Here is a 144,179-nt window from a genome sequence, read left to right as displayed (position 1 = left end):
TGAGCAATAACTTTACCTCTTTGATATATTCATGTGGTTGCCCATTCATTACCTACACTGGAATCTGAGATTTTTTCTATCTTTCTTTCTTTTGTTATGCCCAAGTTGTGAAATCTCCCAATGACCACCAGGGGAGCCGCTATCTGATGCAAAAGCAAGAGAGTTATTACCAAGCTCGAGCTGGGGCTCCCATCGTTACCGACACAGCGGCTAAGGAGAGGAGCCCCGAACTTTGGGTTACATTGCTTATATAGGGTATTCTCGTGCGAAAAATTCGAAAAACGGGACTTTCCGGGTTGGGAGACGTCTAACTGGTTACCTTCTGTGGAAGGGTTAGGTGTTGGGTTCTGATTGATTTTCTTATTTCCATGGTAAATCATTACTTCCAAGGTAAATCACAAATGTAACTCATTACTTCCAAAGTAAATCACAAATTCTTGAACTTAAAGTCAGGAGGTTTAACCTAAGGGCTGATTGGCTCGCGCACAGTGGGGCAAGTTTAGGCAATATACAAAGTCTAAGTCTGTTTGCCCGGAACCTTTACAAAATGGAGTTCTTTTACAAGATGGAATAGCTTAGGCTCTTTACTTTCTTACGGTGACTATCTCACTTCAGAAGCAAACTCTGTGTATCAAGCACGAGGGCACTGATTCAATTTTTCCCCAGGTTTATGTCTCTAAATGTACCCAGTTTTACAGCCAAAGAAATGCTGCCTGCTCCAGCCAACAATATCAAAACCAGAAGCCTCTACCCTGAAAGTTTCTTCTGAGCAGATGACGCATCTCCTCCCCCTAAGGATATCTGCCTCCTGTGAACCCGCACGAAGAACAATTCAGGGAGGTGAGTGGATCATTTCCTTTGGCAAAGGAGGAAAAAGGACAAAAGGCCAAACATCTTTGTATGCGTTCTGATGAAAAGGTGACTTAATACTGTATTTGCCTAATAAAATCTTTCTCCAAGGGAATGTATTGAGATAGAGTGTCTTATTTGCCCGGCAGACCTGGGACATTGAAAGCATAAGCCACGGTACATACAAACCCTTTTTCAAAGGAACACGGGAAAGGAAGACTTTAACAAGAATGAAGACAAGCCCAAACAGAGAAATTACTAGGAATAGTACGCTTTTGTTTAAAACCATGAGTTGGAACCTATAAGCTGCATAGCAACTGCTCTGATTATTTCCTTAGAGATACCTCCTTCCCAGAGCTGCATTTCCAATAAGAGAAAATGAGGAGGGGACCCAGGAAGCCCTACCAGAGAGGCTGATCATCAGAGAAAGTCCTACCTTCCTCTGGTAAAGTTAGGTCAAGCCACCCAGCAGGCTTTTGCCAGTGGAAGCACTGATATGCATAAACCACTGCCATCCTTTTACTTTCTTCTAACACACTAGAGTACAGGTGTTCAGGTCAGCCATGCATGAGTCTCTAAATGAACTAGCTCACTAAAGCAGCTGCTCCCAGAGAACGTTTTGGTTGCTATCTCCTTGGGGTCAAAATCAGTTCAGACCTTTATGTCTCTGGTTCTGCCATCACTTGGGGCGCACTCTGGCGGGCGTATCACATTAAAGACAGTCAGCCTCAGAAAGTGGGAAGTGCTCTGGCCCAGAAGACCTAGATCATCAGAGTTCAGAGTTCACTTCCCTCACCATGCAGGGTCCTGCTCATTTCACATGAATGAGAAAGAGGGCAATAAAATATTCATTGACAATCAAGAAATTAGTCTATGCACATAGAAAACAAACTTACGGTTACCCAAGGGAAAAGCTGTGTGCTCGGTCACATCTGACTCTCTGCGGCCCCGTGGACTGGAGCCCGTCAGGCTTCTCTGACCATGGAATTTCCCAGGCAAGAACACTGGAGCGAGTTGCCATCTCCTACTCCAGGGGATCTTCCCGACCCAAGGATTGAACCTTTGTCTCCTGTGCCTCTTGCTTTGGCAGGCAGATTCTTTTACCACTGGTGCCACCTGGAAAGCCCAAGGCAAAAGGGGAGGGGGATAAATATAGGAACTGGGGTTAACAGATGTACACCATTATAATAAAATAGATAAAAAATAAGGATGTACTGTATACACAGGAAACTATATTCAAAATCCTGTAATAACCAATAATGTAAAAGAATTTGAAAAAGAATATGAATATGTGTGTGTATGTATATAACTGAATCACTTCTCTATTCAATGAAAACATTGTGAATCAACTAAACTTTAATTAAAAAAAAAAGAATTAGTCTTTGCAAACCTTTTATGACCCAGAATCAAAATAGTGAAGGGGCAAACTTAGCTTTGGGCTCCCTTCTCTTTTTCAATCATTCAGTTGTGTCCAACTCTTTGTGACCCCACAAACTGCAGCATGTCAAGCTTCCCTGTTCTTCACTGTTTGCAGGAGTTTGCTCAGATTCAGGTCCACTGAGTGAGTGATGCCATCCAACTATCTCCCCCTCTGTCACCCCCTTCTCCTCCTGGCCTCAATCTTTTCCAGCATCAGGGTCTTTTCCAATGAGTCTGCTGGGGAAATTAGATACCATATAGAAAAACTGAAATTCGACCTCTATCTCACACAATTCACAAAAATCAATTCCATGTAGGTTCAAGACTTGAATGTGAAGGACAAAACTATAACACTTTCAGAGACCTATGTAAGAGAGTATATTTATGATGTAGGGATAGGAAAGGATTTCTTAAACAAGAAACAAAGCTATAAACTAGAAAAGACTACAGTAAAATTAAGAGCTTAAATTAATTAAAGGATATCATTAAAACTACAAATTGAGAAAAGATATTATATATAGTACATATATATAAAGAATAAAGAATTTCTACATACTATGGAAAACATAAATCATCCAAAAAATGGGCAAAAGATTCAAACAGACATGTTGTAGAAGAGAAAAGCCAAGTAGCCAATAAACATGAGAAAATAATCAGTGAGAAATAAAAATTTAAACTGTGATAAGAGATTTCTCACTTATTAGACTAGCAAAAATTTTAAATTCTTTCAACATCAAGTTTCTACAAAGATGTGAGCAACCAGAACACTGGGAGCTGGGCAAATTGGTACAGTTACTTTGAAAATCAATCTGACATTCTCAGTAATGCTAAAGATGTACAAGCCATATGACTCAGCAATTTTACTCCTAGGTCTGTTATGCTAGAGAAACTCTTGCATACAAGCCCTGGGGATACAGATGAAAGAAAGACAGTAGCATTTCTGCAATAGCAAGAAAAAAACAGTGGAAAGCGCACAAGTCTTCATCAACAGTATTAGTATTAAAACATTATGGCAGCCTTTCTTGGCTGTAGTGTTGATATCTTCCAGCTGCTGCTTGTTCTGCGGCTGAGGGTATCATCGCGAAAGGATGGTGTGCGAAAAATGTGGAAAGAAACTTGGTACTGTTATCACTCCAGATACATGGAAAGATGGTGCAAGGAATACCACAGAAAGTGGTGGAAGAAAGCTGAACGAAAATAAGGCTTTGACCTCAAAAAAAGCAAGGTTTGATCCGTATGGAAAGAATAAGTTCTCCACTTGCAGAATTTGTAAAAGTTCTGTACACCAACCGGGTTCTCATTATTGCCAGGGCTGTGCCTACAAAAAGGGCATCTGCGCTATGTGTGGAAAAAAGGTTTTGGATACCAAAAACTACAAGCAAACGTCTGTTTAGATGTATTGACGTTTCGGGTTTTCCGTATGATTTTACTTTTTGCTTTGAATTTTCAAGGCATAACTTAGATGTTCAAGTTACAAGATAACATGTCTTAAGACAAATAAACCAGGGAAGTAGACTGGTATTCTTTCTTTTGGTGTCAAGAAGTTCAGCAGCAATGTAACTAGTTTTCTGCCTTAAGCTTTTCTTTACAAACATCTTATTTAACTGGAGTAAGTAACAAATCTAACAAAAATATTTTCCTAGTTCTGTATGCACTTTTTAATTTATCATTACTCATATAATTTTTATTCCTTTTCCCTCTACATTATAGATATTGCAAAAGTAAGAAGGAAGTTATTGATACATGGCTTTGAATTTGGCATTCAGACTTGTGATCCTTCCCTCATTCCCTTTTGGTTGTGTAGTTTTAGGATCAGCAGTTCCTTAATTAATCACAGCATCATAGGGCATTCAAATATCTGAGCCCATTATTGTTAAATAGTTCCTTAAATAAATTAGCCCAGACCCGAATTAAATAAAAAAAGAAAAAACATTATGGCATTGTCTTATAGTGAAGTACTTTGTAGCAGAGAAGGGAGTGAAGTACAGTTATATGCCAAAACAAAGTTGAACTTTAAGAACATAATGTTAACCAAGAAAAGCAAGTAAATTTCAGCTATACAAGATGGATGAGTTCTAGAGATCTGCTGTGCAACATTTGCTTGTGGTTAATCATATTGTATCGCATATTTAAAATCTATTAAGAGACTAGGTTTCATGTCGGTGTTCTTACCATAATTTTAAAAAATAGAGAAATTAACATTAATGAGAAAAGTGAAAAAAAAGAATGCCTATGGCATTTTGTAATGATATGAATAAAAAAGTGAAAGTGTTAGTTGCTCAGACATGTCTGACTCTTTTCGACCCCTTGGACCCTAGCCCGCCAGGGTCCTCTGTCCATGGAATTCTCCAGGCAAGAATACTGGAGTGGGTTGCCATTTCCTTCTCCAGGGGATCTTCCTGACCCAGGGATCAAACCTGGATGTCCTGAATTGCAGGCAGATTCTTTACCATCTGAGCCATCAATGATAAGTATATATAATATATATACATCAAATAAATATAAATCTGAACAAAATGTTGTTTATAGATGCTAACATATTTGGTGAAACTATGAAGACAAGCAAAGGAATGATAAGGTGGAAATGGCAGGATTCCCCTCTGAGTGGTAAGAAGACAGGAAGCGATGCAGGGAGGTGCACAGAAAGATTTCAAAGGTAAAGGTTATGTCATTTTTTTAATTGAGCTGAGTAATGGATATATATGTATACATGATACCTATCATTTTGCATCTACTTTTTGCTCAATTACAGAAATTTTAAAAATAATTTTCAATTAGCAAATATATAGTGAGTCACTAAGATGTCTCAGACGTGTTCTAGATGTTTAAGATACATCAGTGAATAAACAAAGTCTACTAGCCTTGGACAGGGCAATGGCGATGGCACAAACAATAAACAATAAGCACTATATATAAGTAAACCATACGGCATATTCAAAGATAGTGTTGCTATGAAAAAAAGAGAGAGAGAGAGAGACTGTTGAGCAAGATAAATGAGAACGTTGGGTTCTGATGGGCAGTTTTGCCAAGAAACCATCTTGGAGAAGAGTGATCCAGATAAGAGAAAGAACCAAATGAGGCTTTAAGCAGGAAAATGTCTAGCAGTCTGTGGAACAACTAGGAGGCTTCTGTGGCTGAATTAAAGTGACAAAGAGGGAAAATAGCAGAGCACGGTGATCAGGGGGATACTGGATGGCAGTCAGGATGGGGGTGAGGAGTAAATAATGGCTACAGATTATGTGGGGGGTTTGAGCCAAAGGGGCTTCCCAGGTGGCTCAACGGTAAAGAATCCACCTGCCAGTACAGGAGACTGGGGTTTGATCCCTGGGTCGAGAAGAAACCCTGGAGAAGGAAACGGCAACCCACTCCAGTATTCTTGCCTGGGAAATCCCGTGGACAGAGAAGCCTGAGGAGCTGCAGTCCATGGGGCTACAAAAGAGTTGGACACGACTTAGCAACTAAGCACACACCTACTTGTAGGGGAAAAGGGGCGAAGGGAGGACATGGGGTTGCAAAGAGTCAGACATGACTTAGCGACTAAACCTCCACCACCGCAGAAGTTGGCAGCTCTCAGTGACTTTTTTACAAATGGGGTCTATATAAGTCATGATCCCAGCAGGAAGCCAGTGGAACTCTCAGAATGGGTAATTTTGAGGGTTAGTAAAGGAGTAGAAGTAGCTGGGGGTGGCTCTCTCCAAGGAGAAGTCTAAAAAGGACATGGAGGGAGCAAGTACAGGAAGCTGAGGGAGCTAGATGGAGAAGCTCTCCAACAGAGCGAAGCTTTGGTAAAGGGATGAGGCCACCTGGCAGAGAGGGCCCTAGGAAAGCTGCACCTCAACATATACACATTCATTCCACCGTCTTTTAATATGCAATACTTTTTTTCTAAGTTCATAAATTTACTTTAACAGAAAAAAAAAGCAAAAGCCACCAAACTTCATAGATTCTTACAATTTAAAAACTAAAAGTAATCATCCACGTTATGTAGTTCTGTTGCTTCACTGAAGATCCCCTGGAGTATGCAGTGGCAACCCATTTCAGTATTCTTGTCTGGAGGATCCAATGGATAGAGGAGCCTGGTAGGCTACAGTCCATGGGGTTGCAAAGAGTCAGACACGACTGAGCGACTAACTCGTGCCAGTGAAAGTCGCTCACTCGTGTCCGAGTCTTTACGACCCCATGGACTATACAGTCCATGGAATTCTCCTGGCCAGAATACTGGAGTGGGGAGCCTATCCTTTCTCCAGCAGATCTTCCTGACCCAGGAGTCGAATGGGGGTCTCCTACATTGCAGGCGGATTCTTTACCAACTGAGCTATCGGGGAAGACTAACACATACACATAGATTTAACCGAGGAAAATCAAAGAATAGAATAGAAAGCTTCAAATTGCTAGCCTGGAAATCTTTATATCCTACTTTGTTGCTTCTTTTATCTGCTACGTAGAGAAACTAGAATTTTCTGTCCTTGGCCGAAAGTTTCTTTTCCAGAGACATGTGAATGTGTGTGTGCATGCGCAGTCGCTTCAGTCGCGTCCAGCTCTTTGCAACCCTGTAGTCTGTAGCCCCCAGGCTCCTCTGTCCATGGGATTCTCCAGGCAAGAATATTAGAGCGGGTTGCCGTCCCCTCCTCCAGGGGATCTTCTCTACCCAGGAATCAAACTTGTGTCTCCCGCATCTCTTGCATTGCAGGCAGATTCTTTGCCGCTAAGCCTTCAGGGAAGCCAGATATGTGAAGAGCCAGCACCAAACGCTTTGAATAAAGCCCAGGGCAACTGAGATTATTTTCGCTAGGGTAGCCCTCCTAACTGGTTCCTTGTTTCTCCTCACGTGACCTTAAGAGCCTATAAAGAAAAGAATTTGGCCACACTGGTAGACAAATATTTTTGACTTCTCTCCAATAATTAGGACAGGACAAGGCAACGTGGGCAGAGGCGTGACTAGGACAATTTTTCCAAGTCCGGCACTGTGCTGGATCCGGCCATCCAAGGTAAACAGACAGCTTAGTGAAATTTCAGGTCCTTGGCTCTCTGCTTTTATGTCCAATCCCCTATAAAGAAAGAGTTATAGTTGATGAGAAACAAAAGACTTGAGCAAACCAGATAATAATCACATACGAAAATAGGCACAGGAGTTTGATTGTTTAGATCCTGGATTAATACATGCCACCAGGTATAAAACTTCAAATGCAAGGACTCCAGCAGAAGCAGTGAATGGGGAACAATGATATGGCCCCTGCTTAGGGCTCTAGGCTGAGTAAGCGAGCATTGGAGAGTGAGGAACCCTTAAAGGGCCAAACTCTCCTTAAGTAGGAGAAGGAATCAGTTCACTCCCACGTGTCATTCTGGCAGTCTCCTATGCAAGAATAAGAGCTAGAAAGTATGACTTGGTGAACTCGCTGAGTAGTACCATTAAGGAGAGGGAGTAGCAGACTATCCCCGATGCACCATGAGCAGGGCTGTCTTAGCGGTAGTCTAGGAGAGAGCTGCATGTGAGGTTTCAGGACGGCCCTGTACAGTTGGGCAGCTTGCGTACTGTTCAAAGGTACTGTTCAAAAGAGTGCAGGGGCTGAAATCCAAACTACTTATCACTAGCCAGTTCACATGGGAGAAGGATTCTCTTCGCAAAAGCCCTTGCAGGCTGCTCAGAAAAGGGTACATCTTTCTAATTCATGCAAAGGTATTCTGTAGACTACTTGCTTTCTATGAAAGCAAGATCTCAAGGTCTGCCTTTGAACTACTCAATCAGAATCTTTCTGTTATCAGTATCCCAAGTAATCTGTATGCACCTTGGAGTCTGGAAGCCTAGAAACACTTTCAGGAGAAGGAGATGGTCAGGACAGCACTTTACTCAGGGAAAAGGTATGGGTGGCACTTCAGTTCTCTAGATTCCAGCCCTTTACTGGCTTTTCCAGGCTAATAACCTTTTATTTCTTTAAGATGATTTGATGTGGATCATTATAAAAGTCATTATCTGATTTTTTACAATATTGCTTCTGTTTTTTACATTTTGATCTTTTGGCCCCAGGAAACATGGGATCTTCACCCCCAACCAGGGACTGAACCTGCATCTCCTGAATTGGAAGGTGAAGTCTTAAATTTCTAGACAGGCAGGGAAGTCCCAGACTCATAAATTTTATTATCTCTGATCTATTTTATCATAGTAGCACAGCACAAGAACCCATGGCCTGAATCCCTCATTAATTTTCGAGTTTTAAGGCTTCTAGAATCCTCAAGACTTGTGGCACATTTTTAAAGATTTGGTGTTCACTTCTGAATGAGGATCCTGGGATTTCATGCGACCCCCAGCAGTGAAGTTGCCCCTGCTTGATCCTACTCAGAGCTCCAGTCCTTGGACTCCAGCTAGACCCTAGGTCTGGGAATGCTGGAGAAGCTTTGAGTGCGTGTGTGTTCACCTGTGGATGTCCCAGAGCACAGGCGTGCGCAGAGAGTGGGCATGCAGGGCAGACAGAATCTCACTGCCTGAAATCTTACTCTTCCACTTACCTTTTTATTTAGAGTTTTAAGCTCCCTCTAAGGGCCTCAGCCACCGTCTTAGCCTGCTCCCCCAATTTTCTTTGCACTCTTCACCTGTGCAAACAGATTGTCCTTCTAAACTTGGAGAGCCTTTCAACTTTAATTGTTCCATTGTTGATACAACTTCTCTCTCTCTTTTAAATCACCTTTCTTACTGCTCACTGCCTGATGATGCCCAGCGATGAGAATAGAAAATCATGAGGCAAAAGAATCAAAGTGAGAATTTAGAGTCAAAAAGCCTGGTTACTATGCATCCATTTGAAGTAGTAGAGCATCTCACATTTGAGCTTACCACTGGAAAAATCTGTTAAGTTTTTCTACTTAGAATTTTCTTATTATCTCTTTCCTTTATTTTTTTTTTCTGTCTCTGTCTCTCCTCTTCCTCCCTCCACTTCTCCCCAACCCACCAGAAAGTGAAAAGAAAGTGTTAGGCGCTCAGTTATCTCTGACTCTTCGCAACGCCATGGACTGTAGCCCACCAGGCTCCTCTGTCCCTGGAATTCTCCAGTCAAGAATACTGGAGTAGGTTGCCATTCCCTTCTCCAGGGAATCTTCCCAACCCAGGTATTGAATCCGGGTCTCCCGCATTACAGGCAGATTCCTTACCATCTGAGCCACCAGAGAAGGACCCCTTCTGTCTTCTCTAAGCTGATTATAATTTTTCAAGCTCTCATTTGTGAGTCCCAGGAAAGAGAGAAAGACAATGGCAGCAGGTGGCCACAGCAGGCTTTCGCAGTAGGAGAGCCTCTTCCTGAGCCAGGGCTCCTCCGTCTGCCCTCCTCCGGCTCAGAGCAGGACGGCCTCCATCCTGCGCACCCCTGAGTCTGGAGACTGGGGACCTGTATCTAGTACTTGTGCATGCTCAGGAGGGCACTGACTCCTGTTTCTGCTCACACCCACCTCCTTTCTTCTACCATCCCCACCTCTAGCCATTTGCAGGGTAGGTGGAGGATGCTGAAGGAGTTCCCACTGGATACTTATTCAGTTCAGTTCAGTCGCTCAGTCGTGCCCGACTCTTTGCCACCCCATGAACCGCAGCACGCCAGGCCTCCCTGTCCATCACCAACCCCCGGAGTTTACCCAAACCCATGTCCATCGAGTCGGTGATGCCATCCAGCCATCTCATCCTCTATCATTCCCTTCTCCTCCTGCCCTCAATCTTTCCCAGCATCAGAGTCTTTTCCAATGAGTCAGCTCTTCACATCTGGTGACCAAAATATTGGAGTTTCAGCTTCAACATCAGTCCTTCCAATGAACACCCAGGACTGATCTCCCTTAGGATGGACTGGGTGGATCTTGCAGTCCAAAGGACCCTCGAGTCTTCTCCAACACCACAGTTCAAAAGCATCAATTCTTCAGCACTCAGCTTTCTTCACAGTCCAACTCTCACATCCATACATGACCACAGGAAAAACCATAGTCTTGACTAGATGGACCTTTGTTGGCAAAGTAATGTCTCTGCTTTTTAATATGCTGTCTAGGTTGGTCATAACTTTCCTTCCAAGGAGTAAGTGTCTTTTAATTTCATGGCTGCAGTCACCATCTGCAGTGATTTTGGAGCCCCAAAAAATAAAGTCAGCTACTGTTTCTGCTGTTTCCCCATCTATTTGCCATGAAGTGATGGGACCAGATGCCATGATCTTAGTTTTCTGAATGTTGAGCTTTAAGCCAACTTTTTCACTCTCCTCTTTCACTTTCATCAAGAGGCTCTTTTAGTTCTTCTTCACTTTCTGCCATAAGGGTGGTGTCATCTGCATATCTGAAGTTATTGATATTTCTCCCAGCAATCTTGATTCCAGCTTGTGCTTCCTCCAGCCCAACGTTTCTCATGATGTACTCTGCATATAAGTTAAATAAGCAGAGTGACAATATACAGTCTTGACGTATCCCTTTTCCTATTTGGATACTTATTATTAAAACAAAAAACAGAGGAGGAGCAGCTACTTCTTAGACTGAAAGGGTAGGGGATGGGGTTAGAAGTCTAAGAAAAGTTGAGGTTTTCCATTGTTATGCTGGAGGGAAAGGGTGGGAGGTGCTCAAGAAAACAGAAGGAGGGTTGGGTGGCTTTGCGACTTTCTTCCAACTGCTGTGCCAGTGGAACAGGGAGACCTTGGGTTTATACATATCTCACTTTGTTTCTCACTTTGCCTTCAGAGTATGGAGAATTATATATATAATTCTATTTATTTCATTTTTGGCTGTGCTGGGTCTTTGTTGCTGCCAGGACTTTTCTCTAAGTGCGGCGAGCCAGGGCTACTCTCTAGCTGCAGTGCACGAACTTCTCATCGTGGTGACTTCCCTTCTTGTAGATCACAGGCTCTTGAGCACTTGAGCTTCAGTAGCTGTGGGACATGGACTCAGTGGTTGCAGCTCCCTGCCTCTAGAGCACAGGCTCAGTAGCTGTGGAACATGGGTTCGGTTGCTTTGCAACGTCCAAGGAGAGGGTTCCCCTCGGCCAAAGAGACTCTTGACTCATTAAAAATCAATTTATAGGGAATGAGGGGGAGGGAAGAGACATTTTTCAACAGAAGGCACTTTGGCTGAGCCCAAGCCACATGTCTCGCTACCCCTCTGTGCATCTTAATTCCCGTGGACATAAAACTAGGATAATGCCAGCTATCCACAGGGATATTGACAGAATCATGTTTGATGATGTATAGGAAAGAATTTTGAATAGTATAAAGTTGCTCTAAGATTAGAAGGTGCCACTGATATCATGTCACTATTTCCAGTGCTTTGTGGAGTTTGAGTAAAAATTATTTACCAGTCAAAGAGATACAGTAAAATTAGGGACGCAAGACATACAGAGAATAGTACCAGCCAATAACAGGAGAGAATATATGGTGAGGAATAGATGAGAGCTACAGGGACAAGTGGAAACGGGGGTTTTGAGGATGTAATTCATTAAGGATATACTGGATTAGGGTGGATCCTTACTATAACATGACTGGTGTCCTCATAAGAAGGGCAGAGGGAGATTCAGGCAGGGAAGACCATGTAATCACACACCCATACACACACACACACACCAATATACACACACACACCCATACACACACACACCCATACACACACACACACACCCCAATATACACACACACACCCATACACACATACACACACACCCATACACACACACACCAATACACACACACACCCATACACACATACACACACCCCCATACACACACACACCCCCATACACACACACACCAATACACACACACATACGCACACACACCCATACGCACACACACACATCCATACACACACACACACACCCATACACACACACACCCATACACACACACACACCCATACACACACACACACACACACCCATACACACATACACCCATACACACACACATGAGGAGAGAAGGCCATGAGATGACAGAGGCAGAGACTGGAGAGATGCCTCGGAATCCAAGGATGCCCAAGGACTGTCAACAACACAAGGAGCTGGAAGAGTTAGGGAAACCTCCTCCCCTGCAGATTTCAGAAGGAGCACAGCCCTGCTCGTTGTTTTCACACTTACGGCCTCCAGAATGTAACAGAAAAAAAATTCTGTTGTTTTAAGGTCCCCAGTTTGTGGCACTTTGCCACATGCATGCTAGGTTGTGTCCAACTCTTTGAGACCTCATGGACTGTAGTCTGCCAAGCTCCTCTGTCCATGGGATTTCCCAGGCAAGAATACTGGAGTAGGTTGCCATTTCCTTCTCCAGAGGGTCTTCCTGACCCAGAGATTGAATCTGCATCTCTTGCATTTCCTGCGTTGGCAGGCGGATTCTTTACCACTGCACCACTTGGGAATCTCCACTTTGTTGAATATGGTCCAACTAGCATGGGATCTGAGCAGGGCCATGGAAACTATGCCTCATTGGCACAGCAGAGAAGGGCAGGCGATTCTTTGGAAGATGTTAGGATCCCCAGAAATGTCAGCGGTGAGCATCACCAGACAAGCTAATCATTTCTCAATACACTATAATATATTGAAATAACATCTGTGTTCCCTCTGAACAATATCAGCGATTTCTAGTGTACTGTTTAGTAATCAATACTATCATAACTTTGCTACCTAGTCTATTTGGTTTGGCTGCACAGACTGTTTTTGAATTATGTCTCTTTGCTTATTATCTTTTTATTGCCCATGAAGAATTGTGCTGACCCTGTTTTCATTTTCTAAAAATCAGTGTCTGACTTTCATGTTTATCAATGTTCAGATCTTCAGTTCAGTTCAGTTGCTCAGTCGTGTCCGACTCTTTGCGACCCCATGAATCGCAGCACGCCAGGCCTCCCTGTCCATCACCAACTCCCGGAGTTCACTCAGACTCACGTCCATCGAGTCCGTGATGCCATCCAGCCATCTCTTCCTCTGTCGTCCCCTTCTCCTCCTGCCCCCAATCCCTTCCAGCATCAGAGTCTTTTCCAATAAGTCAACTCTTCTTAGTGGGACCCAAATTTCCTGGTAAATTTTGGCATTTAGCTTGAGGAGAAGCAGTTCAAAATGACCCACTAAGAAATTCCTAAAGCCTTCTGAGCTCTGTTTGATATTCAGATTTTGCTTCAAGGAAATCCTGTTCTCTTAAGAAGCTGTTCTGGTCGACTGGGCCAGTATCATACCTTGAGAAATGTCTAAGAGCCATATTTACACGTTGAGCTGTCATAGATCCAAAGTAGCCATTAGTAATGATTAGGTAAATAGAACAACTTCAAATGTCCCTAAATACATATTTGCAGGTTAATAGACCATTGGGTGAGGTGTTTCTCTTTTAAACAAGCCCAGTTCTTTTTTTAAATTAATTTTTATCGGAGTATAGTTGCTTTACAATGTTGTGTTAGATTCTACTGTACAGCAAAATGGATTGGCCATACGTAGACATAAGTGATTATGTATGTCTGTCTGATTTACTTCATTAGTGTCATAATCTCTAGGTCTATTTATGTCACAGCAAATGGCATTATTTTATTCTTTTTTATGACAGTAATATTCCATTATATTTATATACCACATCTTCTTTATCCATTTATCTGTTGGTGGTTATTTAGGTTGTTTCCACATCTTGGCTATTGTAAATAGTGCCACCATAAACACTGGGATGCATGTATCTTTTTGAATTAGAATGTTCATCAGTTTTGTATATATGCCCAGGAGTGGGATTGCTGGATCATATGATAACTTTGCCTTTAGTTTTTCAAGGAATCTTCATACTGTTCTCCCTGGAGAAGGCACTGGCACCCCACTCCAGTACTCTTGCCTGGAAAATCCTGTGGATGGAAGAGCCTGGCAGGCTGCTGTCCGTGGGGTCGCTAAGAGTCAGACACGGCTGAGCGACTTCACTTCCACTTTTCACTTTCATGCATTGGAGAAGGAAATGGCAACCCACTCCAGTGTTCTTGCCTGGAGAATCCCAGGGATGGGGAAGCCTGGTGGACTGCCGTCTATGGGGTCGCACAGAGTCGGACACGACTGAAGCGACTTAGCAGGAGTAGCAGCAGCAGACATATATCTGGGCTTCCCAGGTGGCACTAGTGGTAAAGAACCCATCTGCCAATGCAGAAAACATGAGATGCAGCTTTGATCCGAGTCAGGAAGATCCCCTGGGGGTGAGATTGACAACCCACTCCAGCATTCTGGCCTGGAGAATCCCCACGGACAGAGGAGCCTGGTGGGCTACAGTCTACATGGTCGCAAAGAGTCAGACACAACTGAAGCAACTTAGCACACACATGCATATACCCCTTCCCTTTGGGACTTCCTTCCCATTCCGGTCACCACAGTGCATTAAGTAGAGTTCCCTGTGCTATGCAGTAGGTTCTCATTAGTTATCTGCTTTATACAAAGTGTCGATAGCGTAAATGTGTTAATCCCAATCTTCCAGTGGCTCCCACCTCCCCATTCCTCTTGGTATCCGTATATTTATTCTCTATGCCCATGTCTCTGTTTCTGTTTTGCAAATCAGACCATCAACAGAGGAATGAATAAAGAAGATGTGATACATATATACAATGGAATATTACTCAGCCATAAAAAGAACAAAATTAGGTCGTTTGTAGAGATGTGGATGGAGCTAGAGACTGTCAAACAGAGAGAAGTCAGAAAAACAAATATCATATATTAACACATACATGTAGAATCTAGAAAATAAGGCCAGTCATTTTCAAACAAAATTCTGGTTAGGTTATGAGAACACTGGGGAAGTTTGCCCCATTTCTGTTTATTACCAGTTACCACATCAGGGTTGTCTCTTAGCGTTCTTTGGGTTCCTTAAAGATGCTGTGGAGTATGCACCCAATCATCCAAGGCAGAGCTCAGGATACTAATTGGTATCTAGATTTTAAAGCAGAGACTTCGGCTTAGGTGACCCCAAAGCAGTAATAGATGTCTGTGTGATATTTTCATTATTTCAGGAAGCCTAAGGATAAAGCTCAACATTCAGAAAACGAAGATCATGGCATCTGGTCCCATCACTTCATGGCAAATAGATGGGGAAACAGTGGAAACAGTGTAAGACTTTATTTTGGGGGGCTCCAAAATCACTGCAGATGGTGACTGCAGCCGTGAAATTAAGACGCTTACTCCTTGGAAGAAAAGTTATGACCAACCCAGACAGCATATTCAAAAGCAGAGGCATTACTTTGCTGACCAAGGTCAGTCTAGTCAAGGCTATGGTTTTTCCTGCGGTCATGTATGGATGTGAGAGTTGGACTGTGAAGAAGGCTGAGTGCCGAAGAATTGATGCTTTTGAATTGTGGTGTTGGAGAAGACTCTGGAGAGTCACTTGGACTGCAAGGAGATCCAACAAGTCCATTCTGAGGGAGATCAGCCCTGGAATTTCTTTGGAAGGAATGATGCTAAAGCTGAAACTCCAGTACTTTGTCCACCTGATGTGAAGAGCTGACTCATTGGAAAAGACTCTGATGCTGGGAGGGATTGGGGGCAGGAGGAGAAGGGGATGACAGAGGATAAGATGGCTGGATGGCATCACTGCCTCAATGAACGTGAGTCTGAGTGAACTCCAGGAGTTGTTGATGGACAGGGAGGCCTGGTGTGCTATGATCCATGGGGTTGCAAAGAGTCGGACATGACTAAGCAACTGAACTGAACTGACTGAACTGAAGGATGATCACTCATTTATTTACACTCAGGTAACCACATGATCCAATTCAAGTGTCAACTCTGCATTATAAAGGTTTCAGAGTTTAGAATCTGGAGTCAGACTTCCTTAAGTTCAGTGCAGCACAACTCACTAGCTGTGGAGCCTTGTCCTATCCACTCATCCTCTTTGAACTTCGGTTTCCTCATTAGCAAAATAATGATGACCACAGTGTGTATTTTGCATGATGGTTGTTTGTGAAGCTTACCTGATTTGATGCAAGGAAGGCACTTAGAAAAATGCCTTGCACACAATCAGTTCTTGATAAGTGCTTATTATGACTTTTTCTTTTAGTGAAATTATATAAAATCCAACCAGATAGTTTATGCTAACCAGGAATTCTAATTGGCTGTGGCATGTCTCAGATTAATTTTTATTAATAAAATAATTGATGCATAAGATATCTCCTAAACCTTGCTTTGTAAAAGGGAGAAAAAGTAAAATGGGTCATTGGGAGTGAAAATATTGAAAATCACTTTGTTTTGGCTTTCTATAAGATCCTCTTGGGCTTCCCAGGTGGCCCTAGTGATAAAGAACTTGCCTGCCAATGCAGGAGACATAAGAGATGTGGGTTCGATCCCTGAGTCAGGAAGATCTCCTGGAGGAGGGCATAGCAACCCACTCCAGTATTTTTGCCTGGAGAATCCCATGGACAGAGGAGCCTGGTGGATGACAGTCCATGGGGTCGTAAAGAATTGGACACGACTGAAAAGACTTAGCACAGCACACACAAGACACTGTTATTTATTCTGTGTTGACATAATATCCGAAACCATAAAGGGAAGACCCACTCATAGAACCCAGTCCTTAAAACACTACCATCCTAATATAACAATAATTGTCTTTTTTCAGTGACTTAGTATTTTTATCGGACTATAGTTGCTCTGCAAGGAGATCCAACCAGTCCATTCTGAAAGAGATCAGCCCTGGGATTTCTTTGGAGGGTATGATGCTAAAGCTGAAACTCCAGTACTTTGGCCACCTCATGCGAAGAGTTGACTCATTGGAAAAGACTCTGATGCTGGGAGGGATTGGGGCAGGAGGAGAAGGGGACGACAGAGGATGAGATGGCTGGATGGCATCACTGACTCGATGGACGTGAGTCTGAGTGAACTCTGGTGAACTCTGGTGATGGACAGGGAGGCCTGGCATGCTGCAGTTCACGGGGTCGCAAAGAGTCGGACACGACTGAGCGACTGAACTGAACTGAACTGAGAGCTGCTCTACAATGTTGTGTTAGTTTCTGCTGTACAGCAAAGTGAACCAGCTACACATAAACGTATACATGTATCCACTCTTCCTTGGACTTCCTTCACATTTAAGTCACTACAGAGCACCGAGTAGAGTTTCCTGTGCTATACTATTCTCATTAGTGATTTCTTTTATACACAGTAATGCATATATCAATTCTACACAAATTTATCCGGAAAATAGAGGAGGAGAAAATACTTCCTAATTCAAAATGCATGAAGCTAGCATTACCTTGTTATCAAAACAAGACAAGAACATTACAAGGCATTACTTTAGAAGGAAACTGTATACTCATATCCTCGTGAACATAGATACAAAATCCTTTACAAAGCATTAACAAGTTTAATCCATCAGTTTAATGATAAAAATACACAATGACCAACTGTAGTTCATCCCAGGAATTCAATGTTCGTTTAGCATTTGAAAATCAAGTCATATATTTCATCATATTAACACCTTAATGAAAGAAGTCAGACATAAGACTCTGACCTGCACGGTTCCATTCATATGGAATTCTAGAAAAGGCAAAGCTACAGTGGCAAGAAGGTCTGTGACTGTTTGGACCTGGGATGGAAAAAGGGAATGGACTGCAAAGGAGCATGAGGAAACTTTGGGGTGTAATAGAAATATTACATTACTTGATAGTGGAACTGGTTATGTGATATTTGTCAAAATTTATCAAACTCTACACTTAAAATAGGGGAATTTCATCTAATATATTATACCCTAATAAAGCAGTTTAAAAAATTATTTTCAAAAGCAACTTCCATAATCCCTCTGTTTCTCTAAGCCTCCTCTTTCCCTTCTTTCTTTAGCCTAGTGATTCCTTAGTACAGTGTCAGCTCTGGAAGGTTGGTTCAAAGGTCCAGGCCTGCCACCACCAGGGATGTGAGTCGATCACTGATTTTCCTGGAGAGTCTCTGAAAGAAGGTGGACCTTAGTGGGTTTAGAGAAGTGTGTGTGGGGATGGGGTGCAGGGGTTTGTGGTTGCAGTCATGGGCTCTCACCTTCCTTTCCTTCTGTCATGTAAGTAAATGTCTGAGGCCAGGCCCTCAGATATACTTTCTTTAGTTCAAGTCAAAAACAAGTGTTCACTTATTGTGACAAAAACTAATCCAAACCTGGACCTAAGATCAAATGACCAGATTTTGCAACTGGTTCTGTGTGAGCTTGCAGAAGTGAACAAGTCACTTAACTTCTCTTGGCTTCAATACTATCCTTCAAAAAAATGAGGATTGATAATGCCTAAGATGCTTCCAATAAATATGATTCCTTACTTTCCAGAGGAAAGATATCTACACAATTACTGCTTTTCTCTCACTACATTGCTTGAGATTGTTCACCTACTTTCTATTCATAACTTCAATAACCATGTCCGTCACATGTCAATGCTCAGTCATATTCAGTATAGTAAATGTAATGTACCTCATTTATCTCGCACCTCAGTTTTCTTGGTTTCTCAGTTTTCCAGAATAAAAGCAAGGATCAGATAAGGAGGTTTTTTTGTTTTTGTTTTTGTTTTCAAATCAAGAGTTTTTATTGTCTCTTTAAAGGATCACAACTGAGTCCATAGAACCATCTGCTATCTTGTTGTTTCTGCAGGAGATCACTGAGATCTTACTCATCAGCCTGCTGAACTGTTCCTTTTTCAGATACATAGATACCATCCAAAAATTTTCTGATATCCTTGTTTTTAACTGTGGTGGCTTGCTGAATCAAAGCAGCTGAATTTGACACAAGTTCAATGTTATTTCCTTCAAGAATCAACTCATCTTTCTGGGCTTGAGATACTGAACAGGCCACCCCTGGCCTCATTCGAACCCTGCGTATGTATTTTTCACCCAAAAAATTTCGGATTTCCACAAGAGAACCATTCTCCTGAATAACAACATTGATGGGGAAGTGGGCATACACGGACCTCATCTTGTAACGGAAGCCCAGTGTAACACCCTTGATCATGTTCTGTACGTGACTACAGATTGTGCGAACAGTGGCCAGTTCCTTTCTGTTTCCCCACCATTTGTCAACACGGAGCCTCTTCTTTTTCTTTCCAAGGAGACTGAGTTCTACATTGATGTGATTGAAGTCCCTCCACAGGGTGCCTCTGGGGCCCTTCACAATAACTGTCTGTCCCTTCAAGTTAATGTCGACATTTTCTGGGATGTCAACAGTCTGATTGCTGAGAATGGTCTTCATTCTCACAGTAGATGCAGCAAAGAGAAGATAAGGAGTTTTGAAACAAGGAGGAGAGGGTCTCTGAGTATTCCATTCAAAGATTGGGGAGTTTTCCTGAAGGAAGAAATCCATAGGCTTACTTAGGGTTAACTTGTTGCGTGTTTTACAATCAAACCTAATAAAATCAGTCAGTTTGCTCTCAAACATTGCTACTTTGTCATCAGTAAATTAAAAAGTACATTGACAAACCAGTTACAAGAATAGGTACAATAAACAAATGATCCCAACATAGAAGCTGTCTATTACACACACTCCAGTAGGTCTTAAAAGAACTATTGTCTTGGAACTAAGCATAATTACTAACTTTCTTTAATGCTACTATCTTATGTTTTAAGGGACAATCTCTCAGATACCCAGAAAACTAGATTATTTTGCCAGGATGAGTTAACCTTTGACAATTCTGGAAAGCTGATGTTTACTATTTTTTATTTAGCCATTGTTTCATATGTGCAAATGTTGTGTTCTCAACTAAACTGAAGCTTCTTAAGGAGAAGGCCAAGTCATATACTTCTTTGCCTCTCATGCAATCACTTTTATCTGTATTGTAAAATTGATGGCATCACTTTCACACGAGTGTAGTTTAGGTGAAGAACCCAAACCAGATTCAGACACATAGCTGGTGCTCAACTGATGTGTCAAATGAAAGATGTTAATGTTTTGTGCATTTTAAAAGTCACTTAAATTACTGTTGATTTTAGGGATCTATATATGTGTAACTGAATCACTTTGCTACACAGTAGAAATAACACAACATTGTAAATCACTTATACTTATACGTCAATAAGGGCTTCCCAGGTGGTATTAGTGGTAAAGAAGAGCCTGCCAAAGCAGGAGACATAAGAGACTCAGGTTCAGGTTCAATCCTTGGTTTGGAAAGATCCCTTGGAGAAGGAAATGGCAACACATTCCAGTATTCTTGCCTTGGAAATCCCACGGACAAAGGAATCTGGTGGGCTACAGTCCATGGGGTCGCAGAGTTGGACAAGATTGAGTGACTAACAGATACACACTTTGTGACCCCATGGACTGTAGCCCACCAGGTTCCTCTATCCATGGGATTTTCCAGGCAAGAATACTGGAGAGGGTTGTCATGCCCTTCTCTAGGGGATCTTCCCAACCCAGGGATTGAAACCTCGTCTCCTTCGTCTCCTGCATTGGCAAGCAGAGTCTTTACTACTGCTCCACTTGGGAAGCCCAGAAACCATGTGTAACAAGTGCCAAATGGAGCATTTTACAAAGGAGAGAAAATAGAGCTTATAGAATCTTTCCCTCCAAACTCACTTCAAGATACTAAAATCAAAGTATGCAAAAATGTCTAAAAAGCAAAACTCCCTATTCCAGCAACCTGCTGGTTAAACGACAAGCATTGAGGAAATGTTCCCTGTGTCAATAACATCCAGCGATCCAAGTGGAAGACAAGGATTGTTAGCCCATCAATTGTGATGCAACCAAACCTTCAAACAAGTTGGATTATTAGAGGTTTTACAAAGCTTTCTTCCCATTTATACCCTGCTTAGAAATGGCTTGACACCTCTATAGAGTCATGGCCAAAGCAAACTTTAGGTTAGACCTGAACTTTGGGCAGATACTAAAACACACCCCAGTCTTGAGGCTGTTAAGTCCTCACCATTTTCCAAGGACAAACGACAGCCTGAGAAGAGCAAGCAGTTGCGCATTTTTGTGTTGGGAAATTCTTAAAATGTGCACTTTATTTGTGCAGGGTATGTATCAAATCTCCCCACTCGGTGAAAAGTGCTGCCACCTCGATGCCAGGTGGCTTTTTCTTTTTGTGAAGTGGTACAGGGGCTGCTTTTCACTCTAAGCTTAAGAATCCTGGGACTTCCCTGGCAGTACCGTGGTTAAGTCTTCTCAAGGCAGGGGGTACGGGTTTGACCCCTGGTTGGGGAGCTAAGATCCCACATGCCTCCTAGTTAAAAACCAAAGTATGAAACAGAAGCAATGTTGTAACAAGTTCAACAGACTTTAAAATGGTCCACATCAGGACTTCCCTGGTGGCTCAGTGGGTGAGAATATGCCTGCCAATGCAGGGGGTATGAGTTACATGCCTCGTCTTGAAAGATTCCACATGCCTTGGAGCAACTGAGTCCATGCACCACAACTACTGAGCCCAAGTGCTGCATTACTGAAGCCTGTGCTCCGCAACGAAGAATAGCCCCCACTCACCACAACCAGAAAAAGCCCCACTGCAGCAATGAAAACTCAGCTCAATTTTTTAAAAAATGGTCTGCATCAAAAAAATCTTAGAACTGTATATGAATTTTGGAGGTTTTTCAGTCCCTTTTCTTCATTTTGCAGTTTAGATTTTGGGAAAATAAAAGATCATCATGATAACATAACTATTTAGTGAAAGAATCCTCTCATGCTTCCACCTTAGTGTAGTCAACTAGCATTTGTTGGGCATGTTGCCTGTGTCAAGAACTTGAGTTCTTACTTCTGGATTTATCAAGATGGGAAAATGTCCCAGGGAGTTTACATTCATGTAGGTGCAGATTGCTCCTAGTTAGGTCTTAGAAAAATGTTAAATATTTATTTAAAAAAATTTTTGTTGGAGTACAATTGATTTACAATCTTATGGTAGTTTCTGCTGTACAGCAAAGTGAATCAGTTATATGTATAAACATATCTGCTCTTCTTTTAGATTCTTTCTCCATATAGGTTTTTGTAGAGTATTAAGTAGAGCTACCTGTGCTGTATAATAGGTCCTTATTAGTTATCTGTTTTACGTATAGTAGCATGTATCTGTTAATCCCAGTTTCCCAATTTCTGTTTTATAGATAAGTTCATCTGTACCCTTTTTTAGATTCCACATATAAGAAATATCACATGATATTTATTATTTAGTACTTTTTTTGGTTAAAGAAGCAAGCAAGATGCGTTATTCATACAACTCCCACTTGGTCTTAACCATGTCAAATGTAAGAGGAATGACCATAATGTGCTTCAAATTTTAAAACCTATCTATGCGTGTGCTAAATCTCCCCAGTGGTGTCGGACTCTTTATGACCCTAGGGACTGTAGTCTGCCAGACTCCTCTGTCCACTGGATTCTGCAGGCAAGAATACTGGCATGGGTTGTTTCCCCCTTCTCCAGAGGGTCTTCCTGACCCAGGGATTCAACCCATATCTTTTATGTCTCCTGCATTGGCAGGTGGGTTCTTTATCACTTAGGAAGCCCCTCTAAAACCTATATTGGATCCTTATTACCCCAACATGAATCATCCAGGGGACTAAGCTACAAGCTATATAAGGAAGCAAAAGTGGTTTTAATCAGTAAATGTTCACCAAATGATTTTCCACTTAAAAATGAGTGCCCTCTCAAACATCCCTCCTCACTCAGTGCTGGTGTTTAGCTTTACTCTTTGGGTCAACACCTCTGTTGTCTACTCTTTCCCTGATCATTATAAATACCAACCACAATGCTAACTGGTTGAAAAACAAAATAAAAAATCTCACTGAATCAAATTGGTGTTGAACTGCTCAATCACATGCAAAACAGTTGATCAGTGAAGAGCTGCGGGCAATACAACGGTTAGTACAAGAAGAGAAAATCGTAAAGAGGGTGGCATAAAAACTATTTCCAAAAAGAATGACCTGAGTAACTTTGAATGAAGAGAAGCCCCTGAACAAATTAATGAAGTTCTTGAATATTTTCCCCAAAATTAACCTCTTTGTAATTGTGGGATTAAACTCAATCAAGAAGTGAAGGCCATTGTATTATGCCAACAGACAGTTTTGCCAGAAAAACCACACACTTCCAAAGGGAATGACCATTTACGTCATTCTTGGTTCATTCTAACTATAAAACAGTTTAAATTTTAAAAATATATTTTATATACAAAGTGAACTTATTTTTAAGATTTTTAGTTTGATTCTTCAAGATACAGTCCCTGTCACTCTTTAATTTGGACATTTGTTCCCACTTTCATGTAGATTTTGTACCCATAATTTTCAATAACAAGGATAGCCTATAATTGTGGAGATGAAGGACTGAAACCCAGAAAGCATAGCATCTTCATAAGGTCACACATCTCACACTGGCAGCAGTCAATCACTTGAGACTTCCATCACCCAGAGATTTCTAATCTCTATGCAAAGAGATAAAGGATTTGCCTTGCACTTAACATGGCTTTTCAGTTGAGGTAAGAATTTGATGGCAGGAGAAGAAATAAGAGAGGAAAGATCTTAAGGAAGATCAAATAAAATTTGTTTTCCCTTCACTTTAGCTAAAGAAATGACATGTCTAAAATTGATCCTAATCCAAAGCGTACATTCCAGGGATAAGACCTGCCCATTTTAAAGTGTGTTTTGGTGCAATTAAGAGACACACTTAAGATAGGGATTAATTGTGATGGTTTGGTTGAGAGCTCTTTTTAAAAGAGAAGTTCTTCACAGAAGCCGTAATGCTCCCAGTATCATCACCCCTGCTGCCTCTCTCCCTCCAGCAAGTGATGATATAAGGCTGAAAGTAGTTCCAAGGTGCTATGGACTAAATGTTTTTGTCCTCCAAAAATCCATATACTGAAGCCCTAAGGAGATGGCAACCCACTCAAGTATTCTTGCCTGGAGAATTCCATGAACAGAGGGGCCTGGCGGGCTACAGTCCATGGGGTCGCAAAGAGTTGGACACAACTGAGCGACTATCACTCACACAACCTCCAATATGATGGGCTTTGGGAGGCAATTAGATTTAGATGACGTCATGAGGGTGGGGCCTCCTCATGATCTTATCTGCTGCTGCTGCTAAGTCACTTCAGTCGGGATTCTCCAGGCAAGAACACTGGAGTGGGCTGCCATTGCCTTCTCCGCATGACCTTATCTAAATGTTCTTAAGAAGAAGCAGAGAGACCAGTACTCTGAGGCCCTCTCTCTCTTTTTTTCTCTCTCTCTCCCTGCCACGTGAGGACACAACAAGAAGGTATATTTTCTTGGGATCCAAATCACTGTGGGTGGTGACTATAGCCATGAAATGAAAAGACACTTGCTCTTTGGAAGGAAAGCTATGACAAACTTAGACAACATAATAATAAGCAGAGATATCAATTTGCCAACAAAAGCCCATATAGTCAAAGCTACGGTTTTTCCAGTAGTCATGTATGAATGTGAGAGTTGAAACACAAAGAAGGCTGAGTGCTAAAGAATTGATGCTTTCAAATTGTGGTGCGGGAGAAGATTTTTGAGAGTCCATTGGACTGCAAGAAGATCAAACCAGTCAGTCCTAAAGGAATTCAACACTGAATATTCACTGTAAAGACCGATGCTAAAGCTGAAGTGTTGATACTTTGGCCACCTGATGCGAAAACCCAGCTCACTGGAAAAGGCCCTGATGCTGGGAAAGATTGAAGGAAGTAGGAGAAGGGGATGACAGAGAATGAGATGGTTGGATGGCATCATTGACTCAATGGACATGAATTTGAGCAAACTCCGGGAGACAGTGAAAGACAGGGAAGACAGGCGTGCTGCAGTCCATGGCGTCGCCAAGTCAGACTCGACTTAGCAACTGAACAACAACACTTTCAGTCAATGTCGGGACTAGCTAGGGAGAGTGGGGGCATCTTTATGCTATCAGGCCTGGCTCAGGGGCCAACAGTAATTAGACCTCTGATCCACCACATGTACTGCTTCGTCATTGTGGATCATGTGAAAAATCCAACTGTTTCTACCCTTAATGTCCTCTAGTGACAGAGAAAGCCAAGATGAGGTGGATGAATAATGTGTCCCTAGCAGTCCCCGCTGGCTATTTTTCAGGGAGCCTTGTCAACTGCGGCCCATTACAGTGGTTCTTCCATTCTCCCACGTGCAGCTGTCTTTAGCTGCAGTGCCCAAGAGCTGGCAGAAGTTCCCAGCAATGAGGTCTGTTCTCCAGAGAATCCTGTCCTATTCAGGCTCATGCCTGTTTCCTGGAACCACTTCAAGGTCCTGGACTGGGCTGTACTGCAACCTCTTAGCGTGCCACCCATAGGCAGCTCCCATCGGGGCCCCCATGGAGACTCCATGGAGACAACTGGGCTGTTTTTCACCTTCAGTCTCTGAACAGAAGCACCAAGCACAATTCACCAGCTCATCCCTCCACCAGGTTCAACAAGTTCCCCTAGAGTTCATTGATTCAAGTAATGGCAGCACTAAGCAGGCAGCTGGTCCAGAGACCTCTCCTACATTCCTTCATATTCAACTGAACCAAGACTTCTAGTCTAGGTCAAAATGCCTTCTCTTTTCACTCTCACGGTCTTATACTCATTAGACCATTGATCTATATTCTAACTGGCTTCTCTAACTCCAGCCTGTGACATCACTAATTTGTCTTCCACCTTATTTATCTGCTCCTTCCCATGCTCAACAATCTTTGGTGGATCCTTATCACCAGCACTTTAAAGCCCAAACATCTCAAGGATGAATGGATGGATGGCATTATTGATTCAATGGACATGAGTTTGAGCAAACTCTGGGAGATGGTGAAGGACAGGGAAACCTGGCGTGCTATAGTCCACGGGGCTGCAAAGAGTTGGACATGACTGAGTGACTGAACAACAATCTTAGTAAAACATCAAGACATCACATCATCAGAACCTGACCCAACCTTCCTGATTCATCTGTCACTACCTTACACTCTGCATTCAGATCTCACTGAAATATTCATTATATGTATTCCTGGAATTCACCACGCATGTCCCTGCAGGGTTCTCTTTCCTGGGAGGGCTCCATCTGACAACCATGAGCATATTTATTTAAATTCCACTTCAGGAACTTCCTTTGTGGTCCAGTGGCTAAGACTTCAGGCTCTCAGTGCAGGGGGCCCAGGTGTGATCCCTGGTCAGGGAACTAGATCCCACATGCCACAGCTAAGACCCAGTTCAGTCAAATGAATAAATATTAAAGAAATAAATTTCATTTCAAAAGTTGCATTCTCTAGTTAGCCTTCCTACCATCTTCTCAATCTGAGTTTGTACTGTTTTTCAACTTCTTGTAACATTTTATCAACTAATAGGATGATCCTATATTCCAGTTTGCTGGAGACGGTCCTAATTTATTTATTCATGGCTGTACCCTTCAGCATGTGGGATCTTAGTTCCCTGAGCAGGGGCCAAACCCGAGCTCCCTGCATTGGGAGCAGGGAGTCCTAGCCACTTGACTGCCAGGGAAGTCCCACAGTCCCAGTTTATACCTGATGTTCCTGCTTATATATTAATTGATCCCTCCTTTTGCTCTCAAAGATGTCCAGACTGGGTCTTCCCTGGTGGTCCAGAGGTTAAGACTTAGCACATCCCCTGCAGGAGGTGCAGGTTCGATCCCCGATGGAGGAACTAAGATCCCTATACCCTGCAGGGTTGCCAGAAAAAAGAAAAAAATGTCCAGATTAGGTCACCCTGTATATGTAATTCTTATATTCTAAAACCCTGAATTCCAATTACTTATGTACTCATTTATGGCCCTCCCCCCATCTGTATGTCTGAGGTCAGGGGTGGCAGCTCTATAAAAGAGCTGCCTTTCCCCAGGGTCCAGCCAGTACTTAACACACAGTAGATGCTCAATATATTTATTTAAAGTGGGTTTTAGTTGTGGCTCAAAGGATTAGTATGATTTGAAAACGCAGAGAGTAGAGACATTTTAAAGATGATTACAGTGATTACAAATAATACCAGGAGATTCCACTGCAGAAAATATTAGTTAATTCCAAGTCTGTCCCATGTTTGACAGGTGGGTTTCCTGAGAACACAAGGCAGGTTTTTCAACTGTGAACTCAGGGCTGTGGCTGCAGCTGCTCCTCAAGAGCTGAGCATCCCCAGAGAGGAGGCTGAGCAGCCTGCACACAGATTTACCCAAGGGTGCCCCTGTAAAACGGAGTAGACTCAGGGTCAATCTGTGGCTACTTTCGTTTGCATGCAGGCTAAGTCACTCCAGTCGTGTCCAACTCTTTGCAACCCCGTGGACTATAGCCTGCCAGGCTCCTCTGTCCATGGGATTCTGCAGGCAAAAATACTGGAGTGGGTTGCTATGCCTTCTTCTAGGGAATCTTCCCCACTCAGGGATTGAACCCAGCATCTTACATTTCTTGCATTGGCAGGCAGGTCCTTACCACTTAAACCTCCTGGGAAGCCCCCAAACAACAAGACGTAACCACCTCACTTCCTTCTGAGAAGGCAGGGCCAGATGAGCTTAGGTTTTTGAGGAGAGCAGAATTGCTGTTGTTAAAGATGTTAAAAGAGGCTGGGGCACCCCTGGCATTTCTCTTCTCTGGTCTTCCCCCAGGCAGCCATCAGCCTCTCCATAAATGTAAATGTTAAAAGAAACATTTGAAGAACAATAGTGTAACAGGATATCAATTAACAGGCCTGCTCTGGGCAGCCCCACTTCTGGGTTCAGCCCTGAATCTAGAGATAAGCAATAAGGAGGAAAAAACAAGAAAAACATTCCAAGCATTGGTGATGGCACCCGTTAATGCATCTAAATGCTATTAGAAGCTTTTTGCATTTTTGCAAGTTCTGTAAATGTACAACTGCTGCAGGTGTGTGTGTGTGTGTGTGTGTTACGGAGACACAGAGGGAAGGCTTTCACTGCAAATCTGGTGATGCTGAGATACTCATAGGAAGCAGTCAATGACCCCTGAGCCTGGCTCCCAGCCCTCAGGAACAAGATTCTTCAAGCTTCTAGAGGAATGGATAAAAGGGATGTGGTACCTATATACAACGGAATATTACTCAGCCATAAAGAGATCAGAATATTGCCATTTGCAACACGGGTGGAACTAGAGACTGTCTTACTGAGTGGAGTAAGTCAGAGAGAAAGACAAAGACTATTCAACATTTGTTACATGCGGAATCTTAAAAAATGGTGCAAATGAACTTATCTACAAAACAGAGTCACAGATGTGGAAAACAAACTTATGGTTACCAGGGGGTAAGGGAGGGGAGGGATAAACTAGGAGACTTGGACAGACTCCGTATAGTCAAGGCGATGGTTTTTCCAGTGGTCATGTATGGATGTGAGAGTTGGACTGTGAAGAAAGCTGAGCGCTGAAGAATTGATGCTTTTGAACTGTGGTGTTGGAGAAGACTCTTGAGAGTCCCTTGGACTGCAAGGAGATCCAACCAGTCCATTCTGAGGGAGATCAGCCCTGGGATTTCTTTGGAAGGAATGATGCTGAAGCTGAAACTCCAATACATTGGCCACCTCATGCAAAGATTTGACTCATTGGAAAAAACCCTGATGTTGGGAGGGATTGGGGGCAGGAGGAGAAGGGGACGATAGAGGATGAGATGACTGACTCGATGGACGTGAGTCTGAGTGAACTCTGGGAGTTGGTGATGGACAGGGAGGCCTGGCGTGCTGCATTTCATGCGGTCACAAAGAGTTGGATACGACTGAGCAACTGAACTGAACTGAACTGAACTGAACTGATATATCATCACTTCTGGATAACTAATAAGGACCTATTGGATAGCACAGGGGACTCTACTCAATACTCTGTAATGGCCTATATGGAAAAGAATCTAAAAAAGAGTGGATATGTATGTATGTATAATTGATTCATTTTGATGTACATCTGCAACTAATACAGCATTGTAAATCAACTAGTCTCTGATAAAAATGAAAAAATAAAAAATAAAGGCTTGCCTTTGACTCACCTGGCAGGCAGATGGATTAAAAACAGAAATCATCAGGCTGGGGTGTGTTGAGATGAGGATTATAGCACTGTTTGGGAGAAATGGCTAATAATGGGGGATGGGTAGTTTTTTAATTAATTAGTTCATTGACTGTGTTGGGTCTTAGTTGTGACATTAGGCTCTTCATTGCAGTGCATGAACTTCTCTGTAGTTGTGGTGGGTGAGCTTACTTGTCCTGCAACATGTGGGATCTTAGTTCCCCTACCAGGGATTGAACCCACATTCCCTGCATTGGAAGGCCAACTCCTAACCACTGGACTACCAGGGAAGTCCTTGAGTGGGCAGTTTTAAATACAGCAAGGTATGCATTGGGATTTTTCTCTTGACCTGTCTCTAGAGGTTGATGCTGGAAGCCTGGGGTTGCTCAGAATCCCAGTTGTTCACATGAAGCACAGAGCTTTCCAGTGCCCTCAGTTCAAGCTTGTAAAGGCAGAAGGCAGATTCCACACTTTGCCTTCACCTGTTGGAGCACAGAATGGAAGGGCAACAAAGTCACAAGAACCTAAAGTCACTGCTAGCTCCTTGTGATCCAGAGACCCAGTGGCACCACAGGACTCTGGAGACAGAATGCTCAGAGACAATAATAACTAGGACAAGATGGGCAAATCCAGATAAACGTTACTGAGCCCGTATGCAACTCAGAAACTCCAAAGGACCCAAGAAAGATATGAGGGGTTGGATTATTCAGTTTTGAGAAGATTTAGTCAAATAAATATTGCTTTGGTGCAAATATGATAACTCTACCATATACACACAACCTAGAAGGTGTTGTAGGTCTTCATGATGGCTCATTGGTAAAGAATCCACCTGCCCGCGCAGGAGACGTGGGTTCGATCCCTGGGTTGGGAAGATCCCCTGGAGAAGGAAATGGTAACCTACTCTAGTATTCTCGCCTGGAGAACTCCATGGACAGAGGAGCCTGGAGGGCTATAGTCCATGGGGTCACAAAGAGTTAGACATGACTTAGTGGCTAAACATCAACAACACACACACTCAACACCAGATAGTGGTTCTTGGGAAGCACAGTGTGTGTACGTGACTGGATACTGAGTTTACAAGGACCACAGTTCATATCTGGACAGCTGGGAATCCCAGATGATTGCTCACGTCTTACGTGGCTTCTTAGGAGAAGTAGACAGCTGGCTCGTGGTGGGACCGCTCATCAGCAAGCCTTGGAGAAGAATTTCATCCCTTCTGGAGTTTCTGCTTCTGATGGCATCTGAAATAACTAGCCTGATGCAGAAGTGAAAGTAGAACCTTCAGGAAGGTGGAGCAAATGGATATTGATGTGATCAGAGATTCTGTGGACTAAGGGTAAGTCCCAGGACTTAAAAATAACCTTTCTTCCACATGTGTCCATGCCAGATGTTTGAGAATCTGCCATTAGAGCCATTACTTCTTATTTCAGTTATTTCCATAAAATCTCACCTTCCCACTTCTGTCCTGCATCGTCCAGTTGCTATCAATACCCTAGTACCATCATGTTATTAGCGTTCACCCTGAAAAGTTATGTCTTTAACGTCTGTACCATGTAGATGCAGTATCCATTTTAATTAATTAAATTGAAATATAAGCTCCAGTGCATCTAGAAGTAACCCTCTACCCAGAAAAATACTCCAGAACAACAGCCAGCATTAAAGATAGACAGAGGGGGGCTCTAATAGCAGGTTCTCCTTCTGGAGTTTCTTTTTGAACAGATAAGCGATATCAATAGGTTTTCTCACCTCGTCTTTCACACCTCAACTAACATAAAACTTTGCCTTGTTTGGGGGTTTTTCTTCACTTATTTTTTTATTTCTGTGTGTTTTTTAACTTAAAAAATGGTTTTCCTTGACACTTTTCCATATCAGAAGTTTTCTTATTATTTAAATAGACAGGTGGCATTTCATTGCATCATTTTTAAAGTAGTTCCTTATCATTCCTTTCTTTTTGACTGTGATACATGGCATGTAGGATCTCAGTTCCCCAGCCAGGGATCAAATCCAAGCCCGTTGTATCGGAGCTCGGAGTATTAACCACAAGACACCAGGGAAATCCCATTCCTTGTAATTACTATGTAGATTGTATATAATATTTTGCTATTGCAAATAAGGTGACAAGAACTGAACCAGGGGTTTGTGACAATGGTCACATTGCACATGTGCAAGCATATTTGGAAAATAAATTCCCCAAAGTGGAAAAGGATATATAGATTCATAATTATGATAAATATTGTATCTGAGTGTGTGTATGTGTGTGACATTTTTTTGTGACTTATTTTGGAATTGTTTTAGGTTTGCATAAAGGTTGCAAAGGTAACACAGAATTCCCATTTACCCCTAACAATCTTGTGTGTTTTTAATACATATATTAAAATTTTTCATGTAGTCAACTCTATTCATCTTTTGCTTTATATTTTCAATTTTTTCAGAAAATAATTCTTGATTTTAAAGGTTATTTTCATTTTCATCTTTTACACTGAATTATTTAATCATTTGAATATTTTTGGTATACCATACAGAATGTGAGGTAGGGATATAATTTAATTTTTTCCTTTTTAAATGAAAATTTCCAAGTAGCCTTGTGATTCTTCCTTTATCTCCTGGTATGTGATTTTTGCCTTTATTATATATGAAACTTTTTTCATACTTGGGTTTATTTGAGGGCTCTCTATACTGTTACATTGATCTGGCTTTTAAGTTTCGGTGCTTTGGGGACAACTTCATATTTTAATTCATTCATTCTTTATTCTGTTGGCTTGTTAGCTGCTTTTCTTGGATTAGTAGCTAAACCATTATGTTTACATGATGTTTTTTAATAGTGATAGTTTTGTCTCCTTTAGAAAGAATATTGGGCACTTTCCCAATGGTCCAATGGTTAAGAATTCACCTGTCAATGCAGGGGTAATGGGTTCGATCCCTGGTTGGGGAAGATTCTACGTGCCAAGGGAAAACTAAGCCCAGGCACCACAACGACTAAGCCCCTATGCTGTGACTTCTGAAAGCTGTGTACCTTACAGCCCGTGCTCTGCAACAGGAGAAGCCACCACAATGAGAAGCGTACGCACTGCAGCTAGAGAAAGCCCAGGCCAAGCAGCAAAGACCCAGTGCGTTCTAAATAAATAAATAATTTTTTAAAAGAATATTGGGACTTCCCTGGTGATCCTGTGTTTAAGACTTTGCCTTCCAATGCAGAGGGTGTGGGTTCAATTCCTGGTTGGGGAGCTAAAATCCCACATGACTCGGGGCCAAAAACCAGAACTTAAGAACAGAAGCAATATTATAACAAATTCAATAAAGACTTTAAAAATGGTCCACATCAAAAAATCTTAAAAAAAAAAAACCAAAAGAATAAAAAGAACAAACATTCTCCAAAGGATTTTCATAGGACTTGGATCTTCACTACATAATATACAATCTAAAATTACTCAGCATGCCAACAACTAGGAAAAGGTGGCCACTTCTCAAGAGACAATTATCAGATGTCAACCCTGTCAATACCTAGATGTTGGAATGATCAAAGACTTTAAAGCAGTATTATAAACATACTCCATGAGATATAGGTATATACTTTTGACAATATAAAGATAGACATTCTTATCAGAGAAGAGAAAACTTAAAAAGCAAAGGTTGAACATGTAGAACTAAAAACTATATCTGAAATTAAGAATTCACTGCCTGAGTTCAGTAGTAGAATAAAGATGAAAAAAGAAAAAGTGAATGTGAGGGTAGATCAATAGAGGCTCTTCCCATCTGAAGAAGAGAGGAAAAACAAGTTTTAAAACAAACAAATTGAGCTTTAGGGACTTGTGATATGATGTTGAATGTTTAACATTGATGTCTTTAAGTCCCAAAATGAGAAGAGAGATATTGGTACAGAAATGATATTTGATGAAATAAGAGTAAAAACTTTCCAAATTTTGTGAAAGATAGAGATTTACATAGTCAGGAACATCAGTGAATCCCAAGCAGGACAAACTCAGTGAAAACCAAACCATCATAACTAAATTGATGGAAAACATATAGGAAGAAAAAAATCTTGAACATAGACAAAAATGACACATTACATGTATGAGACATCAGTCAAATGACTGAAGATTTTTCATCAAGATCCATAGAGGTTAGGAGACAATGGAACAGCCACCTGTAACATGCAGAAAGAGTTGTCAACCCATACTTTAAACCCACTAAATATACTCCACAAGGCAAAGTAGACATCTTCAGATGAAGAAAAAGTAGGAATTTATTGCCAGAGACTCTGTTCTAAAAGAAATGCTAAAGGAAGGTCTTGAGGCTGAAAGGAAATGATACCAAAGGAAAACCTAGAGCTTCAGGAATGGGGAATGATGAAGAACAACAGAAATTCTAAAACTTGGAATAAAAATCTATTTTTCTTGTCTTCAATTCTTGAAAATATGTGTGATCAGTAAGAACAAAAATTACTTTATATTGGTTAGTGCCACTGGAATCCTCATATGTTGCTGCTAAGAATGCAAACAATATAGCCATTTTAGAGAGCTATTTGGCAGAAAGAAAGCTATTTTTCTTATAAAGATAAACATACACTTACCATATAACTCAACAATCCCATTCCTAAATATTTACCTCAGAGAAATAAAAATTGATGTTTATACAAAAACTTGCATGCGTATGTTTAGAGCAGTTTTATTCATAATCACCGAACTAGAAACAATTCAAATGTCCTTCAATTGGTGAATGGATAAACAAGCTGAGGTGCATCCATACAACAGACAACGTTCTACAATTTATATGACCTTCTGCAAAACTCAAAACTATAGAGGTGGAGCAGTTTCTCAAGGTTTAGGGTTGGTGGAAAAAATTGCCTAGGAAAGGGAAGCACGAGAAGGTTCATGGGAGTGATAGAATTACTCTGTACCTTGATCGTGATGGTGACATGACTCTACGCGTTTCTCAAAACTCAAAACTGAACACCCAACAAGTTCATTATTCTCAACGTAAATTTATAAATAATTTAAAAAAATTCATCAGTCTGTTGATTTCTTCACTTTCACATATCCCTTCCTTAAGTCAACATCCATATTTCTAAAAGCTGAGTACAAATGGGACTCTTGCATATTTCAATATTTAACAATTTACCAAAGGAGCTTGCTTTTAAAAAGAATCTTAGTGTACATCCTTCTGTGAAATAAACTTAGTGCATCTGATACTCAATGTTATCTATGTAAACCAGAGTTTTGAACTCTCTCATCACCATCACTTAAAGTGAGGTGGCTCTGTAACTCTGATGATCCTCCAAGATAGTCTTCCCTCCTGAAGTTCTAACAAAGGGCAGGCTAGGTAAGTTATTCTCACAGCCTTTCCATACAACTGGAAGAAAAAGTGAGAGCACTCTTAGGCAGTTCGAGTCCCTGGGACCAGCTCCTGGAGATACCCACATCCTCTGACTTAGTATGGAGGACACTGGGAGGCAGGGCTCAGGTGCCTGGTTGTACCAGGACTTGCCCTTTCTTAGTCTGTGCACTTAGCTAAAGGTCACTGGATCCTGAGCCCCAGTCAGCTGAATTATGGCCTTCTCTATTCTCTCACCCTGCCAGTCCTGATGTCAAGGGCAAACAACACCATCACAAGAAGGAGGAAGTCGCCTTTGTATCAACCTGGTGCTTAGTGATGTATGACAGACATGACACCTGTTCAACAAGCCAGGCGAACTCTGTGCAGCGTGTTCTGGCTGCTCCTTCTCCACAGTTAGCTCAGGTGCCCTGCTCTTCCGTTTGCACATCCTGGTCTCATTTCCTCGGGCCTCACTTTCCTGAGCTGTGTTTCAGGTTCAGCAGTCTTTCAGGAAATCACAGGTAGCTGTGCCTTAGCGCCTCCTAGGATCGTGTTCCTTGCTTTGCTCAATAACTTCCTGGAAAAACAATGCATACAAATCTCACTGTTATCAATGGCAGAGCATAATAGATGTCCAAGTGTATAAACATCCTCTCTCTATAAAACAAACCAGTGTGGCTTCTATACACTGAGGTCTCCTTTGGCAAAGAAGCTAATCCACCCCTCCTGCCACATACCCACACACACACACATACACACGCGCGCGCGCGCACGCGTGCGCCAATTTCTCTGGCAAATAAATCTTTATTGAAATATAGTGGGGTTTTTGTCTGGTGAGCAGCCTAGTAGTCACTCTCTTGGGTTCCTTAAATTGTTGTTGTTCAGTTGCTAAGGTGTGTCCAACTCTTTTGTGTTCCCATGGACTGTAGCCTGACGGGCTTCTCTGTCTATGGGATTTCCTAAGCAAGAATACTGGAGTGGGTTGCCACTTGCTTCTCCAGGGGATCTTCCTGATTCAGGGACTGAACCTGCACGGCCTGCTTATTAAATTACCCATGCTTTAATGCAGTGATTCTGGGAGGCATAAGCTTGAACTCAATTGCTGGATATTAAACCACTCCTGGGAGCTCCAATCTCCTGATGAAGTATTTCCTCCTCTTCCTGATGCTTCTGCTTTTCTCTCACTTCCATCCAGCACTCCTCACCTTTACAGAAGGAGAAGGTAGTGGACAACTCAACCCAAGGGGAAGATACTCCTTTTTAAAATTAATTAATCTATTTCTGGCTATGCTGGGTCTTTGCTGCTTCAAGGGCTTTCCTCTAGTTGCAACAAGCATGGGTTGCTCTTTAGTTGTGTGTGTGGGCTTCTCATTGCTGCAGCTCCTCTTGTTGCAGAGCATGGGCTGTAGAGCATGGGCCCAGTAGTTGTGGCGCATGGGCTTAGCCGCCCCATGGCAGGTGGGATCCTCCTGGACCAGGGATCAAACCCATGTCTCCAGCACTGGCAGGTGGATTCCTTACCACTGAGCCACCAGGGAAGCATGGATATTCTTCAATAAAGCATGCATTTAGTAAATAAGAAGAAACAGACTATAGCATGAATGTCCTCTCATATTGCCAACATATACCAAGAGCTTTTCTTTTTCTGGGGCTCTCAGTGCAAATGGAAAGGATCGATGGATACTGCTATGTTTTCAAAATAAAGCATAAGTCAAATATAAATTGTTAATTGCCTTATGACCGAGAAGCCAAGACGTATCCACTAATGAGGAAGAATCCACCGAACCCTTTTTCCAATCCATTCTTCATCCTCTGTCAGGCTCACCCTATGCTATCTGATCTAGACATTGAGGGACGGTAACAGGAGGACTGATAAATGCCCCCAGACTAGCTCTGCCTCATCTGTCTTGCCAAGCCAGGTTCATCCTTCAGGATCCCAAGACTACACCAGCCATAGGAGCAGAAACTTTTTTAGAACATTGTATGCCTGCGTCCCTAAGTCTTCATTTCAAAAGTTTTAATTTACTCACATCCATGTTAAAAATAATTTCTACATGGTGACATAAGAGCTTGGAGCATTTAAGTTGATAGAATATTTTATAGATATTTAATGAAATGTCCATTGATGCTGATTCTTTGATTTCCTTTTCGGAAATAAATACATTTCTTTTTGTTTTCCAAACAGTCCGACTGTTCTCTGTAAAGCTGGCACTCCTAAGGAGCTGAATCTACAGTGCTTAACAGATACAATGACTTTGCACAAGGGAACACAGGAATGATACCTCTGAGCCAAATCCTTAGTACACACAGCTCAAGACGTTTGTACATGGTTGAATAGAGGAGAAACTCAGGGCCCTAACACCCACCGGCAGCTGGTTCCATTTGTATTATTCACTCGATCTTTACAACAGTCTTTTTAAGCTTTTAATTATCATCCTCACCTAACATAACAGAGAGAAACCATAGAGCACAGTCATAGTGACTTGTCCAAGGGCCCACCATCAGCAAGCTGGCCTTTGAATCTAGGACTCATGGCCCCAAGGGCTTCCCAGGTGGCGCTAGTGGTAAAGAACCCACCTGCCAGTACAGGAAACATAAGAGATGTGTTCCATCCCTGGCTTGGGAAGATCCCCTGGAGGAGGGCATGGCAACCCATTCCTGTATTCTTGCCTGAAGAATCTCCATGGACAGAGGAGTGCCCATGGGGTTGCAAAGAGTCGGACACGACTGAGCAACTTAGCGGGCATGCACTTGTGGCCCCAAAGTCCACAGTTTTCAGCTGAGTCATGACTCCTGCAGGTACTGTGACAGGCGCAGGTAACACAATGGCGAACCTATCACACTTCATCACTTACTCACAGATCTAGAGACCTTACTCATCATAATGGTCTTCAACTTGGACAATTTGCCTTGAGAGTTTTTCCTTCAGGGTTGTTTCATACATGTACCTTGTGCAGACCCATCTTGCAAGTAGATCTCTGAGTAAAGACTTCTCTGCACTCTCTCACTCCCAAACAAAATAGCATGTAGCATATAATAAGCACATATCAAAATAATTCATGTCTCCACCATTGGGTATAAGGTAAAGAAACATATGGGAAACGTTCCCAGGCTATGAAGTATCTTCAACACAGCGATCAATAAATAAAATATTCATAAGCAGGCCTTGATATAGATCTGACTTAACAGATACAAAAGATTTAGTTCGACTCCTATAGAAACCCACAGGAATGCAATATCCTTTGGAAATGCTGCCGTTTGAAAAAATTCTGGTACCTAAAGAGTCCAGAAGCTGAGACAAATGTGGTTTCCCAGTTTGAAGGGTGAGAGATGAGATGCGTCTTGTGTATTAATGAAAATCAGATGCCACCTTGTGGTCAGAAATAGAAATTCAGTAAAAAAAGAGATTGTTCTGAGAATCAAATATTAGTACTATAGAATTACATCCACAAGTAACATGGTCTATCCACGTGGAGACAGTGTGTTCCCACATTAATTCTCAAACACTTTCTTGCTCTAATCTGTGACATCCTTATGTGAACCATGAACTTCCAGATGTTCAAGCTGGATTTAGAAAAGGCAGAAGAACCAGAAATCAAATTGCCAAAATCCTTTGGATCATTGAAAAAGCAAGAGAGTTCCAGAAAAACATCTACTTCTGCTTTATTGACTATGCCAAAGCCTTGACTGTGTGGACCAAAATAAACGCTGGAAAATTCTTAAGGAGACTGGAATACCAGGTCATCTGACCTGCCTCTTGAGAAACCTGTATGCGGGTCAAGAAGCAACAGTTAGAACTGGACATGAAACAACAGACTAGTTCCAAATAGGGAAAGAAGTACGTCAAGGCTGTATATTGTCACCCTGCTTATTTAACTTATATGCAGAGTACATCATGAGAAATGCTGGGCTGGAGAAAGCACAAGCTGGAATCCAGATTGCCAGGAGAAATATTAATAACCTCAGACATGCAGATGACACCACCCTTATGGCAGAAAGTGAGGAAGAACTAAAGAGCTTCTTGATGAAAGTGAAAGAGGAGAGTGAAAAAGTTGGCTTAAAACTCAACATTCAGAAAACTAAGATCATGGCATCTGGTCCCATCACTTCATGGCAAATAGATGGGGAAACAGTGGAAACAGGGAAAACCTTTCTTTGGGGGCTCCAAAATCACTGCAGATGGTGATTGCAGCCATGAAATTAAAAGATGTTTGCTCCTTGGAAGAAAAGTTATGATTAACCTAGACAGCATATTAAAAACCAGAGACATTACTTTGCCAACAAAGGACCATCTAGCCAAAGCTATGGTTTTTCCAGTGGTCATGTATGGATGTGAGAGTTGGACTGTAAAGAAAGCTGAGCACCAAATAATTTATGTTTTTGAACTGTGGTGTTGAAGAAGACTCCCTTGGACTGCAAACAGATTCAACCAGTCCATCCTAAAGGAAATCAGTCCTGAATATTCATTGGAAGGACTGATGTTGAAGCTGAAACTCCAGTACTTTGGCCACCCGATGCAAATAACTGATTCATTTGAAAAGGCCCTGATGCTGGAAAAGATTGAAGGCAGGAGGAGAAGGGGACAACAGAGGATGAAATGGTTGGATGGCATCACCAACTCAACAGACGTGAGTTTGGGTAAACTCTGGGAGTTGGTGATGGACAGGGAGGCCCGGTGTGCTGCAGGCCATGGGGTCACAAAGAGTCGGACACGACTGAGCGACTGAACTGATTGATGACATCCTTACAGATATAATCCTTAATTCACACATGACATTTACAAGCTTCTTGAACACCCTCTTCCTCCACTCGAATTTACAGGACTGGTTGCCATTTCACCCTAAATCCAGTGTTGATTAACCCCTAAGGCAGCGGTCTCCAACATTTTGGCACCAGGGACCAGTTTCATGGAAGACGATTCTTCTGTAGACTGGGGTTGGGGATAGGTTTTGAGATGATTCAAGTGCATTACATTTACTGTGCACTTTATTTCTATTTTTATTACATCAGTTCCATCTCAGATCATCAGGCATTAGATTCCAGAGGATGGGAACTCCTGCCCTAAGGCATTCCAAACTCAATAGCGGTTTGCAAAACACAATAATGCTGATTTTTGCTCGTAATGGGAATGCAAAATGGTAGCCCCTTTGAAAGACAGCTTGGCAGTTTTTTTTACAAAACTAAAATAATCTTACCATATAATTTGATAATAATTTGATAATCACATTTCTTTCAACCCAAAAGAGTTGAAAACTGTCCTCAAAACAACAACAGCCCACAGATGTTTACAACAACTTTATTAAATTTTTTTGTTTGTTCTTTGATTTTTACAATATTGTGTTGGTTTCTGCCATACAACAACGCGAATGAGCCGCAGGTATACATATATCGCCTCCCTCTCCTGCCCTCATCCCACCCTTTGAAGTTATCATAGAGCGCCAGACTGGGCTCCCTGTGTTTAACAGCTTTATTCATAATTGCCAAAACTTGGAAGCAACCAAGTTGTCATTCAGTAGGTGAATGAATTAAAAATAAATAAATAACTGGAATAGACTGGTGAACACAGCAGAGGAAGGAGAATGTGGGACAAATTGGAGAGTAACATTGAAACATATATGTCACTATATATAGAATAGATAGCTAGCAGGAAGTTGCTGTATAATATAGGGAGCTCAACCAGGTGAAAACCTAGAGGAGTGGGATGGGGGGGAGCTTATGGCTGATACTTAGGGCTGATTCACATTGCTATAGGGCAGAAACCAACACAACATTGTAAAGCAATTATCCTCCAATTAAACATAAATTTTAAAAAACTGGCACAATCAGAAAATGAAATATTATTCCATGCTAAAAATAAATGAGCTATCAAGCCATGAAAAGACATAGAGGAAAATTAAAATACATTGAAAGAAGCCACTCTGAAAAGATGATATACTATATAATTCCAAAGATATGACACTCTGGAAAAGTCATTAACTATGGAGGAGCAAATTGATCAATGGTTGCAGGGGTTAGAGGGAAGTAGGGATGAACAGAAGAGCACACAGGAATTTTAGGGCAGTGAAACTGTAATAGTGGACATACGTCATTGCACGTTTGTTCAAACCCATAAAATGTACACAACGCCAGGAAGAAACCCTATATTTAGTTTTTTAAAGGAACCTCCATAGTGGCTGTACCAGTTCACATCCCCACCAACAGTGTAAGAGGGTTTCTACAATGGAATATTACTCAGTCATAAAAAGGAATGAAATTGGGTTATTACAGAGGTGGATGGATCTAGAGTCTGTCATACAGAGTGAAGTCAGAAAGAGAAAAACAAATACCATATGTTAATGCATACATGTGGAATCTCGAATAACGGTACAGATGAATTTATTTGCAGGGCAGGAACAGAGAGGTAGACATAGAGAATGAACATACAGAGAATGAACATGTGGACGCAGGGGAAGAAGGGGAGGGTGGAACAAACTGGGAGATTAGCGTTGACATATGTACGCTACCAGGCATAAAATAGACAGCTAGTGGGAAGCTGCTGTGTAGCAACGGGAGCTCAGCTCAGTGCTGTGATGACCTAGGGTGGGGGAGGGGATATATGTGTACAAATAACTGATTCACTTCCGTGTACACCAGACCCTAGCACAACGTGGTAGAGCAATTATGCTCCAATAAAAAGAGTGAGCCCCACGTGTCAATGTAAGTTCATCAGTTGTAACAAATGTACAACTCTAGTGGGGATGTTGATCGTGGGTGGGGGGGACTGTACATACGTAGAGGGTCAGCAGGTATGAGAATTCTCTGTACCTCGATTCTATTGTGAACCAAAAATTGTTCTAAAAATTAAAGTATGTAATTTTCAAAAGTTTAGACATAATAGACTCTACCATTAAAAAATGCCACAGGAAGACCTCACTGACTTCTTCCTGTAGTGATGTACAACGTGAAAACAAGGGTTTGCTGGTATCACGTTCTCGAAGCTGTAGGCTCTCAAGGTGACCTATTTTCTTTCAGGCACCTGACCTGGAGTTCAACACAGACAACAGCCCTCACTCAGAATTTAGAACGACACAGACAAATCATCCAATTGCCATTGCATAGAGATGCAGCCGTTAAAGATACAGTAAAAACAAAGATGTGAAATACATTTACATCCATCATTTTCTTGTACTGAGCTCCTGATTTTTTATATTTCATTTGTAGAGTAGTTTAGGAAGTGAGATATGAGTCTCAGTAAAGCAAAAAAATAATAAATGATTCTTTCTGGCAGGTAGGCTACAAGGCCTGTGAAGATTCTCCTTGTCATCTCACATAAAAACATGTCATCATACTTTAATTACAGACTTAAGACACTAATAGAGCCTGGATTAGAAGAACACAGGGTGTCGCAGCTGGAGGAACTATTACAGGTCATCTGACCCAACCCTTTCATGTTGCAGGTGAGAAAACTAGACCAGAGAGATTAAATGATATGTCCAAGGTCACTCAAGATTGCCCAGCTAGTTAGTACACACCAGGATGGCTCAGACAGTAAAGGAACTGCCTCCGATGCAGCAGATCCAGGTTCCATCCCTGGACTGGGAAGATCCCCCGGAGACGGAAATGGCAACCCACTCCAATATACTTGACTGGAGAATCCCATGGACAGAGGAGCCTGTTCAGCTACAGTCCATTGGGTAGCAAAGAGACGGACACGACCGAGTGACTAACACACACAGGACAGTGTCCAGGTCTTTGAACTGCACTCATCTACTATGATTCAATGGCTAAAATGAACCAGAGCAAATAAATTACCTCATTATACCAGCAATAAAAATTATTCTTGTATTAGTATTCAGTACGAGGTAATTACATGCTTTTCAAATTTGGCTTTCAGAAACTTGCTGATCATAAAAACAAAAGAATTACAGAGGTCAAGGTGGAACTACAAGATAGCATCAATAAACTAAGATTTTGAGCCTAGGTCAAATCAGCAAAAATAGTCTCTTCAAAATAGGAAGCTAGATTGAGTGAAGCGTTAGAGTAAGAATCCAAGAACTTCTGTGAATGAGTGCTTTCGGCAACCCTCGCTCAATGGAACGCCATGAGGCTTAGAACCCCGTGTTCCAAGCTGTGTGAAGGGACTTTTTCTACCACAATGAATAACAGGTTCAGAGTTTGGCCCGGTATTTCCATCAAGAACATTCTTTGTTCCTGGCTGTTGTTCCCAGTACGATTGTCATCTCAGGACCATTAATCATGATCTTCTTAGTGTGTAATTTACTATCAAATGCTTGAGGGAAAACATGAGGAGTCGTATAATCGGCCCTCAGCCCCCGGCCCTTGCCTAAAGACTGTGTGTGTGCGTGCATGTGCGCTCAGCTATGTCTGACTCTTTGTGACCCCACAGACTGCAGCCCTCCAGGTTCCTCTGTCCAAGGGAATTTCCAGGCAAGAATACTGGAAAGGGTTGCCATTTCCTTCTCCAGCGGATCTTCCTGACTCATGGATCAAACCTCCATCTCTTGCATCTCCTATATTGGCAGGTGGATTCTTTAGCAGCTAAGCCACCAGACTGACTATACACTTTCCTTATTTTTTGTTGTGTTCAGTCACTCAGTTGTGTCTGACTCTTTGCAACCCTATGGACTGTAGCACACCAGGCTTTCCTGTCCTTGACAATCTCATGGAGTTTGTTCAAATTCATGTCCATGAGTTGCTGATGCCATCCAACTATCTGTCGTCCCCTTCTCATCCCACCCTCAATCTTTCCCAGCATCAGGGTCTTTTCCATTGAGTCAGCTCTTAGCATTAGGTGGCCAAAGTTTTATAGCTTCAGCTTCAACATCAGTCCTTCCAATGAAGATTCAGGGTTGATTTCCTTTAGGATTGACTGGTTTGATCTCCTTGCAGTTCAAGGGACTCTCAAGAGTCTTCTCTAGAACCACAGTTCAAAAGCATCAATTCTTCTTTGCTTAGCCTTCTTTATGGTCCAACTCTCACATCCGTACATGACTACTGGAAAAACCATAGCTTTAACTAGATGGCCCTTTGACAGCAAAATGATGTCCTGGTTTCATTATGCTGTTTAGGTTTTTCCTAGCTATCTAAATTAAACCACGGATAAGACCACTGGAGATGCTAGAAAATCAGGAAGAACCAAAAGAAGCTGCTAGCACTTGAGTGTCAACAGCTTCCAGACTGGTGATGTTCTTTTAGTCCTAGACCCAAGGCAGTTGAAGTCTGGACATTGCTTTGAGTTCCAGGTAATTTCAGTTGTCATGGACTCTCGTTATTGAAAGTGGTTACTATAAAGCAACATCCATTGAAATCTTGTGAAATCCAGCCCTACAGGAAAAAATGGCATATGAGTATCCATAATTACTTTTATTAAAATGTATACATTATTTTATTCCAAACTTTATACAGATTCAACCAGGCAAAGGGAGAGGATTTGTTGTCCTATTTCACTCACCTGATTGCATGAAGTTCAAAACTTAAATGTTGAAATATACATCTGTCACCAGTCAACCAATGCCAGAAACATCCTTCAAGAGAATATTCTCAACATTCAGCAGAAGCCAGAATCTACTCACACACACACACACACACACACACACACACACACACAAATACACACACAAATAATGAGAACAAAGGCTCCCAAACACACACACACACACACACACACACACACACACACGATGAGAACAAAGGCTCCCAAAACCTTTTGGCTAAGATCAAGTGTAATGTGGGGGTTTCCCAGGTGACTCTGTGGTAAAGAATCTGCCTGCAATGCAGGAGACTCAGGTTCGATCCTTGGGTCAGGAAGATCCCCTGAAGAAGGAAATGGCAACCCACTCCAGTATTTTTGCCTGGGGAAATCCCATGGACAGAGGAGCCTGGTGGGCTACAGTCCTGGTGTCACAGAGTTGGACATGATTGAGTGAGCACTTCTCTTAAAGACAGCCAAGGGTCAGGGTGACAATGACAAAGAACCGAGCGTTCACAATCCATCACCCTGAGCTTCATGGGCGTTCTGCTTTGTAGTATAAGCTTTCAGCAGTGAGTCCTTGACAACAGAAATTCACAAGAACTTTAAGGCAAGGCCCAAGCTTCAACTGCCTTGGGATGGAGACCCCAAAATCTCCACTATGATCCCGAATTTATAATTTTTCTTCACATAGGAGTTTCAGATGACCGCAGTCACGGGCTGGACTGTCCTTCCTAAGATGACACGTGTCCTGTATCCTCTAGCACTTCTCGGATGGCCCACATGCTATGGAAAGTGAAAGATTACAGCTGCCACCAGTAAATAAAATGAGTAAAGAGCTTCTTAAAGAAGCCATGTCAACAGATAACCATGGAATTCTAAACCGCGGATGAGTCATCACATATCCACCCCTTCACAAAAGGGGGCTCACATGTCCCCAAATAATGCTACTTTTAGGAGGTAAGGCTAGAGAAACAACTGGGCTTTCCTGGTGCCTCAGAGAGTAATGAATCTGCCTGCAGTGCAGGAGACCTGGGTTTGATCTTTGGATCGGGAAGATCCTGGAGAAGGGAATGACAACTCACTCTGGTATTCTTGCCTGGAGAATTCCATGGATAGTGGGCTCTAAGGTTCATGTGGTGGCAAAGACTTGGACATGACTAACAGTTTCACTAGAGAAATGACTAAGCTTGGAAGTATTCTCAAATTTTATTAATGTACTGGAAAGTCCAAGTTTTTAAACAATGTATCTGATCTGGGATCCCTGGTGAAAATTCCTTCCTTCCCACTAGAATACCAGGAGAGCTCAGGCGCTCTATAAATCATTTAACTCCCCCCTTTTTTTTTTTTTAAAGTTTATTGAATTTGTTACAAGATTGTTTCTGCTTTACCTTTTGGTTTTTTGGCCATGAGACATGCGGGATTTAGCTCACCAACCAGGGATCAAATCTGCACTCCCTACATTGGAAGACGAAGTCTTAACCATCAGGGAACCATCAGGGAAGTCCCCAGTCATTTAACTTCTTGATTGATATCCAGTGTGCTTCCAGATTTGACTTTCATGAACAAGCCTGGGATAGGCATTTCTGAGTACTTGTCCAATTTTATTGCCTTAGATGGCTATTGCAATATTGTCACGAACATTAGGATGGCACTCAGAGGGAAAGCAGCTGAACCTGGTAGAAGTGGGATTTAGAAAGGAATCAGAAGAAGCCCCAGGGGTAGCACAGTTGGTAAAGAATCTGCCTGCAATGCAGGAGATGAAAAAGATGCAGGTTTGATCCCTGGGTTGGGAAGATCCCCTAGAGAAGGGCATGGCAATCCACTCCAGCATTATTGCCTGGAGAATCTCATGGACAGAGGAGCCTGGTGGGCTACAGTTGCTAAGAGTCAGACACGACTGAAGTGACTTAGCACGCGCCCAAAGGGAAGAAGGAAGAGAGAGAGCCAAAGAAGACAGGCATGAACGTAGGAGGCAGGAGGGTTAGGCATCACAGGTACCATCAGCCTCTCGTCCTCGTGGTCCCACAAAAATAGAAGAGCTGCCACCCTCCCCAGCAGAACTGAGTAAAACCCAAGGAGGCTCCCAGCCATGCCCTGGGCCTCCAAGTGATCATCCCTGGGCTGGCCAAGGCTGCCACCTGCTTCAGTTTTGATAAGTGGGCTGAAGGGTACTCTCATGTAAGCCAGAGATCCTGGTCCTTAATGCAGGAGACTGCAGGAGGCACAAGTCCCATGAGTTAGGTTCCTTTTCTCCATCCACTCCCCTCTCATGTCCACATCCCTACCACAGAACCCACGACACTTCAAAGATCAAGGCTTTATTTTCCATAGCTCCAGTGTCACAACTGTAGCAGCACATCAGAAACATCCCCACACAGAAACACACATTTCTCCCCTTCTTCTGAGAGTTGGCGATGACTTGAGAGGCAGAAGCCATGATATTTATGATAGGCTTTTAAGAAACAACACTGGCCCACCACGGTAACATACACCATGCATCTCACAGGTTAAGCAGCAGCAGTACATTTGTATTCAACAGGCACACTCATCCTTAAGAAATAAGGAATATTCTGCAGCATGGTGGTGTATGAAGTGGACAAGGAGGGGAGACTGAATAATTATTTCAGAATTCAACCTGGTCTTTCTTCCATTTGCCTAACATTAACACTAACAGAGAGTATGTTTAGGGGTATGTTTAGAGAGACATAAACACTTCCCCCAGCAGCTTGATCTCCGTGGGCATTTTGCATCCCTGAGTGGGATGGAAGCTTGTTGCACAGACTTCCACTGGGGAGATGGGGGTGGGGGCTACCTCTGAGAGGGGACAGGTCAGCAGTCAAACTTCCCAGCCCAGGAGAAGACCCTGTTCATCAGGCAGGTGTGGGAGCTGTCTGACGTGGGTCTCTGCTGTCCGTAACCTGCAAACTATCCTGGGAGGCACAGTGTGCAAGGTCTCAAGATGCTGATGTCCCAGGACCACCCGAGTTCTTCCTGAGAATGAGAGCACCCCAAGGAGCCCGGGTCTGAGCCCGGTGACAATGCACAACATGGACCCTGCCCAAGGTGAAGGGCCAAAGGTCAAGGTCAGGACCAGGCTGGGTCAGAATGAAAACACACATTTGCTTCCTACTCGTTTTAAAAGAAAACTGCGAAGCCACTGGGTCTTGGAGAGAGGCCTGGGAAGGCGTAGCTGAAGGAAATATGCTTGCATTTGCTCTCAGGGATAATCTGGCTCAGATGTGCCATTTCAGAAAACAAGGCGGCATGTCCCCAGGTGGCGTGTACCACACCAGGTTGAAGATGGTTCAAGAGGCATCCTGACTGTGCACGAGGGCCCAGGTCCTTTCAGCAGCTGCTAGGGGAACCTGGGCAGTGAGAGGCTTTTTAAGGGAGACATTCATGATGGGCAGGGGAAACAAAGAAATGTTGTAGATACACTGCCTGTGTTTCTTAAAATCCCTAAAACTGCATAGGGAAACACAGATCAGGACTGAGTCCAACACACACACAGACAAGAATACCTGAAGTGCCTGGGTTAAAAGGTGGATGGAGAATGAAGTCCAAGGATCAAGGTAGGATTGATCCCATTTGCCTGCCCAACAAGTAGCCAAGCAATGGCATTTCAAGGGCTTCTAAGTGCTAGCCCTGAAAGGCATACATTCATGTCACCCACAAGGGAAGAAAATGGTTTTAGTAAGACCAGCCACCCTAATTCCACCGGGGGCCACTGTGCTCCAGCATGAGCCGTGCTTGCCACCCAATATGTGTGTGTGTGGCAGGGGATGAGCTCACAGCTAGAGGAAAAGCCCCAGGGTCAGATCTTTGGTCCTGGAATTTCCAGCAAAACACAAAGGGAAAAGGCACATGACGGTGACTGATTGAATAAGGATTAAAAAAAAAAAAAGTAGCTAAAAGTATTATTATTTTTTTCAACGTACCTTTTTCCCCTATGAAAAGAGAAATTCAAAATATAAACCTTATACTTATTATTTTACATTCAAGTGGAACTTCCATGGGGAGCTCAACACAATTTTAGGCCACACAGAGCAATGTACTACTTTGGTGTCCTGTGACTTAACAGAATGGAAAAATTCAGCCCTCTTACTATTTTTTTTTTAAACAGCTTTATATTCCCAGCTGTAACACTTGCTTGTACACATACACAGGCACACACTCAAATTCAAAAACTTCTACATAGAAAAATAAAGGATAAACATTATCCATCTATTTTATACTGTGTACTGGAACTTTTATATACATAACTTTTTGTTTCCTCTTTAATGTTTTCAGTCACTGCACATGTTCTTCCCTCCTGTGTGATCTATGGACGATTCTAGGGGAGGAGATGCTACACTGAAGGAAAAGCTACATCGCTCTCAGGGTGGGGGAGGAAGAGAAACAGCAATTTCTCGCTCCCCTGCCGGTCTTCCCCTCATCTGCTATCACCTGGTATGTCCCGGCGGATGGCCATCGGGTAAGCAGCTGTCCTGTCCTCTCCTCCTTCTAAGAAGGGGTCAGGGCGCGCAGAAGGCCCCTCCTGCCAACCCTGTACCCCAGTAATCTTGGTGTGAGGGCAGGGGAATGGGTGCAGGCAGGGAGAAAGCCTTTGCACAATCAAAGACGCTGGCGTCGCTTCCCACAGCCCGTTCCTTTAGTAGGGAGTTCGACTCTCCAGCTTGTGTTTGGTGAGGAAGTACTTGAAGAACTCATAGACAGACCAGGAGATGGCGGTGGATGGCATCTGGTAGATGACCCGGGCCTGCACACCTTTGAAGTACCCGGGCAGGCCATTGAGCTGGTACACCGTCCGGAAGGCATTGGCCATGCCCGACAGCCGGCCGCTGATGTTGGCCAGGTTGAGGGCCATGTTCTCCTGAGTGTTGAGGAGGGTCTTACAGACGTCCAGGGGGGTGGTGGCGGCGGCGGCCAGGGCCCCGGCCAGCCCGCCTGAGATGATGTGGGACTGCGGGTTGTAGCCCCGGTAGGGGTTGATCTGCTCCTGCAGGAACTCGTAGGTGATGAAGTGGATGGACTGGAAGGGAATGTTCATGGTCAGCTGCGTGGTGTAACTCCGATAGAAGGCCCCCACGCCCTCCGTCCCCCACACTGTCCGGATGCAGCTGAGGGCCGACCGGTGCGGAGAGTTGTACATCTGCATGCGTTGCTTCACGACTGTGGTCGGGCCGCAGGGGGGTTCGGTTTGGCCCCACCCCGGGTCGGAGTGAGATGGGAAGCCAAGCCATAAAGAGAAACAAGCAAGTTTAGACACGGGTAACAGGGCATGGACAGCTAGCACACACACCCAGCCCCAGCCCGAGAAACCACCAGGGGGCCAGCTCCGGGCCATCCCGGTTTCAACATGCGCCTCCGGGACCCAGTGCCAGGAGCCAGGAGGTGGCTCTTTCTTGATGTTTCTCCTGCCTGCCTCTTGGTTCAGGTGGCCCCCACACCAGGCAGCCACTTCAGATTCCCTGAGCTGATCCCCCAGGTCCTGGCTGCCTTGGGCATCACACACGCCGGGATTTCAATCCTGCTTCCTGGCTCCTTTGCCCTCCTTTGTCCCACTATGTCTACTGGACATGTGGCCTGTCTTTTATTCTCAGTGGTCTCCACCCCGCTGACAGCGTTTTTAGCTTCCGGGTCTCAGTGCTCTTGAAAGAGACACTCGAATGATGTTAGCCCAAGTTTGATGACAAACTCCAATGAGGACTCAGGCTCTGTTAATACAGAAGTAACTGGTGGTTCAAAGGACAAATACTGCGGTCCCTTTAGGCTTAGAATTTTAATTGTCTCCAAGCACTGCAAGATAAACACATACAGTGTGCTTTAATTCTAAAGGAATAAAGATATAATGTCAAGGAGAAAAGGGGAGAGTTGAACTTCATTTTTTTTTTTTTAATCTCCTGAAAAAAAAATTGAAATAAAACTCTTGCCCAGTTGACATGGGCTAACTAACTGGTCATTGACTCTGAATCACCTTAAACCCCCAGAAGCAGCAGCCTGCCTCCCCATCTGACCCCTCATGTCCTGGAAGGTCAGAACGTGTTTCCTGTCTGATGGGGCATGGGAGGCAGCTGAGAGCAGATAAACTGTAACTTTAAAAGACAAAACCAAACTTACAACACTTAAGATGTTGCACTTTTTAACCTCTGATTCTCCCTTCTGGCAAGGGACTGTTTTCAGATGAGGAAGGAAGCAGGAGAGAGGCCCACATCTTACAGAGAGACTAACCCAGCTGAAACTATGCTCAGCACCAGGTCCAAAAACCCCTCCCTACTCAGACCCGAGCTGGCTAAGGATATGAGGCTACAGAAAAAGCCAAAGGAACTCATCTGCACAGCTAAGAATTGTTTTATAATGCCCCCAAAATTCGAAGGGGAAAAAAAGGTAACGTGAGAGGAGACAGGTACAATAAAGTGGCCAAATGTTAATTTATAAAGTAGAATGATACATATATGGCAGGAGGCAGGGGTTCACCATACTATTCTCCCTACATCTGCCTGTTGGAAATTTTCTATAATAATTTCAAATGTCTTTTAACAAAGCAAGTTGAACATAACCCCCAATGGATGACCTCTGACAACTTTCTTCTAAATCTGTCTACGCTTGGTAACAGTAAACAAAGGCCAGCAGGGTGTGTGTTTGTGTGTGTGCACATGTGAGCACACAAAGGTTTCAGAGTAGTACAACAGCATATAAAAGAACAGCCAGGAGAACTTGTTAAGCAGCTCTACTGACTTAGTAGGTCTGGAGTGGGATCTGTGAATCAGCATTTAACACGCCCCCAGGAGGCACAGATGCTACTCATCCACGGATCCCACCCTGAGAAGCTCTGTTTAAGTGAACAGGAGTCCCAGAGCTTAAATGCTCACGTCCCTTCTCAAGGCCTTTCAGAACATGGTCAAGAATTCTTCTGTGTCTTCTGAGTGAGGGCCAGGAGTCCCCTTGCCCAACCTGCTGCCCTGCCCCCCACTTCTGCTCCTGCCCCTCTGCACAGGCCCTGCTGCCTCTCCCTGGGACCATGAAACATTACCTTCTGCTGGATTCATGACTGCGTCGTGAAGCAGGGTGGCCATGCTCCCAGCTATCCCTGTAAAACAAACTCCAGAAAATTACCCTCTGGGACCGGGGCTTCTCAGGAAGTTCCTGGAACCTAAAGTCAGACAGAACCCTGGACCTGGCTTTCCAAGAAACAAAACTCACTACCCGTCCACCCAGGTGAGCACCGACTCTTGAAATCCTAAAGCAATCGTGGAAAATCCTGGATGAAAAAGGGGAAGGTAACACAGACACCGTTACTCACATTTCAATTCAACAGAAACCTCATTTTCCCTAGGAAAAGGCTAGACCTGCCAACACAGGATGTTACCGGAAACCACACTTTGGTGGCTTTTTCCACCACTGAAATTTTAATTCTTTCTCATCCCTGGCCTTTGTCTACAGATTAACTCACTCTGCCCTTAAATTGGGGCAATCGAAGGAGATATCATGTATACAAGCATAGGGGCTTCCCAGGTGGCTCAGCGGCAAAGAATCCACCTGCAATGCAGGAGACACCAGTTCGATCCCTGGGTCGGGAATATCCCCTAGAGGAGGAAACAGCAACCCACTCCAGTATTCTTGCCTGGAGAATCCCATGGGAAGAGGAGACTGGTGAGCTACAGTCCATGGGGTCACAGACTGGGACACGATTTACCAATTAAACAACAACGACATACACACAGGAGGGGGAAAAGGCAGCGTCGAGAAAATTCCTCAGTAAAATCCAGGTTTGTTTTCTGTTTTTTTTTTTAAAAGCAAATGGCCAAGGGGAAAATGCTCAGAAGACCTGCCAAGGGCAGATTACCCGGGTTAGTTTGCAAAGCGATGACATGTCTCAGGGACGGCCATGTCTCATGTCTCAGGGACAACCAAGCCCAGGTCTCCTCTGGCCTGGCTTCAAAAGCCAGATTCCGGCCTGGAATTTTGCTTTTGACTCTGGGTTTCCTCTGTCTGTAGGTCACACTGCCCAATAATCAAGACAACCGCTGGAAAGTGGGAGAAATGAAGGACACAGGCTAAAGCTTCAGAAACGCTTACGTAACCCCTCCCTCGTCCACACACACGTAGGGTCATCTGCAGAAAGACCAGACTGCAACCAGAGTGCACCACAGGGAGGCGGTAGCTGCGCTGGGCAGACCTTGACGTGAACGTAAACTCGCCTCCAAGGGGTCCAGGCACCAAGGAGCTAGAGGCAGTTTTAGCAAAAGCGGGGCCCTGAGGCCATGAACTTGGAGATATCGAGACTGCAGATCTTGGCGACCGTTTGGACAAATGGAAGTAGGGGCCAATTTTTAAAAAGCAAAATAAATGTCTGCAAACCAGCCAGAAGGAGTCATTTTTACCAAGGTTTGCTGATGGGAATGATGCTTTGGAGAAGGTGCTAAAAAACGTTGCTCTGCCAGTTACATCTACCTCTCCGCTGCTGAAAAATAAATTTGTTAAAGACTCCTGGTGTCACCAGCCAGAGTTACACTCCAGACCCAAACAGAAACTAACCAGAACCAAACCCACAGGAGCCAAACCCAGTAAGCCAAGCCTATGTAACAGTTGTCTGTGGCCAACTCACTCCCCCTTCCGCCCCACCGCCCGCCTGGCTCCCTCAGAACAAAAGAAAACTATTTCAGCCCTTGCTTGCAGAGAGATGCAACAAACGGAAGAGACTGGGGGTGAAATTCCCAGATCCCCCGAAGTTTACGAGGGAAAGGTCCTTTGCGCAGGAGCAAATCCTTCGTCAGCCATAAAACTTCTTGACCTTGTAAAGCTTAGTTAGATCTTGATGCTGTAGAGACCTGTTGGGTCAGTTTTTAAATAGTCTCAAAGAAGCTGTCCACATAACTTTTTTTTTTGGAATCCAGCATTCAAAAGTTTTGTTCCTATTCAGGGTGTTTTTTTTTTCCCCTAGATCTGATCATTAATTGCTTTTGAATGTTAAAAAAAAAAAAAAAGCAAAAAGGCAAAACCCACTCAACAATGAAACACCTCTGTCACTGATTCTCCCCAGACTTCAGAAAGCGAAGGAGGGGAAAGAAAAAAAAAGCACGCGTGCGTGTGTGTGTGTGTCTGTGTGGGTGTGTGCGCATATGTCTGGGTGTGTGTGCACACACATAAGTCCTTGGTTCGTAAGCAAGCATGGTAGAGATGAGGCGTCAGGCAGCTGGGTCACAGGGAGGAGAACCCTGGGGAAGGGTCTGTTGAATGAGAGACCTTTCTAACTCCAGACAAACTCTTGCAAATACCGTTGGCTAGGTGGCTGTTCCCCTGGTGGTGGAAAACGGCATTTAAAGTCCTTTTCATGTTTTCGTAGCAGGCAAAATACATGGCGTGGGCTGGCCCCGCGCCCATCATCATCACGTTGAGGCCTCGCAAGGGTCTCCAGAAGCCTTCAGTCCGTATGATTTTCTTGAGGGCTCCGTAGACACTTGTGTAATGGGCTTTGGGATCTGGATTCAGACTCTGCATTCGTGTCTGGGGGAGGACGACAAAAGGAAAGAGAGGGATTAATGAAGCTGGTCAACAGGGAAAGGGAGAGAGGGAGAGAAAAACAGGTCATTTTTTTATAGTTTCACAGGATTTCTGAGTGAAGATAACTTTTATTCTTCTCCTTCCTGGAGTAATCCTCTACCCCTACACACACATACACATGCACTCACACACACCCACATACACACAGGCACATGGATTTCATTATACCCAGCAAAGCAAGTAGAAGATGAGGGGCAGGATTTGGAGTAGAAAGACGTGCCCAGACGCTGGCAAGCTGTGTGAGTTTGTGCATGCCAAGTTACTTCAGTTGTGTCCGACTCTTTGTGACCTCATGGACTGTAGCCCACCAGGCTCCTCTGTCCACAGGATTCTCCCGGCAAGAATACTAGAATGGGTTGCCATGCCCTCCTCCAGGCAAGCTGTGTGACTTCTGCTGAATCCCTTAACCTCTCCGGGCCTTGGGAGCCTCAGTGGAAAAAAAAACAAGATTGCCGAAAGCATCAAATGAAACGATGGGTCTGAAAACTCTTAAGAAATTCAGCGCTATTAGTAGCTTGGTCATGTCCAACTCTTCGCAACTCCATGGACTGTAGCCCACCAGGCTCCTCTGTCCATGGGATTTCCCAGATAAAAACACTGGAGTGGGTAGCCATTTCTTTCTCCAGGGGATCTTCCTTGAGAGATTCAGGGATTGAACCCTGGTCCCCTACGTTGTGGGCAGATGCTTTACCATCTGAGCCACCAAGGAAGGTGGCAATAAACTCAGAGACCTAGTCAAATCCAAGGGTTCCCACTTGGTTCTCAAGACTTCTGTGTCCTCACTCATCTGAGTCCTCTGTGTTGTTAAAGTTCCTGTTCAGCCTCAACCATAAATCTCCTTGGAATCCTCCATCCCTCGCCTCCTCATCTCCTCTAAATACTTTTTACATTTCATCATTACAAGTTGGCACTGAAATATATGGTCATGTTCTTAACACATTAAAGACTGGGGGATTTTTGCAAAAACTAATGCCTGTGGAATTAATACATGTTATAACATCAACTCCTCCCTGAGTCCCCAGCTGGCCTTTCCCACTGACTTTGTACTTGCCAGTCTCTACAATCATGTGAACCAACTCTCTCTCACATCAGACTGGTCAATAATGTGTTAATTTTTTCCTAAGTATAGTCTTGCCTCCTGGAGGCAGAGACCAGCCTTCCCCGTCTCTGTCATCCCCATCACACCCCGCAGGCACTTGAGTAGGTGTGATGGTTAATTTTATATGTCAACAACCTGACAAGGTCATAGTACTCAGGCTGGCTCCAACTACAGTCAAACACGCTGCTGTGAAGCAACATTTTATAGATGAGATTAACATCAGTTTATAGATGAGATTGACATTTGAAGTCAGTAGACTCTGAATATGCAGAAGGCACTGGTGACCCACTCCAGTACTCTTGCCTGGAAAATCCCATGGACGGAGGAGCCTGGTGGGCTGCAGTCCATGGGGTCGCAAAGAGTCGGACACGACTGAGTGACTTCACTTTCACTTTTCACTTTCATGCATTGGAGAAGGAAATGGCAACCCACTCCAGTGTTCTTGCCTGGAGAATCCCAGGGACAAGGGAGCCTGGTGGACTGCCGTCTATGGGGTCACACAGAGTCGGACACGACTCACGTGACTTAGCAGCAGCAGACGCTGAATAAAGCAGATTACCTGCCACTGCATGGGTGGGCCTCGCTCAATCAGGTGAAGGCCTGAAGAGGGTAAAAAGACCAAACCCTCATGTCCCCTAGGAAGAAAGAATTTTGCTTCTAATCTTTGGTTATAACATCAACAGATCCATGAGTCCCCAGCTGGCCTGTCCCACTGATTTTGTACTTGCCAGTCTCCACAATCATGTGAACCAACTCTCACACACACATGCACACATACACACAAACACACACACTATTGGCTCTGTTTCTCTGAAGAGCCCTGACCAGTACAGCAGGTAAGAAATATTTATGGACAAAGATCACTGGCTCAGTCCTGCAAAAGCAGCATTCTCTCCCCTACTCCTCTCCCCCAGATACACACACAGTCTAGACTAGAGCATCTCCAAACTTTGGTAGGAATACCCTTCAACCTCCAGACAAAATCATACAGAAACTAACCTATAAAACAGAAGAGCCTCTGATTGTAAATGAGACAAAATGCTCTGCGCCCTCCTCTCACTCCCCAAGCAGAAATCTGGCCCCGTCCAGGAACCCTGGGGCTCAGAGGGACAATGTGAAAACCAAACTGGCAGTCATTTTCAGACACAGGATTTTGCCAGCTAGTAAAACCACAAAGAAACTGGGCACACTGTAGGCAAATTTTCATTTTGCCAAGAAAGGATATAAACATAATAGCAATATAAGCAACAGGCACCACTGCCCTGTTTGATAATCATTTCCTAAAAGAGAGAACTCTTTTTTTTTCTGACTATGCTGCATGGCCTGAGGGATCTTAGTTCCCTGACCAGGGATTGAACCTTTGCCCTCTCCAGTGTAAGTGCAAAGCTGTAACCACTGGACTGCTAGGAAAGTCCCAAGACAATTTTAATGCTTCCAAAAAAAAAAAAAGTCAAGACTACTTCTGATTACCAAATTGGTCTTTAAGTTAGATTTAGCTTTAATAAATACTAGTTCCCTCTCCTTTTTTTCTACCACAGATTAGTGAAAATGCCCCTGAACTAATCAGAAGAAGCCACCAGACACTTGGGCCCCACATTCCCAGGGTAGAATGGACAGGGTCAGCATCTCTGTATCTTTTTAACTGAGTTTTTACTCCAACTCATTTCAAAAGGCTTCCCAGGTGGTGCAGTTGGTAAAGAATCTGCCTGCCAATGAAGGAGACCCAAGTTCGATCTCTGAGTTGGAAAGATCCCCTGGAGATGGAAATAGCAACCCACTCCAGTATTCTTGCCTGAGAAATCTCATGGACAGAGGAGCCTGACGGGCTACAGTCCACAGGGTTGCAAAGAGTCAGACACGACTGAGATTACACACACACACACACACACAATAATGGTGGGCACACTATAGACAAAGAAGACGAAAGAAGTGGGAGAGTGTGCCAACCAGGGCGGGAGCTGACTCAGAACCCAGGCTTTGCTCTAAAGTGCGCTGCTGGCGGGAGCCAATAATGTACATGAAATGCAAAGTGCCGTCCTTGGAAGAGGAAGATACGGTGTTTCAGGGACAGCAGAGATTCTCTAGCATTCAATTCTAAAGGATATTTGAAATTTCTTAAGTTTTACAGCAAATGAAGCTTCATACTTCCCATGGCCTTTTCTGATCATTGCTCTGATAAAAACCAGGAGCCTGAGGCAGGAGGTGGTACAACCAGGTGGCCCAGAAGGCAAGCTCTGCTATCAGACAGAACTGATCTTATCACTTATGGTGTGACCCTGGATAAGACAGTTAACCTCTCTAAGCCTCAGCTTCCTCTTTCTAGAGAATGGCTGAGAAAATTAAATGCCTATTCCTATCCTTCTGGTTAATGACAATAAGGGATTCGTTCAAGAGGCTAAGTAATATGGTTCTTGTAAATAGACTTCCAGAACATTCCATGGAGTTCTAGAAAGTTCCATGGAGTTCTAGAAAGTTCCATGGAGGTGGGGTTCTATCTGAGTCACAGCACATTCTAACGCCTATTATAGTGTCTAATCATGGGGTGTGTGCGTGCTAGTCATTTCAGTTATATATATATATATATATATATATATATATATATATAGTTAGTTAGTTAGTTAGTTAGTTGTTGTCACTATAAACTAATATATAGTTTAGTCACTAAGTTGTGTCCACTCTTTATGACCCCATGGACTGTAGCCCACCAGGCTGCTCTGTCCGTGGGATTCTCCAGGCAAGAATACTGGAGTGGGTTGCCATTTCCTTCTCCAGGGGATCTTCCCAAACTAGGATCAAAGCCCTATCACCTGCATTAGCAGGTTGGTTCTTTACCACTAGCACCACCTGTGGGTGTAGGGGAGCAATAAATATTTGTTAAATGTACAGATAAGCAAACAAACACACCCACAACTTCAGATACCAAGGAGGGTAAAGCAGTACTGTGTCTCTTGCCGCCCCTAAATATAAGCACACTTTCCCGGAATTACCTGTCCCTCCCATCACCCTTTATATCTAGAGCTTTCCTCATTAATGAAAAATCCTCTGGCTGCATTTCTCAAGCCCAGAGTGTGAGCCTCTGAACCACAAGGAAGTGGAAGCAGCCTGTCCCTGGGGACCTAGCTGGAGCCTGTCAATAAGAAGTGGCTCCTGCCATGCCCACTCCCAGAGGAGAGACCCGCCTTGGGGAAGCTGTGCAGCAGCAGCCCAAATCTCCTCCCTCACGATTTCTAGCCTGGGTGGCAAGACCAGCCTATGGAGGATGGCCTTTCTCAGTCCCAGCAGACCCTGGCAAGCAAGGGTGTGGCTGTGTGAGAAAACACAGTACCGCAGCGAGGAGCCAAGAGAAGGGATGCTGGTCCAAGGCCAGTGGCCTTGGCTGTGGCATCTGTCTCTCTGGTCCCCAGAGTCTTCAACTGGGAGACGAAGGAGGGGATCAGAACAGTGGCTAATTATCAGAATCACCTGGGAAATGTCTAGAAATATCTGGGCATCACCCCAACATGAATTGACTCAAAACTTTTTAAATTGAAGTGTAGTTGATTTACAACGTGAGGTTAGTTTCAGGTGTGCAACAAGGTGATTCAGTTTCACACACACACACACACACACACGTGTGTGTGTGTGTTTAAGTCGTGTCTGACTCTTTGCAACCCTGTGGACTACAGTCTACCAGGCTCTGTCCATGTGATTTCCCAGGCAAGAATACTGGAGTAGGTTGCCATTTCCTTCTCCAGGGAATCTTTCTGACCATGGATCGAAACAGCATCTCTTGCCCTGGCAGGCGGGTTCAACCTTCCTCCTACAAAAGGCCAGCTGGGTGTCTGCACACTCATTGGACTTCTCTGTCCTCAGGTGTTGGACTACTCAAGGAGAGGCCACATTCAATAAGCCATACCCAGAACAGAAGCAAGTGGCCCGTGAGCACTGAGGACCCAGGGAAACCCCCTCTCAGCCCATGTCAATCCCCACAGCCAGGCTTGAATCCAGCGCCTCTTAAGTCCTGTGGCACCTTCACTTCTCCAATCTGCCTGCAGGGGGCACCCACTCAGTGTCAGACACCAGGAGACAGCGAGGAAATAAATGGGCAAAGGGAAGAATGACAAGGATTGTCAGAAGGAGTTCAGAAGAGAGAGCAGGAGTCATCATGTGCACAATTTACATAAGATCGGGAAAGCAGTCTCAGAAGACAGACTGAGAGAAGCTCAAGGTGGGCAGCGGACAGTGAGGTGGCAGGGACTGAAGCCAGAGAGGAGATAATCAATATAACCTTTTTTTCTTTATCTTTTTCTGTGACTCTGCCTATAAAATGTACATATGAGGGCATGGCATTTTCTATCTACCTGTCGGCCAGAGAAGGAGAAAAAGTTAGGAGTGAGAGGGAACCACCCAAGTGTCCATCAATGGCTGAATGGATAAACAGAATGTGATCCACCCACACAGTGGAATTTTATTCATCTTAAAAAAGAAGGAAATTGTCACTTGTGCTACTGTGCTCAATCTGTCGTGTCCGACTCTCTGCAACCCCATGGACTGTAGCCCCCCAGGCTCCTCTGTCCTTGGGATTCTCCAGGCAAGAATACTGCAGCGGGTTGCCATGTCCTCCTCCAGGGGATCTTCCCAATCCAGGGATCCAACCTATGTCTCTAGTGTCTCCTGTACTGGCAGACACAGTCTTCACTCCTGGCATCACCTGGAAAACCTGACACACGCTACTACACGGGTGAGCTCTGAAGACATGATGCCAAGTGAGATAAGCCAGTCACAGAAGGACAAGCAGTGCATGATTCCACTTATATGAGGTCCTCAGTTCAGTTCAGTTCAGTCGCTCCGTCGTGTTTGACTCTTTGTGACCCCATGAATTGCAGCACACCAGGCCTCTCTGTCCATCACCAACTCCCGGAGTTCACCCAGACTCACGTCCTTCGAGTCGGTGATGACATCCAGCCATCTCATCCTCTGTCGTCCCCTTCTCCTCCTGCCCCCAATCCCTCCCAGCATCAGGGTCTTTTCCAATGAGTCAACTCTTCTCATGAGGTGGCCAAAGTACTGGAGTTTCAGCTTTAGCTGGAGTTTCAGCTTTAGCATCATTCCTTCCAAAGAACACCCAGGACTGATCTCCTTCAGAATGGACTGGTTGGACCTCCTTGCAGTCCAAGGGACTCTCAAGAGTCTTCTCCAACACCACAGTTCAAAAGCATCAATTCTTCGGTGCTCAGCTTTCTTCATAGTCTAACTCTCACATTCATACATGACCAGTGGAAAAACCATAGCCCTGACTAGACGGACCTTTGTTGGCAAAGTAATGTCTCTGCTTTTCAATATGCTGTCTAGGTTAGTCATAACTTTCCTTCCAAGGAGTAAGCATCTTTTAATTTCATGGCTGCAGCCCCATCTGCAGTGATTTTGGAGTCCGCCAAAATAAAGTCTGACACTATTTCCACTGTTTCCCCATCTATTTGCCATGAAGGGATGGGACCAGATGCCATGATTTTCTTTTCTGAATGTTGAGCTTCAAGCCAACTTTTTCACTCTTCTCTTTCACTTTCATTAAGAGGCTTTTTAGTTCCTCTTCACTATCTGCCATAAGGGTGGTGTCGTCTGCATATCTGAGGTTATTGAGGTCCTAGAGGCCTCTAATTCATAGAGACAGATAGCAGAATGATGATCTGTCAGGAGCTGAGAGGGGAGCAGATGTGGGGAGTTATTGTTTAAAAGGTAGGATTTGGGGTTTTGCAAGATATAGAGTTCTGTGGATGAATAGTGGTGATGGGAGCACAACAATACAAACGTACTTAACGCCACTGTATAGGACACTTAAAAATGGGTGAGATGGTACACCTGATGTTATGTATATTTTACCACAATCTTTTAAAAGGGCAGGGTGTAAGAGTGACTAGAAGGAAAAACAAAATGAATGAATGAAGAGGCACAGAGAGAGGGCAGAAATTAGAATTAAAAAGAAATGGAAACAGAATTTCACCAACTACCATTCCCATCCTGGGGTTTCAACTCCTGCCTAGCTGTCCAGCTCTCCTATTTCCATATCATAAACACCCATTCTTTGCATTTTAATTCTCTTCTCTTGGAAATTCATAATGTACATTAGTACATCCAGGACTCTGGGAAGTTCTGCAGGAAAGTCGACCGTGGAGCTTTGTTTCAAGGCACTTCAACATCTGTCTTTGGCCACGGAAGCCTTTTCTCCCTGAATGATGGGTTACACCTTGCAGAATACACTTGAGAAAACACAGCTGTGGCCAAGGGCACACACCCTGGAAGCAGGAAGTGCAGAGCTCACTCGAAGGGTTACAGGATCCCCTGGGGAGCCCCTGCAGAGAGTAGGCAACAGGGAACAGCTTGGAAGACCAGACCTGAGAAGGGGGATGGGGGACAAATGAGCAGGATGAGCCCTGTGCTGCTTGGGATGGAGCCTTACTCCATGTCAATCTGCATACTGCTTTTCCTCTCAAAAGGGCCGCATGGAGGACAGTGCCTGGGGTCCCAAGGTGGCTCAGTGGGTAAAGAATCCGCTTGCAATGCAGGAGATGCAGGAGACACGGGTTCGATCCCTGGGTTGGGAAAATCCCCTGGAGAAGGGCATGGCAAGCCCCTCCAGTATTCTTGCCTGGAGAATCCCAAGGACAGAGGAGCCTGGAGGGCTAGAGCCTATAGGCTCCCAAAGAGTTGGATGTGACTCAGCATGCACCCAAGATTAGGAGATTGGTTTTGCCATTCACTGCATCTGATCTAATCAAGTACCCCTCCCCACCTGGCCCCATCCACTGTCCCAATCCTCCACAGTCCCAAGGACTAGAACATCAATTCTACAGGAAGGCTCACATCAATGATATAAACACTGTATTTATTGAACGGCTTTCATCACAGCCAGCAAGACTGCAATGGAGGGGACAAGCCCCTTCCTCAAATTCTCCGCCAAGAATACAGAACAGGGCAAACCCTCCTTGCAGGCCTGTTAGCTTATCGAGAGGACAGGAAGGGAGTGGAAAATGTGTGTTCTGTCCCAGGTGAGCTCCAAGGATCGTATAACATGGGCTTCAAGTGCTGGGTGGAGAGAAGAGCTGGCTCAGCACCTGCCTTTTCTGCTGGGAGACTGTGGCCTAGAATGGGAGAGGGATTTGCCCAAGAGTCACAGATCTGTGTCCCTCAGAAAAGAAGGGGACACGCTGGGCCTCGGAGGGAGCCCTCAGACCTCCCTGCATATCCCACGAAGGACAGCCCAGCCTGGCCCCAGCTTCCACAGCATCTCTGGGCCACTGTCCTCCACCTGACCTGGACACAGCTGGGGATTCCCAACCTTTCTTTCTGAATCCCTCAAAAATAAAAACCAAGTAATAAGAAAACTTCTCCTAACATGCAGCACTTCCAGGACCAGAAAAAGATAATGGGAAATCTATCCATCCATCCGTTCAAATGCAGTTGCCATGCTCCTCCTCAGAGGCAGGCGTGATAGGAAGGCAGGCAGGGAGGGGCGTGCACAGGGCTCCAAGTTCATGGTGTGAACGAACAAACATGATGAGTGGGCACTGCTCCCATAAAGGAACGAGGGCTGCATTCCAGAAGGTCACTCAGGAATCTCTGCTCCAGATCCCTTCCGGGAAAAAGGATAGAAGGTTTAAACACCCAGGAAGTGCTAGGAAAATGCCAATGTTAGCATCTGCCACCCAGTGGTGGCTGTTTCAGCATTAGATATCAAGTTGGTGAGTTTAATTCCCTCCCATCTGCCAAATGTTTCCAAGTAGCACTGACATCATCAACAAACCACAAAGCTGGACTTTGGGACCCACCCCCAGCCCTCTCTCTGTCTTCTAAGCCCTTCAGCCACCCACCCATGGGTGCAAGGCCCTCCCCCTGCAGCCCATTTCTACCCATGGTCCATCCACAGCACTGTATGTGGGATCTATCTGCTGTGGACGCCCCAGCCCCCTTGCACAGCTGCCTGGGCCAGAGACTGCAGCCAAGAGCCGGTTCCCACACAGGCCAGGAGGGAAAGGCTTTTTTGGGGCACTTTCTAAATTTTTTTAGCTTTTCTTTTTTGTGGAGAAAGGATTGTCTTCCAGAGCAAAGCCACAAACCTCATCGAGGGCTTGGAAAGCCCTATCTCGCCTTCCAGAATCCTTAGGAGGCATGTATAGCAGATGAAGAAACCCAAACCACATCAAGGGAACCAACGCACAGTAAAACGTTCAGCACTTGATTTCAAAACAGCAGCGTCCTGACTCGGACGGAACCTGTGGCCTCATTATATTCATTATAGGGGATGGACTTCCGGTGATGCTTCCTACAGTCACACCCTGGCCCTTTGAAAACATGTGCAGAAATCATAAAAACTCAGACGTGAGGATACTGCCAGCATCACTCCCCACACATGAACCAGGATCAGAGCAACACAGGAAATCCTGTAAGACCAGGGTCCCCAACCTCCAGGGCTTAATGCCTGATTATCTGAAGTGCGTACCTGCGTGCTAAGTCGCTTCAGCCATGTCCAGCTCTTTGTGACCCCCTGGGCTGTAGCCTGCCAGGCTCCTCTGTCCGTGGGATTCTCCAGGCAAGAACACTGGAGAGGGTTGCCATGCCGTCCTCTAGCAGAATCTTCCCAACCGAGGGATTGAACCTGGGTTATATTTCCAAGTTCAAAATTCCAAATGGTGTCTTTTTATGTCTCTCAAGTTGGCAAAAGTGGATACATAGGAGAATATACTTTGTTTCTGTTTTTTTTTAATCAAAAGGAAAACTTAGGAACCAGAAAGAGAAAAATGACTCCTCTAAAGCAGCCCTTCCTTGCTTCCCGCACCCTGCAAAAAATGGGGGGCTGTTGGGAGAATGCATATCAGAAGCACGTGGGGGTTGATGTATGGGGAGGTCCAGGCATTTGCATTCTGAAAGCCTCTGTTGAGAACCCCTACATGGGAGACATCATTTTGCTGACGAAAGTCCATACAGTCAAAGTTATGGATTTTCTAGTAGTCATGTTCGAATGTGAGAGTTGGACCATAAAGAAATCTGAGCAAAGAAGAACTGATGCTTTGAAATCGTGGTGCTGAAGAAGACTCGTGAGAGTCCCATGGACAGCAAGGAGATTAAACAAGTCAATCCGAGAGGAAATCAACCCTGAATATTCATTAGTCAGAGAAGGACTGACACTGAAGCTGAAGCTCCAATACCTTGGCCACCTGATGCAAAGAGCCAACTCATCAGGAAAAGTCCCCTGATGCTGGGAATAAAGGAGAAAAGTGCGGCAAAGATGAGATGGTTGGATGGCATCACCAACTCAATGGACATGAGTTTGAGCAAACTCCGGGAGATAGTGAAGGACAGAGGAGTCTGGCAAGTTGCAGTCCATGGGGTCACGAAGAGTCAGACACAACTGAACAACAACATGGGAGCAGCCAAAGGGCCGGCTCACTGGAAACCAGGTAGAAAAGGTGAACAGAAAATGAGGTGAGAGGTGGTGGGAACACGTTTCCGGCTAAATCAGGCATCACTGTCCCTGCCTCGCCTATAGGAAGGCCCAGACCTCCCAGAGTTTCAGGTGGCCCCAGTGTCGGGAGAGGGTGGGTTCACACATAAGGGAGGAAACCTTCAGGCCCAAGCTGCCTTTTCACTTATTTCCCATGGGGCCCAATGTTCACCAGAGGCACACTTGCTCTTTTCATCAGACCAACCAGCCTCATATGCTCCTGATTATCTGCTGCCTCTACAGCTCAGGGCCTGGACTGCAAAGGACCCCGGTCATCTGTCATTCACACACATCGTCAGAACACAATCCTGCAAGTTTCAGGCCCACTAGAAGTGTACTTAAGAGGTGCTGGTATTTCTAGAGACAAAAGGATTAAGCGATGATACCACTTACATGTGGAACCTAAAAAATAATACGGATGAACTGACTTATAAAATAGAAACAGACTCACAGACATAGAAAACAAACTATGGTTCCCAAAGGGGAAAGTGGAGGAGAGGGATAAATTAGGAGTTTGGGATTAACAGATACACACTACTATATATAAAATAGATAAGCAACAAAGACCTACTGTATAACACAGGGAATAATATCTTATAATAGCCTATAATGGAAACAAATCTGAAAAATATATATATATATTGCTGTACACCTGAAACTAACGCAATATTGTAAATTACATAGTAAACTAACACAATGTTGTAAGTCAAGTATACTTCAAATAAAACAAAACAAAACAGGATTAACTGAAGAGCTCCCCTGATGCATTTGGTAGAAATACACAAATTCCACCAAGACAACCCAAACCAAGTTCCTCCTCGGCCTCCCAGTGAAAAAGCCACAGCACCAGACACTACTTCTCTTGGTAACAGGCCACAAACCCCAGAGCACCTTCGACCCAGAAAGGGTGGCAGAAGAGGGGTTAGTTCAGCTTTACCTGGAAAGAAGGATGGTATTCACACTGGCAAGAAATGGAGCTGTCACTGTAATCTCTTTCACACTGTTTTATTTTTGACTTAGCCGTAGGTGTCACTTTGATTGAAAAAACGAAGTGTAAACGGAACAGAGAAAGAGAATATTCTGGCTGAGGGAGCTGTGAATGGGCGAGTGGGTCTGGGGAACGGAGGCGGGCCTGGCCAGAGGGCACGTGTCAGAGGATGCAGATGTGGATGGAGGAGCCTGGAACTCAGGAGAGCGGCTGAACACTAGATGATGGGTGAACACATGTTTGCTGGGGCTTCCTGGGTGACTCAGCAGTAAAGGGTCCACCTGCCAATGCAGGAGCCTCGGGTTCCATCCTTGGTCCAGGAAGATCCCCTGGAGAAGGAAACGGCAACCCAGTCCAGTATTCTTGCCTGGAGAGCTCCATGGACAGAGGAGCCTGGCGGGCTGCCGTCCATGGGGTCGAAAAAGAGTAAGACAAGAGTTAGCAGCTAAACAACGACACACACTTGCTGGCTGGGAGGAAAGGCAGCTCGGGGCTGGACTAGCGGTGGCCCTGCCTGAAGAGCTTGCTAAGGTGTTTGGAATTTACTTTCCAGTCAAGTGTTTTCCATGGTTACGTCCCTCACTTGACACAAGAGTCGCACAGAAGGCAAGCCAGCTGGGACCTGCCACATCTGAGCCACCAGGGAAGCCCTGAAGGGCTGTGCGGCCTTAGGCAAACTGCTTTACTTCTCTGAGCCCCAGTGCCTCTATACATAAATAATTATAATAATTAAGCAGTCACATCACCAGCTAACTCTACCCACTTTACAGACAAAAAAACTGAGGCACAGAAGGATAAGCGACTGGCCCCAAGGTCACAGAGTACAGAAAGGACTGGAAGTCAGATGGACTGGCTCCAGACCATGCCCTTAACCACCAGGCTACACGACCCCCACCTCATGAAAATGTGGGGAAAGGTCACTTATGACCTGCAGCGTCCCCCTCATCTCTGATGTGCCCTGCTTCTGTGCTGTGCTGTGCTTAGTTGCTCAGTAGTGTCTGCCTCTTTGTGACCCCAAAGACTGTAGCCCACCAGGCTCCTCTGTCCATGGGGATTCTCCAGACAAGAATACTGGAGTGGGTTGCTATGCCCTCCTCCAGGGGATCTTCCCAACCCAGGGACTGAACTCAGGTCTCCCACACAGCATACAGATTCTTTACCGTCTAAGCCACCAGAGATGCCACCCCACTTCTACGACTGTGCTAAGTCACATGTACACCAGCTCAAGTACACAACCTTTTAAAGATCAAGTAGCCTTGATGCCTCAAAGACACCTAAATCCTTGATGCGGAAGTCCACGAAGGGCCAGGGGCAGAGGGTTGAGGGGTGGAAGGCTCTATATCCAGACGGTATTTACAGGCCATCAGAATCGAGTCCCTTGGAGGTCACACAGCATCATTCTTCTCCAACTCTGGCCATCAGCCTCACCACTAGGCTCACACAGAACAGGGTACTAGCAGCTAGTTCAACATGAACTCACCTCCTGGAAAAGACCCTGAATCACCTGTCCATTCAGGCTGTGGGCTGGAAAGACACCCTGACCAACAATGAATGTCCGGCACTCGGCTGAGATTCAAAAACGTGAGACGAAATGCTCCAGTGGCCAGGCTGCTTGCAAGGAAGAATTTCACTCACCTGGCCTCCCAGAGGCCTCCCCAGACTCAGTGGCCTTGTGTATGTCATTGGCTTAAAAACACCCCACCCACAAGTGAGGACAAGACATCAGGGGCAGAACTGGAAAAACGCCTCGTTCGCCCAAGTGTTCTGACTTCCTGGCATCCAGGCAAATTTGCTAAGCCACCACTGCGCACTGAAGAAGAAGTTTAATACAAGTGTCCCCATGGAAGTGACCTGGGAGCACACTCAGAGCACCAGCACGTTGACTGTGTGTGGAAGACGCAGAGTCCAGACGGTCCCACTCCCTACTTCAGCCCCCAAGCTCAGCCATCACCTGTTCTGCATGACAGGGGTGGGGAGGGGATTTCCTCTGGGCTTCCATCTGATTTCAGAGCTCTCCCGTCGCACCCATCCAGTTCACACAACGCTGCCTCGCTGATGGGGGAAAAGTTGTGTGACTTGCCTATGCCACTAGAGGTGGTCACCACTGCACCAGGACAGGACAGCTCTCCAGCTCCCAGATCCTGCCCACCTGACCCTCCTTCAGCTGTTATTTTTCTATAAAAATCCCAATCGGGGAATCTCAAAGAAATGTCATTCAATCAGACAGTGCCTGGGGTCTGAAGTTCATCCATTCAGTCACCCATCCCATACTGAGCCCTGACAACATGCCAGACTCCGTTCTTAGGATCTGGGGACACAGTAATGGCCCCATCCTCAACCACTGCACTATTTTTGAGCTGCACATGTTTGGTGAAGTTACTAAAATTCTTTGCCTTTCAGTGGCCTCATGGGAGAAAATCTCTACTTCATACGCTTCTGGAAATGAATAACAAACACGTGTCTCTTGTGTCTCCTGCAAAGGTGAATTCTTTACCACTAGCTCCACCTGGGAAGTCAAAATGAGAAAATATAGTAAGTACATTACTTTGTGGACATCACTTTGCTGACAAAGGTCCGTCTAGTCAGAGCTATGGTTTTTCCAAGAGTCATGTACAGATGTGAGAGTTGAACCATAAAGAAGGCTGAGCACCAAAGAATTGATGCTTTTGAATTGTGATGTAGGAGAAGACTCTTGAGAGTCCCTTAGACAGCAGGAAATCCACCCTGAGTATTCATTGGAAGGACTGATGCTGAAACTCCAGTACTTGGCCACCTGATGTAAAGAGCTGACTCTTTGGAAAAGACCCTGATGCTGGGAAAGATTGAGGGCAGGAGGAGAAGGGAGCGACAGAGGATGAGATGGTTGGATGGCATCATCAACTCAATGGATATGAGTTTGAGCAAACTCCTGGAGATAGTAGAGGACAGGGAAGCCTGGCGTGCTGTAGTCCTTGGGGTTGTAAAGAGTCAGACACGACTTGGCAACTGAACAACAAAAAAAAAGCACATTAACCACCTAGCACAGTAGAGGAGATGCTTGGTAAATGTGACCATTACTAAAAGTTTTTGTAAAAGGGCTCCAGCAAGTATGGAATCACCTATGTTAATACAAATGTCTTTCAAATATCATTAAGAACCACCACCCAAACTAGCTTAATCTTGCCTAGATAGGAGATGTGGGTATTTTTCCCTGCTTGCTCATAAAAGGCTGTTTGGCACAAAGGATGTTCATTACAGGCTTGAACTGAATCATGAAGACTACAGAATCAGATAGGCCAAAAATTAAACAGAGCCCAGGGTCCCAGAAGGAAGCTACCAGCCACAAGGCACTGAGGACTCCAGGCCACAGTTCCTACAACCTGACAATAAAGGGACAGGGCATTTTCCTAGAAGTCCAGTGGTTAGGACTCTGAACTTCCACTGCCGGGGGCACAGGTTTGATCCCTGGTCCAGAACTAAGATCCTGCATGCCACATGGTGTGGTAAAATAAATAAAAATAAAGGGCTGGGGGCTTTCCTGGTGGTCCAGTGGCAAGAAATCTGCCTGCCAACACCGGAGACACAGGTTGATCCCCCTTCTGGGAAGAATCCAACAGCTAAGCCTGTGCAACACAACTACTGAGCTTGTGCTCTAGAGCCCATTCTCTGCAACAAGAGAAGCCTGCGCACTGAAACTGCAAAGCACCCCCACTCACTGCCACTGGAGAAAGCCTGCGAGTAGCCATGAAGACCCAGCACAGCCAAAAATAAATAAATAAATATTTTTTAAAAAGCAATAAAGCAATAGCAATGGAATCCCCACCCTAACCCCCTTCGACCAGAAAGAGGCTTGACAAAGGAGGTGGCCCTGTGGTTTCCAATGGAGTCCAGACCCTCAAAGACCAATGGAACAGGCTCTGGAGCCCCACGTGACCTACATCCCAGCCCGGCAGCTTCCTCCTCCCACCTTTGCACCTTTGGCAAGTTACTCAATCCCTCCTACTCTGTTTCCTTCTCTGGAAATGGCGCTCATCGCAGCAGCCACCTTCTAGTCTCTGTGAAGATTAAAAACTACAATGAATGAAAAGCCCTTTGCCTGGGGTCTGGCATCCAGCTGCTGGGGCTTTTATTTACATTTTTGGTTCTTTTTGGTGGGGGTGTTAGTCACTCAGTCGCGTCTGACTCTTTGCACCATAGACTGTAGCCTGCCAGGCTCCTCTGTCCATGGAATTCTCCAGGCAAGAATATTGGAGGGGGTAGCCATTTCCTTCTCCAGGGAATCTTCCCAACCAGGGATTGAACCCAGGTATCCTGCATTGCAGGCAGATTTCCTGAGCCACCAGGGAATTCCCAATTTGGTGGTGGTGGGGAGGAGATACATAGCAAATTCCTAGGAAGATGTCATTTGTACTTGAATTCCTTCACAAGATGACCACCTCCTAGAGAAGGATGCCCCCAGAATCCACCCTGGTTGGAAGCAACACCCCACAAATCACTGCCTATTTGGATGAGATGACCTGAGCCATTGTTGGGAATGACTGGCAGCCCTTACGTTCCCGCTGCCTCTCTTAACAGAAGAGAATCTGAAGCCCAGGAAAGTGAGGGGATTTGCACATAGAAGCCTCTAAGGGTCTCGGTCCCTCCCACCCAACCTCCCTTTGCTCCCTAATTCTAAATGAATGGAACCTGCTGCTTACATTAATCCTGATTATATAAGGAAGGAAACTTGGAGAGTCAGAGAGGAGGGAGGGAAAAGCTAGTGTCAACTTACACTAGTGCAAAGGGCCCAAGATGAAAGAGCTGCAGAAAGTTCACCAAGAGCCCAGGACAATTCAGACCTTTAACTGGTGCTGAAGTCCAGGGCCCCTGCCAGGGTAAGGCCCTTAAGTGCCAAGGTTCCCTGACACTGCTGACTGGCACCCATTCCTGTACGGTCACCAGAGGGTGAAGGTCCTCCCCAGTGCTCAAGCACCTGCCACCCTCTGAACTGCAAAGAAACAGGCAGCTGGGGCCACACTGAGCTACAGGACCGGGCACAGGGCGTCTGCTCCCTCCACTGTGCTCTACCCGTAGGTGGGGCAGGCTCTCAGGCCCCTCAGATTCTGGGCATAAATAAACCCACATGGTACTGCCGGGCACAGATATTTTCAAGAATGTCTCACTTTCCCAAACAAGGGCAATCCCCCCAAATGTTCTCACACAGAAAGGAGAGAGTCTTGAGCCGAGAGTCAGAAAACCTAAGTTCCCATCCAGCCTTGCCAACAAGTCCCTAAGGAACTCCTGGCTGGGTATCCGCAGGAATTCCCACCAGCAGGTAAACCCGAGATGTGGGAGATTTCCTCTGTCTAATCACCCATCCATTACAATTGCAAATACTTGTCTAATGAATGGGCTCCCCCAGTGGTGCTAGTGGTAAAGAACCCACCTGTCAATACAGGAGACAGATGAGACATGAGTTCAATCCCTGGGTCAAGAAGATCCCCTAGAGGAGGGCATGGCAACCCCTGCCAGTATTCTTGCCTGGAGAATCCAACGGACAGAGAAGCCTGGTGGGCTACAGTCCGTAGGGTCGTACAGAGTGGGACACGACTAAAGTTGACTTAGCACGCGCACACACCCAGTGAATAGAGTCACTAGATGATCTCTAAGACTAAGTCTTAGTCTGATCCTAGATGGTCTCTAAGTCTTAGAGATCTTAAGTCAGAGTCTCTAAGTGTTAGAATTTCTAAGTCTCTTTTTGACTTCTAACATTCTAAATCTATAAAGCCACTCAAGAGTCCTTTGGAAAACAAATGCTTGGGAGGAGAAGTGTTTAATTTGATGCGTGTGTGTTTAATAAGTGCTTGTGTGCTCAGTTGCTAACTCGTTTCCAAGTCTTTGCAACCCCATGGACCGTGGCCCACCAAGCTCCTCTGTCCATGGGGTTTTCCAGGCAAGAATACTGGAGTGGGTTACCATTTTCTTCTCCAGGGGATCTTTCTGACCCAGGGACTGAACCCACATCTTTTGCATCTCCTGCATTGGCAGGCAGATTCTTTATCACTGAGCCACCAGTAAATGTACGTTATGTTATATACTATACATACTATAGAACCGCAGCTTAAAAACACTTGTATTGGACTTCCCTGGTGACACAGTGGATAAGAATCCACCTGCCAATGGAGGAGACACGGGTTCCATCCTTGGTCCGGGAAGATTCCACATGCCTCAAAGCAACTAAGCGCATGCACCGCAACTATTGAGCCCAAACACCCTATGCTCTGCAGTAAGAGAAGCCACTGCAATGAGAAGCCTGTGCACCAAAACAAAGAGGAGCTCCCCTCGCCACTACTAGAGAAAGCTCATACAAAGCACTGAAGACCCAGAACAGCCAAAAATAAAAAATAGACAAATAAAAATTTTAAACACTGTATTAAAAAAAAAAAAAGAATTCCAGCAGAGATTAGAACCCATGTGCATTGCCAATGGGAGTGTAAAAAGGTGCAGCCCCTATGGAAAACAGTATGGAAGTTCCTTAAATAATTAAAAACAGAACTATCATATGATCCAGCCATCCCACCTCTGGGTATAGATCCAGAAGAACTGAAAGCCGAGTCCCAGAGACATATATAGATATACACACACACACCCCACGTTCACAGCAGTATTCTTCAAAATAGCCAAAAACTGGAAGCAACCCAAGTGCCCATCCATGGATGAATGAATAAACAAAAGGTGATATTATCCATGCAATGGTATACTATTCAGCCGCAAGAAGGAAAGAAATTCTGACCTGTGCTACAACACAGACGAATGTCAAAGACATGATGCTAAGTGAAATAAACTGGTCACAAAAAGACAAACACTGTATGACTGCACTTAGATGCGGTATCTGGAATAGTCAAATGCAAAGTGACAGACAGTAGAATGGTGGTTGCCAGGGGGCTGGGGACAATGAGGCGATGCTGTTTAATGGGGACAGTTTCAGTTTGCAAAGATGAGAAAAGTTCTGGAGGTGGAGGGGGATGATGGTGGTACTATAATGTCGACATACCAAAAAAAAAAAAAAAAAATAATGTCGATATACCACAGTAGTGAAATGCACACTGAAAAAAGGCTAAGATGGCAAGTTTTATATGTATTTTAACCACAACTTTTTAAATTTTAAGACATTTTTTAATTTAAAATGATTTTTCTAATAACCACAATTTTTAAACACTAACAATCTAATCAATAGCTCACTCCACATGCATTTCTGAAATCACAGTCTGAAGTCTGGCCACAATCCAATAGTTCCCTGAGGTTTCCTTGAACACCTGGGAGAGCAGTTTGGGGTTTGTTTATCTGTTTGGTGAAGGCAGTCAGGAGTCTCAAATGCACCATATAATCCCCATGGACACAGTAACATTCCCAGCCTAGAGGAAGTACCTGGAAATTCCACCCAAGATGGAACGAAGGCAGAAGCTTTGACGGAAGACAGAAAGGCTTTGGGGCTTCCCAGGTGGCACTGTGGTAAAAAATCTGCCTGCCAATGGAGAAGATGCAAGAGACATGGGTTCCATCTCTGGGTTGGGAAGATCCCCTGGAGGAGGGCATGGTAATCCACTCCTATATTCTTGCCTGGAGAATCCCATGGACAGAGGAGCCTGGTGGGCTCCACTCCATGGGGTTGCAAAGAGTCAGACACAACTGAGAAACTAAACACACACACAACAGAAAGGCTTAAGATGCAGAGCTGGGATGCTCACCCTTTTCCACAGGCTGGAGGTCAGTACACATAGGCCTGTCCCAGCCCAAGGCCATCACGCCAGGAAGCAGTATCCCACCTGTTCAGGTGTGGCAGTAGCTGCCAAAAACCAGCCACACGTTTGTATCTGAGAGATTGGGTGACCACACAGGTGGTTCCTGCCCTGCCTTCAGAGCCAGGGAGCAGAGGTGGCCAACTCAGGGCTGTGGGTGACAGCTCTCCCGGATCCACCCTGGACAGACTCAGAGAGCCGGGTACCTCACAAGCCCCATGCACAGTTCCCCAGTCAAGAGTGGTCCTGCCAGCTTTTGCAAGACCGGCTTCCACACCCTTCCACAGAGACCACACCTTCCAAAGGAAGCCTCACGATTAGCCTATTATCCACAGGAAAAACAATCTTTTCAAAGCTACCCTGTCGCCAGCCTTCTCTTGCTCATTCCTCTACTACTAATTATGTCAGGTGATGCATCTGCATGCCTGCCTCCTATTAAAGTCTGAGAGAAACACAAAGAAGAGGCAGCCTCAGATGCTGTGATCTCTGTGCCCCAGCACTGTGCTTTACTGCAACAGACACTCAAGAACTGAGGGGCTTCCCTGGGGGCTCAGTGGTAAAGAATCTGTCTGCCAATGCAGGAGACACGGGTTCAATCCCTGGTCCCAGAGGATCCCACATGCCATGGGGCAACTAAGCCTGTGGACTACGACTACTGAGCCTGTGCTCCGTAACAAGAGAAGTCACCGAAATGAGAGTAGCCCCCGCTCACCTCAACTAGAGAGAAGCCTGCACATCAACAAAGGCCTAGCACAGCCAAAAATAAATAAACAATAACAATACATCATCAATGGAGGAGGGCTCTGAGGTGCACTGTATTTCATTCACAAAGCAGGCATTTTAAGGCCCAGATGCACTCTCCTCCCCAAACGGCCATCTGCTTGCTGAGCATCTATGTCCCACGGAGCGAGGCATTTCATGTTTTCTGGGGCCTAACACGCAGGATAAGAGCCTAGGATATGAGCCCAGTGAGAGCCAAGCTCCAGAGTTGAGGGGAACACCAGAGGGCGAAGGACGGGCCGCAGGGAAATTTTCCAGACATTACTGAAGCCAGATTTCCCACAAACACTGCTGTCAAATCAGCCCCGTAAGGCTGAAAGATTTACATGCAGGCGGGGCCAGGTCACAGCTGGAGGGGATGTTCTCCCGTTTCTTCACAGACCCTTCCTACCAGACAAAAACAGAGAAAGAGGACAAAAGACCAGAACCACCAGGCTTGACGTGCTAAAGGTCTCAGAGGAAAGATGCCAAAGGTAACATCCTGAACACTCACCTTTCAGTCTCCAAAATCCACTTGCATGTACTACTTTCTGCACAGACAAATTATTTTCTAAGTTCAAGGGGAGCTATTTTTGTTTCCCTGGATGCTGAAGAGAATGGCAAGAACGTTTGATCCTGGATGAGATTTCATACCAATGAAAACCCTCATCCTGGAAACAGAGCTCAGGTGTATGATTTAAACCAAAGTCGAATGACAAGAAGGGTCTCCAGAAGGGAGGAGAGATGAATGGGTGCTGGGGATGAAGGAGAGCGGCCAGACTACAGGAGTCTCGTGTTGGTAAAACAGGGTCATTCTACTAACAGATTCTCCCAACAACAAACAGTGTGCTGCTAGGGGAGCTGGGGATGCTTGGGGTAGGCAGAGAGTCCCTGCCTTCAAGGAGGTTATAGTCTAGGAGGGGCGGGAAAGAGCAAACCAAAAATCATACAAATAAAAAGTTACAAACTAAGGGGGTGACAGAGGATGAAATGGTTGAAATCGACTCAATGGACATGAGTTTGAGCAAACTCCAGGAGATAGGGAAGGACAGGGCCGCCTAGAGTGCTGCAGTCCCTGGGGTTGCAAAGAGTCGGACACAACTGAGCAACTGAACGACAACAGCAAACCATCCCGAAGTAAAGGACAAGGTAAAGATGCTGTGACAGCAAAGGCAGGGATCGAGTTTAGGTTCGAGGGTCCCGGAAGCAACTTTGAAGGAGTGGCCGGAAGCCTGGGGGAGTCACGCAGAAAGAAGCACGGAAGAAGGGGGCCATCTTGCAGGTACCTGCAGGTGGGATGTGAACAGAGGCCCCGAGGAAGGTGATGTCACTGCAGCCAGCTGGATGCCAGGAGCACAACGCAGCCTGTGCTGAGCCCTGAAAAGAGGACAGTCAGCTGACCGTCTATGCAATGTTTCAGTCTCTTTGGTTCTGATCTGAACACAAGCCACGGGGAGTGATGGTGTTCCCGTCACCGTGATGGGAGTGGCGGCAGCAAGCCTTCCAAGGTAAGGAGTGGCCCCTTCATCCTGTCATTCCCACCAAAGTTCACCCAAAATGCCCCGGCTGTCTGGGCTCACCCATCCTTGCTGCTGGCAAAGCTGGGTGACCGTGGCTGTGCCGGCTGACCCCTCGATGACTCAGCTTCCTGGTAGTGAGCTCATAAAACGGCCCAGGCAGGAAGGAGTCAGAGAGCTATAAACAGAGCCTTCCAGAAGCATCGGCTACATGGCTCCCCCCACCCCGATTCCACGGTGGGACTGTGGCCATTCAGCATTTCTAGAATTGTCTGAATGAACAGTTCACAGTCTTCTAGTGTTGCAGTTAAAGGTTTCAAGTAAATTAAATAGACTACCATTTCTTGGCAGATACCCTAGGAAACAAGGTCCCCCAAAAGTATTTGGGCATCTAGTTCTTTTCCTGCTAGCTCCCTGGTAGAATTCCAGGGTGTGTGGGTCGGGGTGTGGGGGGGTCGTCCTCCTAGCTTCCTCCTTCAAGCCGAAGGGCTTGTAAGTCTATACTTTACATTCCAAATCAAAAGATAGTGCCCAAAGTTACACAGCCCATGCAAACAAAGAGTAGAACTTTTGGAACTAGCAGCCTCCTAAGAAACCATATAGTTTTAGTTCCATTTTGCCATTTTACAGATGAACAAACTGAGACTCAGACAACTGAAATGCCTTCTAAGAGTCTGGTGGGCTGGTGGGCTTCTGGTTATCACAAGCTAATTAAAACTCACCCTAAAATGCAAATTTAATGTTCTGTGTGTGTCTCCAGAGAAAGGATCCATTTTGCTATGTTTTTCCTCCTTTCATGCCCTGCCCTCCATACTCAAGCTCTCGGTTGGCAAAGGTTCTTCCTGTCCCTTCAACTCTGGCTGCTCAGAGAGGATCAGAAATCTGTTTTCAATTTAAAAGCCACTTCTAGTAAAAGCCCAGCTCTGTAGTTAACTTTCATTTTTTTAGGTTCTGAAAGGGAATTTCAGAAATTTTCTTATGATTAGATTATCAGAAAACTCAAAAGACTCTGGAAGAGACATTCAAGAGGAGGTTAAAGTGAGAATTTTTACACCAGGTCAGGGGAAGTGTCACCGGCTGGGCCAATCACGGATGCCAGTGGAGGGAACAGCACTACCTCCAAGGATAACAGATCCCACGGTGACAAACTGCAGTGTCAACTCCTTCTCTACCTCCTTCTGAACCTCAAAAGACTTTCTCGGAGGCAAAGAAGGAACTAGGAGTCCCTCTAACTTGTCAATGTGTTCCTTATTATTACTCTGTTTTTTTTTTTACAAAGAAAAATTGCTAAAGCTGACATTCTTTTTTAATCAATGTCTTTTTCATCTTGCTTTAGGTATTTTTTAAAACTGAATTATAGCTGATTTACAATGCTATTTAATTTCAGGTGTATAGCAAAGTGATTCATATATATATATAAAATACTTTTTCAGATTCTTTTCCATTATGGGTTATTATAAGGTATTGAATATAGTTTCCTGTGCAATGCAGTAGGTTCCTGTTGTTTATCTGTTTTATATATAGTAGTGCGTATCTGTTAATCCCAAACTCCTAATTTATCCCTTCCCCATCCCCCTTCCCCTTTGGTAACTGTAAATTTGCTTTCTTTGTCATTGAGTCTGTTTCTGTTTTGTAAATAAGTTCATCTGTAACATTTTTTTTAGATTCCACAAGTGACATCATATGATATTTGTCTTGCTCTGTCTGACTGAGTGAAGCTGATATTCTTGCTGCTCTGAGGACTAATTATAAATCTTCAGTCATTTTTGAAATAAATTTATTTAACGCTTCACACTTCCTGGCATAAATACACTCATTAATTCAGTGACTGAGAAGCCAAGATTCTAGGGAAAACAGTTTTTCAACACACTTACACTAAAAGAGAGTTCTCTAGTCTTTCTCGCTCATTTTAGGTTATTAACCCTTTCACTGACAGCCCCTATTCCAGCAGGGCATCTTCTATGGTTTAATGTCCACCAGATCCAACTTTTGCTTCTACCCCAACTGTTTCTCCTGGGGAACAGCTCGGCATTGTTAAGCAAGACTGAAAAAGGCCCACGCACGTCCTCCTTCAAAACACCCAGCAGGTTTAGTAACAAAGACCTCAGATGCCAGGGAAATCCACAGACACAGAAAGAGAAGGCTGGCGTTGGGGTCGGTCAGTTCTTGCCCGTGTCACAGGACTGGTCTTGTGGAGAAACAGGACTCAGTTTTTAGAAGCTGGGAAATCCAGGAGCGTTTCTCTCTTAACCTGGACTGATACGGGCACCAGAAGGAAAATCCTCAAGAGCCAGCAGCTTCCAGTCTTTATCAGAATCACTGGAGGTGGATGGACAAGCCCCAGGAACTGAACTCTCTGCATTTAGAGAAGGATCCACCAGAGACAGAAGGACTCAAAGAAAAGAGAGGGCAGGAAAAAAAAAAGTCCAACTATTCAGCTGCCTTTAAAAACTGACAAGGAGGGGGCGACCCTGGTGGATCAGCAGTAAAGAATTTGCCTGCCAATGCAGGAGATGCAGGTTCGATCCCTGGTCCTAGAGGATTCCACACGCAGTGAAACAACAAAGCCGGCGTGCTGTAACTACTGAGCCTGTGCTCTAGAGCCCAGGAGCCACACCTACTGAAGCCTGTGAGCCTAAAGCCTGTGCTCCGCAAACAGAGAAGCCGTTGCAAGTACTGCGATTAGAGAGCAGCCCCCACTTGCGTGACCAGAGGAAAGCCCATGCGGCAGTGAAGACTCAGCAAAGCCAAAGATGAAGGAATAGAAACATTTTAATGTCATCAAAAGGAAGTAACAAGGAATGAGGCAGGAATCTGAGTGTCCATCACAGGCCCCCGTATGGGGCTCGAGATTAACTTCCGTCACTGCCACGTTTCTCTCATCACCCTCTAAACTGTGATCTGGGCCTGAAAAGGTTACTCAGGCAAACCCTGAACCTCCCCAAATCATGTGCCTGTATTTAATTTTTAGCTACTTGCCTGGCTGCTGCTCCAGCTGGCATTTGCCACTCATGTCACCCATCAGTTAGGAGCCGATTATGAGCAGACATGCCTGTGACATGACAGCTTTCCTCCCTTCCTCTGTGTTATTGACTCCTCTGGTCCTCAGCTCTGCAGGCAAAGTTCCCACCAGGGGGAGGCTGGGCCTCCCTGGATGCTGCCAAGCAGTCACTTGGTGGTCAAACAGTGAATTAAAATTCAGAATGCGGGGGGAAGGAAGAAGAAGGAATTTCAGAATGGGGGGCAGGCCCTGGTGTGACCCCCTCCCCACCTCCAACACAAAAACTTCCTTGGCTGATTCTGTGGGCAGAAGGCTCAGAGCAGAAACCCAAAATCAGAGTGACAGGGGAGGGCACAGGTGTTCTGGAGATGGCCAGGCACCCTGGGGACAGGCTGTGACATTCCAGGGGAGAGGGAACTGTACAGTTCTGTCCTACCATCTATATCTCCTTCGGTCTAGATACAGATGTTGATATATTATTTCTTCCAGGGCCCTTTTCCTGATCGCTCTTGACAAGGTTTGGTTTCTGTGAGAAGAGACTCATCACCCCCCTCCAGGAAAAATTCAATGATACTTCTGTCCTCCTGGCAGACAGGGGACTTCTGTGGGGACGGACCTCACAGGCGAGAAGCCTCCAGGCTTCCAGTGCTTGGCACATGTAGTCACACCCACATGCTCCCAGTTTTGAGTTAATATTGTCATTAAAATGAAGACTAGGGGATGATGCTGCACTTTTACACATGCCTTTTAACTCTTTCTCGGTAGAGAAATTCCATGAATCAGGCTTATGCAAGCCAACACTTAGCAAACAAGCCGTGGAAACAGTGACTAAGGGAAGAGAGCTGGTTCTACAGTCCATGACATGCCCTGGGTTCGTCCTTAGACTTTCTCACTCATGTACACACACACCAGCATCTTCTTTCCCTTAGAAAGGCTTCCCCCTATTTCTTCAGTGTGGCTTCTGAGATCTGATCATCAGGCAATCACTCGTTCCTCTAATTCAGGCTGGAGACAGCCCTGGGACACCCATGGGATACAGCCTCTATTCCAGGGGAGCAGAGCACCCCACTGCAAGTCAGAGGCAGGGCCCTGCATGTTTCCATTCCTAGCAAGCTGGCTGGCAAGCTTCCTGCAGCTGCCAGCACCCACCCTCACATCCACCTTCCACACCATCTGCCAGGCCCAGGGCAAGGCAACGTGCCAGCAAAACCCCCTCCCTGTGGGCAGTGTGAGGAAAGGAAGACCAGGGACCCCAGGACAAAGGCATCTGTGCCCTACCTCCTTCCCTTCTTACGTTCAATAATCGGTGGCCATGAGTAGCCATAGCACACAGAGCAGCAAGGGACCAAGGGAGGTAAGGGCATCAGCAGATACAGAGTCATGCTTCAGGATGATGGGCCACCTTTCTCAGTCCCCAACCTCACCCACCTGCCACTCAAGGGGACAGACTCACCTGCAAAATGAAATGGAGCCTCGAAGGTGATAACCCCACAGAGATGAAAGGGAGGGGCCGCCACTCCCTGGAGGAATCCTTAATCACTGGTCTTAATCACAGAAGTTGTATGCAGGCCTCTCATCGCTGGTCAGACATCATCAATTTTAAATGTATTTCTGAGCATGCCCCAGAGTATAATTGGCTCTTCCTGATTACCCAGCGAAAGAGGTGGTGGCAGACGGCCACCCTGGTCTTTATTCAACAGATGGGAGACACAGAAGGTAAGGAGAGAGGCTAAGTGCCCAAGGCCACGCAGCTGCAGCGAATCCTGCAGTGGCCGGAACCAGAGCCTGTATTTTCCATTCCAACTAGCTAAACCTACCCCTTTAACAGGATCCCAGTTTGATAATAAATACCACGGCCTGGCACCTGCAGAGAGCTTTATACTTTGTAAATGGTATAAAGGTCTGTTGACTGCAAAACAGGCTGTATTTTCTTACCACATGTATTAAGTAGAACTGAAAGGGAGGTGCAGCAGGCATTGTTACTCTTCCTTATTTGAGATGAGAAAACTGCAGCCCTAGCAGACCAAGGAACTATGATGTAGTACTCTTTCCACAGGTCATTTTTAGGCTGTCTTTTGGAAAGGAATCCTTAAGCTAATCCAAAATCAAGTTACTATACCGAGTCCAACTTTGACTCACTGCTAAAATGAGAATGTGCCATAGCAGCTGCAGTTTGCTCCAGAGAAAGAAGCCAGAGAGAACCAAAAATATCCTATGGCAATAACCATTTGTGATCATCCCCTTGCCCTACATATCGGAACAGGAGACCAAGGAACTCCAACCTACAAGTTAGAGCTCCGAGTTCCAGGCTAGACTATGACTGTTTGCCAGAGCTTCCTCAGCTCCAGTTTCTCCCTCCCAAAAATGCAGCTGGGACCCCAAAGTCTCCTCTCAGAACCCAGCTCAAGGGCTCTGCCATCATTAACATGAGTCTACATTCCAGCACTTCACATGCTTGCTCCTACCTGATTCCTTTCCTCAACTTGCCTTTAACAGGATCCCAGTTTGGTAATAAATACCATGGCCTGGCACCTGCAGAGAGCTTTATACTTTGTCCATGGTATAAAGGTCTGTACCAGTACCTTCAGTGCTGGTATAGCCGAAAGAGGCGCAAGTTCCAGGCCATGTTATTGTTCTGAAGCTTAGTTTTCTCATTTATGAAATGAGAGACTGTGGGTACCTTTTCCTATCTTCAGAGGAGAGCTAAGAGGATCAAGTGACAGAATATAGGTTAAAACAACACAAAAATAATGCAATATAGAGTTACAACAGCAACATACAAGTATAACCAAGCATTCAAGCAATAACACTTTCTGGGGTGGTCCAGTGGTTAAGAATTCACCTTGCAATGCAGGGGATGTGGGCATGATCCCTGGTCAGGGAATAAGGATTCCACATGTGGAGCAACTAAGCCTGTGTGCCGCACAACTACTGAGACCATCTGCCACAACTAGAGAGCCCATGCACGGCAACGAAAGAGCCTGCCTGATGCAACGAAGATCCTGTGGGCATCAATTAAGATCCAATGCAAATAAAAAATGAATTTAAAAAAATCAGTCTAAAAAAAGTAGTAACACTTTCAGAAATGATAATAGGAGCTAATAGAAAGTAGGAGCTTATTAACATTCTAGTTGTAGCATAATTCATTCTCATAGCAACACACTATGAGGTGTGTAGTGTTTCATTCCCATTTCACAGATGAGAAAAATAAGGCACAGAAAGGTTTCAGCAATTTGTCCAGGCACCAGTCAGGCAGTCTGGACTCAGGGCCCATGCTGTTAACCTGAAAGGCCCTTAATCATCCAGCATATTACCTCTGATACAATCTGTCATTAGTGGGGCCTGTCGAGGTTTGGGCTTTCCTGGTGTCTCAGAGGATAAATAATCTGCCTGCAATGCAGGAGATGCAGGTTTGATCCCTGGGTCAGGAAGATCCCCTGGAGAAGGAAACGGCTATTCACTCCAAAATTCTTGCCGGGAGAAATCTATGGACAGAGGAGGCTAGTGGGCTAGAGTCCATGGGGTCACAAAGAGGTGGACACGACTGAGACAAGCCACCTGCAAATGTGATCCCACCTGGGCTACGCAACAGCCCTGTCCAGTAGGTAAACAGATGATGTCAGTCCAGGCGACTAATAATAGTCTATGAGACACAGAGACACCAAGCCAGAGAAATAACTCATCCAGGTTTCCAAGCAGATGAGTGGCAGGATGGGGACTTCAATTCATGGGGCCTGACCCCTCCACCCCCAGCCTAGTGCCCTTTCCAGGGGTCCCAACACCAGCACAAGTCTGACACACATGCCCCCCTCCCCAATGCCTACCCACAGCAGCATCTCCAGGGAACAAAGGCTGAGGCCACACTGAGAGATACATCAGGGGCCTCTGCCACCAGAACTCAGGGGACAGCGCCTTTCTGAGTCACTCACAGGATTTTGTGTGTGATGGATCCGGAGGCTTGTGGCCCCGGGGGACGTCCTCTCGGGGACACAAAGTGGCAGTCCCTCCACCTGACCCACGGTGGCCAGACATTTCCTAAACCTGTTATGCAACTTTTGCTTCAACCAAGCTGCTGCTGGGATTTCGCTCTATTTCAACATGTTTTGTTTTCTCTTCAGAGAGAAAGCACGAATGTGAAACCAAAACACTTCTTAGTGACCAGACAACGGCCCTTCCCGGCAGGCTGGGATTACTGGGCGGGTAGGGGGCGGGGCAGGGGGGTTGGTTCTCAAAGTTACCTTCTGGGAGCCAATTTCAGCTTCCAGAATGACTAACAACCGCAGGGGTGAGGAAGAGGATGTGTGTGTGTGGTGGGGGGTGGGGCACAGTACAACTGAAGGCCACTGTTTCCCAGAGGGGAAGGAGCCAACTCGAGAGTGCCCAGCAAAGAGCCCCCAGTGACACTGCCCCGCCGGCCCCAGAATTTCAAGATGGCAGGCTGAGCCCTTCTGAGTTCACACACCCTGGCCCTTGCACCCATATGGAAGTCAATACCAAGTTGGGTCATTCTTCTCCCCAAAGTGAGCCGGTCTCATCACCTAAGCTCAGGGTCTAATTACAGGGAACAGGCTCTGGAAATAGGAGCCAGGACTTATTTTGGTTGCCTGGTTAAGGAGGGCCCACAGTCAGTGTGCACGAATGAAGTGGGTGGCCAGATGAATAAACAGCCTCATCAGGGGCTTGTGGGTTCCACCACAGAAAACGGACAGACAAAGGGGCTGAGAGAGTCTCTGTGTGGCCAAGGACAGTAGGGATCCCAAACAACGCTAAGCAAAACAAAATAAAAACTAGCACTTGTTTAACAGCAGGTTTTAAAGCACTTCCCCCACCCCCACCTCACATCTCTTTAAAACAACTGACTCATTCAACAAAGAGTCACAGAAAACCTTTACGTGTCTCTGGAGAGTAGGTCCGAGGGGGAGAGGGTCTGAGTCTCAGCATGCCACTCAAGGTAGTCCAGGTTTATTCTGAAGGCAATGGGGACAGCCATGTGGTATCAGGTGGAGAGAGACACTACTGGAAGTGAACTGAGACAATGGGGCTGCAGCTCGACCCCCTCAGGCCCCTCTCAGGCTCTGCTGCACCACGGAGAACAGGCTGGATTTTCAGTTCCAATCAGCTAGCTTCGCCCCTTTAACATGATCCTCATTTGATAATAAATACCATGGCCTGGCACCTGCAGAGAGCTTTAAGCTTTATAAACTGTGATCACTACAAACCTGGTTGCCTTTTCTTCCAAGACTCAATTAAGTAGATCTGAAAGGTAGGTAGGACGAGTATTATTACTCTTCCCTGTTCAAGGAGAGAAAACTGGGGATGAGCCAGATCAGCTAAGAAGGATTTGTGGGCATTCATTCAACAAATACTTAACTGAGCACCAACTATGTGCCCGGAACTGTTTCAGGCAAAGGGAACACCCAAGAGAACAAAGGAGTCAAAAATTCCTGCCCTTTGGGAGCTGACATTCGAATGACGGAAGACGGACTGTGAAAAATGGAGATCATATTACAACTATGAAAAAAATACTAAATTATGTAAACTTATACGTATTAAGTTAATGGTATTGTGGGTTACAGGGTAACACATGCTGTGGAGAAAAGCAGGTCTGGGCAGTGGGGAAGTGCGAGCAAAAAAGGAGGGGAGAGAAGGGGCGGGTTTATCCAGTTGTGACTCTTGTGATCAGGGAAGCCCGCAAAGTACAGGAGACAGCAGCAGAGTCCCCTGAACCAGCAGAAGGGAGAAGAAAACAGATCTAAGGAGGATCACAGATGCAGGAGTGGACAGGTCTTGGAAGCATATGGGGAGAGGGGAAGGGGGGCAGAGATGGGGGAAATGCTGAAGACCATCCCCAACCTTCTGAGGAAGGGGGCCCAGGCCAAAGGGAAGACCAGAGGAGAGGGTAGGATGTCCATGATGGACGCTAAGGCAGCCAACTGGACATGTCTCCAAGGCAACAAGATACCCAGCTCCCAGACAGACCCGACCAGAGACACAGATGTGCAACCCGTGAGTTATCAGCACCCAGGGAGGAAAAGAGATGTGTCCCGAGAGACAAAAAGAAGGTGGAGGACAGAACTGTGAGGAAGACCAGGAGGCTGCCTGTCATCAAGAGAGACTGGGAAAAGGGTAGCTGAATTTATTAGCCAGGAAATCGCTGGTAGCCTAGTGGGGTTTCAGCAGAGCGGTGGGTACAAAGGAAATCAACCCTGAATAGTCACCGGAAAGTACTGATGCTGAAGCTGAAGCTCCAATACTTTGGCCACCTAACACAAAGAGCCGACTCACTGGAAAAGACCCTGATGTTGAGAAAGATTGAAGGCAAAAGGAGAAGGGGGCAGCAGAGGATGAGATGGTTAGAGAGCACCAACCCAGTAGACATGAATCTAAACAAACTGCAGGAGACAGTGACTAAATAGAGGCAAAATGCCAGAGGTCTGGGGGGAGGGGGGAGGTGCCAAGGGGAGGAGGCAGAAACTGAGTGTCAACCATCCTTTCCCAACATTTGTTATTTTAAGGAGGAAGAACTCTTGGGGCACATGGGGTCAAGGTGAGCTGCCTGGGGTTGGTTTGTTATTTAAGATGAGACAAGCATGGATTCAGAAATGCTCTTAAGAAGGAACCAATGGCTGGAGATGGGGATGGGGTAGAGGCCAAGATACTGGAACTGGGTTACTCAAGAGACAGATGACCAAAATAACTATGACCGTGACCTTGAGAACTCAGGCACCAGACACTGCAGCAAAAGCTTTACATACGTCATGCCCACTTGATTCTTTCAATAAAAAAGGATCTGAGTCTAGGGATTCATATTCCCAGTCTATAGACAAGGAAACCGAGCTTAGAGAGGTCAAGTAAGATGGCCCAGGTGAAGAGTCAGGATTTAAACCCAGGTGTACATCAGTGGTTGCTACACCCACTGATTCTCCTTAGAAGAAGGAAGGACCCTCTTACTTTACAATAGGAGACGGGGCAGGGATTGGCAGGCTAGTAGGAAGGACAGTTTCAGGAAGAAGAATTGGATGGAGTCCGGGTTCCTCTAGGAACAGAGAGCAAGATGCCCCACAGGCTGAAAAAAGTGGAAGGGTGGGAGTCTGAGAAGCAAGGTAGTCTGAAGCAGCTGCTCAGCAGGATGGAAGCCGACTGACCAGAGCACAGGGAAGGCCAGGCTGGGGCCCCAAACCTTGGCACACAGGGCAACAGTGGACACAACGTGAGGGTTTCTCCCGAAAGGCTGGGCTTCCCTGCGGGCATTGGGTTGTTGGGGATCAGATGTGGGCAGGCAGGTGTTGGAAGATCCCAAGGCAAAGAAACTATGGGCTGGGGAGTGGCTGCAGTGATGGGCTGTGGGGGCCAGGCTGGATGAGGAAGCCAGGGATGCAATGAGATGAGACAGAGAAGAGGTGAGAGTCTTCACACAGCGTGACCATGAGAAAGCTGTGGCCAGACTCTGAGACGTCTGAATGCACGTTTCAGGGGCAGAAAGGCTCAGGGCCAGGACAAGGCCCTTAGAAGCAACAGCCATGGACCTGAGTGGCGTAAAGAATAGAGGGATTTGGGACTTCCCTGGTGGTCTGTGCTTCCGTTGCAGGGGACACAGGTTCGATCCCTGGTTGGGGAAGTTCCACATAATGTGCAGTAAGCAAAAAAAAAAAAAAAGAATGGAGGCACTTGGATGTTAGTCAGGTGGTGATCAAAATGGAACACTCTCAGGATGATAATAGAATTCAGGATGGACGAACAGTCTGTGAGCCAGATGTCAACATCCAGAGGATGAGCGAAAGTGGCTGGATCGTGTTGTTGTTGATGATGGTACTGAAGCTGAAAGGTCCCACCCAGAGGACAGTCCTAACAGGAGGTAATGATAAGCGCTGTAAGGACTTAACCCTCACAGATACCCAGGACATCAGTACCATTTTTTCCTTCTTTTATAAATGGAGAAACCGGGCAGAGAGGTGAAGACATTTGCCCCAGGTCACACCCAAGTGGGAAGCAGGACCACAGTCTGGCTTAAGAGTCCCTCCCGATACCCATCCCGCCATCCCAGTGGAGAAGAAGGTGAGTGGTAACACATGGAGAAGAGGGACAGACGCCGGTGGAAGTGGATGGCAGGAGCCTCAAAGGGAAGGGAGAGCTTGATACGGTGAGCAAGTAACAGTGCGAGGGTCGCAGCCCCAAGGTGCCTGGTTAAACTAATGGGAATCATCTCCACCTGAGAGGCATCAGGGAGAGGCCTCAGGAGAAGCGCCGGATGTCTATCGGCACAGGGAGGAGGAAGGAACATTCAGTGAAGATGTGAAGCAGTCAATTACAAGGAACTTCCACAGGGTCCAGAGGAAAAATAAAGAAGGAAGCCAGGGAAAGTTGGTTCAGGAAAGAGAAAGCAGGAAGAAAATTAGCTTCTGCATTTCATAGATAAGGAAACTACCAGAATTCCAAAAAGCTAAGTGTCCCACCCAACCAGTAAGTCAAAAGCCTGGGATCTGAACTGCCCCAAACCAGTTCTCTGCCTCTGAGAATTCAGGCTCAGAAGGAGTCTGAGGGCACGTTTGCAGTTAAAGTGATTGGAGGAAGCTTCCTATGAAAAATGGCAGCAGTGAACATTCCAAGGTGTTGGCTGGGAGAGGAGGGCAGGCTTTGGGCGAAGCAGAACTCACAAGGAAGATTTAAAAACAAAAAGCTTTCCTTCTCTGGGCAGGAAAGCTTGGGGACCAGGGGAGACAGGAAAAAAGCCAGAAAGCTCAGGGGTTCAAGAGAGACTGCCAAAGGCTTCCTTGAACACAAGCAAGCCAGTTCATCCAGGGCGTCAGGGAATGCCAGAGGGGTCCAGACCCCAAGCCTGTAAACAAAGGAAAGCAGGACTCGAGTTTGGAGACTGGTCACCACCCTAAAGATCGAGGGGACAAAGGCCCTAATCAATGAAAGGGCCACAGGTGGCTAAACGTGCCCAGGGGCAACCAGGAAAGGCACAGGATGCCCACTCCACAGAGCGATGCCCTCTGCCTCACCTGACAAGCCCCCTACCTCAAGGGCACGGCCCCTACCCCTTGTGTGCCCCAAGGCGTGATTTGAAAACTGTAATTGAACCCCCCCTCCAAGTTAGCCCCAGTGCTTCCCCCTGTTGAAGATCTGAGGCCGCCTTGGCTGCCCGCTGTAATCTCAAGGGCTATCCCCTCCAAGCCCTCTGCCCTGGCCTTGCCCATTTCTGGACAGAGGGGGCCAGCAGCAGGCAGGAAAGTGGCCACGTGGGGGCCAAGCGCTGTCTCTGGAACCAGATCCCTGCCCCCACTCCTCCAGCAGACCCCAGGCCTGGGCATCAGCACGTGGCCTAGGCATTCATGAAACGAACAACAGTACAGAAGTTCAAGAAGAATTCCTCGCTGGACTCCACGCCACTCCCAGAGCCACCTTACAGAAAAGTGCTCCTTCCCAATGAAGGAGGATGGAGAAGAAGGGAAGGGCAGGATCGGAAGGAGACTGAAAAATCACTGTACTTTTGTCGCAAGAAACGAGAGCAACTTCGGATTTCACACTCTTTGGAAGCAGAGTGGCATCTCCTGAGCTGTATGTGGTTTTGAAAGCACAGGAGTGGGTGGGAGGGACGCTGGCAGCTGCCTTCATCACCCCGTCCCATGATGAGGACCCTAGCAGACTGCTTGGCACTGCGGAGACCAAGATGAGCAAAGCCAGAGGTGGAGGAACGCTGAGCTGCCTGGCACCTGCCCGCCTCGCTGCTGCTGCTCCTCAGAGCTCAGCACTGCCAGGGACGGAAACCCCCGAGGCCAAGCGAGGCTTCCAACTGGCTCGGCACCCACCAGCTCCTAGAGAGAAGGCTTAGACTCAACCAGCTCGGCCGGCTGTCAGTGCCCTGCCATCCGGCTGCACCCTAGCGGGGCAGGAGGGCTTCCCCCAGCAGAGCTTAAAGGGACTGCGTTTCCCTGACAAGCAAAGCAAGAGAAGGGTCAGCGGAAGATCTCTCGCTTCAAATCTTTCCTGTTTCCTTCTGCCCCTGCTTTCGCCACCGCGAGACGCGGGGCATGGTCGGAGAGCGGAGAGCGGTGTGCCTAATCTGGTTGGAATTTCCTCCTCCACCCACCTGGCATTCTCCCCACAGTCCTGAGCGCTCCGGACCAGGGGTTCTCACGTCTATCCCAAGTGCTGGTCTAGGCGACCACACCATTGGGCCCTCTGGAGCACCAGGGAGAGAGAGGCGTATGGCAGAGCTACTGCAAAGCCCCAGCTGGAATGGAGCAAGTCATGGCGACCTCTGGGTGACAGCGCTACAGGGTCCCCTCAACTCCCTCCCTTGGGACCACTGCGAGGTCCTGGCAGCCTGTCCCTTCACAGATGAGTAAGCAGTCATATGCCACTAATGTGGGGCCAAGGGAGAGAGAAAGACACAGAAAGGAGGGGGAAAGTTGCCAAAAGTCTTCTAAATCCCCACTTAAGAATCACAGGCTGTTGACTGCTGGAACTCGAGAGGTGTTAGTGATGATGACGTTCAGTGTTTTCTCAGACTTTTTGGCCTAGCCAGAGGTACACTTTGCACAGCCACTCAGAGGACACACATATACACAACCCAGACTGTCACAGAGCAACAGTACTTCTTACTGCATGCCACACATGCTTGCATTAATATTTTGTACTCTCACCAACCTGGCTTTTTAAGAATGTTTCTCCCACTAATGGTCACCACCCATTTTGAAAAATGCAAGTCATTAAGGTGACATTGAGTGGAGGGGATTTCACAGAAAAGTATATGCAATATTACAATGTGAAGCATTCGCTAGGCTGACTTTCCACACGTAAGGCACAACAGAGCAGCTTGCTGGGCTCAGAACTGAAAGTGACCAGTTCTGAGCACCATGGTCCACACACCATACAGGAGAGAAAAACTGGAAAACACAGGCCCATCCAACACTCTCACTGAACTTTACAAGATCAAGGTTAAAAATGTGTGCCTTATAAAATACAAGAAAAAAAGATTTTTTTTTTCCTTTCAAGATACAATATACATTGATTGGGCTGCAAGTGTAATTAATTATTTCAAATTGCAAGTAATATAAAAAGAAGACAGTGAGTATTCTGTGTTCATAGAAAGGGGGACAGGTGAAAAACAGGAAATATTAACTGGTCCATAACCCCCATTTCACTAGTGACAGAACAGTGCCTAAAGAATGAAGCAAGTTAGGGGCTGGGCTTGAACCCCAACCCAGGGCTCCTGACTCAGTTACGCACAGTCTCCACCATCCCATCCCTGTTATTTAAGAAGAACACAGTGACGGTCTCCCCAGGTGGAGCGTTTCCCTGTCTGAAGCATGGATGGTCCCTGACATCTCATGTTGGACACCAACACTTATGTTGGTTTTAGCACACCTCTGTTTCAGCCTTGCTAGGGTCACACAGCGGGGCTCATGCCACTTAACTCTCTCTGTGCCTTTTAGCCCCACTGCAAAATGAAAAGAGTAATCCAAGGAAACTGTAGCAAAAAAACACAAAAAACAAAAAAACCACCAAGAGGTGCTTTAAAGCCAAACCGGTATGCTCAAAACCAGAACCCCCAAGGGTCTTTATTCAGAGCCAGGATTATAATCCCAGAATCTAGTAATTGTTCCTGATTAGCTAACCCAAACCTGTATTTTATTTATTATTTTTAAAATTTTATTTTATTTTTTGGCTGCACCACACAGCATGTGGGCTCTTAGGTCGCCAACCAGGGATTGAACTCGTGCCCCCTGTGTCTGAAGCACAGTTAACCATTGGACCACCAGGGAAGGTCCCCCAAGCCTTCATTTTACAGTCAAGTTCCACAGAATGACTTGCCCAGGACAGCTAAACCAACTCCTTCGACCACACACATGACATTAACCTGTCCACAAGTGAAAACTGCTACAGAAAGCAATACCAAGTACATAGTAACAAGTGGATCAAAACATACCAACACCTAGAGAGCAGAAGGAGGGGCAGGGAAGAGACTAAACATAGATCACACAATTCAAACACATGCAATTAAGCCCTCTTAGGGGCTTCCCCAGTGGCTCAGCAGGAAAGAATCCACCTGCCATGCAAGAGATCCAAGAGATCTAGATCCCTGGGTCAGGAAGATGCTCTGGAGAAGGGAATAGAAGCCCGCTCTAGTGCTCTTGCCTGGAGAACCCATAGACAATGGAGCCTGATGGGTTACAGTCCATACGGTCACAAAACAGTCAGACACGACTGAGCGACTTAGCACACACACAAGAGTGTCATGCTGCATAACTAACCCTAAAAACGAGCTCCAATGATGCCTTGAACCAAACTCACAGCAGAGGTCAAGAGCCTCAGAAGTGGTCTAGTTCTTTGACGGCTCATGCCTGCTCAAATGACATCTCCCGGCTCCTAACCTTCCCACACTCTGTCCAAGGCACTTGAGACAACAGCTTCAAATATGGGGACTTTTTATTACATGTGAAGGATTATTTCCTAAACAAATGCCACCTGGTGTCCATCCAGGGTCTTTCTTGGAGTGACTTTGAAAACCTAAGAGAAAAAAATCTCCCTGTGGCCTCCATAACCCTGGCAGGCAAGGACCGTTCTTTTAATCTCCCTCTGGCATGCCGGAGAGCAGAGGGGTGATGATGACTCAGACCCAGCAGCACAACATAAGACTTGGGGCTCACCTTAATGTGAATGCCCATGGCCTTCTCTCCGGACCGATATCTGTCCAGCCACTGACTGCCAGCTCTAAGAACTGCTCAGAGCAGGAAAACCCTCTGTATTACACATTCTGGCCTTCCCACCACGCATGTGCGGCCAGCATCAGAAACAAGATACAGACGCTAGTTGGGGAACTCTGTTGGGTCTGCATTCCAAGGTAACTGCCACCTAGAGAAGTCCCCAAATCTCCGAAGCACACGGGGGCTGGAGTCGGCGGGTACCGGTGGTGCATGAGCCCTGGCAGGCTAATCCAGTTCATCTCTCTGTGCCTCAGTTTCTTCAAGTTAATTTCCACGACTGCTGTACGAATTAGATGAGTTCTGCCTACAGAACTGCAATGTATCAGTAATAGTATTACTTCCCCGTAGCACTCTATCCCCGGTCATTCCGTATCCTGAACAAGCTGACTTAGTGCAGCTAGGACAAAAATCCGCCTGGTTAAAGCTACCTCCTGACAGCAATGCATTTAAAACTGCCCGGGAAGCGCGGGGCAAACTGAACGGCTATTACACAACCCATAAGAAAGGCTACATAGCACACGCTCTGCCTGCCTGCCCGCCTCCCTGCAACAGAAGGAGAAGGCAAATGTCACTGTCTCACTGCCTCTCAGCTGCTCGGCTGCCAAAGGGCGGGCGGCCGGGCCAGCCGGGTCGGGGCCACGTTTCTCGGCGCGAGTGTGGTTAGCGCTCCAGGCGACGAGCCCCTCGGGGACGGCGCACGTGTGTGGGAGCCCCGATCACCCGGCGGCGGCCAGCTGACGCCACTCGTCGCGGCTCGGACACCGAGCACGCCAGTGGGAGCCGCGACGAGCCGGGACCGCAAACCCTCCGATCGCGTGGCCAGACGTGGTAAGACTGCTCAAAGCCATACCGGCCGGCTCCGTCTGGAGCCCCGCCGCCACCGCCGAGGCCAGCGGTGCTCTCCCCTCTCCTCGCCGGCGGCAGCGCCGCCAGCAGCCTGGGCCTGGAACTCGGCGGGAGCGGCGAAGCGGGGCGCCGGCTGGGGCACCCTCGTGGGCGCGCGAGGGGGGGGTGGTTTGCCCCCGGGGGCCCAAGCGCACAGCGGAAGGAGCTACGCGGCGCACTCCCAGGCGCCCAGGCTGCGCGCGCCAGCTCCCGGTGGGACCTAGGAGATCCGGGGGCGCCGCGGCGCTTAAGGGGAGCGCGGTTGCGGAGGGCTGCTTCCAGGCGGCTCCCGCGCGGGATGCATAAGCACACGCGTGCGCTCGCTCCTTCTCTAAAGTCTCCTGGAGCCTCACCTTCACTGAGTCTACCGGGTACATGACCGAGTGCTCCAGGATCCCGGCCATCGCTCCGGCTGTCATGTGGGTGGATAAGGAGGCGCTGGTCGGCAGGTTCTCATAGTCCTCCGACCCGGCGTCCTTGCAGCCGCCGCCGCCATCTCGGCTGTCCCCATCCATCCTGCGCGCCCCAGCCTGGCTCCCTACGCCGCCACGGCGTAGCTCCATTCGCCGGCTCCGCGCGGCGCGGGAGGCTGCAGGAGGCGGGCGGGGCGGGGGAGGGGGCGAAAAACTTCACTTCTTTAAAGTGGGAACCACCTCCCCGGTGCTGCGGGGCCTGACGCCATGGCGGGCTGGGGTGGAGCAGAGGGGCCCGAGACACCAATCACTGAAAAAGAAGAGACGGGCTCCGGCCGTGCCATTGGTGTGCAGGATAGTGGGGACCCGCCTCCCTGTGTGACGTAACGGTCCAGTGCAAATTTCCAAGCTACCGGACGGGGGCGAGAGGAGGACGTGGGGTGTCCCGGGAAGTCGTCTTACCTCCTGGTGGGGTGGTGCTGCCTGGCTTGGAGCAGGCCAGGGGGGCAGCTGCTGGGAAGGGTCACCCGGATCGCAGAGGGGGAAGTGCTTGAGGCTGGAGGGGGATCCGGAACAGCGGCCAGTCTACCCACAGAGCCCGGGGTTTTGTTGCGAATAGTATTGCTCAGCAAGCTTTGGCATTCCTCGGGCCTGGAGCAGGGAAGTTACTGCGAATGTCATTTATAAAAGAGCAATTATTGTGGCTGGAGGAGGAGTGGGGGCGCACGTGGGGGTGGATGGAGTTCCAGAATTGAGGACCCACTGTGCGATACGAGGGATGCACCTCCTTTTCTGCAGCACAAGAGCATGTACCATGTTGGGAACAAAGTGAAATCTCGAGATCCTGCCCCAGGCTGCTTCGTTGGCGCGAACACTAAAGTTTTTCTTTCTCAAAAGAAAACACGTGATTCATAGAGCAAAGTTTATTCCTCCTTATTCTCACGAAGGGGCTAAAGCCACACAGCCCTGGACTAGTGAAGACGATAAGTGGTCACCAGGATGAAGCCCTTATGAATGGGCACCTTCAGCACGTTTTCCTGGGGCAGGAAGGGCTTTAAAAGCTTGGCATCACAATAGAAAAGTGACGAAGAGAGTAAACTATTGCAGTATTGCATGTGCCTGGGCTTCCCCGGTGGTGCAGTGGTAAAGAGTCCACCTGCCAAGCAGGAGACCCGAGTTCCATCCCTGGGTCAAGAAGATCCCCTGGAGGAGGAAATGGCAACTCACTCCAGTATTCTTGCCTGGTAAATCCCATAGACAGAGGAGCCTGGGAGGCTACAGTCCATGGGGTCACAAAGAGTCAGACACAACTGAGCAACTGAGTATGCATGTATAGTTCTTTAAAGACTCCGGTCTTCTAGTTCATAAACTCATCCCAAGCTATTAAATATCTTCTTAAATAAAGTGTAACCCAGGTTACTTTAAAGTGAAAGTGAAGTCGCTCAGTCGTGTCAGACTCTTTGCAACCCCATAGAAGGTAGCCTACCAGGCTCCTCCGTCCATGGGATTTTCCAGGCAAGAGTACTGGAGTGGGTTGCCATTTCCTTCTCCAGAGAATCTTCCCGACCCAGGGATTGAACCCGAGTCTCCCGCATTGTAGGCAGACGCTTTACCGTCTGAGCCACCAGGGAAGCCTTAGGTTACTTTATTGTAACCTAAATAATAATGTCTTCTCCATCTGGGAGGAAGAGGGAGGAATCAAAAATTAGGGGAGTAACCTGTCTGTTTATCTAAGGCTCCCTGAAATGTGCGTCTAAATGTGCATGTTCTGGGCTTGAGATTTGGCTTGAGCTGATCAACTTTTACTACACCTTATCTGGAGGAGACTGCTAGTCAGGAGAGCTGTTCCTTGAGATATGAAAGGGTGGGGGAGACCCTGAGGATGCTGTATCTCCTCCTTGGCCTCACCCTGGTCCCAAGATTCGAGTCACAGTCACCTAGACAGCTCCCTGGGATTTGAGATTCAGTGATGGGAACAATGTCAATGGAGGCTTCAAGACCTAGGGCACTGTGTCTGAATTTTCAGTAGCTGCCAATAGTTGCTCCCAAGAGAAGTGCTAAAGATGGGATAGGTAGAAACAAGCTCTGCATTTAGCCATTCCTGGAGACATTTCCCTGCTTTCACTAAAGGTGATTTTCAAGAAATATTGGTCAAAACCTGTTGATACTCATTTAAAAATAGATACCCTTTAACCAGTGCGTATTAACTCATCATCTCACTTCAGTGACCAACACTCTGAAAATACATGATGCTCTTCAAAGCATTGTTCATAGTAATAAATAATTGGAAACAAGCTAAGGGTTCAACTAGAGAGGAATAGCTGAGCGATTATAATACCTGTATTAGTGAAATATTATGGGGCCATTAAATTGTGGTTATGCAACAACATGGGAAATAATTATCATGCAGTTCTAAGTAAGAAAACAAAGCAGAGTTTTATGAACACTACATTCACCAAGATGTAAATATGCACATAAAAAGAGTGAAGCAGTTATTGTGATAGTGATGTAGGATTACAGTTATGTTTGCTATACTTTTCAGACAAACAATGCTTGTATTGTTTCTGTAATTGAAAAAAATATAAAGAATGAAAGTGGATCCTTCTTTGTAGGATCTAATCTCTCGATGGATGAGAAAACCCCTGAACTTTGATTGGTGGAGAAAAATCAGCCCATAGATGCTTAAAAGGACTCTTGGCATTTGTGAACATCCTCATAATCTTCAGAGACATACAGTTTTTTAATAATTTCATTAAATGTTCAGCCAAAGCATTTAGAAAATCTTCAAAATATTTATTATGAATATTCAATATTTTTTCTCACCAAATGTGGTCATTATAGTGGTTTGGCCCTCAATACCTTAAACTTCTCTTTGTACTGTAGTGGTCAGAAAATTTAAACCACATTTCTTGCAGTCAAGAGTCTCAGTTCAGTTCAGTTCAGTCACTCAGTCGTGTCCGACTCTTTGCGACCCCGTGAATTGCAGCACTCCAGGCCTCCCTATCCATCACCAACTCCTGAAGTTCACTCAAACTCATGTCCATTGAGTCAATGATGCCATCCAGCTATCTCATCCTCTGTCGTCCCCTTCTCCTCCTGACCCCAATCCCCCCCAGCATCAGGATCTTTTCCAGTGAGTCAGCTCTTCACATGAGTGGCCAAAGTGTTGGAGTTTCAGCTTTAGCATCAGTCCTTCCTATGAACACCCTGGACTGATCTCCTTCAGAATGGACTGGTTGGATCTCCTTGCAGTCCAAGGGACTCTCAAGAGTCTTCTCCAACACCAGTCGGAGTCTAGATATGACTTAAATTCTGACAGCTGAACTAGAGAGTTCTGGGAGGTGGAAGGCAGATAGAGACCACCATCCTGCTGTTTTGCTGTTGTATGCGGCCTAGCGAAACCCTAGACCCTTGGGTCAGGAGCAGTTGGGGTGGGCAGTGGCTTGCCTATTACAAGAGCATCACAGTGTCTGGACCCCAAGTTCATGGATGTTGAAAGGCAGTTTTGGCGGTAGGAGTGGCAGCAGGGAAGGTGGCAGCAACATAGCTTCCATAGGTGGCCTCCTATGCCTTTGAGGATTCGGTGGGGCTTCCCTTAGGAAGCCAATTACAAGTCGTGAGTTTGAGAGTCATCTCTGGAGACCCCGCCTAGGTTTCCCATTCAGCAATATTCTGTACAGTAACAAATCGGCATCATAAAGAGGGAGGTATCTCTGGATGTCAGAATACAGTGGCCAGCCCTGGTGCTCGACCTCTGTGGAAGGCCTGCTGGGAGACGGGTGACATCCCCAGACACCATGGCCCAATGCTCTGGCCCCACTGCCAACAAGAAGGGAACATCACAAGGATGCAGGGACAGAGCAGTGACCCTGCCCTGTGGGGTGAACCAGGAGACTCGGATGACTTGCTGGTTCCAGCTGAATCTTAGGTGAAGTTCCTGAATGTTGAAGTTCTGAAGATGTCTTTGGTTCCCAGCTGCCTTCACCCAACTGGGAGTCCACTTAGAAGCAGGAAGCTACAGAGAATATAAAGGGATAGCACTTGAGTTGGAATCACAGACATGTTGAAGCTTGGGTTCCACCTCTGACCAGTTGTGTGACTCTGGCCCTTTTGGTTGGCTTGCTTCCACACCTGCTGATGATGACCATTGCTGATTAACATGTTATTGTTTATTCAGTGGCTAAGTCATGGCTGACTCTTTGTGACCCCATGGACTGCAGCACACCAGGCTTCCATGTCCTTCACTCTCCCAGAGTTTGCTCAGACTCATGTCCACTGAGTTGGTGATGTCATCCAACCATCTCATCCTCTGTCATCCCCTTCTCCTCCTGCCCTCAATCTTTCCCAGCATCAGAGTCTTTTCCAGTGAGTTGGCTCTTCACATCAGGTGGTCAAAGTATTAGAGCTTCAACTTCACCATCAGTCCTTCCAGTGAATATTCAGTGTTGATTTCCTTTAGAATTGACACACAGTGAATGAAATACAGAAACAAAAAATACAATAAAGGCCTATAATGAATTATACATAATTTGAGAGTGTTTGGAAGAAGGAAGACAGAAAGGAGTTAATGCTATACAGGGAAGACATTCAGGCTTTCTCCAAAATCTTGCTTTTCTCACAATAATTACTCAAGTCTTGTCATCTGTCTACCCACTCATGCAACACACATATATATTAACACTTTGCCCAGAATTTAGTCAATGCAGTGTCCTCCCCTGGGGCTCTAGAATTCCTCTACCAGGGGCGGGTGGCGAATTCCTCTACCAGGGGCGGGTGGCAGGGGAGGGGTGCATGGAGAAACTGCATGGTGTGATGTCTCCTAGAGCATAGTGTGCTGGGTACCTGGTGTGGCTGTGCATTTTGCTTTTTTTTGTTTTGCAATGTGCACTCCTCCACATTTTCATTATTTTTAAGTCAAAGGTTTATGTTGGGACGGCTGAGAGGGCCACTAGACATGCAGGATCCCTCACTCATTTACACACCTGTAATCCCAGAAGCCCTTGCTTTCCCAAGGACATCACTGTCCTTGCTGAGGAAGCAAGGACTGTCCTAAAAGCTCTATCTGCGATTCATCCTTAGGGGTGTGTCTCCTCTTGAGACCGAAGAGGAAATGGAGACAAAAAGCTAGTCTTGTTCTGGAGCCCTCCCACCAAATAAGAAAGGGGTGAGGGCAAGCCTCCAGGCACAGAAGACACAGAGCTGCCTCAGTTTACTGGTCTTCCTTTTATAAAGGATGGTGACAAGAAAGGGTCAGAGCTAGCAGTTTAATCAGGGAATTAAGACAAGAGTGTTGCCCAGCTCCACTGGACAGTGAAGGAGAGAGAAGCCTGGTATGCTGCAGTCCATGGGGTCACAGGTTGGACACGACTTGAGTGACTGAACAATAGCAATCTCCCAGGAGCCTACCAGTTTATCGCAGACCCTGCTGCTTAAGCCCCTTGTGATAAGGCTGGAACCCCTTGCTGTGATAATGGTGGGATCGACAGACTCCCCATCCTATGGATGCCTGTGCCACCCTCCCTAGCAGCTGCCCCTTGCACTTTCATGGATGAGGCTCAATGATGCCAGTTGCCACCTCCTCACGTCATGGTCTCTGCACTGTGGTCATTTCCACTCTCACTCAAGAGCCCCATCACCTAGTGGATGTCTCAAGGCCCCAGGGTGGAAGGGGGAGCAGGGGGCAGAAGAGCCCTGAGGCCCCAGTGGAAGCAAAGTATTGGCTCAGTTTTGGGTAGGGTGTGCCAGAACAGTGTGTTTGCATGGTGATCTTGAGCCCTGCATGGCCACCCATCGAGAGAGGTTGCACCTGTAATCTTTCCCTCTCCTCAGCCTTTTCCCGCAAATATACTGAGTCCTTTGCAGCCTAACAAAATCCCTCTTTCTGGCTCCACACCTTAAACTATTGCCCTATTTTACTCCTCTATCCTGAAGTCCCAAAAAGAATGATCGCCTCGGCTACCCCTCCTTCACTAGACTCCTGAAGACTTCCTGTGGTTTCTATCTCTTGCACCTTTCTAAAGAAGCTCTTGAAAAGGTCACCCATGACCACACTTCCAGATCAGCCCGTCTCTCCCAGCACAAACCTCGATCTGGCCTCCCCTGGAATTCCTCCCTTACTTCCGCTTTCTTCCTGCCCCTCTAACAATGCTCTCTGCCTCCTTCTCCACCTCTCCTTCCTCCCCATAGGATGTCCTCAGTGCCCCTTATCTTCGCTTTGGTCCTCGCTTCAATTTCCATTTTCCTATTCCCAACCCTGGCTGGGTTTTCAATTCTGACCATTTCTCTGCACTCCAGCCCCATATTTTTTTGTGCCTCCCAGATACCTCAGTCAGTTCAGTCTCTCAGTAGTGTCCAACTCTTTGCAACCCTATGGACTGCAATATGCCAGGCTTCCCTGTCCATTACCAATTCCTGGAGCTTGCTCAAACTCATGTCCATTGAGTTGCTGATGGGTCTTTTCCAATGAGTCAGTTCTTCACATCAAGTGACCAAAGTACTGGAGCTTCAGCTTCAGCATCAGTCCTTCCAATTAATATTCAGGACTGATTTCCTTTAGGATTGACTGGTTTGATCTCCTTGCAGTCCAAGGGACCCTCAAGAATCTTCTCCAGCATCACAGTTCTAAAGCATCAATTCTTAAGTGCTCAGCTTTCTCTATGGTCCAACTCTCACATCCATACATGACTACTGGGAAAACCATAGCTTTGACTATATGGACCTTTGTCGGTAAAGTAATGTCTCTGCTTTTTAATATGCTGTCTAGGTTAGTCATAGTCAAGGAGCAAGCGTCTTTTAATTTCATGGCTGCAGTCACCATCTGCAGTGATTTGGGGGCCCAAGAAAATAAAGTCTGTCACCGTTTCCATTGTTCCCCATCTATTTGCCATGAAGTGATGGGACTGGATGCCATGATCTTAGTTTTTTGAATGTTGAGTTTTAAGTACACCTAGCTCCACCTGAAGCTCAGACAATGGAGCAAGGTCCTAGGGCCATCATCACAAAGCAACCTAAATGGGCAGCTTGAAACAACAGCATCATACTGTCTCACAGCTTCAGAGGCTAGAAGTCCAAGGTCAAGGCACTGGCAGGGCCACGCTCCTTCCAAAGAGTCTAAGGAAGTACCCTTCCGGGCCTGTTCCCGGCTTCCTGTGGCTCCCTGGCAATCCTCGACATCTTCATCCGTTGTCCCATCCCTATTTGTCTCCATGTCCACACGCACATTTCCTTCTCCCTTTTTTCTGTATTTACTTGTTTAATTTATTTATTTGGCTGCATCAGATCTTAGTTGCAGCATAAGGGATCTTTGCTGCATCATGCAAAATGTTTCATTGCAGGACAGAGATTCTCTAGTTACGGTGTGCGGCTCAGTAGTTGTGGCACATGGGCTTAGTTGCTCTGCAGCATGTGGGATCTTAGTTCCCCAACCAGGGATAGAGTTTGCATCCCCTGCATTGGAAGGCAGATTCTTAACCACTGGACACTGGGGAAATCCCCATTTCTCTCTTCTTGTTAGAACACCAGCCATATTGGATTAGGGGCCCATGCTACATCAGATGATTTGATTGTATTTACAAAGATATTTCTAAATAAGACCACAGGTTCTCAGCAGACATGCATGTTGGAGGGGCACTACTGAGCTCAGGACAGGGAGGTGGAGAGACTAGAGCTACAGACCGAGGTGGGAGATACCTGGGTTCCAGTCCTGACTCAGATTCTTCGCCCCCAATCCTTTGAGGAGGAGCTGGACCCAATGAGGTGCTGATTGCTCTCCAGCTGAATCTTTCAGATCTAAAATTGAATTCATAATCTTTCCTCCTACTTGGCAACTCCTTCTAATGCTACTTTTTCCTGTACATTTTACTTCTGTTTTACCAGGTGACAGATCTTCAAGTTCAGTCATTCCTGACTCTTCTTCTTTTGGATCCTTTCAGCCAGGGGAAGATCAGGCCTCTGAGAGAATGTCACTTACAGCTATGGTGACTATGTAATTTATCATCCAAACTGGGATACTTTTTGAGTGACAAGGGGCATCTGTGAGAATTCCACCAGGACAGAAAAAGGTAGCTTTGGAGAAACTAGGATATGGTCACTGTACGTCTAGCCAGACCTTGCTTTTCCATCCCTGAAAAAAGAAAGTGTTTGTCACTCAGTCGTGTCCAATCCTTTGTGACCCATGGACTGTAGCCTGCCAGTCTCCTCTGTCCATGGAATTCTCCAGGCAGGAATACTTTCGGAAGTACCCATCCATGAACATCCTCCCTAAACCCGTGGTCCTACACCCTCCAAAGGGAGGGCTCTTCAGGTCTCTACCTGTCAAAGGTGCTCACTTCTCAGTTCAGATGCTTCCCCTTCCAGGAAGCCTTCTCTGACCCTCAGAAGTGAGCTGAACCCCACCACTCTTTCATGCCTCCTTCATGACTCTCCCAACCTTCCATTTATTCTTACAGTTATATGGTCTTAAGTTCCTTGAGGATGTAAATTGAGTGAACAATCAATATTTATTGCAGGAATACGCGTTTCCTTTGAAGGAAGTCCATATTCCTATAAAATAACATTAAAATTCTGCATGCATCTGTGATCTCCAAGAAGTTAAACTATGTTGTACTATAGCTCCCAAAGCTCTGAACACAGAAAGTTGGTGGAGAAGAGAGAAAAAGAGGACATTTGCTTTTCTTCCAAAGCACATGTCACAAATGCTAAAGGAAGGTGCTACACTTTTCTTGGAAGTGTGGATTTGCAAAGCTTGAGAAGCAGAAGAGACCTGCAATATGACAAAGCCTATAAACCCATGGGGTTGCAAAAGAGTTGGACAGAACTTAGTGACTAAACAACAACATAAACCCAACCCACAAGTGACCAAAGAAATCTAACAGGTAAAATAACTTGTCCACGGACACAGGAGTGGATAGTGGCAGAACTGGGGTAAAAACCGAGGTGTTTGATTCAGTACTTTTTCGTTCACCTGCTTTTGAAATAACCCTGGAAGCTGATAAGACTCCTTTATTGCTGTCATTAGTCTTATCTGAGATGCCTGTTCGGTAAAAATCAATAGTTATCAATGCTCCTCTCTAGTCATGTTGACATGACACAGCACATTAGCACACGGCCTTATTTGCCAGATTCCACAGGGCAGTTTCAAACTGAGCCCTACCATCATTAAGAATTTGTTGGGCTTCCAAGGTGGTTCAGTGGTAAAGAATCTGCATGCCAACGCAGGAAACACAGGCTCGATCCCTGGTCCAGGAAGATCCCACGTGGAGCCACAAAGCCTGTACACTACTGTGCTCTAGAGCCCAGGGTCCACAACGTCTGAGCCCATGCCCTGCAACTGCTGAACCTGGCGCTTCAGAGCCCTTGCTCTGTAATAAGAGAATCCACTGCCTTGAGAAGCCCAGGCACCACAGCTGGAGAGTAGGCCCTGCTCTCTGCAACTCTAGAAAAGCCCACACCACAACGAAGACCCAGCACAGCCAAAAATTAAGTAAATAATTTTTAAAAATTTTTGGGAAAGGTAAAGGATTTGGTGTTCATGATCCTCCAGGAAGCATAGATGTCATATTTCCAGATGGCTGAGCATAGCGGAGGAGCTCTTTGCTGCTAAGTCCCTTCAGTCGTGTCCGACTCTGTGCGACCCCATAGACGATGGCCCACCAGGCTCCCCCATCCCCGGGATTCTCCAGGCAAGAACACTGGGGTGGGCTGCCTTTTCCTTCTCCAATGCATGAAAGTAAAAAGTGAAAGTGAAGTCGCTCAGTCGTGTCCGATTCTTATCGACCCCATGGACTGCAGCATACCAGGCTCCTCTGTCCATGGGATTTTCCAGGCAAGAGTACTGGAGTGGGGTGCCATTGCCTTCTCCAGGAGGAGCTCTTTAGGAGCTGATATTCCCATATCTGGAACTTCCAGGGCCTGTTCTTGCCATGGACAGATTCTGGTCTTTCAATTTCAACTCTAAGGTCATTTCCTCAGAAAGAACAATGTAAACCTGTCCCACAATCTCATTTTTAAAATGTTGATTCTTTTTTATTTGTTTTTGTTTTGGCTTCCCTGGGTCGTCTTTGCTTTTGCTCAGGTTTTCTCTGGTTCCAGTGAGTGGGGGCTACTCTTCATTGCAGTGCATGGGCTCTAGAGCCCAGTCTCGGCAGTTGTGGCACGTGGGCTTGGTGGTCTAGCGGCATGTGTGATCTTCCCAGACCAGGGATAGAATCAGCGTTCCCTCACTGGCAGGCAGATTCTTTACCCACTAGACCACCCAGAAGCCTCATGATCATTTTTTTAAAATGTATAGCACTGATTACTTTCTTAAATTATCTTATTTGATTATTCTGTTTCTTGCTCTCTCTTTCTATCTCACACACACACCACACACACACACACACACACACACACACTGGAAGTTTCAAGGAAACAGACACTGGATATCACATCTTCACAGCTCTATCCTCCGTGCCTAACACCATGCCTGGCGCAAAGTAGGCTCTGACTGAATAAATGCAAATGAATTAACGAAAAGCACCTCTTCCAGGAAGCCTCCCCTGAACCTGACAGCCCCTACACAGCTCTCTTCACTGAACTTCTCTAGGAGTGTGTGCTACCTCACCTACAGGACATTGATCACTTACTTCCTTGTACTGTAGTTTGTTTCAGTACACACCTTAGTCCCCCATCTAGGTCCTAGGTCCTAGTTCCTGGAAAGCAGAGTCTCTGGTTTATGCTCCTTTATAGACCCAGAACCTAGCACAGATTCCCGCACATAACAGGGGAGTAACTGGCTTGTGTTTACTCAGTCGAGGAGGAAACAGAGCATAGCAGAAAAGGTGAACTTTGAACTCAGAAGTCCTGACATATCACTTACTACCTAGCTGTGTGTCCTTGGAAAAATTACTTAGCATCTCTGGGTCTAGTTTCTCAATTGTAAAATGGACACATTAATTCCTATGTTGTAGGATTAAAAAAGAAATATAAAGCATGCTTTATATGTATATATATGTGTGTGTGTATATATATATATTATATATTTATAAATATATTTGGGGGTTTCTCTGATGGCTCAGTGGTTAAGAATCTGCCTGCAGTGCAGGAGATGAAGGTTCAGTCCCTGGGTCAGGAAGATCCCCTGGAGAAGGAAATGGCAATCCACTCCAGCACTCTTGCCTGGCAAAATCCCAGGGACGGAGGAGCCTGATAGGCTACGGTCCATGGGGTCGCAAAGAGTCAGACATGACTGAGCGACTTCACTTTCACTTTCACTGATGGCTCAGTGGTTAAGAATTTGCCTGCAGTGCAGGAGGTGAAGATTAATTTTGCTTTTTAAGTGTTCTCTCTCTCTTTTTTTTTTTTTTTTTTCAAAAAATGCAGGTCTATAACATTTTTATCAAAATGTTTTTGATACATGCGAATATATTTAATGAGGACATGAACACGACTTGCTACATTTAACAGCAGTCCCCAACATTTTTGGCACCAGGGACCGGTTTCATGGAAAACAACTTTTCCACGGGCTTGGGACAGGGTGGAGGGTAGTTTGGGGATGATTCAGCACATTACATATGTTGTGCACTTTATTTCTATGATTATTACATCAGTTCCACCTCAGATCATCAGGCATTGGATTCTAGAGATAGGAGACCCCTGATTTAACAGACTTTTCCATATGATAATTGCTTACTTGCTTGTTCAGTCACTCAATTTGTGTCCAACTCTTTGCAACCCTATGAACTATAGCCCACCAGGCTCCTCTGTCCATGAGATTTCCCAGGCAAGAATACTGGAGTGGGTTACCATTTCCTCCTTCTGGGGAATTTTCCTGACCCAAGGATTGAACCCATGCATCCTGCGTCCCCTGCATTGCAGACAGATTCTTTACCACTGAGCCATGAGGGACCCCCCATAAAATCATAAAAAGGACCAATTCAGATTCTCACCATTTGCGTCATGTTCACAAAAGTCACTTCAAGAGCTATAGCCTTCTCTCAAAACGCATCAGTTTGGCGTGAGTAAAGCATGTTTCTTTTAAAAGGCTGTGCACTTACTCAGGTGTGAGGTTTTTTACAATGTTGCACGTTTATCCAGAGGGACATACAGAGAGGCTGCTCTGTCATTTAATCACCTGGGCTGTGGCAGCAGTGTGCTCATTTAATCTCCATGTTTCTCCATTCCCAGAAGTTTGGTGTCCAAGTCATGCTAAGCAATGGCAGCTTGTTGAACTCCGGAGAGTTTTCTTTATTTCTTCCTTTCATTCTCCCTTCCTTCTTTCCCTCCATCCTTCCTTCCTCTCTCCTTCCCTCCCCTCCCTTTCTTTCTTTCCCCGCTCCCCACCCCTCTTTTTTTTTTCCGGCCAATGATAGTTACCATTCATAGAACCACTTAGCAGTTGTAGAGAACTTTTAAGCACTTTCTCATATCTTATCTCATTTGACCCTTAGGGCTGTTATTGTAGAGTTAGATGGAGAAATGCAGGCCATGTAACATTATCTTATGGTTGGATTGATTTGTAAGCTGTCCTACCCAAGGAGGTTGATTAATAGGGCTAATATAAGCAAGAAAGGTGTGACATGTACGCTGTCCTTGACCAAGTTCGGTTCAACTATTTTTTTTTATCAACTACTGGAAAAAGTCATGGACTGCAAACTTATCAACCCCTTAGAAGACACAATACTGGGAGGAGTAGCTCCTTGGAAGGCTGAAAGTCAAGGTTGTGTTTTAAATCTGTAAAAACATAAAATTGTACCCTTAAATCCTGAGCCTTGTGGACATACAAGGCAGGATGGAGTCCTCTTGGACTGATATGACTTTACATGATACTGGAGTTGCCTGTCTGCTGAGGACAAGCTACAGCTGCCTGGATTTTTTCCTGCCTCTCTTCACTTGGATGGTGGCTGTTTGTCCTTCCAGTCCCGAGTTAGATGCCATTTCCTCAGGGAAGCATCCTGACCTCACAGCTTTGCTTCTAGTTCTCAAGCTAAAAGCTCTGGAGTCATCCCAAAGTCCTAATTGTCAATCATGTAGGATGTACAATTTATCAAGAATCATCCTGCTCTGCCTCCAATAGACAGTAGAGTTGTGTTTATTATTTATTCATGTGCAGACTAATTATTATTATTTATAGTTGCATTTATGTTGTCTGTCTCCTATCAGTAGAATGTAAGCTTCCCAGGAGAGAGATTTCTGTTTGGTTCATAGATACTTCCCAGAATCAGCAATCATACCTAATACTAGCAGGAACTCAATAAGTATAGTTTTTGCTTTTTAAAAAATATTTATTTTATTGATATATAGTTGACTTACAATGTTGTGTTAGTTTCTGGTATACAACCAAGTGATTCAGATGTACATATATATAATAGCTTGTGCTGCTAACTCCAAACTCCCAATCCATCCTTCCCCCACAACCCCTCCCTCTTGGCAGCCACAAGTCTGTTCTCTCTGTGAGTCTGTTTTTGTTTAATAGGTAAGCTCATTGGTGGTGTATTTTAGATTACACGTATAAGTGATATCCCATGGTATTTGTCTTTCTCTTTCTGACTTACTTCATTTAGTATGATTTTCTGTAGACCCATTGATGTTGCTGCAAATGGCATTACTTCATTTTCTTTTTATAACTGACTAGTATTTCATTTTGTGTGTGTATATATATAAAATATGTATATATTGTATATATATATATATATATCACATCTTGTTTATCCATTCGTCTGTTGATGGACATTTAGGTTGCTTCTATATCCTGGCTATTGTAAATAGTACTGCAATGAACATTGGGGTGCATATATCTTTTCAAATTATGGTTTTTTCAGAATATATGCCCAGAATATATGGGATTCCTGAATCATATGGCAACACTGTTTTTAGTTTTCTGAGGAATCTCCATAAGTTCTTCATAGAGGCTGCACAAATAAGAATTTATTCTTAGTGAGTAAGTGAATCAGTGGGGGTGAGTTAGGTGCCCCCCTGCTGTGCCCCCACCTCACCCTGCGATCTTTTCATAAGACTTCATACCCTGTAGTGTAGTAGGTGTTTTTCTACTTAAAAACATATCTTTAACAAACCATGAATAAATTCTGGTTGTCATGTAATGGTTAGCTTGTCTGACCATTTTGTTAGACTGGGAACCACAAAGAGTCCAGAGCTGGTCTGCCTGGCTGACTGCTTACCCCCAGCACCCGGCACAGTGCCCTGTGCAGAGAAATAGCACATTTATTGAGTGCCAGGCACACTTCTCATGTTTGGGCACTAATTCATGTAACCCTCACAACCACTCAGTGAGGCCGATTCTGTTAATATTATTTTATAGATAAGGAAGCAAGGCCCTGAGAAGTTGAAGTCCAATGACTCATTGTAAAGGATGGATCTCGGATTCTGACCTAGGAAATCTGGCCTCCGAGTTCAAGCTCTAAACTACTAACTGAATTGCCTCACCTTTACAAGGCAACCAATAAAACTTGTTCAATAAATGAATTGGTGAAATAAGGCTGCCAAGAAAAGGCAACGCATTCTTCAGCTGTGTGAGTAAAGGGTCAAGGAAAGGGAAGTTAATCCTGGAGTAGAGTATAAGTCAGTTCAGGTTACGGTCATTCCTTCTGATTACAAGAAGCTTCCTACATGTATGTGTTTAGGGTGATTCATTTTGAACACGAGATCAGGAAGTTTCATGTATGCATGCTCAGTCACTAAGTCATGTCCGACTCTTTGTGACCCTATGGACTGTAGCCCTCCAGGCTCCTCTGTCCATGAGATTTCCCACGCAAGAATACTGGAGTGGCTTGCCGTTTCCTACTCAGGGGGTCTTCCTGACCCAGGGATCGAAACCATGTCTCTTGCATCTCCTTCATTGGCAGGCAGATTCTTTACCACTGTGCCACGGGGGAAGCCCCTCTATATCAGTGTTGTTGTTCAGTAACTAAGCCATGTCCAGCTCTCTGTGACCACCCGGACTGCAGCATGCCAGGATTCTCTGTCCTTACCATCTCCCAGAGTTTGCTCAAATTCATGTCCATTGAGTTGGTGATGCTATCTAACCATCTCATCCTCTGTTGCTCCCTTCTCCTTTTGCCTTCAATCTTTCTCAGCATCAGGGTCTTTTCCAATGAGTCGGCTCTTTGCATCAGGTGGCTAAAGTATTGAAGCTCCAACTTCAGCAACAATCCTTCCATTGGCAGTCCTTCAGGGTTGATTTCCTTTAGGATTGACTGGTTTGATCTCCTTGCAGTCCAAAGAACTTGTGGATCTGAAGACTTAAACCACAATGGCAGAAAGTCTGGAAATTAGGAAACACTGCTCAGTCTTTGAGGAGGTGGTGGTTCACATCCAGGGATTTTTGTGGGCAGGGACCCAGCTGATGCTCTCGCTCAAGGGCAGACCTGGGTAGATGGGTTTAAGTCACAGGAAGGCACGACTGAGCTTACTTGGTGGCAGAACTGATAGTTAGAGACATTCAAAACCTGAGGGTCAGGAGTTCCATCGAAGTCCAGTGATTAAGACTCCCCCTTCCAATACAGGGGGTGAAGGTTGTCAGGGAGTTAGGATCCCACATGCTTCACGGCCAAAAAACTAAAACATAAAACAAAAGCAATTCTGTAACAAATTCAATAAAGTCTTTAAAAATGATCCACATCAAAACAGTCTAAAAAAAAATCTTGAGTGTCCATCAACAGATGAATGGATAAACAAAATGTGGTATGCACATACCATGGAATATTATACAGCTTTAAAAAGGAAAGAAACTCTGACACATGCTACAGCATAGAAGACTCTTAAAGACATTCAGTTCAGTTCAGTTCAGTCGCTCAGTCGTGTCCGACTCTGCGACCCCATGAATCGCAGCACGCCGGGCGTCCCTGTCCATCACCAACTCCCGGAGTTCACTCAGACTTCCGTCCATCGAGGCAGTGATGCCATCTAGCCATCTCATCCTCTGTCATCCCCTTCTCCTCCTGCCCCCAATCCCTCCCAGCATCAGAGTCTTTTCCAATGGGTCAACTCTTCACATGAGGTGGCCAAAGTACTGGAGTTTCAGCCTCAGCATCATTCCTTCCAAAGAAATCCCAGGGCTGATCTCCTTCAGAATGGACTGGTTGGATCTCCTTGCAGTCCAAGGGACTCTCAAGAGTCTTCTCCAACACCACAGTTCAAAAGCATCAATTCTTCAGCGCTCAGCCTTCTTCACAGTCCAACTCACATCCATACATGACCACTGGGAAAACCATAGCCTTGACTAGATGGATCTTAGTCGGCAAAGTAATGTCTCTGCTTTTGAAGACATTACGCTAAGTGAAATAAGCCAGACACAAAAGAACAAATGCTACAGGGTTCCATCTACTTGAGATGCCTAACATAGTCAAGCTCATAGAGACAGAAACAACGATGGTTACCAGAGTCTGGGGGGACAAAAGAATAAGGAGTTATTGTTTAATAGGTACAGTTTCTTTCACATAATGAAAAAGTTTTGGAGCTGGATGGTGGGAAGTTCATATAACAACAAGGAAATGTACTCAATGCCACAGAACTGTACACTTCAAAATGATTAAAATGGTAACAGTATGCTACTTCATCACAATAAAATATAATTTAAAGACAAACAAACAAGGTCTGCGCTATGAGATGATAGGATTCCCACCATTGGCAGTGAACAAAGGGAGACCAGATTTGAGGGGAAATGCATGGGCACTCGTGAGTTTGGGTGGGAGTTGGACTGAGTGGCCTTTAAGATCCTTTTCAGTTCATAAGTTTTTATTTATTTTTAACATTTTGGAGGCATTTACTAGGCATGCATTCTCTTGTTGAGTCTCTATCAGTCTGTAAGAAAGCACTGTCGTAGTCTCCGTCTAATAAACAGGAAATGGAGGCATACAGATCTCCAGTCTGTGCTCAAGCCCTTCCGGGTTCTAAGGCTGAGGATGGGGGCTCCAGAGACAGCACTGTGGTATAGCACAAAGACTGCACTGAGGGTGAAACCTAGAGGCTTGGTGACTTATATGAGGCTGCACTGAGCTAGCCAGGTCTTCCAGTAACTCCATACTGCCTCCCTACTCTTTATTCCTTCTCCCTGGGGGCATCAAATGCCCCCAACAGCTTCTGAGGATGTTAAGAAAGTCAAGATGTCCTATGAGAGGCGTAAAGCCTGAACCAACACTGACTGTATCATTATTGTCTTTCAGGGTCAATTTCTCTGATTAATAAGCAGGAAGCAGGCTACCTTGCTATTTCCATCACAATTTTCCATGTCACCACCTCTATGTTTCTTTACTTAAAAGGTGATTGAAAATAATGGCTGGAGAACACAACCGCTTCCATACACTCAATGCCCGTTTTAATTTTATGAGCATTGCACTCTGTATTTGAGATGGTCTTTAAATGCTTTGAAGCAGACTCGACCAGCACTGCCCAATAGAAATACAGTGCCATGAATGTAATTTAAAATTTTCTGGTTGCCACATTAAAAATAGTAAAAGAAACAGAGAAATGAATGTTAATAATATATGTTGTTTATTCCAATTTATTCAATATATTTATGATGAGATATTTTATATTCTTTTTTCAAGCATGCATGCTCAGTTGCTCAGTCATGTCTGCTATAGCCCACCAGGCTCCTCTGTCCATGAGATTTTCCAGGCAAAAATACTGGAGTAGGTTGCCATTTCCTACTCCAGGGGATCTTCCTGACCCAGCGATAGAACCCAGGTCTCCCACATCTTCTGCATTGGCAGGGAGATTGTTTAACACTGTGCCACAAGCTCACTTTACCCTTTTCTCATATTGTCCTTGAAATCAGTGTATATTTCATACTCACAGCACATCTCAGTTTAGACCAGGCATGTTTCAGGAAGTCTACTCAACACTCTGTAATGGCCTGCTTGGGAAGAGAATCTAAAAAAACTGGATACATGTATATTCCTAACTGATTTGCTTTGCTATACACCTGAAACTAATATAACACTGTAAATCAACTATACTCCAATATAATTTTTTTTAATTTTTAAAAGTTATGTTCATGCTACACTGTAGTCTATTAACTATGAAGGGGATCCCTGGGTTGGGAAGATCCCCTGGAGTAGGAAATGGCAACCCACTCCAGTATTCTCACCTGGAGGATTCCGTGGTCAGAGGAGCCTGACAAGCTACAATCTATGGAGCTGCAAAGAGTTGGACATGATGAGCTCACACACATAACATTATGTCTAAACTGCAAACCATCATCTGACTTTGCAGGGTGGCCACAAACCTTCAATTCATTAAAAAAAAAAAAAAAAAAAAAAACGCAATATCTGCAAAGCCTGATAAAGCAAAGTGCAATAAAGCAAGGTATGCCTGTATTTTAAGTCATTTTACTCTTTTATGATTCCTTATTTCCTTCACTCCACCCCAGCTCTCCTTAATTTTTCTGGTTGCCATCATTGTGATAACACGAGCACAGAGCTGAGACTCAGGTCCCCTACAAGCCAGTCCCAGGTGCCATTGCTATGCTATGTGACTCAGCAAATCAACATCCGCTGTGGCTTCAGTTTCCTCCTCTGTGTAACGAGGAGGTTGGGTTATTCAAGTAGTCATTCAGTCCTTCAGACAGTCAGTCAACAAACATCCAGTGCCTGGAAGCACTGACCACTGTCTTGGGTGCTCTCTGATCATCACTTCCTTCTGATTCCATGGTCTTCTGCTCCCTGTGACTTCTGGGTGGTTGTTTCTCTATTGCCATGTGCTGGATCTCACAGAGGGAAGATTTCTGTTCCCAAAAGAAACCAGAGACTCCTCAGGCAGATCAGACAGTCCATGCTAGTGAATTTCTCAGTAGCAGTGGCCTCCTTAGTTGACTTTAGAGGTTTTGACCTACATCCATCTAAGCTCTTTGTACCCATGGCACTGAGAGGGTAGAGGGAGGAAAAGGTGAAGCAAACAAAAAAATCCCTAAATTGATCTTCTATCTAGAAATATGATTTATAACTGTTATCAGTTAGTTCTTGGGGGCTTCCTAGGTGGCACAGTGGTAAAGAATCCGCCTGCTAATGCAAGAGACTCAGATTATCTTCCCGGGTGGGGAAGATCCCCTGGAGAAGGAAATGGCAACCCACTCCAGTATTCTTGCCTGGAAAATTCCTTGGACAGAGAAGTCTGGTAGGCAACAATTCATGGAGTCGCAGAGTCAGACACGACTGAGCATGCATGCCAGTACTTGGTGAGGGGGCAAGGGGTGGCTACAGAACGATACCCTTCACCACTTTGGCAAGGACGAACTTTAGCTTCCTTCTGGGTGTTATAAGTCCAAAGTCTGCTCACATCAGAGGTGGGCTGTCACCTGAAAGAGAGGGGAGGATGCCCAGGTTCCCAAAATCTGACTGATAATGGATTGAAAGTAACAATTTTCCAATTAAAGAAAAAAAAAAAGAATGGACCTTGAAGGCATTCTGCTAAGTAAATGCAATGCATGTGTGGGTGCTAAGTCACTCGGTCATGTCTGACATTTTGCAAACCTGAGTCTTTGTGACCCAGTGGACTATAGCCCACCAGGCTCCTCTGTCAAAGGGATTCTCCAGGCAAGAATACTGGAGTGGGTTGCCATTCCCTTCTCCAGGGGAATGAACCCGGGTCTCTTACATCTGACAGGCAGGCGAGTTCTTTACCACTAGCACCACCTGTAAGTAAATAGACAGAAAAAGACAAATACCACATGATCTCATATAGACGTAGACTCTAATAAAACCTAACTCAGAAAAAGAGAACAGATTTGTGTTTCCGGGAGGTAGAGGGGAGAGGGGAATTGGATGGACTCAAACGGTACAAACTTCCAGTTACAAGATAAATAAGTCCTGGGAATGTGATGACTACAATTAACGCCACTGTATAGTATATATGAAAGTTAGTAAGAGATATAGATCCTTAATGCTGTCATCAGGAATAAAAAATATTGTGTAATTGTATGAGGTGATGGATGTTAACGAAACTTATTGTGGTAACATTTTGCAACATACATACTTCAAGTCATTAAGCATCCAGCTTAACAGTCACACAGAACTATGTGTCAATTACATTTCAATAAAACTAGGGGAATAAAACAATGGGCTGTTCAGAAATGGTCTTGAAATCTGGAAGTGAAAGGAGAGTCAGAGATGGAAACCTCAGCAGCACCTGTCTGTGCAGAGAGGTGGGAAGAGGCACCCTCTGCAAAGCCTCAATGTCCCCTCCTGTGACAGCCCCCCTAGAAACCAGGACACATTGGAGTCGTGAGCGCTGATCCAGGACTATATTTTGGTGCCTATAGCTGGTTTTATTGTTGTTTAGTTGCCAAGTCATGCCCGATTCTTTTGCGATCCCCATGGACTGTAGCCTGCCAGGCTCCTTTGTCCATAGGTTTTCCCAGGCAAGAATACTGGAGTGGGTTACCATTTCCTTCTCCAGGGGATCTTCCCAACTCAGGGATCGAACCCGTGTCTCCTGTGTTTGCAGGTGGATTCTTTACCTCTGAGCCACCAGGGAAGTCTGCCTTTGGCTGGGCAGTTGTGTAAAAGCCTGTTACTTATCTTGTTGCCCTGAGAAATCTGATTCATTTGGTCTCCCTGGTTCTGGTTGTCTGCTCACTAGGTCACCATCTGGTCACCCTTTGGTTTCTAGGAGGATTAGCTCACCGAAAGAGGACACGTGAGGCCCCAGCACATTTGTTTCTCACTGTGATTCCTGGGTAACTTGGCATTCCAGTCCAACACATCAATTTGGGGAGTCTGATAAATACAAATCAGCCCCTGATCATCAAAATACTCTCAAGACACCAACAGAAGCAGGGCTGCTGAATCTGGAAGTCTGCAGCTCGTACCCTGGACTGTGTGATCGGTCACCATGTGTCAATGAATGCCATTTAGCAGGAAGTGGCTGTGTCTCCAGTGGTCACCCTCAGATTGTTGTTGTTCGATCGCTCAGCCATATCTGAGTCTTTTGTGACCCCATGGACTGTAGTCTGCCAGGCTCCTCTGTCCATGTGATTCTCCAGGCAAAAATCCTAGAGTGGGTAGCCATTCCCTTCTCCAAGGGATCTTCTCAACCTAGGGATAGAACCCGTGTCTCTTGCATTGGCTGGTGGATTCTCCACCACTGAGCCACCAGGGAAGTCCCACCTCCAGACAGTGGCTTATTATCTGACACGTTTTTGAGCACTGTCTTAGCTGCTAGACACTGAGTTGAGTTTGGGGGAACACCAGGCCCCTGCTTCCTTAGAGCCTCTGGTTTTGTTTTCTAGAGCAGATTTCAGAGAAATTCAAATAACAACCCTCTCTGCCTCTCCACAAACCTGAAAACTACCTTTTTAAAAAAATAGGTGCAGATCAAAGAGAAGTTCTGCAGTTCTCTTTTGTTACACCCTGGGGTTTTGCTGACATGAAGGTTGTCATTTAATGAGTGCTTCTCTACGACGGGGCCTCTCTTGAAATCTGGCTCCATCTTTGCTGTTGCTGCCTGGGCAGAGGAGAAAGTAATACAGCTGGGCACTCTGAAGCCCGGTAAGGACCCACTGGGAGGCAGGAAGGGAGAAGTCCAGTGTGTGAGCACACAATAGACAGATCCTCCCTAACCTTGAGCCATTACGGAGTAACCAGGGATCCAGCTGGGTTCAGAGGTTTTCATCTTGTTCAGATGAACATCAGCCCAGCTGATGTCCTTGTGCAAAGAGCCCTTTGTGGGCATTACGTGGAAGCTGATGGCAACCCCGTCACTTGTTTACATACCCTATTTAACCTCCCAAGAGGCTTCTACAGGGACGATCTCAGCTTTATTTATCTCCCATGGACCTGACAAGTCACTCTGCGTTGATTAAGGGAAGGGTGGGTTCAGCCCTGTATCAGAATCTATCTACTTTCAGGCCAGAGACACTTGTATGAAACCAGATGTCTCAGAGAGGTGGCGGGGACAGTAAGATAAGCTGGGAGTGACCTGCAAAGGAGAGCACACCCATCCCCAAACCCAGGCAAAGAGAGGCTCTTAAAGGGACCACATGAGCTGTGTTTGTTTCCCAAATGTGCTTTGATTGTTCAGAACATTCAAGGAGATGATGGTGCCCTACAGGAGACTGACTGTCATACAACGTAGCTAATTGAGGACATGGCATTGTTTGGTGGCAACTAATAGCGCGTGTCCTTTCCATATTCTCTAGGAGATGATTCCTTAAGCGTGGCCGTTTTACGTAGGCAATTTAGAAGCAACACTTCGAGGTATTGTTGAAATCAAGCAGAGCTGTGTATGAATCGCCTCGTCCTTGACTTCCCTCATCCTTGACATCCTTAAGAATCCACTTGCCAATGCAGGGTACACAGATTCGATCCCTAGTCTAAGAAGATCCCACCTGCCATGGGGCAACTAAACCCATGCACCACAACTACTGAAGCCCATGTGCCTAGGGTCCATGCTCCACAACAAGAGAAGCCACCGCAAAGAGAAGCTTGCATACTGCAGCTAGAGAGTAGCCACTGCTTGTCACAGCTAGAGAAGGCCCGCGTGAAGCAATGAAGACTCAGTGCAGCCAAAAAAGAAAAAAGAATTGTTTCATCCTAAAATACAGATTCTCAGGTACTTGCTCCCAAAGCTTGTGATTCAGGTCAGGGAATGCGCATTTATATAATCAACTCTCTTCACCAATACCTCCCTGGTGCCCCCATATACATGTCAGGTGATTCTGACATGCAATCTCAGAGGACCCCACTTTGAGAAAGTCTGTGAAAAGGGCCCTGGGCTCATCAACTGAAGCCGTGTATTTGAAAAAAGCCGTGTGACCTCAGAGAAGTCCATTCACCTCTCTGGGCCTTCATTTCTGTGTCTATGCAATGAAGGAAGTGGTCTTCAGACCCTTTCCAGGACACATATTCTAGGAGTTCATGCATATTCACAATATCCCCCCAAGGCTGTGGTTGTTCTCAATCTCCTAGAATGGGAACCAACCTTCAGACTGAGCTTACCCTAAAGGGGAACAGCTGATAAACCAAAGAACTTTCTCCTGTCCTCTTACAAGGATTAGGTCTCTTGGGAGAGACAATTGTTGTTTAGTTGCTCAGTTGTGTCTGACTCTTTGCAACCCCATGGACTTTAGCCTGCCAGGTTTTTCTGTCCATGGGATTTCCCAGGCATGAATACTGGAGTGAATTGCCATTCCCTTCTCAGGGGATCTTCCTGAGCCAGGGATCAAACACATGTCTCCTGCACTGGCAGACAGATTCTTTACTACTGAACCACCAAGGGAAGCCCAAGCAGAGACAATATGATACTTCATTTTAACACAGTCACATTTGTTTCCAAGTAACTCTAAGCACTTCCACAGGCATCATTTATTTTTGCCTTTTCTAAGGCTGGGAAAGGATGAGCTTCCTCGTTTACTGAAAAAGGACTGAGGCAAAGGGAGATGGGAGAGGCAACCCGTCTATCCCTAACTCCTATGCTTTCATCCCCATCCTCTGAATCCGCAGAGCAACAACATCAACTCACTCGGAGCTACCATCTGCTCTGTGTCTGCTAGCAATGAACATCGTATCTCTCTCTGAGATACCTGAACAGGCCATCTCTCTGCTACAGTATTCTGTGAGTTTATCTCCCATGAACACATGGCAGGAGCAATTTGCCCAGTTCCTGTACTCTTTAGAGTGAGCACAATCCTTCTGAAAGAAATTTGAAACTTCTGTCCTTTGTGTTTTTATTAGATTTGGTCGCTACCACCCCCAGCTAACTGATAACATCAAATGGAGTCTTAACTTCCTGACTCAGAGCCTTGGAATGTAGTTCTGAATCATCACTTCTCTGTGTTGCTGCCTGATTATTGCAATAGGAGGAAAAATGAAGATGACACGTGCATAAGAAAAGACCTTACCTGTGATTCCTGAGGTTCGTAGCTCCATTTCATACCCTCTGTTCCCTTCCCCTTTCTGGTTTTACAAAGAGAAGGCCTGAGATTATAGGTCTAGCTCTGTATGAACCCTCTTGGACTCCCACCTTACTCAGATGTACAAGGCTATTCCCAGGTGGCTCAGTGAGTAAAGAATCTGCCTGCGATGCAGGAGACTCATGAGATGCAGGTTCAATCCCTGGGCTGCGAGGAGCCCCTAAAGAAGGAAATGGCAACGCTTTCCAGTATTTTTGCCTGGAAAATCCCGTGGACAAAGGAGCATGGCGGGTTACAGTCCACGGGGTCACAAAGAGTTGGACATGACTGAGCACAACACTTGTATGTATGTATAAGGCTGTTTGGAAAAGGCAATGGCACCCCACTCCAGTACTCTTGCCTGGAAAATCCCATGGACAGAGGAGCCTGGTAGGCTACAGTCCATGGGGTCGCTAAGAGTCGGACACGACTGAGCGACTTCACTTTCACTTTTCACTTTCATGCATTGGAGAAGGAAATGGCAACCCACTCCAGTGTTCTTGCCTGGAGAATCCCAGGGACGGTGGAGCCTGATGGGCTGCCGTCTGTGGTGTCGCACAGAGTCGGACACGATTGAAGCGACTTAGCAGCAGCAGCAGCATAAGGCTATTACTTACAAAGGCTTCATTAATAATCACCTGCTGTATCCTGGGAAATTCTTGCAAAAGATCACAAAATTTTCTAGCAGATGCTGTACAATTGCTATAAGGTTATGGTTTTTGTCTTCATTTACAATTATTCGATCCCCTGGGTTGGGAAGATCCCCTGGAGGAGGGCATGGCAACCCACTCCAGTATTCTTGCCTGGAGAATCTCATGGGCAGAGAAGCCTGTCAGGCTGCAGTCCATATGGTTGCAAAGAGTCAGACACAACTGAAGCAACTTAGCACATGCCTGCATTTCATCTATTGGTAGCTCAGTTCTGTGGCAATAGCCCTGTGCCAACAGCTAAAGCTTTGATCTTGATAGAGATCACTGTTTTACAAGAAATAATCCTGTTCTTTCTTCTTTACCTGTATCACCTTCTAGGCTTGCAGCCAGCACTTTCAAAACGTCCCTGAACACCAGAAAGAAGAGGAGGGGAAAAGGGGGATTGTGAAAAAGCCAGAATAGATGCCATGAAGTTCGTATGTTCTTTTATCTGAGGCAATCCTCTTTGTGTGAGCCCCATACACTGATTATTTTACAAACAATTCCAAGAAGTTGACTTCTAAAGCCTTAGCAGGAAAGACAGTGTTGCTATAAGACAGATCCTGACAGTGTACCATATGGCAACCTTTAGAAATAGCAAAGTTGGAAAAGCTGAAACTTGATACTCTTTTCTGTTGAAGAAGGCAGAGAAGTACCTAAAACATTCTAGACAGTTTTCTACTCCAGATCATTACAATGTAAAAATGTAAAAGAGATGAAAATCTCTCAGCTATTTGAGAAGTTTCATCCCCAGAAAGTAGCTAAATTTAACCGTGGTTAAACATTGATTGTCAGTAAATCTTAAGTCTCTGGAGTGTCCTGGTTAATGGAACATCGGTGAGTTAAAAATAAGAGCTATTTCCCCTGATCCCCCTAAACTAAGCTAAATATTTCCCAGAACCTTTTTCTCTACTTCCACAGTTTGGGGAATGTACCTAATTTTGCAATAAAACATGCCAGTCTTCCCAAACACGTGCTATGTATTTAAGTTGGTGGGGGAAGAAAGGAGGGTGTATTTAAAGGTAAGGTGATGGACAGGGAGGCCTGGCGTGCTGCGATTCATGGGGTCGCAAAGAGTCGGACACGACTGAGCGACTGAACTGAACTGAACTGAAAGCTAACCTTTTAAGAATTTTTGAACTTTCAACAATCCTTGACACATAACTGATTTCCTATTGCAAATGTGATGGGCAAATACTGTGAAAATTTTAGGAAAAAAAAAATGTATTGTTGTTTAGTCACTAGGTCCTGTCCAACTTTTTTTTAACCCCATGGACTATAGCCCAGGCTCTTCTGTCAGGGGGATCCTCCAGGCAAGAATACACCTGTGGGCTGCCATGACCTCTTCCAGGGGATCTTCCCAACCCAGGGATCAAACCCAGGTCTCCTATGTTTCCTGCATTGGCATGCAAGTTCTTTACCACTAGCTCCACTTGGGAGGCCCTCCAGAACCTTATCATTGTATATTGATGTATTTGTGTGCTGTGTTTACATAAGAGGCATTATACTATAGGTGTGATTTTGTAATTTAGCAGTATTTTTGGAATCTAATTGTGTTGCTATATTGACCAAGTGAATTTCTTTTAACTGCTGAGTAGTATTCCATTGTATTACTATGCCGTATTTTATTTATTATCCTCTCTCTTTTTAGTGGATACTTGAAAGTGTTAATCGCTCAGTTGTACCTGATTCTTTGCGATCCCATGGACTGCAACCTGCCAGGCTCCTCTGTCGTTGGAAAATTCCAGGCAATATTTCTGGAATGGGTAGCCATTCCCTTCACCAGGGGATCTTCCTGACCCCAGGATTGAACCTGGCTCTCCTGTATTGCAGGCAGATTCTTTACCATCTGAACTACCAGAGAAGCCTGAGTGGATATTTAGGATTGTTAACAATTTTTCACTACCTCCAACAACATTGCAATAAATGTCCTGTGTGTCTTTTATGTGTCTCAAGACTCCAAATTCCTACAAAAGGAAATTGTGGATCCAAGGCTATGCCCACGTCGCCTCTCAAGTGGCTCCACCGTCTTGAAGTATGAAAACAGAATCCAGAAGTTCCCACTTCTCAGCAGTCTCAATAATGCTTCACCTACCAGACATTTCAAAATGATCAGTATATTAGGTATACAATGGTATCTCTTCAATGTTTTCATTAGTAGACGCCTGATGAAAACTGTGTTCGAGCATCTTCTTACATGTTTTTCCTCTTTTATGAATTGCTTATTCATATCCTTTGCTCATTTTTCTAAAGGGTGTTTATTTCTTTGTTTGTTTGTTTTCCTACATATATCTGTTATACCCATTCTTTGTTATATAAGTTGCAAAATTTTCTCCTAGTCTTCACCTTGCCTTTCATGTTGTTTGGAATGTCTGGTTTTGTTTTGTTTAAAAAATTTTTTTTTGAATTATAGTTGATTTGCAATGTTGCATTAGTTTCAAATATACAGCAAAGTGATTTGGCTATACATAATTGTGTATATATATTATATATATATATGCACTTCCCTGGTGGCTCAGTGGTAAAAAACCTGCCTGCTAATGCAGAAGGCATGGGTTCCACCTCTGGGTCAGGAAGACCCCCTGGATAGGAAGTGACAACCTACTCCAGTATTCTTGCCTGGGAAATCCCATGGACAGAGAAGAGTGGCAAGCTATAATCCTTAGGGTCTGAAAAAAGTCAAACAGGACTCAGTAACCAAACAACCACAATATATAAGTATATATATATTCTTTTTTTCTCTTCCATTATAGGTTATCTCAAGATATTGAATATAGTTCCCTGTGTTATATAGTAAGTCCTTGTTGTCTGGAGAAGGCAATGGCACCCCACTCCAGTACTCTTGCCTGGAAAATCCCATGGACGGAAGAGCCTGGTAGGCTGCAGTCCATGGGGTCGCTAAAAGTCGGACAAGACTGAGTGACTTCACTTTCACTTTTCACTTTCATGCACTGGAGAAGGAAATGGCAACCCACTCCCGTGTTCTTGCTTGGAGAATCCCAGGGACGGCATAGCCTGGTGGGCTGCCATCTATGGTTGATAATCATGTTTGTTTTCTATGTTGGGGTATCTTTTATTTTTCAGATGCTTTTTTTATACTTTAGATAATATTTATTCATTAATTTGATTTAAATTGTTAGGCCTTTTACTGTGTGAGTTTTGCTTTCCATGACTTATTTAAGGTTCCAAATGGCAACCCACTCCAGTACTCTTGCCTGGAAAATCCCATGGACGGAGGAGCGTTATAAGCTACAATCCATGGGGTCGCAAATAGTCAGACACGACTGAGCGACTTCACTTTCACTTTCACTCCCTGGGATCATAATGATATTTTGCTATACATTTTGCCTAATATTCTATAATTTGTATTTTTGAAGGTTGAAGTTTTTAATTCATCTAAACTGTAATTTTGTGCTTTTATTTATTTTATCTATATATATCCAATTCTCTCAATACTATTTATTAAATAGTCCATTTTTCTCTATTGAATTGAAATGCTTCTATATTGTATACCAATTTCCTAGGATTGTTTCTGAATTCTTTTTTAAATTATGTTGTTTTTTTTTTACCTAGTTCTAGTCTAGTCTTACAACAAAATGACACTGATTTACCTGCTCTGCAGTGTGTTTGTGTGTTTGTTTACAACTTGCATATATATCTATATCTATATACATATCCTGCTGCCCTTACTGAAAAACTGCAGCAGGAAAGTGTAGGTACAATCTGAGAGTCACACAATGGAATATAGCAATTAAAAGAAACTGAAGTTGTTCACATCAACATGGATAAACTTCCCAAATGTACCACTGAGTAAGAAAAACGAGCTGCATAAAAATGTCGTGGAGAATACCATTTATATAAAGCTCAACAATATGGAAAACAATATTCAGCATAGTTCAGGCAGTGGCAACAGCAGGAATACATAAACAGTATAAACTAAAAGGAAATACATGTGAGTGATAAAAACCAAATTCAGAATTAAAGGTGGATTTACCATGAAATCACTGCCTTGTGTAACTGAATGAAGCTATGAGCCATGCTGTGTAGGCCCACCCAAGACTGACAGGTCATAGTGGAGAATTTTGACAAAACATGGTCCACTGGCAGAGGGAATGGCAAACCACTCCAGAATCCTTGCCGTGAGAACCTCATGAACTATATAAAAAGGCAAAAAGAATCGACCCCAAACGATGAACCCCCCAGGCCAGAAGGTGTCCAAAATGCTCCTGGGGAAGAGCGGAGGACAATTACTATTAGCTCCAAAAAGAATGAATTGGCTGGACCAAAGCGGAAATGACACCCAGTTGTGGATATATCTGGTGACGGAAGTAAAATTCATGCTGTAAAGAACAGTATTGCAAACTCAGGGGGATGATGAGGGACAGGGAGGCCTGGTGTGCTGCAGTCCGCGGGGTGGCAAAGAGCTGGACACGACTTGGTGATTGAACAACAACAACTATGAAGCTTAAGCTCCGGCCTCTCACTTACACAGAACCTTTTCAAGGTCCTGTACTTGAATTCGATTTTGTAATTTTGTACTTGTTTTTTCAAAGAGGCTCTCCTCTCCCAAGTGTATTAGCCTCAGGCCTATCCCTAGAGGAGGATAAGGAAGGAGATTGGAGGGAAGAGAGAAAGGAGGAGGTGAGAAGAGGAGAGGGATGAGGAGGGGAGGGGAAACGAGGGGAAAACAAGTCTCTCCCCAAAGATGCTGGCTCCCCAGTGCCTGCCCTGGAATTGCTGTCCAGCTCTTGGGCGCCTGTGCCTGATGGCATGTTTATTGTAAACTGGAGGATGGGACAGTTCTTGGATTTAACTTGATTGACAGTCCAGGACCTCGCACAGCTCCAGGCCTGGAGGACGTGGAACAGAAGCCACGTGACAGGGAGAAGTTCCCAGGAGGGCTGGGCTGCTATATTTCTCCCTCAGACCATTCTTCCAGCCCTGGTATGCCATGTACACCAACATGGAGCACACAGAATGCAGAGCGTGGGCAGGAGTTCTTCAGACCAGAGGCTGAGTGCTCCCGGGTTGTGTCCAGGAGAATGGTTTGGGACACCAAGCCACCCTGGAGCCACATTTCTGCTCCAGCTCCAAATGTCCTTCTTTTACTCAAAATGTATACCATTAAAGAAAGAACAAACTAACCAGAACAAAAGAGTTATTGTCACAACAGCAACAGAAATATACACCTTGAACACCTTTCCATGTGATGAAATATTCTTCTACAACATTTAAAAAGAATTTATTGACGTATAGTTGACTAACAATGTTATATTCACTTCTGCTGCACAACAAAGTGACTCAGTTATGCATATATATGCATTCTTTTGCATATTCTTTTCCATGGTTTATCACAGGATATTGAATATATTAATGGTTCCTTGTGCTATACAGTAGGTCCTTGTTGTTTATCCATCCTACATGTAACAGCTTGCACTGCTAATCCCAAACTCCTAATCCATCACCCCCACACACCCTCTTCCCCTTGGCAACCTCAAGTTTGTTTTCTCTGTGGGTCTGGTTTGTTTTATAGATATGTTCATTTGTGTTGTATTTTAGACTCCACGTACAAATGATATCATATGTATTTGTCTTTCTCTTTCTGGCTTATCTCACTTAGTATGATCTCTAGGTCCCTCTATGTTGCTCAAATGGCATTATTTCATTCTTTTTAATAGCTGAATAGTATTTTATTGTACAGAGGCTTCCCTGGTGGCTCAGACAGTAAAGAATCCACCTGCAATGCAGGAGACCCAGGCTCAATCCCAGAGTTAGGACGATCCATCGTATGTATGTACTACATCTTTTTTGTACATTCACCTGTCGATGGACAATTAGGTAGTTTTTGTGTCTTGGCTATTGTGTACAGTGCTGCTATGAGCATAGGGCTGCGTGTATCTTTTTGAGTTATGGTTTTGTACAGATATATGCCCAGGAGTGGGATTGCGGGATCATATGGCAACCCTATTTTTAGTTTTTTGAGAAACCTTTGGTTCCCAAAGTAGCTGTGCCAATATGCATTCCTACCAATAGTGTAGGAGGGTGCACTTTTCTCCACACCCTCTCCAGCATTTATTGTCTTCTATAAAATTTTTAATGGCTACACAGACATGTCAAAATTGATAAAATGGTCACTACTGAGCGCCGAAGAATTGATGCTTTTGAACTGTGGTGTTGGAGAAGACTCTTGAGAGTCCCTTGGACTGCAAGGAGATCCAACCAGTCCATTCTGAAGGAGATCAGCCCTGGGATTTCTTTGGAAGGAATGATGCCAAAGCTGAAACTCCAGTACTTTGGCCACCTCATGAGAAGAGTTGACTCATTGGAAAAGACTCTGATGCTGGGAGGGATTGGGGGCAGGAGGAGAAGGGGACAACAGAGGATGAGATGGCTGGATGGCATCACGGACTCGATGGACATGAGTCTGAGTGAACTCCGGGAGATGGTGATGGACAGGGAGGCCTGGCGTTTTGCGGTTCATGGGATTGCAAAGAGTCAGACACGACTGCGCGACTGAACTGAACTGAAATGATTGAGTCACTATTGTTAGATATTTAGATTGGTCCTAGTCTCTGCTCAATGCAAGCATTGCTATAACGGAACCCTAGCATATAACCCTAAGGAATTCTTCAGAAAAAATTCTCAGAAGTGAACTTCCTTTGTCAAAGAGGCTGAATATTCTCAAGGCTTTTGAGATGTGTTGCCAAGTATACTATCAAAAGTCTACATCATTTCACACACACTTCAGTATAAGAAGCCCGTATGAAACTGAAACCAATGCTAACATTTACATTGAACAAAAGTATGTTGTCCACTGGATAGATTTAAAAATAGCACCTCATAGCTTTAATTTGCCATCAGTCCAAGATTCAACTGCCTCATGTTCATTGGACACTTGAGTTTCTTCTGAGTTGATTTACTGAGTGTGCTTTACTCTGAGTGTGAGTTTCTTCTGAGTGTGCTTTACTCTGTCCTCCACTGAGACATTCCTCTTTTTCTTATTGATTAGTAACAACTTTTCATATGTTATGACATTAAGTCTTTTTCATGTATGTTGTTAATACTTTCCTTTTTGTTCTGCCATTTGCCCATATGGTTTATTGTGGTTTTGACACCTTGCTCAGTTGCTAAGTCACGTCCATTTCCATGGTTTATTTTTGAAATTTGGGGGGACTCTCTTTTTCTCCAAAGAGTTAGTCATTTCATGAAAGTCACCTCTTTTTCTTAAGAAGTTTTTAAATGGAACTTTAATTATATACTTACTGAGTCTCTTTCTGGATTTTTCTGTTTAATTGATGTGTATTCTATTGCCAGCGTTATGTTAATTATTGTAATTACAGTGTAGGCAGTTCTAGTATTATGGAAAGTTCTCATTTCTTTCTTTTTCTTTTTTTGTGTCAAGATTAGTTTGGTTGTCCTTGTGTGCATATTCCTCCAGAATCATTCTGGCATTGCTCCTTTTTTTTTTTCCTTTACTTGTAATATTATGAGCATTAATGATTTTTCTGAAACCCAACATGGCCCTGACCAAAACATGTGGTTGGAGAAGAGAGAGCTATAACAGTTACCAGTTTAGGTAAGATGTTATAGATTTTTCGCTCTAACCGTTTCCAAGTAACCAGACCTTAAATTCCTCTAATATGTTCCAAAGACCTACCACCCATGGCATAAATGAAAACTTTCTGTGTAAAAGGAGAGATAAAGAGAATGGAAGGACATATGGGTGGAAGTAAAAGAAAGAAAACAGAGTCTGAGATTAAGAAGAACACAAAGACACAGGAAATCAAAGTGCTGCAAGGAGCCTGAAAAAATGATCTATGGTTTTCATTTTTTGATCATCATTCAGTTTTCATTTCTATAAACAAAAACTCTCTATGTTTTTAAAAAGCCACTGAAATTTTTTATCTGTCCCCTAATTTATGATGTATAGGACTGACATTTCAGAGAGTTACAAAAGAACAGAATCTTGGTGTTCATTTCCTGCCCAATGCAGGAATCCCCCTGCAGCACTTCTCCTAGGAGTGGCTGTCCAGCCTCTGCTTGGTTGCTGCCTGACCCGGCCCTGACTCATCGAGCTCACCTCATGTTTAAACAGCCTAATTATTAGAGGGTTCTTGCTGCTAGAAAGCAAAAATCTGTCTTCCAGCATTCCTCTCCCCAACCCTTTGCCCTGATTCTGCCTTTCTGAGCCAACCTTGGCCTTCACTGCTTTGGACTTGGCTCTCCTGTCCCCTCCAGTTTTATCTTCCCTGGACTTGTGATTGCTGACCAGTCCTTTTGGAACAGAGTTCTTGATCTCTCCACATCCCGGTCTCTCCTCTGGAAGTATAAAATAGACAGCATTTCTTTTAAAGGTGAAACGCAGAAGTTAACAGAATTCTCCAGATTGCACCTGACCAGTGCAGTAAGTTGGGAGAACTTCATTCCTTACTTGGCATTTTTTTTCAAATGGATACACCTCAGGTTACATTCAGGTTTAAGATAACAAGACTCAAGCTTCAGTTGTTCAGCCTTAATCAGGGAAAAATAAGGCCTTTCCCTGGTCCTTTTTACCTAAGCAAGAGAACAGATTTCACAGGTGAAATGAACTGTTTTCTTTAATTTTTATTGGCGTATAGTTGGTTACAATGTTGTGTAGTTTCTGCGTGTGTGAGTGCTCAGTTGTGTCCGACTCTTCTAGACCCCATGGATTGTAGCCAGCCAGACTCTTCTGTCCATGGGATTTCCCAGGCAAGAATACTGGAGCAGGTTGCCATTCCCTTCTCCAGGGGATCTTCCCGACCCCAGGATCGAACCCACATCTCTTTCGTCCCCTGCATTGGAAGGCAGATTCTTTACCATTGCATCACCTGGAAGCCTGTGTTAGTTTCTACTGCACAACAAAGTGAATCAGCTGTACGTATACATACATCCCCTCTTTTGGGGATTTCCTTCCCATTTCGATCACCACAGAGCACTGAGTAGAGTTCCCTGTGCTATCCAGTTTTATGCAAATTAGTATATATGTCAATCCCAACCTCCCAGTTCATCTCACCACCACCCCTTCCTCCTTGGTATCCCTACATTTGCTCTCTACATCTGCATCTCAAAATGGAGTATTCAGTTCAGTCAGTTCAGTTCAGTCGCTCAGTCATGTCCTACTCAGCCATTAAAAAAAATACATTTGAATCCATTCTAATGAGGTGGATGAAACTGGAGTCTATTGTACAGAGTGAAGTAAGCCAGAAAGAAAAACACCAATATAGTATACTAACACATATATATGGAATTTAGAAAGATGGTAATGATAACCCTGTATGCGGGACAGCAAAAGAGACACAGATGTATAGAACAGTCTTTTGGACTCTGTGGGAGAGGGCGAGGGTGGGATGATTTGGGAGAATGGCATTGAAACATGTATAATATCATATATGAAACGAATCGCCAGTCCAGGTTCGATGCATGATACTGGATGCTTGGGGCTGGTGCACTGAGACGACCCAGAGGGATGGTACGGGGAGGGAGGAGGGAGGGGGATTCAGGATGGGGAACACGTGTATACCTGAGGTAGATTCATGTTAATGTATGGCAAAACCAATACAATATTGTAAAGTAATTAGCCTCCAATTAAAATAAATAAATTTATATTTTAAAAAATGAACTCTTAACAGACTTTAGTGAAATTGGGAGACGTCTTTAAAGCCAAGAATAAGGGCGGTAAGGAATGGTCTTCCCATGTAAAAGCGGGAAGAGTCCATGTTGTGGAATTTGGGGAGCTAAAAACTCCAGTGCCCACAGAAAGCCAGTGTTTGCCCACCAATGAAGAAACCCCTGGATGCCTCACTTGTGGGGGTGCCTTACTCCAGGCACAGGTCTCTGCCCAGGCAGTCGGAAAATTGAGTTTTTGCCACCTTTCAGTCTTTCCTCTCAGGACTGACTGGAAGCAAGGAGAGGTTAAATCTCTGCCTTATCTATGCCAACGTGTGTGCCTTTCTGTACGAAATGGAAATTACTACTCGGGACCCCAATTATTCCGAGTCTGGTACCCTTTAAGTCCCGCAGAGCTTCAATCATCAGGCCCTCCTGGCCATTTCTCATGAATCCACAGAGAACCTGACTCCAGAGATGCCCACCTTGGGCTCACCTTTCCATTTCTCTCCCCCATGGAGCTGTGCCATCAGCATCCCAAGCCGACTGCGCAGGTGTGGGCAGGAAGGCGGCTGTAGTGACCCTGCCATTGAGCTCTGGCCCTCAGGCTCACAAGCCACTGCAGTGGGGGCAGAGCAGGAAACTGGCAGCCTCACTAGCCGGGTGTGATTGGCCCTTGCCTGCTGCCTCCAGACCCGGAAAAATCTGGCATACTCACAAATCAGCCCTACTTGAAATCCAGGAAGAGGTGTAATTACAGTGCTCAGGATCTCAACTTTCTGTGTTGCCCTGAATCCTAGCATACAGCATAGTGAGTGACGTCAGAAAATAAACACTGGCTTTCCAGGCAGGGAGGAGGCCGGATACCCGAGGGAGGAGGGGACGGTGGAACCTCACTGAACTTCCATTGGCGGAACATGAGCATGTGGTCCTGAGACCTAAGATCTTCCCTGAGCAAGAGCGCACAGACGTTTACTGCACTAATTTATTGTCTGTGGGCCGAGTCCATCCCACCTCTGCTTTCTATTAATCTAATCTCTTAGAAGGTAAAATCCAGTTTGGAATATGTTACATACATGTCATACACTGGTAGTCTTCCTGGCAAGTCAAGTCACTGAAAAAACACACGGCTGTCAGTTTTATCTGAATGTTTGCTACCATATAAGGATAAGAGGTGATGTTGAATGCTGTATTTTTAAAAAATTTTAATTGTAGGATAATTGATTTACAATGTTTTGGTCTCTGCTGTACAACAACGTGAACTAGCTGTTAGTATACATATATCCCCTCCCTTTTGAATCTCCCTCCCACCCCCTAGGTTGTTACAGACCAGGGGCTTGCGCTCCCTGTACTATGCAGCAAATTCCCACGGGCTATCTGTTCTACATATGGTTATATGTATGTTTCGATGCTACTCTCTCACTCCATCCTACTCTCTCCTTACCCCACTGTGTCCAAAGTCTCTTCTCTATGACTGTGTCTCTGTTGAGCAGTGCTTTCTTGTTTTGGTCTGGCTGGCTAGGAAGTAGATCTCTCTTTGCAAAGTGTACCATCTTGAGCCCTGTGTGTAGTCCTGAGCCTCAGGACGGTCAGATGAGAAGGATGTGAGTGACGAAAGAGAGCCATCCGGGATCCAGGCTCCAGGCTGGGTCCTCTTTCCTTTAGGAACTCTAAGCCCTTGGTTGGGGGACACACCCATGCCCTCCTCCCTTACCCCTTAGCCTCCACTAAGGTTTGAAACAACATTTGCTAAATGCTTAACTTTTCCTCTGCATATAAGTTAAATAAGCAGGGTGACAATATACAGCCTTGACGTACTCCTTTTCCTATTTGGAACCAGTCTGTTGTTCCATGTTCAGTTCTAACTGCTGCTTCCTGAGCTGCACACAGGTTTCTCAAGAGGCAGGTCAAGTAGTCTGGTATTCCCATCTCTTTCATAATTTTCCATACTTTATTGTGATCCACACAGTCCAAGGCTTTGGCATAGTCAATAAAGCAGAAATAGATGTTTTTCTGGAACTCTCTTGCTTTTTCCATGATCCAGCAGATGTTGGCAATTTGATTTCTGGTTCCTCTGCCTTTTCTAAAACCAGCTTGAACATCAGAGAGTTCACGGTTCACGTATTGCTGAAGCCTGGCTTGGAGAATTTTGAGCATGACTTTACTAGCATGTGAGATGTGGCAATTGTGCGGTAGTTTGAGCATTCTTTGGCATTGCCTTTCTTTGGGATTGGAATGAAAACTGACCTTTTCCAGTCCTGTGGCCACTGCTGAGCTTTCCAAATTTGCTGACATATTGAGTGCAGCACTTTCACAGCATCATCTTTCAGGATTTGAAATAGCTCCACTGGAATTCCATCACCTCCACTAGCTTTGTTTGTAGTGATGCTTTCTAAGGCCCACTTGACTTCACATTCCATGATGTCTGGCTCTAGATGAGTGATCACACCATCGTGATTATCTGGGTCGTGAAGATCTTTTTTGTACAGTTCTTCTGTGTATTCTTGCCACCTCTTCTTAATATCTTCTGCTTCTGTTAGGTCCATACCATTTCTGTCCTTTATTGAGCCCATCTTTGCATGAAATGTTCCCTTGGTATCTCTAATTTTCTTGAAGAGATCTCTAGTCTTTCCCATTCTGTTCTTTCCCTCCATTTCTTTGTATTGATCACTGAAGAAGGCTTTCTTATCTCTTGCTATTCTCTGGAACTCTGCATTCAGACGCCTATATCTTTCCTTTTCTCCTTTGCTTTTCACTTCTCTTCTTTTCACAGCTATTTGTAAGGCCTCCCCAGACAGCCATTTTGCTTTTTTGCATTTCTTTTCCATGGGGATGGTCTTGATCCCTGTCTCCTGTACAATGTCACGAACCTCCATCTATAGTTCATCAGGCACTCTATCTATCAGATCTAGTCCCTTATATTTATTTCTCACTTTCACTGTATAATCATAAGGGATTTGATTTAGGTAGTACCTGAATGGTCTAGCGGTTTTCCCTACTTTCTTCCATTTCAGTCTGAATTTGGTAATAAGGAGTTCATGATCTGAGCCACAGTCAGCTCCTGGTCTTGTTTTTGTTGACTGTATAGAGCTTCTCCATCTTTGCCTGCAAAGAATATAATCAATCTGATTTCGGTGTTGACCATCTGGTGATGTCCATGTGTAGAGTGTTCTCTTGTGTTGTTGGAAGAGGGTGTTTGCTATGACCAGTGCATTTTCTTGGCAAAACTCTATTAGTCTTTGCCCTGCTTCATTCTGCATTCCAAGGCCAAATTTGCGTGTTACTCCAGGTGTTTCTTGACTTCCTACTTTTGCATTCCAGTCCCCTATAATGAAAAGGACATCTTTTTTGGGTGTTAGTTCTAAAAGGTCTTGTAGGTCTTCATAAAACCGTTCAACTTCAGCTTCTTCCACGTTACTGGTTGGGGCAAAGACTTGGATAACTGTGATATTGAATGGTTTGCCTTGGAGATGAAAAGAGATCATTCTGTCGTTTTTGAGATTGCATCAGGTACTGCATTTTGGACTCTTTTGTTGACCATGATGGCTACTCCATTTCTTCTGAGGGATTCCTGCCCACAGTAGTAGATATAATGGTCATCTGAGTTAAATTCACCCGTTCCAGTCCATTTTAGTTCGCTGATTCCTAGAATGTTGACATTCACTCTTGCCATCTCTTGTTTGACCACTTCCAATTTGCCTTGATTCATGGACCTGACAATCCAGGTTCCTATGAAATATTGCTCTTTACAGCATCAGACCTTGCTTCTATCACCAGTCACATCCACAGCTGGGTATTGTTTTTGCTTTGGCTTCATTCCTTCATTCTTTCTGAAGTTATTTCTCCACTGATCTCCAGTAGCATATTGGGCACGTACTGACCTAAGGAGTACCTCTTTCAGTATCCTATCATTTTGCCTTTTCATACTGTTCATGGGGTTGCTTATTTAACTTATATGCAGAGTACATCATGAGAAATGCTGGACTGGAAGAAGCACAAGCTGGAATCAAGATTGCCAGGAGAAATATCAATAACCTCAGATATGCAGATGACACCACCCTTATGGCAGAAAGTGAAGAGAAACTAAAAAGCCTCTTGATGAAAGTGAAAATGGAGAGTGAAAAAGTTGGCCTAAAGCTCAACATTCAGAAAACGAAGATCATGGCATCCGGTCCCATCACTTCATGGGAAATAGATGGGGAAACAGTGGAAACAGTGTCAGACTTTATTTTTTCAGGCCCCAAAATCACTGCAGATGGTGATTGCCGCCATGAAATTAAAAGACGCTTACTCCTGGAAGAAAAGTTATGACCAACCTAGATAGTATATTCAAAAGCAGAGACATTACTTTGCCAACAAAGGTCCGTCTAGTCAAGGCTATGGTTTTTCCAGTAGTCATGTACGGATGTGAGAGTTGGACTGTGAAGAAAGCTGAGCGCCGAAGAATTGATGCTTTTGAACTGTGGTGTTGGAGAAGACTCCTGAGAGTTCCTTGGACTGCAAGGAGATCCAACCAGTCCATTCTGAAGGAGATCAGCCCTGGGATCTCTTTGGAAGGAATGATGCTAAAGCTGAAACTCCAGTACTTTGGCTACCTCATGTGAAGAGTTGACTCATTGGAAAAGACTCTGATGCTGGGAGGGATTGGGGGCAGGAGGAGAAGGGGACGACAGAGGATGAGATGGCTGGATGACATCACTGACTTGATGGACGTGAGTCTGAGTCAACTCCGGGAGTTGGTGATGGACAGGGAGGCCTGGCATGCTGTGATTCATGGGGTTGCAAAGAGTTAGACACGACTGAGTGACTGAACTGAACTGAACTAACTTTTCCTTCATGTATCTGTTCTCCCAAACTCAGCCATCTCCCTCACAGCTCATCCCTCTGCTCAAGAGGAAAATAACATTTATTTTTTTAAAAAAGACATTTATTTTTTAAAAATTTATTTATTTGGCAGTGCTGGGTCTTAACTATGGTATGTGGGATCCAGTTCCCTGACCAGGAGTCAAACCTGGGCCCTTGCAATGGGAGCTCGGAGTCTTAGCCACTGGACCACCAGGGAAGTTCCAAAAATAAGGGTTCCTGAATGAATGAACAAACCTCTAATGCTCATTTGACAGGTTCTTAATGAGAAGCTGTGCCCTGTGAGAATGTTTCCGTAGACTGAGCAACACTGGGGAAGCTTTTTAGGTCAGAATAGAAATAAATAATATTATTTCAATTAAGAAGTTAGAAACCCAACAAAGAACTGGATCTTTATATTCTACTCTGCACCTTTATACTCTGGATTAGAATGTCCCTGCAGAGGTCATTCTTGAGCTATCTAATGGTTTCAGATTCTTTTTTTAAAACCATTTTTTGATGTGGACCATTTTTAAAGTTGTTTTTATTGAATTTGTTACAGTTGTTGTTGTTCAGTCTCTAAGTCCTGTCCCATTCTTTTTCAGCTGGTGGACTGCAGCACTTTGTTACAGTATTGCTATTCTTTAGTGTTTCGATTTTTTGACCATTAAGCATACAGAATCTTAGCTCCCCAATCAGTGATTGAACCTACACCCCCTGCATTGAAAGGCAAGAAGTCTTAAACACTGGACCTCCAGGGAAGTCCCTGATTTGAGATTTTTAAAAAATAGTTTAGCATGGCAAATTTTCAGCAAATTCAAGAGAAGAAAGAGCCCTCATAGATCTACCACTCAACTTCAACAAATTCAACTCACAGCTGATTTTGTATCACTTACACCCCATGTGTTCATTGTGCAACCCCACCCTACTCCCAACCAGGATTATCTGGAAGCAAACATATCACATCATTTTATTCCTAAATATAGAGTGTCCCTCTAAAAGGTAACTTCTCATTTTTTGTTGTTTTTATTTTTTTAATTTCTTGGCAGTGCTAGGTGGCTTATAGGATCTTAGTTTCACCACCAGGGATTGAACCCACAACCCCTGCATTGAAAGTGGCGAATCTTAATCACTGGACCACCAGGCAAGTCCCAGATAACATCTCGTTTTGAATAATTATTTCTGTGCAGACTCTGAAGGCTAATGAGCCCCCTCAAAAATACACATGGGCCAGGTGCCTATTACCCATGACGTGGAACTCTGTGAATGCACTAAAATGATGGTTCATACTTACCCTACCACTATGCTCAGTTTTCCAGTTGCCTGCACTCAGCTGGACTGGCTCCGTGAGACAGAGTTATAGGGACTTTCCTGGTGGTCCAGTGGTTAGCACTTCACCTTTCAACGCAGTGGGTGCAGGCTTGATCCCTGATTGGGGAGCTAAAATCCCACATGTCTTGCAGCCAAAAGACCACAGCCTAAAACAGAAGCAATATTGTAACAAATTCAATAAAGACTTTAAAAATGATCCACATCAAAAAAATCTTTAAAAAAGAGAGAGAGGATTATATGCAGAGACTTGGAAACCAACTGGTTTAGAATACTAGCTCTACCACTTCTTATCTCTGTGATCTTAGGCAAAGCACTTAACCTCTCTGTGCCTCAACTTCCTCATCTAAAAGCCAAGCTAATTAAGCCCATGCATATGCATACTTGCTAAGTTGCTTCAGTCATGTCCAACTTTTTGTGACTCTATGGACTGTAGCCCGCCAGGCTCCTCTGTCCGTGGGATTCACCAGGCAAGAATACTGGAGTGGGTTGCGATTTCCTTCTCCAGGGGATCTTCCCAACCCAGGGATCAAACCCATATCTCCTGTAGCTCCTGCATTGCAGGTGGATTCTTTTACTGCTGAGCCACCAGGAAAGCACAATTAAGCCCATGCTGCTGCTGCTGCTGCTAAGTCTCTTCAGTCGCGTCCGACTCTGTGCGACCTCATAGACGGCAGCCCACCAGGCTCCCCCGTCCCTGGGATTCTCCAGGCAAGAACACTGGAGTGGGTTGCCATTTCCTTCTCCAATGCATCAAAGTGAAAAATGAAAGTGAAGTTGCTCAGTCATATCCGACTCTTAGCGACCCCATGGACTGCAGCCCACCAGGCTCCTCCATCCATGGGATTTTCCAGGCAAAAGTACTAGAGTGGGTTGCCATAACTAAACCCATACAATACAACAAAGAAAAAAACAACCCAATTGAAAAATGGGTAGAATATCTAAATAGACATTTCTCTGAAGAAGACATACAGATGGCCAACAAGCACATGAGAAGATGATCAACATCTCTAATTATTAGAGAAATGCAAATCAAAACTACAATGAGGTGCTACCTTACACCAGTCAGCATGGCCATCATTAAAAAGTCTACAAAGAGCAAATGCTGGAGAGTGTGTGGAGAAAAGGGACCCTCCTGCATTGTGGGTGGGAATGTAAATTGGTATAGCCACTGTGGAAAACAGTATGGAGTTTTCTCAAAAAGCTAAAAATGGAGTTGCCATATAATCCAACAATCTCACTCCTAGACATGTCTGGACAAAACCATAATTTGAAAAGATACACGCATCCCTATGTTCCCAGCAGCACTATTCACAAAAGCCAAGACATGGAAACAAGTTAAATGTCCATTGACAGATGAATAGATAAATATGTGGTGCACATATGCAGTGGAACGCTACTCATGCCATTTGCAGCAACATGGATGGACCTAGAGATTATCATACTAAGTAGGTCAGAAAGAGAAAGACGAATACCATGTGGTATCACTTACGTGTGAAATCTAAGCTGTTACACAAATGAACTTATCTATGAAACAGACACAGACTCACAGGCAGAGAGAACAGACTTGTGGTTGCCAAGGAGCGTGGGGTGGGGGAGGGAAGAATTGGGTGTTTGGATTAGCACAGGTATGGTGTGGCTAAAAAAGTTGAAAAATAAAGTTAAAAAAAAATTTTTTTTTAAAGACAACATGAAAATATTACTGCTTGTTATTTCTCAAAGGAGCAATGAAAAGTCATTTTTATTCTTTGTGTTTGAATTTTCTGAATGTTGTGCAATGAACATGAATGATTTGTTCATTATGGAAAGATTATCGTTTAAAAACGGGCTTCCCAAGTGGCTCAGTGGTGAAGAATCTGCCTGTTATGCAGGAACACAGGTTGGATCCCTGGATCAGGAAGATCCTCCAGAGGAGGAAATGGCAACCCACTCCAGTATTCTTGTCTGGGAAATCCCATGGACAGAGGAGCCTGGTAGGCTGCAGTCCATGGAGTCACAAAGAGTCAGACAGACTGACAAAGAGTCAGTCAGACTGAGTGACTGAACACACTGTTTAAAAGCAGGATCCATAATTGTATAGGCAGGGTGTTTCAGTTATGCAAAATAGATGAAAACAGAAAGACATTAATGGGAGAGTTGTGGGTGATTTTTTTCTTTATATTTTTTAGGTTTTTCCAAATATTCTGCTCTGAGAGCAATAAGTTGTTTGAGGTTGTTGTTCAGTCTCTCAATCATGTGACCTCATGGACTCTGTGATCCCAAGGACTGCAGCATGCCAGGCTTCCCTGCCCTTCACTATCTCCTGGGGTTTGCTCAAACTCATGTGCACTGAGTTGGTGATGCCATCCAACCATCTCATCCTCTGTCATTTGAGGACATTGGTTCAAATGGGGAGGCACAGAAGACCAAGGGGAAGGCTCTTGGGCTCCATGTACACCTCTGCCTGCCTGGCCCAAGCTAGAGCAGTGTGGTCAGTCCTCCCCAGGGACGCCTCCTTTTGGGTTCATTCCTGACCCCTGCCTTAGAGCTTGAGGCTGTAAATGACTGTCACATGATAACAGGGTGCAATCGCCAAGCCTTTCATTCTCGACCAAAAAGCAGCAAAAAGAAGCCTCAGAAGGAGAGAAGAAATGGTCTTCAGGGCCCCACATGTGTGGGGGTGACATGGGGGATGCTTGACACAGCCAAGGTGTCATCCTGACCATCTGCAGGGGCAGGGAGCCAGCCCTCTCAGCTGGACCACTGCAGATTCCAGACTGCAGGCATCTCCCCACTGCAGCTGCCAGCTGCGAGGGAGGGGCGGGCCCTGCAGAGAGACTTGTGCACCAGAGATAGCAGCCCACCCATAGCCCAGAGATTCTGGGCCTCCCCAGTTTACTTCCCCAACCAGTGTGTCTGGAACAAAATGAACAAGGAACAAATGAAAACAAATCGCCACAAGGACAGGGAAAAAAAAAAAAAGGAAGAACAGGAGAACAGTACTTTCTAGAAGAGAAGTTAGATCTGATGATGGCACAAGTGACAGCCAGTGGGGTTAGGGCAGGGTGGCCCTCTGGGCAAAGTTGGGAGTTAGAGCCACAGGCCAAGAGTCCCCCGCTGGCTCCCACTATATGATCCAAGGCATGTGCCCCTCCCAGGGCAGTGCCCTGTCTGTTGTTGTTTAGTCGCTCAGTCATGCCCGACTCTTTTGTGACCCCATGAACTGTAGTCCCCCAGGCTCCTCTATCCAGGGGATTTCCCAGGCAAGAATACTGGAGTGGGTTGTCATGCCCTTCTCCAGGGGATCTCCCTGACCCAGGGATCAAACTCATGCATTTTCTGCATTGGCAGGCAGATTCTTTACCCACTCAGCCACCAGAGAAGCTCCAGTGCCCATCTACAGGAGGCAAATGCCACCAAAGGTTAAAAAGGTGTCCTTGCTCCTGGAAGGGACATTACAGCTACATGTCTGCCCTAATACCCTCAGGAAGGGGCAGGTGGTTTGGTCTTCCCACCTCTGCCTGTTCAGACTTGAATGTCAGAGCAGCTTGCTATGGCTGTCACACTCACCGCTTCCAGGTCTACAGTGGAGGAAATAGCCCCCAGCTCAGCGATCCCCACACAGGGAGGCTGCAGCTGGGTGGGCAGTCTCTGCCTTGTCCTGCACTGTGTGCGAGGACAAAGCCAGCCTGGACTGCCTTCCATGTATTCGGCTCTGAGATGCTCAGTTGTCCATGTCCTTGTCCACGTCCAGCAGCCCACATGGCCTGGAGGCCCTTCACATATCTGTCCATTGGCCTCAGAGTAAAGTGAACTTGGGGGATTTTTCCCCAGGTGGAATGGAGGCAAAAAAGCAATCAGTGGCTCATGGCCACTGAAACTTCAGATATGGTCCTGGCAGCTTTAGAGACATCCTCAGTCTGTTTGAGGGTAATTACTTACCTATCTTTAGACAAGAAATGTGTCTAGCAGTGATTTCAAGGCAAGTCTACGGAAGGAGAGCAACTCTGACAATGTGAATAGTAGGAAGACTCATTCTCCCTTACTCCCTAGCTTCTCAAGTTCATAGGTTGCTATTAAAATTCCACCAATGGCTTCCCTGGTGGTCCAGTTGTTAAGAATCTGCCTGCCAAAGCAGAGGACATGAGTTTGAGCCCTGATCCGGGAAGATCCCACATGCCGCAGAGCAACTAAGTCCATGCCTCACAATTCTGAAGCCCAGGTGCATAGAGCCAGGGCTCTGTGACAAGAGAAGCCGCCGCAATAAGAAGCCCGTGCACTACAGCTAGAGACCAGTCCCTACTCACCACAACTAGAGAAAGCTCGCGGGCAGCGATGAAGACCCAGTGCAGCCGTAAATGAATAAAAAATCAAGTCCCATGAAATCCTTCCACTGGCATCTGTTTAACTGTAATTTGGTTCAGGTCTAGGGTGTAGCCTTCTAGGCCTGTCACTGGGCAAGATAGGGACGAGGATATAACAGAAGAGTGAGATGAGGTCCTGGGCTCCCCAGTCCAGAGAGGACCCAGCCCAGGAAAAACTCACTTCATGGACTGAAACTGACCCAGGACAGGTCAGACAACAAGTTCTGAACCATACTATGTGAAACAGTCTTTGAGGACACTCATCCTAAATTACCACGAACCCCAAAGAACCCCCATTCAGGACCAAATCCTAAAATGCACCCCTTGTGTGTGAGTACCAGCCTGGAAAAAGAACATGCTGTAAGGGTGATCCTCTGCCTTGGAAAGAAGGAACTACAGGATGACACTCAGAACCATGCCTGGATTGAAGTAAGCCAGAAAGAAAAACACCAATACGGTATACTAACACATATATATGGATTTAGAAAGATGATAACGATAACCTTGTATGCGAGACAGCAAAAGAGATACAGATGTATAGAATAGTCTTTTGGACTCTGTGGGAGAGGGAGAGAGTGGGATGATTTGGGAGAATGGCATTGAAACATGTATAATATCATATGTGAAACGAATTGCCAGTCCAGGCTTGATGCATGATACAGGATGCTCGGGGCTGGTGCACTGCATGACCCAGAGGGATGGTATGGGGAAGGAGGTGGGAGGGGGGTTCAGGATGGGGAACATGTGTATACCCGTGGTGGATTCATGTTGATGTATGGCAAAAGCAATACAATATTGTAAAGTAATTAGCCTCCAATTAAAATAAATAAATTTATATTAAAAAATAAATAATAAATGGTGGGAATCATGAAAAAAAAACAAAAGGAACCATGCCTGGGCACTCTAGGTTACCAGTGTCCATCTACAAGCAACAGCAGCTGGGCCTTTAAAAATAGTATCTGGCAGTGTTTATACGTATTCTACCCTGAGGATAGCACAGATGGGATGAGTCAATGGACATGAACCTGGGCAAACTCTGGGAGATAGAGAAGGACAGGGAAGCCTGGTGTGCTGCAATCCATGAGGTCGCAAATGTAGACACGATGTAGACTCTGAATAACAACACCAACTTACTTCAACAGCATGCAAGCTGCTTGTGGCCGCCACATCCAACCACCACCGGCCTCAGATACACCCAACGTGTCCACCTCTCAATTGTTGCGTTTATTCTCTTAGGTGGCATCATATTTCTCTTTTTCTCATATTAATTTCTATTGGAGTATAGTTGCTCTCCAGTGTTGTGTTAGTTTCTACTGTACAGCAGAATGAATCAGCTATACGTATACATACATCCCCTCTTTTTTGGATTTCCTTTCCTTTCAGGTCACCACAGAGCACTGAGTAGAGTCCCTGTGCTACACAGTAGGTTCTCACTGTTATCTATTTTAGACATCAGTTCAGTTCAGCTGCTCAGTCGTTTGACTCTTTGTGATCCCATGAACTGCAGCACGCCAGGCTTCCTTACTGTTTTAGAAATAGTAGTGTATGTATGTTAATCTTTTCTCTTTGGAGATCCAGTTCATGCCTTCACTGATGTCTCTGGTTGCTCTTCCAATTCTATGTCAAAATTAGTTAATGAATTTAACTAGCTCATTAACAGAACTGGTTAACAATTTATATTCTGTGCTTCATATTTAGGTTTTTATTGTTCTTTAGGGTAGAACAGATGATACTTCTTTGAGCCCCATCTTGGTACCTCCACAAAGCCAACACTCCTGTCACCAGGAAATAATGGTAAAAGCCATTCTCAGTATCTAGTGATTGTCCATGCTCTGTCATTTGACTCATACAATGAGCTCTAGTAAACATTAACTAGCTGCTTCAGAAAGCAAGTGGGTTAATACTTAATGACAACACTGTTACCACTGAGTCCAGGCTCCTACTGCTCATGGTAAGATAGGACAATAAATCAAGATATGAGTTGTTAGGGCAAGGAATAGTTAGTGACTTTATTCAGAATGTGAAGTCAAGTTGGCCTCAGAAAGCATCGCTACGAACAAAGCTAGTGGAGGTGATGGAATTCCAGTGGAGCTATTTCAAATCCTGAAAGATGATGCTGTGAAAGTGCTGCACTCAATATGCCAGCAAATTTGGAAAACTCAGCAGTGGCCACAGGACTGGAAAAGGTCAGTTTTCATTCCAATCCCAAAGAAAGGCTATGCCAAAGAATGCTCAAACTACCACACAATTGCACTCATCTCACATGCTAGTAAAGTAATGCTCAAAATTCTCCAAGCCAGGCTTCAGCAATACATGAACTGTGAACTTCCACATGTTCAAGCTAGTTTTAGAAAAGGAAGAGGAACCAGGGATCAAATTGCCAACATCTGCTGGATCATGGAAAAAGCAAGAGAGTTCCAGAAAAACGTCTATTTCTGCTTTATTGACTATGCCAAAGCCTTGGACTGTGTGGATCACAATAAACTGTGGAAAATTCTGAAGGAGATGGGAATACTAGACCACCTGACCTGCCTCTTGAGAAATCTGTATGCAGGCCAGGAAGCAACAGTTATAACTGGACATGGAACAACAGACTGGTTCCAAATAGGAAAAGGAGTACATCAAGGCTGTATATTGTCACCCTGCTTATTTAACTTATATGCAGAGTACGTCATGAGAAACGCTGGACTGGAAGAAACACAAGCTGGAATTAAGATTGCCGGGAGAAATATCAATAACCTCAGATATGCAGATGACACCACCCTTATGGCAGAAAGTGAAGAGGAACTAAAAAGCCTCTTGATGAAAGTGAAAGAGAGTGAAAAAGTTGGCTTAAAGCTCAACATTCAGAAAACGAAGATCATGGCATCCAGTCCCATCACTTCATGGCAAATAGATGGGGAAACAGTAGAAACAGTCTCAGACTTTATTTTTTTGGGCTTCAAAATCACTGCAGATGGTGATTGCAGCCATGAAATTAAAGGATGCTTACTCCTTGGAAGAAAATTATGATCAACCTAGATAGCATATTCAAAAGCAGAGACATGACTTTGCCAACTAAGGTCCGTCTAGTCAAGGCTATGGTTTTTCCTGTGGTCATGTATGGATGAGAGTTGGACTGTGAAGAAGGCTGAGCACCGAAGAATTGATGCTTTTGAACTGTGGTGTTGGAGAAGACTCTTGAGAGTCCTTTGGACTGCAAGGAGATCCAACCAGTTCATTCTAAAGGAGATCAGCCCTGGGATTTCTTTGGAAGGAATGATGCTAAAGCTGAAACTCCAGTACTTTGGCCCCCTCATGCAAAGAGTTGACTCTTTGGAAAAGACTCTGATGCTGGGAAGGATTGAGGGCAGGAGGAGAAGGGGATGACAGAGGATGAGATGGCTGGATGGCATCACTGACTTGATGGACGTGAGTCTGAGTGAACTCCGGGAGCTGGTGATGGACAGGGAGGCCTGGCGTGCTGTGATTCATGGGGTCGCAAAGAGTCGGACACGTCTGAGCGACTGAACTTATTCACAAAGCCAGCAGTTGGAGAAGATGGACTAGCGTCCCCAAAAACACTCTTCTCTATTTGAATTCAGACTTCTTTTATGTTAAAAAGGGAGGAGGTAAAGACCTCCTTTCAGTCAGACTTTGGTGGAAATGTGTTAATTTCTTCCTTCCCATAGCTATTCACAGATGGGCCTGGTCAGGATGTTTCCTGTGAGCTAAACAAAAGTATTTTAGCTTAATGCTCATTACCTGGGGGGAAGGGTTCCTTCAGTCTTTGTGTATGACTCAAGTTTACAGGCAACATCCCTTTAGTGATTATCTTATAATAGGATACAAAGTTTCTTCCCTCCTAGAGCATGACTTGCACCTTAGCCTGAGCTGGTTAGATTTTTGTATGCTACTGTTCAAACCTTTGCTCATCGGCAGAAGAATTACAATCAAAACAGTCATTATTCCAGGTAGTGATTTGTAGAGTCAGTGATAATTCCCATCATGTGTGATAAACATCATGTTTGTGAATAATAATTACACGTAAAGCACAAACATATCCAAGACATACTGCAAAACTGAAATCCACTTGCTACCTCCTTCTCAGGGAAGAATGATAAGCAAACCATGCGTTTTGTTTTTATTTACACATCTGGTTCCAAAGCTAATGGTTAGTGTATCTGCCTTGTTAGAAGACCTAGAATTATGAGCTGTTTATATGCTGTATATGAAGTTGATAAGTTCGTGCCTAAGAAAGATACATATTTCTATGTAGATGCCCCCATTTTGGACAGAATGGAACAAATAATTCTTCACTTGGATGGAAGTAAACACACAGGTAAGAGGAATTAACTTGCTAATTTTTTCTCCTTTCCTAGTAAATATATTAGTCTTTGTGTCCTGTATTCTAAAGCATGCATGCATTTATACTCAATTGCTCAGTCATGTCTGATTCTTTGCAACTCCATGGACTGTAACCCTGCAGGCTCCTCTGTCCATGGAATTTTCCAGGCAAGAATACTAGAGTGGGTATACTAAAGTATACTTCCTTCCTAGATGCACTGAAGGAGGGGCAGTCTCAATCAGTACATGTCTGATACAGAGTTTTTAAAACTAATTTTCAAATACAAAAGCAAAAGTTTCATATCACCAATATAAAATGAGGCCTTGCCAAGTCTGGCTCCATTATAGTTTTGGCTTTCACCACTAATTTAAAATAATTTTTATTAAAAAAATATTGTTATACTTATTTGGCTGTACCACACTGTATGTGGGATCTTAGCTTCCTGACTAGGATGAAACTTGCATTATTTGCAATGGAAGCACGGAATCTTAACCACTGGACTGCCAGGGAGGTTCCTTTAAAAGGAATTTTTAATCCAGATATCCAAGAACCAGCAAAGTGAAGCAATCATGCTTTCTGCTTACAATGAATTACTGTAAATTATATCTAAAAAGATATATTTTAAATTGTTGTTTAGTGTCCAACTCTTTGCGACCCCATGGACTGTCGTCCACCAGGGTCCTCTGTCCATGGGATTCTCCAGGCAGGAGTACTGGAGTAGATAGCCATTTTCTTCTCCAGGGGACTTTCCCAACCCAGGGATCGAACCCACATCCTCTGTGTTGACAGGCATCCCCTGAGAAGCCCAGTGGATCTCTTTAGGGAGCCATCATTCAGCCTACCACAATCCTGATCTAACCTTACCTACACTGTGATTTATAGGCACCTTCTTAAAGAGATGGAGCAAAGATAAACCTCTGATGATGGAGCCGTAATTACAGTCTGAGTGTCCTGGTCTGGTACTGAAGACAGGGCTGGATTGGCAGTGGACAGTTTGGATGACACTCCGACACCTGGAATAGGTTGCCCGGAGAGCAACCACTGTGGGAGCTGCGTGTATTCCTACCCTGACGCCCTGAAGGAAAGGCAGCCTCCAAGTTGCTTCAGCTCCTCTTCTCCTAACCTGGAGGTGCCTCACTCCCTTCCCTCCTCCACACTCAAGCACTCTTTCTTGTTTCTAAGAGAAAGGCTTAGAAGTGACTCATTTTGTAGCCTTTCTGCTCTCTGGGCACCTTGAGGTCCCCTGGAAATGAAAGGATTGAAAGCAACCAGCTTACTTTTCCTTGAGTGCCCAAACACTAAGGGGAAATGCACACTGGGGAGACACTCTCTCTGGCTTTGTCAGATACAAAAGGACGGAGCAGTAAATGCACCCCTTCTCCCCTCGCTGGGCCCCCACTGGGCTCATTCTTGAGTGTTTGTCCTATTCTTAGCAACAAAGCCAGTTTCTCCAAGGGTCAAATCTTGTGGTTTTATTTTCTGGCTTTGCTCCACTCTTTTCTGGGACGGCCCTAATCCCTGGGCCTCAGCATCCCCACCTTGTAATTAAATGGGTTACACTCAGGTGATCATAGATGGGGAAGATTGTGTACTTGCAGCCTTCCAGTCGACTCCCTTATTGTGCAGATAAGGAGACTGAGGTTCAGAGAAGAGAAGTGGCTTGGCAGGGGTCACCCAGGGGTTGTGTGTTAAGTTTCTGTGTGTCTTTTATTATTTTCTTCTTTTAAGAAAATATTTATTTATTGGTTGCACTGGGTCTTAGTTGGGGCACGTGGCATCTAGTTGCCAGACCCCTGGATTGGGAGCATGGAGTCCTAGCCACTGGACCACAGGGAAGTCCAGTTTCTATGTGTCTTTGTCCTGTCTCCTCAGTAACTCCGTGGCAGGGGCTATGTTTTGCCTGCTTTTTGAGTCCCTTCAGGGACCCGGGTCCAGAGCAGGATTTGTAGACACTGGCTGATTTGGGAGGACTGATGGATGGAACACCAGACTGGTTGGAGAAAAGTTGTCAAGAGTGAGTCATGTGAAGCTGGCCCATGTAGGCAAGTGTGGTGGGGGTGCCGGGGAGCCGCTCACCACCTAGGTGATGGTGGACAAGTTTCTTGACTTTTCTAAGCCTCCATTTTTTCAACTATGAAATGCAGATGATAATTCTTACTCCACATGGTTGGAAGAGTTAATAAGATTTAATAAGCCTGATACACTCAATTGTTGTTGTTTAGTCACACTCAGTTGTTGTGGTTTATTGCTAAGCCAGGAGCTTCCCAGATGATGCTCGTGGTAAAGAATCTGCCTGCCGATGCAGGGGACGTAAGAGATGCAGATTTGATCCCTGGGTCAGGAAGATGCCCTGGAGAAGGACATGGCAACCCACTCCAGTATTCTAGCCTGGAGAATCCCATGGACAGAGGAGCCTGGCAGGCTACAGTCCATGGGGTCACAAAGTGATTGAAAAGACTTAGCACAAATGCATCGCTAAGCCATGTTGACTCTCTGTGACCCAGTGGACTGTAGTCTGCCAGGCTCCTCCATCCATGGGATTCTCCAGGCAAGAATACTGGAGTGCGTTGCCATTTCCACCTCCAGGGGATCTTCCTGACCCAAGGATCGAACCTGTGTCTCCTGCTACAGCAGGCAGATTCTTTATCGCGGAGCCACCAGGGAAGCGGAGAAATGGAATAATTCCTGCTAAATCAGTACATGAAGTATGTCACTGCTGCTGCTGCTGCTAAGTCGCTTCAGTTGTGTCTGACTCTGTGCAACCCCATAGACGGCAGCCCACTAGGCTCCTCTGTCTCTGGGACTCTCCAGGCAAGAATACTGGAGTGGGTTGCCATTTCCTTCTCCAATGCATGAAAGTGAAAAGCGAAAGTGAAGTCACTCAGTCGTACCCAACTCTTAGCGACCCCATGGACTGCAGCCTACCAGGCTGCTCCGTCCATGGGATTTTCCAGGCAAGAGTACAGTCATCAGCAATTGCAGCCACCATGGATGGTGAGCTGGTGAGCCCAGAGGGAACTCAGAAAGGAAAGAATATCTGCTGTCTAGCAATCATCAGACTGCAGCCACAGCAAGCCCCA

At 45.1% G+C, this 144,179-nt stretch overlaps 1 protein-coding gene, 1 long non-coding RNA gene and 2 pseudogenes across 8 annotated transcripts; 2 read left to right on the top strand and 2 right to left on the bottom strand.

Moving 5' to 3' along the window:
* On the top strand, nt 3,291–4,178 carry LOC102179101 (annotated as a pseudogene). Its single transcript, XR_001296008.2, has one exon. The product of XR_001296008.2 is annotated as a cysteine-rich PDZ-binding protein pseudogene (transcript).
* On the bottom strand, nt 18,809–19,410 carry LOC108636643 (annotated as a pseudogene).
* Nucleotides 46,190–92,344, bottom strand: SLC25A37 (solute carrier family 25 member 37). 5 transcript variants are annotated; one of them, XM_018052336.1, is made up of 4 exons: nt 92,002–92,344; nt 53,166–53,394; nt 50,921–50,977; nt 46,190–49,059 (listed from the first exon to the last, which is right to left on the bottom strand). In XM_018052336.1, exons 1-4 carry the CDS (start codon nt 92,209–92,211, stop codon nt 48,539–48,541), a joined length of 1,017 nt encoding a protein of 338 aa, XP_017907825.1. In that variant the 5' UTR covers nt 92,212–92,344; the 3' UTR covers nt 46,190–48,538. The 5 variants fall into 5 exon arrangements, with proteins under 5 accessions (XP_017907825.1, XP_017907827.1, XP_017907826.1 ...); XM_018052338.1 differs by lacking the exon at nt 92,002–92,344 and adding an exon at nt 81,980–81,998; XM_018052337.1 differs by lacking the exon at nt 92,002–92,344 and adding an exon at nt 72,723–73,013.
* Nucleotides 90,531–142,776, top strand: LOC102178073. Of its 2 annotated transcripts, XR_001918466.1 has the most exons (4): nt 90,531–91,591; nt 115,725–115,905; nt 141,031–141,093; nt 141,982–142,776. It is a non-coding gene; the product is annotated as an uncharacterized LOC102178073 (long non-coding RNA). The 2 variants fall into 2 exon arrangements; XR_001918467.1 differs by lacking the exons at nt 141,031–141,093; nt 141,982–142,776 and adding an exon at nt 116,971–117,817.

The sequence above is a fragment of the Capra hircus genome, chromosome 8 (genome assembly GCF_001704415.2).
Source record: "Capra hircus breed San Clemente chromosome 8, ASM170441v1, whole genome shotgun sequence".
Taxonomy (NCBI): domain Eukaryota; kingdom Metazoa; phylum Chordata; class Mammalia; order Artiodactyla; family Bovidae; genus Capra; species Capra hircus.
The sequence above is the reverse complement of the archived record's forward strand: the minus strand, read 5'-3'. Positions and strand labels throughout refer to the sequence as shown.

Excerpts from the sequence above, each read along its gene's own strand:
- SLC25A37 (XM_018052336.1), bottom strand. The coding sequence starts at position 92,211 with ATGGAGCTACGCCGTGGCGGCGTAGGGAGCCAGGCTGGGGCGCGCAGG. Across the intron at positions 50,978-53,165 it reads GAACAGCCACCTAGCCAACG|GGATAGCTGGGAGCATGGCC; the intron begins GTATTTGCAAGA and ends TTTGTTTTACAG. Across the intron at positions 49,060-50,920 it reads AGTCATGAATCCAGCAGAAG|TCGTGAAGCAACGCATGCAG; the intron begins GTAATGTTTCAT and ends GCCCGACCACAG.